The following is a 144,179-nucleotide window of genomic DNA, read 5'->3' as shown; positions in this document are numbered from 1 at the left end:
TTTTTTTAGCAATTTCACTTGGTTGTACAGAACATAGCTCACTGAGCAGCCAAAGCATGCTGCCTTCCCCCATAACAGAATTATGTTGAATGTAGCCCTGCCAGGATTATTAAAATTTTCTCCAAAGTATATTCGCTTGTGCTCAAAGAATGGTTTCTTGGCTGGGTGTTGTGGCTCATGCCTGTAATATCAGCATGAGCTGGGAGGCCAAGGCGGGTGGATCACTTGAGGTCAGGAGTACAAGACCAGCCTGGCTAACATGGTGAAACCTCGTCTCTACTAAAAATAAAATTAGCTGGGTGTGGTGGTGTGCACCTGTAATCCCAGCTACTCAGGAGGCTGAGGCAGGAGAATTGCTTGAACCCGGGAGTCAGAGGTTGCAGTGAGCCAAGATTGTGCCACTCCACTCCAGCCTGGGTGACAGAGCAAGACTCCGTCTCAAAAATAATAAAACAATATAAAATAAAAAAGAATGGTTTATCTACTGGGCAAGATCTACCCAATGTTCATACTTCAAAAAATTAGATCAGATTGTCAAAAAATATGTAAAAATTTTTTTTCTGGGCTGGGCGCGGTGGCTCACGCTGGTAATCCCAGCACTTTGGGAGGCCGAGGTGGGCGGATCACAAGGTCAGGAGAGATTGAGACCATCCTGGCTAACATGGTGGAACCCTGTCTCTACCAAAAATACAAAAAAAACTAGCCAAGCTGTAGTCCCAGCTACTCGGGAGGCTGAGGCAGGAGAATGGCATGAAACCGGGAGGCGGAGCTTGCAGTGAGCTGAGATCGCACCACTGCACTCCAGCCTGGGAGACAGAGCGAGGCTCCGTCTCAAAAAAAAAAAAAAAAAAAAAAAAAAATTCTGAGCTTGATTTAAAAACTACATTAAATTTTCATGCATGTTTCAATTTAGTGGCTGGGGAGGAGGGTAGAGTGCTATTATTCCTTTCTCAACAGGTTTCCATATGGCTGTTTGTTTTGGAATATTATAAGGAACTGTATGGGTTTCAAGAACTGATGTTGCTCTAAAAAGCAAACAATTTATAGTTCCATTTTCAGCTATGAGTACTTCCCTTCTTTTACTTTGATTAGTATCACTCTTTGCTTTTCTTCAATTAAAGAGGCAATGAATTCTTTCCAGCCCACTTCCAAACAATGCACAGCTGTATTCTGTCATTTGCTCCCTCTTCTGATTACAACCTAGAAATTTCCAACTCATAACTACTTCTTTAAGATTTCATGTATGGGTGGTTATCAGTAGAATACTTCTCTGACATATTGCAATAAACCACTTCTATTTTCAGTACACTCATCAGATGAGTGGTTAGGCTTAAGAGTAGAAAGATCTTTACATTTGCTTTTTAAAAATAACTATTCTGAATGGAGAAGTCAAAGAATCAAATATCTGTTCATAATTCATACCTAACAGGCTTCTACCTATTCTTTAATACCTAAGATCTATATTTTTTCAAGAAGCAATATCCAACAATCAAATAGCGCTTTGCAGTTAACAAAACTGTTTCATAAACATAACATCTTTTAACTTAATTACAAAACTATGTCCAATTATTATTTGGGTGAGCCAGTAATTTGGCTAAGTTACTGGGTATAATTATTTCCACTTAACAGAGAAGTTACCTGAGGCCCAAGAGGGTTAAATGACTACATTCAAGAGGCACTGCCAAGCCTCAAGGAGACAACATATAATTCTCCATACAATAAAGACTCTCATAGGAATATATAGTGAGCGTGTGTCTAAGATTTATTTAATTCATTAATGAAGGGACCTGCAGAATGACAATGGGTGGCTCAAAGAAGGACATGAGAAACTGACACATGCAATCAATGGAAAAAAGAATGTCAGTGGGAAATAAGACTGCAGAGATTGAAACAAAACTGGATAACGCCCTTCAAGCAAGACAACCGTTAACTCTTGGAGTTACCTTCCCTACCAAAGAGAAATTTTTTGAAACTTATCAATTTTTTCTAAGTTAACATCTAACTTTAGAAAGTTTGGGTACTAATCAATTGTATGCAGTAAGTCAAAGTCACCTTCCCCTAGCCCAGGGGTCAGCAAACTTAAACTGCGTAGAGCCAGAGAGAAAATATGCTAGGCCTTATAGGCCATATGGTCGTTGTCACAACTCTTCAACGTTGCCACTGTAGTATGAAAGCACCTATTCACAGTAAGGAATGAATGAGCATGGTTGTGTTCCCATAAAACTGTATTATGACACAGTTTGCTAACCCCCATCCTAATAAAACGTCAAGTGATCCTTCAGGATAGTCAGTTAGACAATCCTCTATATACGACTTTGAAGAGACACATGCAGTTCTTCATTTCCAATTTTCAGATAATTTTTAAACAGTATCCAAGTCTTCACATGATATATTTGATGCTTTTCCCCTACTACACAAGAGAGCTGACTTTGCTATCTCTCTGAGGCTCATTCAGTCCTTAGAGTTCAGATAAGAAACAAATAAAGCTGTATGAAAGAAAAAGGTTAAAATTAAAAAATACTAAGAAAAGTGTTTTTCTGTAATTCTCAGTCTTTGGCTTGCTTGCTTGGGGAGAATATTCTGTGGACCACCTAGCCCTTTCCCATACCTTGAGGAATCCTCATTAGAATCCACGGGAAGCCTAAGACTGGTTAAGACATCACCAAGGCCTATCAGAAATGCATGAGGCCAGGTGCTTCCAAGTGATGGAGGAGCACTCATCTGGAGGCATGATCATAACGGAAACACGTGATGCAGGAAGGTGGAGTCCATGTGCCACCTTAGGACCTTTAGCACTCATGCCTCAGAACCACTGACCTACAAGATCAAAACTAGCAGAGGGACCTGTATTCAGCTCATTTGAAGGCGGTTTCCTCCAAGATATGTTAAAAAAAAAAAAGTTGATGAATTGAACACTGTCCTTTTCAATGCAGTGGAAATTACCTCATTTTTCAAAAAAACATTCCTATGTAATACCTGACTCCTGTTTAATTAGGATGCAAGCTCAGTATATTGGTCTGTATTGAGCTTATGTAGTCCCATCCATAACAAGTGACTGCCACAGAGCCAAATGCTAGAAGCAGATTCCTTGTAAGACCAGGATTTGATTCATTCAAACACTTACTATATACCTATTGTGGGCTAAATACTATGATAGACACTGCACTTATAAAATTGAACACAACAGAGTCCTTATTCTTAAAAAGAGCAAGTGCTGGCCAGGCACAGTAGCTCAGGCCTGCAATCCCAGCACTCTGGGAGGCGGAGGAGGGTGGATCACTTGAGGTCAGGAGTTTGAGACCAGCCTGGCCAACAAGGTGAAACCCCATCTCTACTAAAAATACAAAAAATTACCCAGGCTTGGTGGTGTTCGGCTGTAGTCCCAGCTACTCGGGAGGCTGAGGCCTGAGAATTGCTTGAAACAAGTGGGGCAGAGGTTGCAGTGAGCACAGATCATGCCACTGCACTCTAGCCTGGGCAAGAGAGCAAGACTCTGTCTAAAAAAAAAAAAAAAAAAAGTAGGTGCTATTCTATCAGGGAAAAACTGATGATGAAAACTGCTGATGCGCTAACTGCTACATGGAGTACATGCTACATATGCCATATGTAGTAAATGCTCTAAAGGGCGGCCTGAAGCAGAGTAATGGGACAGACAAGAGAGTGATAAAAGCCACTGAGGTAAACCAAGCTGAGTGCTGATGATTTCAGAAATGACTAGTAAGCAAGGGAGCCAGAAAGGCAAAAGGCTCTGCTTAATTTTATATTACTATCAAATCAAGTCTAAAAATTAAATAACAAATAATATCTTAGATAATAAGCAAATGGGAGTCAAAGGAAAAAGGAAAGAGACCTCTATTAGATAGTTTACTACTAACAGTCACTGAGGCAGTGATGCCCCTCACCGTGAGATCCTTTCTATCAACTCCCCTTGGAAGCTGCTACTGGTAGATTTAAATTATCCTTTAACTCCCCATTTCTATTCTATTATAGCCACATGTATTTGTGACTGCTACTGATCATGCCTTCCTCCTGCCAGCTGGTTTTCTAATTTTTCAGATTCTAGAAATTATAAACAGAAAAAAATCTGATAAAAATAACTTGATATCATGTGACATACTGACACATTAAAAGAATCCTGTCATTGCCTAACCAAGATCATATTTCTACTCTTTAATATTTCTCTAATAGAAAACAAAGTTTACATGTAATGTTTGAATGTCTTACTGTGGTTTATTTACTTTATAAAGTTTTAGTAATGTAAAATACATTATTCCTATTTTTTTGGGTAATAGAACAATAAGTTGTGCTATAAATAAGAAAGCCATCTAACAAATTCTGATCCAAAATGTGGCTTACCACAAAATTTCAGGTAGTTTAAGGAAGGAAAAACAATTAAGAGATTTGTGCAAAAGAAGAAAAAGAAAAGATGGGGAAACATATGAGTAGTCGAAGTCTCTCCTAGAAAACAGCTTTTCAAATAAATATAATCATTCTAGTAACTGTTGAACGACCGCTACAGTGACCACATGGATCATCATATGATACTTAAATAGCTAGTAAGAAAATAGGAAAGCTGTCCTTTGAGACAGAAAAATTAGACAGTATTTTCACAGTTAAAGGCAAAAGGTTTAGAATTCCTTAGAACGGCTCACTTAAGAAATTCAGTGGTTCTGAATTACTTAATTATAGGTTGGTTTTATCTGTGAAAGCCAAATGCAATATTAAGTATTAGCACATAATCAATAATTACATAGAACTCTATATCAAAGGAAGATGCCTTTCTTGGTGGAAAAATGACTACAAAAGATTTAAAAAAAAATTACACAGCATTGAAAGAGAGCCCACTATTTTTTCCTTTCATTTAAATCAGTAGTCAGGAAGCAAAATGTTGGGAGTTATAGAATAAAGCAAGTGAGCCATCATATTAAAGCAGACACAAGAATCTTTCAAACATAAGAGAAAAAGCTAGCTCCTCTCAAGTTTAGAACACTGTTAGTTAAAAGGCCAATATTCACAGGAGATAAGGGGCCAATAAGTTAACAGTTACTCTGATATCTCCAAATACTTGGAAACCCCTCCCTTCTGATGATGGGCCAGACTTAGTGCTTCACTTCTAATGAAAAGAATAGTTGGGAGTGATACTGTGTCACTTCCACAACTAGCTCATCAACAGGATCCAGTTCTGCCTGGCATGCATGCTCTTCTGAGGATGCCCGTCCTTGGAACCCAGGAGCCAGGTTGTGAGGAAGTCCAGGCCACACAGAGAAGCCATGTGTGGGTGTTCCAGCCAGTATCTTCTCCTAGACCCCCCAGCTGATGCCAACAGCAGACACCAGTCATATGAAGAATATGTCTGAAGATGATTCCAGAACCTGGCCTTTGAGTCATCTGGCTTAAGACCTATACATTGTGGAGCAGAGACAAGCTATCCCTGCTCCGTACTCTGAATTCTTGACTCATAGGAACTGTCTGAAACAATACAAGATTCTTGTTTTAAGTTACTAAGTTTTGGGGGAATTTGTTTTGCAGCAATAGATAAACCAACACATTTACCTACAACACACATATATCAAATATAGAAGGATTTTTTCAAACTGAAAAATCACCTTTATACAAACCAATTATAGATTATATCCTCCATTTAATAATTTTAGAAGGTTTTATATAATAACACAATTAAACTTCATTTGAACTTTTCTAATTTGAAATATAAGACAATTTATACTCTAAATTTTAGAGTGCTTTGGTTGAATATAATCATTAAAGTAGCTCTGGAAGGAGAGTTTAGGTAATCCACACACAAAGACAAGAATAATGAAGCTAATTAAGAGAATAAATTGGCTTTGAAGTACTTTAAAATTGTAGCACTGCTATGGTTTGAATGTCCCCTCCAAAACTCATGTTGAAATTAAATTGCCAGTGTAATGGCATTGAAAGGTGGGTCCTTTAAGAGGTGATCTCCTTTAAGAGCAGAGCCCTCATGAATGGATTAATGCCATTATCTCAGGTGTGGGTTAGTTATGTCAGAAGTGGGCTCCTGATAAAAGGATAATCATTTTGCCCACTTGCTCTCACTCGCATTCTCTTGCCCTTCCACCATGTAATGATGCAGCAAGAAAGCCATCACCAGATGCCAAGCAGATGCTGGTACCATGCTCTTGGACCTCCCAGCCTCCAGAACCATGATCCAAATAAATCTCTTTTCTTTATAAATTACCCAGTCTGTGGTATTCTATTATAGCAACAGAAAATTAAGACAAGCATTCTCCACATAGAAAGCATTCAATAGTTATGGCCAAGCATGGTGGCTCACATCTGTGTAATCCCAGCATTTTGGGAGGCTGAGGTGGGTGGATCACTTGAGCTCAAAAGTTCAAGACCAGCCTGGGCAACGTGGTAAAACCCTGTCCCTAGAAAAAATACAAAAATTAGCCAGGCGTGGTGGTCCGTGCCTGTAGTACCAGCTACTTGGGAGGCTGAGGCACGAGAATCCCTTGAAACTGGGAGGCAGAAGTTGCAGTGAGCCGAGATCATACTATTGCACTCTGGCCTGAGTGACAGAGTAAGACCCTGTCCCCCCTCCTCCCACAAAAAAAAAAAAAAAAACTACTCAATAGTTATTAAGCATCAAATGATACTTCAAGTTCTTCCTAATCACTTTTTACATATGAATTAGTTTAAAATCTTATTTTGCAGAACTAGTCAGTTTAGTTCAAGCAAATTATCTGCCCATACATACATATTTTATATTTTCCTAATAAAAGGTGAATTCCCTGATGGCACTCCTTGTCTTGTTCACCTCTGTGTCCCCAATGGGCATAACACAATGCTGTATGTCAAGCATTGTACTAGACAAATATTTATATAGATGATCAAGCTGCAATAATACACATGAAGCTAACTCAATTGTCTTATAACCTCTTTCTACTAATTTGTTCTGCTCTTCCTCACAATTAGTCCAAGTTAGTTGATGTTTTATCATATTTCCAAAAACCATACTGTGTACCGCTTTGTTAACTTTTATGAATTTATTTACAGTAAAGATAAGGATACGAATGTCTTCCACACATACGTGGTAATCTGTGGTGCTCGCCACTCCCTCCCTCCTGGGACTGACACACTGCAGCCCACGCTGCTCACCCTACAGCTCCATCCTTGTGTGAGAGAATGGCGCCACCTGGGGCTGTGCAACATGTCAGCCTGCTCATTCCCTTCTCCAGCTCAGGACAGAGAAACACAATTCATTCATAAGGTTTCCATTCTATTATAGGCAGAGATTTATAAATCAGCATTATTTTTCAAAGAGTACAAAGTTAAACCATTCTGCTTAGAAAAGAATAAACACATCCAATCATTTTTCCTCTAGTTTAGTCAAAACAGAGATCAAACTTCTTTGATAGCGTTATAATGTCTACGTTCAGACTTAGACTTCAGAATCAAAATTTTGAAATATTTATTTATAAGGTTAATAACTATCTTTGAAGTTTAGCAGTTTACTGAGCAATTAAATATTTTTGTCCATACACATTCAGATTTAACTACTACTATAAATAAACTAGTCATAATTTTCTCCAGTTTCAGTCTGAACACATAGCTTATAGTAATAAGACACAGGTTCTAGTACAGATTTTCTAATTAGTGGTATGGCCCTAAACAAGCCAGGTTAGATCTCTGCCTTCACCCACATCAAACAGGAATAATAATGTATTTCCTTAACTTATCTTCTAGGTAAACAGATGAGATTATATGAAAACATTTCACTAAAGTCGCTAAACAAACATAAGAAAAAAATATGTAAGGTTTTTCTATCACATTAACTATTTTTTAATATTTGATTGACATTTTTGTAATATAACCAAAATAAAAATTGCATACTTTCAAGAATGACAAAATTCAGTAGTTATGCAAGGTGAATTAAAATAGTTAAGCTAGTCATAATACGAAGTCCACTCATCCATGTTCTCATTTAATCATTTTAAGAAATAATAATTATAAAAATAGGTAAAATTCCATGAAAATATTCCCATTTGTTCTAGTTCAGGAGGTCTTGCCCACATCAATGGATTGTCTGGCATCAGCCACTGTTTCAGGCACTCGAACAGTCATATTGTCCATAGATTTTGTCAAACAGATTTGGCAGCCCAACCGTGATCTGTATGGAAAAGAGGGAAGGTATGGTTTAGTATTACGTATATATATTCACAAGGCAATGCAGTTGTTTAAGATAGTCTTTATGTTTTCTTACCCAAAGCAGTCAGGGAACTTATTAACCTTTTAAATTTCCTTTATGTCAAAACAGATATAACCAACCCTATCAACTAGAGAGTAACAAAAGGTAAATATGAATACAATAAACCTGGTGTACCAAAGCTTCATTTTAGCCTTTGGTTCCTATTATCTATTAACTGTTTCACGAGACCAATATTTTTTGGTCAAAGAGCTGACAAGCAAGGAAACAATCAGAAGGCACAATGGTGGAGAACTGAGGTTATTAGCAAGGCCAAGAAAATGATTAATCAATTTCTAGATAATTAAAACCACACAGACTACAAAAGAAAGCTACACTTTTTAAAGCCTTTAAAAGAAGAAATCTGGAATAAATACATAGACTTCAGTCATCAATTATAAGAGCATATTTTTTCTTAAATTTTTACCATCTCTGAAAATCAAGAAGCATCTTAAAATCAATGGAATCTTACAATCACTGCTACACTGTCAGGTAATGGTCATGTCACAGCTACAAATTCGGTGACAATATTCATATGGGGTCTCTTCAACTTAGTTATGCAAAGTATGTAAGTACCACATGTCGAATTTACCTACTTTTCAAAATAAGTCTAAAAACATTACAAAATGAAAATGAAGAAGAATACAGAAAGAAAGCAGGGTGTAAATTTGGAATTAATAAATATTTGTCACTTTAAGAATGACTATAATTTCCTTTTTTTTGCAGGATTACTACTAATTTTATTTTGTGTTTATTTTCCTTTTTTTTTTCTTTTTTAAGACAGGGTCTGGCTCTGTCACCCAGGCTGGAGTGCACTGGCATGATTTCAGCTCACTGCAACCTCCACCTCCCAGATCCTGGTGATCCTCCCACCTCATCCTCCTAAGTAGCTGGGACTATAGGCATGCACCACCATGCTTGAATAATTTTTGTATTTTTTGTAGAGACAAAGTTTCACCATGTTGCTTAGGCTGGTCTCAACCTTCTGGGCTCAAGTGATCTATCCACCTCAGCCTCCCAAAGTGTTGGGATTACAGGCATGAGCCACCGCGCTCAGCCATTTTATTTTCTTAGCAGTGATATATAATTCAAATCTATGTCTAGATAAGTCTAATAACTCTTTCAATATGCAGAAAATATGGTAAGTGATAACACTGTGCCATATTTGAATTAGCAGTGCTTTTTTCTTCCTTAGTGGCACATAAAAAGAAATGTTAATCTTACAGTCAACATGTCTTCGATTTGATGAAATGTGATATTCAGGTCTTGGTTTTATTAATGTATTCATCAAGCATTTACTGAGCACCTAAAGGCACAATACTAAACGTCAGTGAGGAAGAACAACTCAACTCCACACTTTCTTACTGAACACCTCTTATTTTCGGGGCATTAGGATGCACTAAAGAGACAGCATCAGAGTTACAGCCAAAGACACCAGCAGTACAGAATCCAGCACTTAATACACCATGTTCACAGGCAATTTGCTTAACCTCACCAATGCTGGTTTCCTAACCTAATCTTCAAGATGAGTAGGAGAATTCCTTACAGGACTGCTGTGAAGATTGGTTGCTAATGCCAGCATTAATGAGTAAACTTTCAATCAAAGGGATGAGATGAAACACATTCAGATAGTTAATACGTGAGACGGTGGTAAATGCCACGGAGGGAGACAGCCTAATGGCTCTGAGAGGTCTAAGAAGAAAGCGCTTACTTCTGGCCACGGAGGTGGTGTCCACAATGGGCTTTGGAGGATAGGTAGGATTTACTATTTACTATTTAGTAAAAGATAAAGGAGAAAAGTATGTGAGGCAAAGGCAACACAATGCAGAGAAGCTCAAGTCATATTTAAGGCAAGATGGGTGTTTTAGCTTGGTTGCCGCACAGCGTAAACAAGCACAAGGGGAATGATGGGCCAGAAGAGCGGCCAGAGCCACAGGCAACTGTGAATATCAGTTAAGGGGCTTGTGTCTCACTGGTGAGCAAGGAGGAACCACCAGGAAGTTTTGGAGTGAAGGAATATGCTTAACCATGAGAAATACTGATTACTAACAGAAAAAAATCCCCTCTACCAAGAGTTCTTTATTTGTAGAATTGGAAACAGCCTTCACAATACTCAATTACGCATTAAGCTCTGTCTGCAAGAGAGAAAAAGTGGCAAGCCAATTTGGACAAATTCATTAAGACAGCAGTGAGCTCTAGAGAGTGTTGGTTACTCTTGGTATTCATATACAGAGAGCAAGATGATGCTGGTCTTCAAGGAATGGTTACTTTTGTAAGGGAAACAGAGATGGAAACAGTTATCAGTGAAACATGGCAGGGTACCACAAGTGTGGTGATAGAAGAACAGTAAGTCTGTTATGGGAACACAGAAAGAGACGGAACAAAAAGCTCCTGCTCACTCTAGAAAATAAGGCAGTGGCGCTCCATGGCTAGTTTCTCGCTCTCCTACTTCTTCTACCTCCTTAAAGATCTCTGGCTCCAAGATCCACCAGTATAGACGGTGTCTCATACTTCTAGAGAAGGAGACAGACAAGGCTCCCCTGATTTCACACTTTGAGTCCCACAACATTTTGACACTTCTGCAAACCTGGAAGGTATTTTCTCCAGTCACTCTTGCCACATATCCCTGATGGTGAAAATATACTGGGTATTGGGTTTACTTTAGTTCTAGGGTTTGGTTTTCAACTCAGAGAAGCAGCTTGAAATAGTAAGACTAAGGGCTTTGGGGCCCAACCTAGCTGGATTTAAATCAGGGGTGTTACCCACTAGCTGTGCAGCCTTAAGCAAATCCGCGATAACTAAACCTTGTTTCCCCACCTACAATATGGTGATAGTACTGCCTAACCCTGAAGGTTAGAAATAATATTTAAGTGCCTAGGCACTTAAGTTCCCAATGGATAGGTCAATATGATGGTAGTTACAATGCTAACAACTACCATTTAATGAATGCTTTCTCCACCAAGCACTGTTCTGACAGCTTCACATATATTTCCACATTAACTCCACACAGCAATACTGTGAGGTAGGTACTATTATTATCCTCATCTTACATATAAGGAATCTGAAGCCTCTGTGTAGATTATCCATGCAAACTGGTGGCAGGGAGCAATGACAATCATCCAATGTAAACTCACAGGTAATTCCTGAATCTCCCTTTCCATCAACTATTAATTCCTCAAGCAGTTGGTGACCTCTATTGTGAATCTGGCATTGGAGATACAATGGTAAAATAAGACATGGCTGCTCCTCTAATGGGAAAAGGGAGAGAGGTAACCAGTATGAAAAAAAACAATGAGGCTGTCCATGTATCATCCATCCATCCATCAACAATCAAGGTTAAGGACAACCAACAAAACACTGAAGCCAGGCACGGTGGCTCACGCCTATAATCCCAGCACTTCAGGAGGCCAAGGCAGGCAGATCACGAGGTCAGGAGTTCAAGACAACCTGGCCAACATGGTGAAACCCCATCTCTACTAAAAATACAAAAATTAGCCAGGCATGGTGGCAGGCACCTGTAATCCCAGCTACTCGGGAGGCTGAGGCAGGAAAATTGCTTGAACCCAGGAGGCAGAGGTTGCAGTGAGCCAAGATCGTGTCACTGCACTCCAGCAAGGGTGACAAAGCAAGACTCTGTCTCAAAAAAAAAAAAAAATTGAAATGATGGTGCTTTTGCTTAAAAATTAAAAATATTTACATATTTAAAATAAGTATATGAACTAAAAGGCTGAATTTCCTTATTTCTTTTTCTGAAACTTTCTGATACCCTAAAAATAAGTTTACATGTGGTTACTAGCTTTGAACAAAATTCTTTCCATTCCAAATATGTCAATGTGTTTTGTAAATGCTACCTGTGAAACTCATCATACTCTTTCCCACAAAGTATTTCTACTAAAATGCTGTATACTTAAGAATACCAGCTATACAACACTATAAAAGCTATTCCTTGCTATTATGTAGCTCTAAAACTTGGAAATTTTCTCATCAATACTCTTGCTAGCTTACATTTATTATAGACCTTTTGTATCTAACTGTAGCTCTCCCTTTTTCCTTTCTTTTCAATTAGAATATTATCTATTACATGCATCCACAAATTGTAACTGTATAAAAGGGCAAGCAGTTAGCTATGACTGAACTCTCTTATTAAGAGACACAACTCTCAGAACCAAACTAATACAGTCATTGGATTTAGTTTCTGTGTTAAGGGGCAAAAAGGAGGTGCTCACAGAGAACACGGCACTGAAGATGTGAGAGGACAGGCAGACAGTAGCCACAATCCACTCTGCTTTGGTGTCCAAAGAGATATTTCAACAGTTTCTCTTCCCAGGGTTATCAGTCTCACATCCACCAAGAGGAAAATGAACTATAAAAGGAACAAAATGATTCTTCTTCTCTAAATAAATACAGATGACCTGAAAATGTTTGTGAGGATTAAATGAGGTTTAATCCTCATTTAATATAATATAATGAGGATTATATTATAATATAATATAATATATATTATATATATTATATATAGTATAATATATATAACTCAATATAATGAGTTTATATTAAAAGCGTATAACAAAATTGTAGCTATATAATACACATGAAATAAAACTATTATTACTATTATCTTTAATTTTTTAAAAATTATTTGTCATTAAGGTCACCAAACTAGAGTTAAAGCCAACCTTAATTAAGTAATATATGCCCTCATTATCTTACCGCTTGAAACAGTATATCGGCTAGCTACCTTCATTGACTCCAATCGAAAGACTAGATAATTTTTTTAAAAAATAAGATATCACTTGATGTCACTTGCTGCTGTAAATCTCACCACTTTTAAGAGTAACTCTATTAATTAATAACGAGAATAAGCTCTGATTACTTTAAGGTACACTTAGAAAAAGAGCTATTCATTTTAACATAATTACTATTATATATTAAGTTTCTTTAAAAATTCTGTTCTCTCAAATAGGTGAAACTTTCCACTATAATTGTGTTCAATTATCAAATATAAAATATCAAATATAAAAGCATTAGATTTAACCCCTCCATTCAGTTGTGATACATATTAGTTCCTGGAGTAAAAAGAGACTAAAGAAGAGGTGTTAGGATCTAGAACTTATACTTCCAATTAATTTTTTTTACTTTTGTAAAGTTTCATAAGGTCTAAACTGTAGAACAGTGAAAACAGAGAGAAATGCCACATATCTGATACTCAAAATCTGTGACTGTTATTTAACCCGGTAGAACACTATTACATTCATGGGTCTGGTCTTACATAGACAACATAATAAAACATCTATGTTCCCAGATTATTATTACAATTGAAGCAGTCCAAAAATCTTACCTGTCTGTTAGTCCATATGCCAGATCCAGCATGTCATTCTCCTCATCAGTGATTGCATCTAACTTCTCATATATGTGATCTTCAAAGATGAGGTGACAGGTTGAACAAGCCAGGGTTCCCTCACATGCACCTGACAAAAGCAATAAACACTGAACATAGTCCCCTCTACATCAGACGATTCAAACCTGGTTCAGTAAAGGCTTCTAAATGTTAGAATCAGCATTAGAATACATAAGTGAGGCCGGGCACGGTGGCTCACACCTGTAATCCCAGCGCTTTGGGAGGCCAAAGCAGGCAGATCACTTGAGGTCAGGAGTTCGTGACCAGCATGACCAATATGGCGAAATCCCGTCTTTACTAAAATTAAGACAAAAATTAGCCAGGCATGGTGGCACACACTTGTAGTCCCAGCTACTAGGGAAGCTGAGGCAGAAGAAATACTTGAACCCGGGAGGTGGAGGTTACAGTGAGCTGAGGTTACACTCTAGCCGGGGTGACAGAGTAAGACTCTGTCTCAAAAAAAAAAAAAAAAGAAAAGAAAAGAGTACACAAATGAAAGGTGAAAATGAAGAGAAGAGGGGCAACAACCCTCCATCTCCTGCCACATGCGCATGCACACACACGCATGAGTTTGAAATCCCTCACGTTATATTATTTCGCAAAGGTTCTGGCTTGATGCTGTGAAGGAATACCTATGAAAATATAGTCCTAATAGAGAGCTTACAAGTTAATAAGCTGAGACATGCATACATATAAAGATGTGTGCAATTTTAAACTTACATAGTAATTACTGACATAATAGTGATGAAAGTTATGGTATATAAGAGGAACTAGAAAGCAATCAAACCTATAGCTAAATTAAGTTAAATGTTCTTCCCTCTCAATCTCTCCTTGTACTTTGGACAGAATCAAGTCATTTTAAAATACGTCACTGTGGTCTTAAATAATCAGAATATTTATCCTGTTCCATTTTTTAAGTCATTAATTTAACAGTTGTTTACTGAGTACATATCGTATGCCAGACACTGTGATGAGAGAACTAAAACGTCACCTTGTCCAACTAAACCAGGACGAATCTGCTCTGTAACATCCCTTTCCTGGTATTACTCAGCCTTCGCTTGAAAATCTCCTGACAAAGAAACCGACACCACATAAGTCAGCCAATTTTGCATTCGGCTGGCTTCCACCAAGCTAAAGTCTGCCACTCTGTAACTAGCACCTACTGGTCCAACGCTAACCCATGGAGTTTAATCCTTCTAAAGGATAGCTTTTCATTTATTTGAGATCATTCTTCCTTCTCCCAGCTGAGCATCCCCAGGTCCTTCCACTAAGTCCTTCCACTGTTTCTTACATAACACAGTTCTAAATCCCATCCCTCAGGCCAGTTGGGCTTTTCTTAAAATATGGCATCCAGAACACATTAGTATCCCAGGGGAGGACCTGACAACAGAGGCGTGCAGAATCACAGTCTGGTTAAATCTGACTTCAAAAACAGTGATTTGGGTTTGTTTTTACATAGTTTTTTAAAGCCACTGTACAATTTCAAAGAATGTAGAGTTCTCAGAGTAACTTCATTTTGATTTATATTCTCTTTTGGTCACTAAACATTATATGAAATATACACAACCACTGTTAACAACTAGTAACCTTCTTAATTTTCCTCTGAATGGATCATTTTAACTAGAGTTGTTCCTTCCTTATAATTTAAGCATTTATTATTCATATTTTACTGTAAGGAAACAAAAAAAACAGGCCGTGCATGGTGGCTCACACCTGTTACCCAGCACTTCGGGAGGCCGAGGCAGATGGATCACGTGAGGTTCGAGACCAGCCTGGCTAACACAGTGAAACCCTGTCTCTACTAAAAATACAAAAACTAGCTGGGCGTGGTGGTGCACACCTGTAATCCCAGCTACTCGGGAGGCTGAGGCAGAAGAATCACTTGAACCTGGGAAGCAGAGGATGCAGTAAGCCGAAATCGCCCCACTGCACTCCAGCCTGGGTGACAGAGTGAGACTGCATCTCAAAAATAAAAAAACACCATTGTGAAGTTTCTCTAAATCTTCATTTTTATTAAATCCAATTCAAAGCAATAATAGAATTATAGGAGAGAGAGACCATACAGTGAAGTTCAGAGTTAGGGGCATGGGCTCTTAGCCAGACTTCCTCCCTTCAACCACAGCTTTCCTTTTTACTAACCCTGTCACCTTGGGCTACTTTACCTTCCATGTCTCAGTTTCCTCAAGAGTAACTATACTAACCTCACATAGTAGTTCCAAGAATTACACATGACTGTATACTTAATATATATGAATATATATACTGGCAACCATGACTGGCAGATAGTATGTACTATGTAAGTGTTGGTAAACATTATTATTATTATCTGGAAGTTACAGAAACTCTTAGAGTAATTCAACTTTATTTGTAAACATAAGAGGAATTAAGAATTAAGCCCCAGAAGTTAAAGAAATGGACTAAGGTCATACCACTAGTTAGAGATGAGTTATGACTTCAACTTAAGTTTCCCAATGCTGTAGGCAACTAATAATTATTGTACCACCATACAATAATGTAAGTTACCTTACTTACATATTAAATGGAGAGAAAAGGCTCATATGCCAACAAATCCCTCCTGAAAAACAAAGGACATTGCTTTTTGTACCAGTGGCCAGTCGAAATGAAGAGTTACCGTCCTGTTCTAGCTGTTCATAGGCTTCAAATTCTCCCCCTCTTCCCTAGGAAGCTTCAGTTCTTTTAACCTTCTCTTAAAGGTATTATTCTATTCTCTTATTTAAATTTCATGGCTCTTCTCAGGAACCCTGGCAATTATTTCCACATCTTGCTTAAGTTGCTAAGCTCAGCGCTGAAGAGATTATTCTAATAAGAATTTGAAAAATGCTGAATATTTACAGATTAACTTTTGGTGCCTACACACTAAGTTCCTATTATATATTCTAGTCCCGTATTTATTCTTTAAATGAACACATCACATTCATGATCCCTCATTATTTTATGGTCCTTTTTGAACCTTTTCTGCCACAAAAACTTGCCTACAATTTATCCTTTCTTATTCTTTGTACTAGGAAGAAGTTCGAATATAATAGAAACTATAAGACTCAGAATGAAACCAGCCTATGTGAGAGAGCTAACACTAAACCAGAGAAAGCTAATGGTCAGACTGTGTTAGAACAACTATCACTACAGAAACGATCTGTAGCAAGGGTTTCCAAGACCCCATGGATGGCACTTAGGAACTGTTCTGTCCTTGCCATGGTCAGGGCTCAAAGAAAAATTTAAAAAACAAAAAAGTAAAAAGAAACTTTCAATCTTGCAAAAACCCATAAGAAGACAGATGAGTAGTTTTCTAGAGTTTGTTTTGAGATTTAACCTATATGGTTTATTAAAAAATAAAGAATTTTAGAGAATATTGGAGACACTTAACCAAAAAGGGTATTTAGGAGGAAAAAAAAAAACCTGCAAAAATAAGGTAAATATTTGGGTATAAAAAAGAGCCTAAAACTGTAAGAAGAACAAGAGGCTATTTAAGAAAAAAAAAAAAGTTACTCCTTTTCTGTTTTATTTATCTCATAAAATATTGGCTATTTCATGATAGCTATGTCCTCCAATTACTAGTTGTCTCTTTCAGTGTTCAGTTCTATGAGGTTTTTTGTTTTGTTTTGTTTGTTTGTTTTTTGAGACAGAGTCTTACTCTTGTTGCCTGGACTGGAGTATAATGGTACGATCTCGGCTCACAGCAACCTCCGCCTCCTGAGTTCAAGTGATTCTCCTGCCTCAGCCTCTTGGAGTAGCTGAGATTACAGGCATGAGCCACCACCACGCCTGGCTAATTTTTGTATTTTTAGCAGAGACGGGGTTTCACCATGTTGTCCAGGCTGGTCTCAAACTCCTGACCTCAGGTGATCTGCCTGCCTCAGCCTCCCAAAGTGCTGGGGTTACAGGCGTGAGCCACCGCACCTGGCCAGTTCTATGAGTTTTAATGTATGTATAGACTTGTGTAACCACCACCACACTGAGGGTACAGAGCAGCTTCATCAGCCTAAAACTTTTAATTCCCTTTTGCTGTTGCTTTGTTGTCACAGTCTACCCCATCCCTAACCCCTGGTAACCACTAATCTGTTCTCTATCACTGTAGTTTAGTCTTTTCCAGAATGTTCATATAAATAGAATCATACAGTGTATGACTGAAACTGGCTTCTTTCACTCAACACAATGCCCTTGAGATTCATCCAATGTGTTGCATGTATCTATAGTTTGCTCCCTTTCATTGCTAAGAAGCATTCCACTGTTTGAATGTCCCATAGTTTGTTTCTAGTAGGTATCTGGTGGTGTCACATTGTGACTTTCATTCACATTTTCTCTGAGAAATTAAAGGTGTAAAATGTCTTTTTTTTTTTTTAACTTTGCCTCATTTTTTTCCCAAAGCCACTTGGGAGAATGACATCACCATTAGTCTCTTGTGCCTCTAGAAGAAAACTCTAAACAACACAGAGTTGTTCACACATACAAGTCCAGGTCCAGATGCCCCTCAATCTTTTCATGAGCTTATCTGCCATCTCTAAATTCTCCTTGGTGAAGTGTCTGTTCATATCTTTTGCCCATTTTTTAATTGGGTTGTTTTCTTACTGTTAAGTTTGGAGAGCTTTTTACATAGTCGGGATACAAGTCCTTTCATTGGATATGTGATTTACAAGTATTTTCTCCCAGTCTGTAGTTTGGCTTTTCAGTCCCTTAACAGTGTCTTTGGAAGAACAAAAGTTTTTAATTTTGATTAACTCTAATTTATTTTTCTTATATATAAGAATTTATATATAAATTCTTTTGCAGTCATGTCTAAGAATTCTTTGCCTACCTACCCACAGGTCCTAAAGATTTTTTCTTGTTCTTTCTTTTAGGAGTTTACAGTTCTAAGTTCTACATTTAGATCTAAGTCAATTTTGCATTAATGTTTTTATAAGATGTGAGGTTTAGGTTGATGCACCTTTTTTTCCCACATGAATATCCAATTGATTCAACATCATTTGTTGAAAAGAATACCCTTTCTTCACTAATTGCTTTGCACCTCTGTCAAAAACCAATTGGCCATTGCCAAGAGGTGGAAACAACCCAAATATCTCTCAAGTGATAAAGAGATAAAGAAAATGTGGTATACATCCATAAAATGAAATATTATTTGGCCACAAAAAGGAATAAAGTATACACACTAAAACACAGATGAACGTTGAAAACATTATGTTAAGTGAAAGCCGCTCACAAAGGACCACGTATTATATGATTCCATTGATGTGAAATGTCCAGAATAGGCAAATCTATAGATACAGAAAGTAGTGGCTGCTCAGGGCTAGGGAAATGGGGGATTGAGAGGTGCTAGCTAAAGAGTATGGGGTTTCCTTTTGAAGTGATGAAAATGTTTTAAGGTGATGTTGCACAACTCTGAATATACTAAAAAAATTCACTGTATACTTTAAACAGGTGAATTGTTTGGTATTTGAATGATATCTCAATAAAGCTGTTACCAAAAAAACTGCCCATCTTTTATGGGTCCATCACTGAACTCTTTATTCTGTTTCATTGATCTACATGTTTGCTTGTCTCTCTGCTGATACTATACCGTCTTCATCACTGTGGTGTCATTGTAAGTCTGAAGGCCTGTACTGTACTTCTTCTAACTATTCTTCTTTTAAAATTGTTTTGGCTATTCTAGTTTCTTTGCTTTTCCATAAACATTTTGTTAGATTTAAACCTAAAATTTTCATTTCAGGAAGCTATTATAAATGGTTTTTTTTTTTAGTTTTCATTTCCAAACATTCACTGTTAAGTACACAGCAATACAACTGATGTGTGTGTGTGTGTGTGTGTGTGTGTGTTGACCTTATATTCTAGGACCTTGCTAAACTTACTTATTAGTTCTAAGAATGTTTTTGTAGATTCCTTGTGACTTTCTTCGTAAACAATCATGTCATCTAAAACCAGTTTTATTTTTTTCAATCTATGTGCCTTTTCTTTCTTTCTCTGGCCTTAACACACTGGTTAAGACATCCAGTGTGATGTTAAATAGGAGTGGTGAAAGTAGACATCCTTGCCTTGTCTCCAATTTTACAGGAAAGACATTCCATTTTTCACCATTAAGCATGATGTTAGTTATAGAGTTTTTTGTAGATTCCCTTTATCAGCACCTTATTTTGCACAGAATTGATCTGGCACTGCCTTCTTATTTCCAGTTAAAACATGAGAACTGCCACCAATTCTCTATCTCTTTTGACACAGAGAGTTCAGAGCCATAATGAGCATCCCTATAGCTCCCAACTGCACTAGAGCCACAGCCTCAGATGCCAAAGGCTATCCGCAGAAACAAAGTAGATAACATTGTTATTAGGCCTCATCTTCTAAGTTTTCTTCAGCATCACAGAATTCCCAGGCTCCTATCCACCATGATATCTTCTGCACTAAGAATCACCCATGCATATATTCCCACTATCAGACTCGGGTGCAACACAGAGAAAGGAGTCTCTGTTTTTTGCGTATGTGCGTATCTGTGTGTGTGTGTGTGTGTGTGTGTGTGTAGGGTGGGTCCAGGGAGTTAAGGTGTTCCTGGTGTATGTGTGTGTGTGTGTGTTCGTGTGTGTAGGGTGGGTCCTGATCTGGGATTAGAAGGTACAGGCTGGGCATGGTGGTTCATGCCTATAATCCCAGCACTTTGGGAGGCCACAGTATGAGGATCTCTTGAGGACAGGAGTTTGAGAACAGCCTGGGCAACATACCAAGATCCCATTTCTAAAAAATTTTAAAAATTAGCTGGGTGTGGTGGCTCACACCTGCAGTCCCAGCTACTTGGGAGGCTGAGGCAGGAGGATCACCTGAGCCCAGGAGGTCAAGGCTGCAGTGAGCTATGATCATGCCACTACACTTCAGCCTGGGTGACAAAGCGAGATCCCACCTCTTTTTGTTTGTTTGTTTCAAGCTTTGGGGTACATGTGCAGGATGTGCAGGTTACACAGGTAAATGTGTGCCATGGTGGTTTGCTGCACCTATCAACCCATCACCTAGATATTAAGCCCCACATGCATTAGCTCTTTTCCCTAATGCTCTCCCCTCTGCGCCCTCCCACCAACAGGCCCCAATAAGTGTTGTTCCCTTCCTTGTGTCCATGTGTTCTCTTTTTTCAGCTCCCACTTATAAGTGAGAACATGCAGTATTTGGTTTTCTGTTCCTGCATTAGTTTGCTGAGGATAATGGCTTCCAGCTCCATCCATGTCCCTGCAAAGGACATGATCTTATTCCTTCTATGGCTGCATAGTATTCCACGGATATGTGCATTCTTTATCCAGCCTATCATTATTGATTGGCATTTGGGTTGATTCTATGTCTTTGCTATTGCGAATAGTGCTACAATGAACATATACGTGCATGTATCTTTATAACAGAATGATTTATATTCCTTTGGGTATATACCCAGTAATGAGATTGCTGGGTCAAATGGTATTTCCAGTTCTAAATCTTGGAGGAATCACCACTCTGTCTTCCACAATGGTTGAACTAATTTACATTCCCACCAACAGTGTAAAAGTGTTCATATTTCTCTGTAACCTCACCACATCTGTTGTTTCTTGACTTTTTAATAATCACCATTCTGACTGGCATGAGATCCTGTCTCTTTAAAAAAGTAGAAGAAAGAAGCAGCAGCAGCTACAATTACAAGAGTTAGAAGGTACAACGCATTTTATCCCAAAAAACAAGCTATAAATGGTGATTAAGTCAGTTGTGAAGAAACACGTTCTGTGTGTTGGCTCAAAAATTTAGCCAACATCATTTTTATGGGAAAACAAATTCCGAATAACAAGCAGCTGACCTGAAAATAGATTATGGAAACAAAACCTATTCACAAAATGGGGAGCTTTTTTTTTTCCGCTTTTCATATACACAGAGAACCCTACAAAACAAACAGTGGAAGATAACCTATAAAACTATAAAAGAATAAAGGATATAAAAGTAACAAACAACAACTACAAGGCTCAAACTTGCAGCTGATCACAATATGGGTATACTAATATATGATGTATATATGAAGGAATGAGGTGCAAAAGTTACATAACTTATTATATACACAGCCCCAGAGTAATATTGGTGGCTGTCAGCTTTTAGTGTCTTTGTAAGTGGTTCGCTATATAAAAGTAAATGAATAGGGAAAATGTGTATGTCTATGTGTATACATGTATGTAAATGTGTATATATACATGGATATACACATATATGTAAACACAAAGTGATCATGTTTTATGAGAAATGCATTCTCAAAGATTTTGAAAATTGTACAAGTCTCATATTTCAAGAATTATTTTCTCAAAGAAACAAAATAGAAAAATGGATTCCCAAAGTTTAAAAATCTAAAATCCTCAAACATTTTTGTTTTAAAATATACTTAAGTAGAACAAACGTTTGAAGTAAAATTCTTTTCATTACTATGTCCACCTTTCAAATAACCAAAAATACATCATGTCTTACAGCAGTCCCGGGCCACAGGCCACACAGCAGGTGAGCAGAGGGCAAGCGAGGGAAGCTTCATCTGTATTTACAACCGCTCCCCATTGCTCACATTACCGTCTGAGCTCCACCTCTGTCAGATCAGCAGCTGCATTAGATTCTCATAGGATGAGAACCCTACTGTGAACTGTGCATGTGGGGGATCTAGGGTGCACCCTCCTTATGAGAATCTAATGCCTGATGATCTGTTACTGTCTCCCATCACCTCCAGATGGGACCTAGATCTAGTTGCAGGAAAACAAGCTCAGGGCTCCCACTGATTCTACCTTATGATGAGTTGTATAATTATTTCATTATATGATACAGTGTAATAATAATAGAAATAAAGTGCACAATAAATGTAATGCACTTGAATCATCCCAAATCCATCCCAACCCCAACCTTGTCCATGGAAAATTTGTCTTCCACGAAACCAGTCCCTAGTGCCAAAAAGGTTGGGGGCCACTGCCTTAGAAAATAGAATGGTAGTTACCAGCAGATGGGAGTAGGGGTGAGGAAATGAAATGAGCATGTGCTGTTCGAAGGCTACAAAGTTTCAGTTAGGAGGAATTTGTGTTTAAGATCTCTAGCACAGGGCGAGCACAGTGGCTCATGCCTGTAAACCCAGTACTTTGGGAGGCTGAGGCAGGCAAACTGTTTGAGGTCAGGTATTCGAGACCAGCCTGGCCAACGTGGTGATACCCCATCTTTACTAAAAATACAAAAATTAGCCAGGTGTGGTGGTGCTCACCTATAATCCCAGCTACTAGGAAGGCTGAGGCACAAGAATCACTTCAACCCAGGAGGTGGAGGCTGCAGTGAGCCAACATCATGCCACTGCACTCCAGCCTGAGTGACAGAGTGAGACTCTGTCTCAAAATATTATAAAAAATTAATTTTAAAAAATCTATAGCAACAGCATGGTGATTGCAGTTAATAATAATGTATTGTGTATTTCAAAAGTTACTAACAGTAAATTTCAGAGGTCTCATCACAAAAAATAAGTGAGGTGAAGGATATGTTTATTAGCTTAAGTTAATCATTCCACATTGTATACATGTATCAAAACATTACACTGTACCTACCCCATAAATACAATTATGATCTGCCAACTAAAATTAATAATAATAACATACTTCATGCCTTAGCACAGATAATAACCGGATTTAGGAACACCTTACAGCAACACTGATATTAGCCCCTGGTGCCAGCATTTTAGCCACCATCCTGGCTTGGTTATACAACAATTTTCATGAACTTAAAAGTATATACATTTTAGTACTGCTTTGATTTTGTTGACATACTGGCTAACAATTCAGAGTGCTTTCTCCTAAAATAACAGTAGTATGTATCATGACAGGTTTTTGGCTTTCTTCCTAGCATTTTGTTATATCTAACCTCTATTCCAAAATAACTCATTTTCAGATACATTTTTCAGTATTAGCACTTAATGCTTGGCTGAAACTGATACAGGCTTTAAAAATGATTTTAAATTATAACCACAGTTTAAAATATCATCACCATAGTCAAGAAAATCAAACAGATATTCAAATGTCTATAAACAGCACGGTTCACATGGTGCTGACAAAGGATGGCAGGGATTTGTTTATTAGCTAAAATGGTCCATCTTTAGCTGCAGTAACAAACGTAAAATTTACAACTCACACAGCCTGCCAGCTTAAAATTATAGGATTCCTGACAACAGTTTTGGTTTTCACAATCCTTCTGATTTTGCTAGAGTAAGAATCTCAATACTGTTAATCTGCACAATTTCAAATATATGCATATAAAGTAACATGAAGAATAGTAAAGCATGCTTACTAATTTCAAGGTTGGTGAACTCATGAACCAAGTTTCATTTTTTTAAAACAGGAATAATGATAGTAAATACTTGGGCAAATCCTCAGAAGTTGTAGCTGTGAAATTAATTCCTAGAGAAAGTCAGATCTCTGCAGACTGCTGCTCCTTTCCTTTCATGTAACTTGAGTGTTTGCCAACGGGAAAAGACATTTCGTGTGTGTGCATCTCATATTAAGATCATTTTGTATTATCTACTACGATGCTGACAATACAATTGCCCAGCCCGACACCTAACCCCTTTCCCAAACAAAAATCTAGAGGATGGCTGTGTGGGAATATTATATATTAGAAATGGAAATTATGTGTAAACAAAATCTAATTTTCTAAAGATTGATCTAGCGTAGTCAGAAATACATTATATCAATAGGGACTCAAGCATGAGGGGAATAAATATAAACTTATACAAACACAATCAGGATCTTCCAATTTGTATAATTTCCCTTAAAACAGACACATGAATAGGTAATATTGAAGAAAAAAATGTCTTGAGAGTAAACTAGGTAAGTTGAATCTCAGGTGTGTAACTGCCCCCTAGTGACAGAATATTATGATACACTCTGAAAACAGGTACCTGCATCATCCAAAAGATCTATATTAATATAAAAGTTGGCAATGAGAATGTTTATAAGTTTGAACTGTTTCCAAAATTTATGACTGTCCCTTTTTATTCATTTGTTCACTTATTACTTCATTTCATATACAATGAGGAATTAAACAGGAATGACTTTATCCCTCATCGCAGTCTACTGGAAAGATACACAAGAAATACATAATTACTAAACTGACAAATACTATGAAACAAGTGAACAAGATGCCGAGAAGGAGGATAATGGGTTCAGGGTAACAAGAGAACCACTACTTTGGACTGGGTGGCTGGGCAAAGCCTTGCTAAGGAAGTATATAAATTGAGATTCGATAGATGAAAAGCTAAATTTTGGGGATGGGAGAGAGAGAGGGATGTGTCTCAGGGAGAGGGTAAAGTATACACAAAGTCTCAAAAGTAGGAATTCTGGGTGAGTTCAAGCTCTTGAGAAAAGGCCAGTATCACCAAAGTGGGACAAAGAACAATGAGAAAAAAACAAAAAAGAGGAAGAGTGGCAGATGGGGCCAGATAATGCAGAGACTTTTACGGCTGGGAATACAGATTTTATCCTATGTGCAAAGGAAGACACTCGTGGTTTTTTGTTTGTTTGTTTGTTTTTTTGAAGGAGTCTCACTTTGCTGCCAGACTGGAGTGCAGTGGTGCAATCTTGGCTCACTGCAACCTCCGACTCCCTGGTTCAAGGAATTCTCCTGCCTCAGCCTCCCAAGTAGCTGGGATTACAGGCATGCACCACCATGCCCAGCTGGTTTTTTTTTTTTTTTTTTTGTATTTTTAGTAGAGACGGGGTTTCATTATGTTGGCCAGGATGGTCTTGATCTCTTGACCTCGTGATCCGCCCATCTCGGTTTTTTTTTTTTTTTTCAAGATGGAGTCTTACTCTGTAACCCAGGCTGGAGTGCAATGGTGCAATCTCGGCTCACTGCAACCTCTGACTCCTGGGTTAAAGCAATTCTCCTGCCTCGGCCTCCCAAGTAGCTGAAATTACACGTGCATGCCACCACAGCTGGCTAATTTTTGTATTTTTAGTAGAGACGGGTTTTCACCATGTTGCCCAGGCTGGTCTCAAACTGGTGACCTTGTGATCCGCCCACCTAGGCCTCCCAAAGTGCTGGGATTACAGGCGTCAGCCACTGTGCCTGGCCCACTCATGGCTTTTAATCAGGGAACTGACATGTCTGATTTCTGTTAGGACAAATTACCTGGCTGTTAAACTCCAGGGCAGAAGCAGGTTAGCACATCTCCAGGCGCACAGTGGCTGGCCAGCCCCACGTGCGGACTGTAGGGATGGAGCCAACAGGACGTGCTGGAGGCGAATCTTGGGGGCACAACTGGCCGGAGGTGCCAATGGACTGGATGTCAGGTTGGGGAGAAAGAGGAAGGAATGGTGCTCTACGGTTTCAGGTTCGAGCAGCCAGGTGGTGCTCATTACTGAGATAGGAAAGACTCGAGGAAGCACAGGTTTCATCAGGAGGAAAAAAGCCAAAAGCTGTTTTAAATATATTAGATTTCCAAGAAGAGATGTAAAGCAAGAAGTTAGATCTGTAAATCAGGGCTCAGAGGAGAGGTCTGAGCTAAGGATGTAAATTTAAGAGTTTATCAACATCTAGAAAGGATTTAAGGTCACAGAACGGATGAGATCACCCACAGAGAAACTGTAAAGAAACTAAATACTTCAGTCATCCATGTTTGGAGTACGGTGTTCATCTGGATGACTTATGACAAGTGCAATATTTAGATGGGCTCCTGCATTTAGCCTTAGGAATTAATGAAACAGCTGCCCCCATAATGTTGTGGTAAGAAGCTCTTCTTTATAACGATAACATTGCACCCTTCCTGATTTCATTTCTCTCATCTTTATTCTAGAAAGAAGCTTAGGCTTAACTCTATCTTTGGTGAATCTAGTTTAGCTTACTTATCTCAAACTTATCTTTAAATACAAAGATTTGTGGACAAGTCAGGATACTTGATCTTTAAAGCTTTTCTTCTGAGTCTGAATATGCGAATTTCTATGATACCAGCAGAATTTTTAAAATTTACATTAAATGTTCTATATTTCTTGGGTATTGGGAAAAAAGATTATTTCAGTGCTTATCTCTGTGTGATGATATGAAGTGTTAAATTCTTTTTAAATGTATTTTTAAAATTTGCTATAATGAACAATGAATCTGTATTAATACCTATGTTAACAATATTAGCTAATATTTATTTAGGACTTGCTTGGATTTACCCATTTGATCTTTACAGCAACTTTATGAGGTAGATATTAATATTATCCCTGCTTTACAGATGAAAAGATGAGTTATGAGTAGGTTAGATACCCAACCCAAGGTCACAAAGCTGAAAAAGTGATAGAGCTGGGAAGGAAGCCCAAGCAGGACATTCTTCCATTCCAACCAATGACTTTCAGAAAAAACTTTATTTAACGGTGACTCACAGTACGAATTTCATTTTACATCATGACCCAGTACATATATACTTGTAAAATAGCTAAATAAACATTTCCTAAGATAATACCCTCACAAAAGATGGTATGCTTTTATATGTTCTGCTCTTTTTGATTTCTTTAAAATGCTAGTTGGGAGTGACTAAATTGATTTCATGACCCTGTAATAGTTGTCACCTGCGGTTTAAAAAAACTGTACTGTAATATATAGTCACAAGTGATGAAGAAAAAAATACTTTTAAAAACTTAAAAGAATACGTTCAAGTATTAAGATCATAATACTTATGTTTTAATTTAGAAGAAATTAATATAAAGCAATCCACACAAATTATTTACGCAAAAAGCATTTTACACTATTTTGAGAATATGTAACTTCATGTAAAATAGCAGTTGGAAGCCATTTAAATAAATGTTTAAAATTTTCGTCTTCACAATTTTTATCAAATAGGACATTTAAAGAGCTTTTGCTAACCTATAAAAATAATACCTCATCAGAAAAATAAGCAAATAATACTGCCCAAAGCAATTTACAGATTCAACACTATTCCTATCAAACTACCAACATCATTTTTCACAGAATTATAAAAATCTATTCTAAAATTCATATAGAATTGATGCAGGGTAGACAGGCCCCAAAATTGGGGCTTAGCCCAGGAAGGTTCTTAGCTTTGCCCAGGAAATGATTCAGGGCGGGTCGGTCATGTTAAGTAGCAACTTTCATTGAAGCAGCAGCGTACAGCAGCAACAGAAGTAGGACTCCTTGTGGAGCATGGCTATCCCATAGGCAGTGTGCCCAGAGTAGCAGCTCAGAGGTTGTTCTGCAAATATATATATATTTTTTTTTCTTTTTTTTTTTTGGAGACAGTCTTGCTCAGTCACCCAGGGTGGATTACAGAGGCGCGATCTCAGCTCACTGCAACCTCCGCCTCCCAGATTCAAGTGATTCTGGTGCCTCAGCCTCCCAAGTAGCTGGGACTACAAGTGTATGCCACCACACCTGGCTAATTTTTTGTATTTTTAGTACAGATGGGGTTTCACCATGCTGGCCAGGCTAGTCTCAAACTCCTGACCTCAAGTGATCTGACTGCCTTGGCCTCCCAAAGTGCCAGGATTACAGGCATGAGCCAACGCACCCAGACAGCACTTACTCTTTTTAAGAGACTCCGTATTCAATAATGGTGCTGGAATGCCTGGCTAGCCATAGGCAGAAGTCTGAACTTGGACTCCCTACCTTTCACCATATACAAATATTAACCCAAAATGGATCAAAGATTTAAATGTAAGACCTCAAACTATAAAAAAGACCATCAAGGAAATACTCTTCTAGACATTGGATTGGCAAAGGATTTTTGGCTAAGTCTCCAAAAGCAATTGCAACAAAAGCAAAAATTGGTAAGTGGGATCTAATTAAACAAAGAGCTTCTAGACAGCAAAAGAAACTATCAACAAAGTAAACAGACAACCTACAGAGTGGGAGAAAATATTTACCAACTATGCATCTAACAAAGGTCTAATATCCAGAATCTATAGGGAACTTAAATCAACAAGCAAAAAACAACCTCATTAAAAAAATAGGCAAAGGACATGAACAGACACTTCTCAAAAAAAGCCATACAAGCAGCCAACAAACATGAAAAAAATGCTGCACATCACTAATCATCAGAGAAACGCAAATCAAAACCACAGTGAGATACCATCTCACACCAATCAGAAAGGGCATTAGCTGTTGGCCAGGCGTAGTGGCTCACACCTGTAATTCTAGCACTTTGGGAGGCCAAGGCAGGCAGATCACTTGAGGTCAGGAGTTCGAAACCAGCCTGCCCAACATGGTGAAACCCTGTCTCTGCTAAAAATATTTTAAAAATTAGGTGGGTGTGGTGGTAGACACCTGTAATCCCAGCTACTCAGGAGGCTGAGGCAGGAGAATCACTTGAACCAGGGAGGCAGAGGTTGCAATGAGCCGAGATCGTGCCATTGCATTCCAGCCTGGGCAAAAAGAGCGAAACTACGTCTCAAAAAAAAAAAAAGAATATTATTAAAAAGTCAAAAAACAACAGATGGCATGTTAAATGATGTAGTGGGGAAGGAAGATAATCTAAATCCAATCATCTTTTTTTATACAAAAGATGCTAGTGCTGAAAGCTTCACATAATTTAAAACTTAAGTTGAGATAATTTTCCTACAGAAAAAAAAAAAGGTAGCGGGGCAGGGCAGGGGTAAAGATGAATTTTCAGCACCCATAAACATTAGCCATTGCAGACCGAGGTACACTGCCACAGTTTTGTGCCTTTAACTATGTAACCAGTTGTATTAGTCCATTTTCATGCTGCTGATAAAGACATACCTGAAACTGGGTAATTTATACAGGAAAAAGGGTTTAATGAACTTACAGTTCCACAATGGCTGGGGAAGCCTCACAATCCTGGTGGAAGGCAAGGAGGAACAAGTCACATCTTACATGGATGGCAGCAGGCAGAGAGCTTGTGCAGGGAACCCCCCTCCCCTTATAAAACTGTCAGATATTGTGAGTCTTATTCACTATCAGGAGAACAGCATGGGAAAGACCTGCCCCCAAGATTCAATTACCTACCACTGGGTCCCTCCCACAACCCATGGGAATTCAAGATGAGGTCTGGATAGGAGGGGACACGGCTAGACCATATCATTCTGCCCCTGGTCCCTCCCAAATCTCATATCCTCACATTTCAAAACCAATCGTGCCTTTCCAACAGTCTTAACTCATTTCAGCATTACTTCAAAAGTCCACAGTCCAAAGTCTCATCCAAGACAAGGCAAGTCCCTTCTGCCTATGAGCCTATAAAATCAAAAGCAAGTTAGTTACTTCCTAGATACAAAGGGGGTACAGGCATTGGGTAAATATAGCCATTCCAAATGGGAGAAATCAGCCAAAACAAAGGAGCTACAGACCCCATGCAAGTCCAAAATCCAGCGGGGCAGTCAAATCTTAAAGCTCCAAAATGATCTCCTTTAACTCCATGTCTCACATCCAGGTCACACTGATGCAAGAGCTGGGTTCCCATGGTCTTGGGCAGCTCCACCCCTGTGGCTTTGCAGGATACAGCCTCCCTCCTGGCTGCTTTCATGGGCTGGCATTGAGTGTCTGTGGCTTTTCCAGGCATACCATGCAAGCTGTCAGTGGATCTACCATTCTGAGGTTTGGAGGGCAGTGGCCCTCTTCTCACAGCTCCACTAGGCAGTGCCCCAATAGGGACTCTGTGTGGGGGCTCCAACCCTACATTTCCCTTCTGCACTGCCCTAGCACAAGTTCTCCATGAGAGCCCTGCCCCTGCAGAAAACTACTGCCTGGAACATCTAGGCATTTCCATACATCCTCTGAAATCTAGGCGGAGGTTCCCAAGCCCCAATTCTTGACTTCTGTACACTAGCAGGCTCAATACCACATGGAAGCTACCAAGGCTTGAGGTTTGCACACTCTGAAGCCACAGCCCTAGCTCTACATTGGCCCCTTTCAGCCACAGCTGGGACAGCTGGGACACAGGGCACCAAGTCCCTAGGCTGTACACAGCAAGGGGGCCCTGGGCCCAGCCCACAAAACCACTTTTTCCTCCTAGGCTTCCAGGCCTGTGATGGGAGGGGCTGCCATGAAGATCTCTGACATGCCCTGGAGACATTTTCCCCAGTATCTCAGGAATTAACTTTCAGCTCCTCATTCCTTATCCAAATTTCTGCAGCCAGCTTGAATCTCTCCCCAGAAAATGGGGTTTTCTTTTCTATCGCATTGTCAGGCTGCAAATTTTCCAAACTTTTTTTATGCTCTGTTTCCTTTTAAAACTGAATGCCTTTAACAGCACCCAAGTCACCTCTTGAATGATTTGCTGCTTAGAAATTTCTTCTGCCAGATACCCTATCACCTCTTAAGTTCAAAGTTCCACAAATCTCTAGGGCAGGGGCAAAATGCGCTAGTCTTTTTGCTAACACATAGCAAGAGTCACCTTTACTCCAATTCCCAACAAGTTCCTCATCTCCATCTGAGACCACCTCAGCCTGAATTTCATTGTCCATATCATTATCAGCATTTTGGCCAAAGCCATTCCACAAGTCTCCAGGGAGTTCCAAACTTTCCCATATTTTCCTATCTTCTCCTGAGCCCTCCAAACTGTTCCAGTGTCTGCCTGTTACCCAGTTCCAAAGTCGCTTCCACATTTGGGGTATCTTTTCAGCAGCACCCTACTCCTCGTACCAATTTGCTTTATTAGTCCATTTTCACTCTGCTGACAAAGACATATCCGAAACTGGGTAATTTATACAGGAAAAAGTGTTTAATGGACTTTTTAACACAATACTGGCTGAGGAAGCCTCACAATACTGGCAGAAGGCAAGGAGAAGCAAGTCATATCTTACACGGATGGCAGCAGGCATGCAGAGAGCTTGTGCAGGGAAACTCCCTCTTATAAAATTGTCAGATCTTGTGAGACTTATTCACTATCACAAGAACAGCATAAGAAAGACCTGCCCCCAGGATTCAATTACCTCCCACTGGGTCCCTCCTACAACAGGTGGGAATTCAAGACGAGATTTGGGTGTGGACACAGCCAGACCACCAGTATTGTTTTCCATTACCCTTCACCAACTGATTTTTTGGTGAGCTTAAAAATATTCCTACTGTAATGCCTTTTTAAAATCCTATTTTCTAAGTACTTTTGTCTTTACAGTATCTACACCTAAATTAACAGCACCAAACATCAGGCTGATTGTTTAGCCTTTTTTTGTGTTAGATCATGTTTAGCATCCATTCCAACGTTATTGATTTGGGACATATTTCAGTACCACACCATCACTAAATGAAAGTTTAGTTAACACTGTTACGACATGTTAAGATTTAAATTTTTTCAACAGCACAACAGCCACAACTTCCAATGCACACAAATAATAGCATGGTTTACCCACTTCTGTCAAAGATCAGAAAATATTTCTACCAGCTAAAGTGGCTCCACCATATGGCAGAAATCAAAAAATTCTTTGAAATAAATAAAAGCAGAGACACAGATACCAAAATCTCTGGGATGCCGCAAAAGTAGTGTTAAGATGAAGTTTAGAGCACTGAACGCCTATATTGAGAAGTTAGAAAGATCTCAAATTAACAATCTAAAATTAACCTAGAAGAACTTGAAAAACAAAAAACCCAAAGCTAGCAGAAGAAATAACTAAACTCAGAGCAGAACTGAACAAAACTAAGACCCAAAAATCTATACAAAGGACCAACAAAACCAAAAGTTGCTTTTCTGAAAGAATAAACAAAATGGATAGACCACTAGCTAGATTAACAAAGAAAAAAAGAGATGATCCAAATAAGCACAATTAGAAATGACAAAGATGGCATTACAACCAATCCCATAAAGATACAAAGATCCTAGAGACTATTATCAGCACCCCTATGCACACAACCTAGAAAACCTAGACACACAGACCAAAGGAACAGAATAGAGACCCGAAAAATAAAGCCATACATCTAGAAAATCTGATCTTTGACAAAGTCAACAAAAATAAGCAATGAGGAAAGAACTCCCTATTCAGTAAACAGTGCTGGGATTGCTGGCTATTATATGCAGAAGAATGAAACTAGACCCCTACCTATCACTGTATACAAAATTTAACTCAAAATAGATTAAAGACTTAAATGTAAGACCTAAAGCTACAAAAGTCCTAGAAGAAAACCTCAGAAATGCTCTCCTGGAAATTGGCCTTGGCAAAGAATTTTTATGACTAAGTCCTCAAAATCAATTGCAATAAAAACAAAAATTGACAAATGGGACCTGATTAAAGAGCTTCGACACATTAGAGAAACTATCAACAAAGTAAACACCCTACAAAATGAGAAAAAATATTCACAAACTATGCATCCAACAAAGGTCTAATATCCAGAATCTATAGGGAACTTAAACAGATCAACAAGCAAAAAAAAAATAACCTCATTAAAAAGTGGGCAGAGGGCCGGGTGTGGTGGCTCACACCTGTAATCCCAGCACTTTGGGAGGCCAAGTCGGGCAGATCATGAGGTCAGGAGTTCGAGACCAGCCTGGCCAACATGGGAAACCCCATCCCTACTAAAAATACAAAAAAAATTAGCCGGGCATGGTAGCATGCACCTGTAATCCCAGGTACTCAGGAAGCTGAGGTAGGAGAATTGCTTTAACCCGGGAGGGGAAGGGTACAGTGAGCCAAGATAGTGGCACTGTACTCCAACCTGGGCAACAGAGTGAGACTCTGTCTCGGGGGGGGGGAAAATGTGCGCAGAGCAGGCATGGTGGCTGACACCTGTAATCCCAGCACTTGGGAGGCCAAGGTGGGCAGATCACTTGAGGTCAGGAGTTCCAGACCAGCCTGGCCAACATGGTGAAACCCTATCTCTACTAAAAATACAAACATTAGCTGGGCGTGGTAGTGAGTGCCTTTAATCCCAGCTACTCAAGAGGCTGAGGCAGGAGAATCACTTGAACCCAGGAGGTGGAGGTTTCAGTGAGCCGAGATCACATCATTGCACTCTAGCCTGGGTGACAGAACAAGACTCCGTCTCAAAAAACAAACAAAAAAACAAAGTAAACACCCTACAGGATGAGAGAAAATATTCACAAACTATGCATCCAACAAAGGTCTAATATCCAGAATCAATAGGGAACTTAAATAGATCAACAAGCGAAAAAAAATAACTTCATTAAAAAGCACGCAGAGGTCAGGCATGGTGGCTCACGCCTGTAATCCCAGCACTTTGGGAGGCCGAGGTAGGCAGATCATTTGAGGTCAGGAATTCAAGACCAGCCTGGTCAATGCAGCAAAACTAAAAATATAAAATTTTAAAATAATTATAAAATTATAAAAATATAAAACTACTAAAAATATAAAAATTTGCTGGCCGTGGTGGCACACCTTTGTAATTCCAGCTACTCAGGAGACTGAGGCAGGAGAATCGCTTGAACTTGGGAGGCGAAGGTTGCAGTGAGCCCAGACTGCGCCACTGCACTCCAGCCTGGGTGACAGTAAGACTTCGTCTCAAAAATAAATAAATACATATTAAAAAAAGAAGACATACAAGTGGTCAACAAACATGAAACATGAAAAAATACTCTGCAAATCAAAACCACAATGAGATACCATCTTGCACCAGTCATAAAGAATATCATTAAAAAGTCAAAAAATTACAGATGTTGGCAAGGCTGCGGAGAAAACGAAACACTTAGACAGTGCTGGTGGGAATGTAAATTAGTTAAGCCACTGTGGAAAGCAGTTTGGAGATTTCTCAAAGAACTAAAAATGGAACTACCATTCAACCAAGCAATCCCAGTACTGGGTACATACCCAAGAGAAAACAAATCATTCTACCAAAAGACACATGCTCTCGTATGTTTACCTCAGCACTATTCATACTAGCAAAGATATGGAATCAATCTGGGTGCCTGTCAATGGTGGATTGGATAAAGAAAATGTAGTACACATATACCACGGAATACGGAGCCATAAAAAGAATAAAACTATGTCCTTTCCAGCAACATGGATACAGCTCAAGGCCATTATCCCGAGTAAATTAACACAGAACCAGAAAAGCAAAGTGTTCTCACTTATAAGTGCAAGCTAAATACTGGGTCCCATGGACACAAAGATGGGAACAGTAGATACTGGGCACTACCAGAGGGGGAAGGGAGAGGGGCAAGGAGAAAACTACCTATTGGTTTCTAAGCCTACTGCCTAGGTGACAGAATCACTCATACTCCAGACTTCAGCATCACATGATACATCCATTTAACAAACCTGCACATGTACTCCCTGAATCTAAATAAAAGTTGGAAAATAAAAAGACATGAACAGACACCTCTCAAAAGAAGACACAGACATAAAAGCAGCCAATATACATACGGAAAAATGTTCAACATCACTAATCACCAGAGAAATACAAATCAAAACCACAATGAGATATACCATCTTGACTTCAAGACAGGTTTGAGTCTTAGCCCTCTCACTTGCTGCATGTATAACCAGGGAAACTTAATTTCCATGAGACTCAAGTTTCTTCAACTATCAAATGGAGAGTTAAAAAAAAAATCTACTTCATTTAACATATGCTGGAATATAGTATACACTCAAATTCTAGTTGTTATAATTATTTTAAAACTAGCAAAAAAAAATTAGATTTAGATATTCAAGGCTGGGCATGGTGGCTCATGCCTGTAATGCCAGCACTTTGGGAGGCCAAGGCAGGAAGATCTCTTGATCTTGATCAAGGCAGGAAGAACTCCTGAGCCCAGGAGTTCAAGACCAGGCTGGGAAATGTGGCAAAACCCTGTCTCTACAAAAAATACAAAATTCAGCCAGCTGTGATGGTGCACCTGCAGTCCCAGCTACTCAGGAGGCGGAGTCGGGAGGATCACTTGAGTCCAGGAGGTCGAGGCTGCAGTGAACTGTGAGTGCACGACTGCACTCCAGCCTGGGTGACAGAGCGAGATCCTGTCTCAAAAAATTTTTAAAAAGATATTCAGCAAATATTATTGAGTGCCAACTCTGGACAAAGCCTACTCCATGAGGTGACTCAGGTAACCTCATGGAGTACAGTCTTTCAAAAACTAATAATCTAATAAGAAAGATACCCATTCTCTCTAAAAAGGAAAACTGTTATAAGCATTAACAAACAGAGGTAGATATAAAACATCATGGGAAAACAGAAGAAAGATAAATTAATTCTGATCTAGAAATGGTTCTTTAAAGGGTAATGTGAACAGTGCCTTGAAAGAAGCAGAGTCAGATACGCTCCTTGAACCTTATTCCAGACCAGTGGTTCTCAAACTTGAACATGCATCAAAATCACACAGACAGCTGTTACAACACACAATGCTGGAACTATCCCAGACTTCGTGACTCAGTAAGTCTGGGGTGGGGGCGGGGGTGGCGGGTCGGGGAGGAGTGTCTGAGAATCTGCATTTCCCAGGTGACACTAATGCTAATGGTCAAGGAAACCCTCTGAGAACTGCTAATCTAAACACACAGTGCTTGAACAAAACTGACAGGTGATATACAGGGTACGCCTGAAGAAGTGTAAAAGGGCAGTTGCAGGAACACAGGCTTTGCACGTGTAGTTAAGGCATATGGTTAGAAGTCTAAAAATGAAAACTTTCTAAATAAACCACTTTCTAGGATAAGTTACCTTTCCTAGGAAGGTGAGCTGACATTCAAGATATTTAAGTACCCCTCTGTGCTATGACATTTATTCTCTCTAACCTGGTATCTTTTAACTCTACTCCCTACCGTCAGCTTTGCATCACACACATAAACAGTAAGCTAATGAGGCCACAGCAGATTTCTGGCCATGACTTATTTAAATGTACAAAGAACAGAACAACGGTCTCACTCTATTATTCTTTATAAACAAGAATATAACAGTAACACATCCTGAATGTTAATATTTTACATAGCATGCTATACGTTAAACTTCTTCCAAAAAAAAAAAAAAAACACAAAATAAAATTTGAAACCTAACAGTTTCACTTATGCATTTTAAGAAATGTTTCATACTCACCAAAGCCATCAATATCTAGATTATTTTCAACCACAACATCTAGCAGAGAATCACCAACTTTTCCTTTGGTTGTTAATGTTTCACCATCACGGTTTATAAAGTGGACTGTTATTTTATCTTCTGAGCTGGAAAAGAAAGCAGTTCTTTAGTATTTTTAGTAATTTCAAAACATAATTTAAAATAATTGGTTTAAAAGCCTATAAGACCTCCAGAGTAGATGGGAATACAGGTGCCCAGCACCACGCCTGGCTAATTTTTTTTATTTTTATTTTTTGTAGTGACGGGGTGTCACCATGTTGCTCAAGCTGGTCTCAAATTCCTGGCCTCAAGCAATCTTCTCAACTTGGCCTCCTAAAACTCTGAGATTACAGGCCTGAGCCACCATGCCTAGCCGAAAGTATTTTCTTTTCTTTCCAAAGCTTATTTGGGAAGAAGGCATGACAAATCAAAGGCATATATATCTACCCACCTACCAGGAAATAAGCTCTACTACCTTACAGGAAATGGCAATGACTACCTGGTCAACGCCACCTGGTGGCCTCAGTATATGTCTCCCTAATAGCCACAACTGTGACATTTGGGAATTATTATCACTCATGAACTCTATTTTATTCTCATACAAGCCAGTGCAGTAGCTTGCACCTGTAACCCCAGTACTTCAAGAAGCTGAAGTGGGAAGATCGTTTGACGCCAGAAGTTTGAGACCAGCCTGGGCAACATGGCAAGATCCCATCTTTACAAAAAATAAAATAATTAGCCAGGTGTGGTGATGTGATCTGTAGTCCCAGCTAATTGGGAGGCTGAAACGGGAGGATCCCTTGAGCCCAGGAGGAGGAAGAGGCTGCAATGGGATATGATTGCACCACTGCACTCCAGCCTGGGCAACACAGCAAGACCCTGTCATTTAAAAAAGAAAAGGCCAAGTGTGGTGGCTCATACCTGTACTCCTAGCACTTTGGGAGGCTGACGCAGGGGACTGCTTGAGCCCAGGAGTTTGAGACCAGCCTAAGCAACACAGAGAGACCCTATTGCTACAAAAAATAAAAATAAAAATGAGATGGTTGTAGGTGTGTGAAAAATAAAGGGCATGGTGGTATTTGCCCATAGTACCAGCTACTCAGGGGGCTGAGGTGGATCACCTGATCCCAGAAGTTCAGGGCTGCAGTGAGCCGTCATTACACCATTGCACTCTAACCTGGGCAACAGCTCAAGGCCCTGTCTCAAAAAAAAACCAAAAAAACAAAAAAACGTCATCACACAGCTCTCTGAAAAACATGAATGTGTCCATAAAAGACTAGACCAGGGTTGAAGTGAGCTTCTAAAAAGCAAATCATGGCCGGGCATGGTGACTCACGCCTGTAATCCCAGCACTTTGGGAGGCCAAGGTGGGCGGATCACCTGAGGTCAGAAGTTCAAGACCAGCCTGGCCAACGTGGTGAAACCCTGTCTCTACTAAAAATACAAAAATTAGGCATAGTGGTACATGCCTGTAATCCCAGCTACTCGGGAGGCTGAGGCAGGAGAATCGCTTGAACCCGGAAGGCGGAGGTTGCAGTGAGCCGAGATCATACCACTGCACTCCAGCCTGGGTGGCAGAGTGAAACTCTGTCTCCAAAAAAAAAAAAAAAGCAAATCATTCTGCTCTCAGTAGGGCGATTGCTGTTCCAGTGCTACATAGAATACTATTGCTGAGAGATGTTGTTTAATAGTTTTCTGCGTATTTGACATCTCATTTCAGTCCACATTGTATACTTACAAATCAAAGGGACTAGAAAAAGTTTATTTGTTTGAATCTGTAAGATAAATACCTCCTTACATGTTTTTTAAGATAGTATGTTAGCTATCAGCTAGCTGACTTAAATTTCCTTCACTTCTCACAAACATCCCTCCAAAATCTGAGAAGCCATTATACTAGCAACTAGATCCTTATTCCTCCACCATTGGTTATTTTAATTTTTACCTCACACTTGAAAAGATTCTCTTCAACTTAAAATAATGAGTTGTTATTCTTACTACTACCAATAGATGGCAATAGCCCATCAAACAAATCTTTAATATAAGTAAAACTCAGAATTAAATATTATTTCAGAGCCATAACTATCTTGAAAGTTATCAAGTCCAGTGATCCCATTTCACAAATGAGGCAACTGAAGCCCCACTGGATAATGCCCTCCCTAATATTATAACACTGGAAAAAAAAACAGGATTCTATTCATTAAAACTCATCAAAAGAGTGTGCATGTGTACTGGAATGTTCCTCAAAAGGGCCTGCGCTCTCCAACTTCTTTTCACAGCGAAAACATGCTTTAAAACTAGTATTCCCACATATTATTCATGATTTTCAACATGAATAACTGCCATTTTTTTCAAAGTACAATGGCTGAGAATGAAAATACCCTAGAGGCAGGGAGGCCACTTTGGAGGTTATCAAAACAGCACAAACTAATCAGGGACAGAGAACGCAGTGACTTAACAGACATCCAGGAGGTAGACCAAAAGGTTTTAGTGACCATCTACATAAGACAAACTGAAAAGCGGGGAAGAAAAACATTGGGATTTCCAGCTCACGCAATTAGGTGGTACCATTTAACCTAGGTTTAAGACAGGAACCAAAGGAACTTTGGGGAAGACGGAAATAAGTTGAAGCTTAGACCTGCTGAAATAATGAATTAAAAATTTCATTTTTAATAATGAAAAAGCCAGATGAGAATGTCTAAAAGCCAGATGGAAATATGGGTATGGGTCTGAGCCCAGCAGAGAAGTCTAGAGATTTGACATCAACAAATGCCTGGTAGCTGAAGTTACAGGAAGCACATTAGAAAGAATTCCATCATTTATACACACTACTGAAAGCCAGAGGTTTTAGCGTTGCTGTTCTTCTGAAGCACTCTAGAGCTAAGCTTACAGCAAAGGAATTCGAAATCTCTTTTACATCAGCCTCCTCTTCTATAAAATTGGACAACATTAATCATAGTTCTGACAATGTATGCAAAATACGTAACAAATAGTAGAATTCAACACACACTGATTAATAACTGTTATTTAAAGACCAAGCCCTTTTGCTAAGAAGCCCAACCTGTTGGTCTGTATTAAAGGTGAACAGCCCTACAAAAAACTGCCAAGTAAGAGTATTAACAGGTTTACCAAAGAAAAGGAGAGGAAGCGGAAACGAAAGAAAAAGGTAATTCTTCAGTTGAAAGAGTATGGAACCTAAGAGCCAGAAGATGTAGACACTATGCAGGGAGTGGTCACTCACACCTGTAATCCCAATACTTTGGGAGGCTGAGGCAGGCAGATTACTTGAGGCCAGGGGTTCAAGACCAGGCTGGTCAACACAGTGAAATCTCATCTCTACTAAAACTACAAAACTTAGCCGAATGTGGTGGCACGCACCTGTAATCCCAGATATTCGGGTGGCTAAGGCACGAGAATCGCTTAACCTGGGAGGTGTAGGCTGCAGTGGGCCATGATGGCACCACTGCACTCAGGTGAAGAGTACACCAACACCTCCAAAATCACCACTAAAGAACAAACCCATTAACCAAACACCACCTGTGCCCCCAAAACTACTGAAATTTTAAAAATAAATAGAAATTTAAAATTTTTTTAAAATCCACAAAAATTTCTTGAGTTCTAGTCCTAGTTTTGCCAGCTACTTAATATGAAATTTTTATTCCCATTTATCTACCCTCCCTACCTCATAGAATTGTCTTAAGAGTCATATGAAATAATACACGTGAAAGATCTTTGCTACCTGAATCACTGCAAACCCCCTTGTGTCACGGTATTTTAGAGTAAAAGGAGTTTTTCTGACTCTCAATTACTGATAGCTTATCGAGTTGTTAAACTTCAAAGACAGAACTACAGTTTCTAGAACTGCTCTGTCTGTCCACAAGAACTTTGTGCCATAACAAAGATGTTCTACACATACCTGCAATGTCCAATACAGTAGCCACTAGCCACATGTGGCTACTGGGAACTCGAAATGTGGCTAGTGTAACTGGAAGACTGAATCTTTAAGTTTATTTACCTTTAATTATGTTAAACTTCAATAGCCATATGTGATTAGTAGTTACCATAGTTACAGCACAAGTCTCACTAACACAGTAAGAACTGGAAAATCCAGTTGTAGCTCCAAAGTCTGTAAGAGGAATGATAAGACCATGAATAGAAATTGTGCCAATAAAGCGGGCAGCAGGATTATGAGGAAACAGACGTGCTCCCCTTTGAGACAACCTGACATATCCAAATCCAAAAAACAAATCTGAGAAAGATAACTCCCAATTATTACAAAAACATTCATGTTCCCTTATACCAGTTACACAAGCATGTTCAATATCTGTCCCAATTTATACAGTTGTCCAAAACTCATCCATTGTATAACAGAAAGCAAGGCACCCACACTGGTCAAAGACAGGGAGGGAAATGCAGAGGAAACAGGAACAAATAAATCTGGTTTGCCTTCTCCCTGATTTCCCCCAAAGTTCACACAACAAAAATGTATGGAGCACCCACTAGATAACGGAATTAGTGGGGAAAAGATGACTGAAAGTCTTAGACCCTGCTCTCAGAGACCTCAAGAAGAAACTAGAAAAAGCAGCATACAAATCCAACACACTCTCCCTCTAGTTCTCGATTCCTGCTACCCTACATCATGCGGTCAAAGAGCTGTCGAGAGATCTGCATTATATAAATCGCCACCATGTTGCTAGAAATTATGTGTAAATTTTATCTCTAGTATATCTAAGGAGTGTCTTTGAAAAACAAATATGCCCAAGAACCTAAAACTTCAACAAATTTGGGATAAATTGTTCACATCTCTTTCAATATTTACTACAAAACCCTCTCAACATTGTGAGCCTAAGAGGGTGCTGCTGCTGCTGCTGCTACCAAGTGGCATCTACTGAGCCCTCACTACGTGCTAGGCACAAGACTACCTGTATCGCTGTATTAACTCATTTATTCTTCAATTAACCATAGGAGGTCTACACTGTTATTATCTCCAACTTGCAAATGGGGAAACTGGGTTCCTAAGGACTGACCAAGTTAGGCACGTCAGACAATCAGTGCCAAAGCCAAGTTTCAAGTCCCGGCGAATTACTTCAACGCAGGGACTTTCAACACTTGAGCAACTAGCAAAGGGCCTCCAGGGCAGCAGAGGGTATGGGCTGGGTGTATTCTACCTGGACACCCCCTGACAAAGACCTGGGACCTGGGTGTCCTCTCAAAGCAGGGCAAGGCCCTGAAAAAAACAGCTGGCAGGTGTGTCAGGCCAGGACAGCAGGAGGGGAGCCTGTCGCGAAGGTCACTGCCAGTTTCGGGCAGAGCAAAGGTCAGATCCCAGACAAATCACACGGAGAACAAGCAGCAGCAAAGTCCCGGCTTTCCTCATGGCACCGGAGGCGCTGGGAAAGGGAGCTGGGCGTCCAGGGTCCCCGATTCCTGCCGGGAGTGGGTGATGCGGGAAGGAACTTTGCGGTGCGACGGAAGGGAGGCAGTGACGCCACCGAGCAACGAGACGGAGCCGCGAGAGCACCCCAGAAGAGGCGGGCGAGAGGCAGGCCTCCGGGGTGTGGGCCCGGCGCGCAGAAGGCACTGGAACCAGACATTCGGCCCAGCGAGCCAGGCGCCACCCATTGGGGACCCCGGCCCGCGCCGGCGATCGCGCCCGCACGGCGCCCTACCTGCTCCGGGCCCGCGCCGACACGCTCAGCGACCGGCTCGCCTCCGCGCTCCCGCCTGGCCCCCGGCTCCTCAGCAGGGCGCTGGATCCAGCGCGGGACCCAGCGTGGTGCAGCCACCGGCCGGCCGGACCGCCGAGGACAGCAGAAGCGGCGCGCAGTAGCCGTGCGCCCCCAGCGGCAGCCATCGCCCGCGGTCGGGAACTGCCGGAAGCGACGCAGGCCGCGCTTTGCAGCCGCGAGAGACTCCAAAGAGGCGGGGGCGGCAACTGCGGCGCAGACGCCCGAAGGCCGCAGCGAGGGGCGCGGGGCAGGAGTGGCGGAGAGACCCTGGTGGGAGCAGCGCGCCGAGGCTCCGCGTGCCTTCCGGGTGACCTATAAAGACATTGGCAAGCGGAGCGCGGTCCCGCCCCGCCTCTCCCGCCCACGCCGCCGGGTCCCACGGGGCGGGGCCAGCGCAGGGGGCCTTTACCAACCCTCCAGGTTCCGTCGTAAGCTGGGTGCTTTTTTAGCGGCTGAAGTTGCCATGCAGAAACAAAATATTTTGAAAGATAGCTGGACGTCTAGCGAAACCGGTTAGCTAGACCACTGTGTTCTGTTCCGCATCCTCCCATCCCCCAGCCGTTAAAAAAAAAAAACTGGGAAATTGTGTCATCTTGGAGTCAAGTTAGAGCAGAAGTGAATTCTACGCACTGTAAAACAAAGACAGTGGGAAATTTTGGAAAATCGCAGAATGCTATTATACAAGGAAATAATTATGACTATAAAATTGTAAATGACAGTAATGAATAGGCTTGGGGCTGCTGCAGAGGACAGGTAGCCATCGCCATCCTAGACCTTGACTGGCAAATAAATGCTGGCTGAGTACATGAAACCCACGAGACTGAACCGGAAACTTTGTGATGAGCTGAGATTTCTAAAAGACTTTCACAAAAACCAGAAAAGATGAACTTTAAAATACACCTTATCATGGTTCATATGTTGTGGGAAATGCATGGGGTTTAAGGTCAGAAATAGCAATGTTCAGATCCAAGGTCTACTGCTTTAGAGATCTGAGACCTTGGAAAAATTATTCTCATGGAGGATCAGAGTTTCCATAACTCTCAAACACAGATAAGATGTTCCAGCCTTCAGGGCCATTCTGATGTTAATCTAATACGCAATACAAACAGTGCGTCACAAACCAGGAAGGCTACCGCTTCCTGGGCCTTCCTCCATCAGGGTACTCATAAAGAGGCTAAAGGCCAAAGTCAAGGGGATATTGCCGATATGCTAAACACAATCAGATACTTTTTTTTTCTTTTTCTGACGTGGGGTCTCTATCTTCTGCCCAGGCTGGAGTGCAGTGGTGCAATCTCGGCTCACTGCAACCTCCGCCTCCTAGGTTCAAGTGATTCTCCTGCCTCAGCCTCCCGAGTAGCTAGGACTACAGGCGTGTGCCACCACACACCGCTAATTTTTGAAGACTCAGAACAAGAAAGTGTAAGCATGAGTAAAGTCTCTGCGGACAATGTATGGTGCTTTCTGGAACCCAATGACAGAGAGAAGGCAGTGGCTCCTCATTGCCTCAAATCGTTGGATGAAGAGAAAGTCTTTCAAGCTGCGAAGGGCACAGCAAACCCTGACAAGTAATCTTGAAGAGAAGGCTGTAAAAGAACAGCTAACTTTTTTTTTTAAATAAGACCGAACTTCCAAGGTCGGATGAATTAGTTGTAGGAAGAGAATTGGAAAGAAAAAACATCGTAGGTGTTCTCTCTTCTCTCAGCCCTCCTGTAGCAAATACAGTTTCAACTCCCTTAAGGCACTTGATAGCTTTCTGCTTTGTAGGGTAGTTATTCGTACACATAGAGTAGTTGTTTATATATTTCATCTTAGTAACTCCGACAGCACCAGCTACAGGGTCTTGAACATCAAGGGTCTAATAAATATTGGTGAATAAATTGATGTTATGTATTTTCCATTAATAATCATCAGAATTCATTAAGCATGTATATGAAGATTAAAGATAGAAAAAATATTCTCCAAGTTTTCTAAGGTGGATGAGAGGTAATGCCAAAAATTGCAAATATTAGTAGTCAGCAGAATTCCAGAATGGATTTGTAAACATGGTCATGAATACAGATAAAGCAACATGGAATTACTGAGGACGTGCTTTTGCTTATCTGTTTGCTTATGTATTTCTTTGTCTATAAAACTCCCACCCCTCCATCCCTTTTCTTTTTTCTTTTTTTCCTTAGAGATGAGGTTTTGCCATGTTGCCCAAGCTAGTCTGGAACTCCTGAGCTCAAGCAATCTGCCCACCTCAGCTTTCCAAAGTGCTGGGACTACAGGCGTGAGCCACCATGCCCAGCCCATCTTTTACTCCTTTCAAAATCCATTCATTGTTTGAAGACTTTTGTCTTATTCTGTTTATGATGCTTTAACAAAATAACACACAGACTGGGTAATGTGTAAAGAACAGAAATTTATTTTCTCACAGTTCTGGATACTGGGTCGCCCAGGTGCCAGCTGGTTTAATGTCTGATAGAGAGGCCCAGTCTCTGCTTCCAAGATGGTGTCCTGTTTCTGTGTCCTCACATGCTGCAAGAAGGAAGGGCAAACATGCTAATTTCCTCCAACCCTTTTATAAAGGTGTCAGTCGAGAAAAATGATGAGACAATTCTCAATCATTTTAGGAGATTGATTTGCCAAAGTTAAGGATGCACGCCCAGGAGACAGTTCTATGCCTTTCTCTGAAGATGATTTTGAAGGCTCCAAATTTAAAGGGGAAAAGGTGGGATATTGAGAAGTACCTAATTTTCATGTATGAGGGGGATAAGGAAAAATAGTCATTCATGCCCTTGTCTAGCTCAGTGCATCTGCTTTTTTATATATATAAGATGACATAGACAAATGGAGCAGAGGAAAAATGCAGGAAATCTACATTTTTACGTAAGATAGCATAGGCAAAATTGGGCAGGGGAACAATGAGATATTCATTTGTGTTTGGTGGGCAGCAGGGTGACTGCATCTGTAAAGATAATCTATCCATTTACATTGCCATGGTGAAATTTTAACAGAAATACCTTAAAAGATCTTGCAGCTCACTAGGAATTTCTTTGTGGGCAAAATATGGAAGAGACATGTAGCTTTTCGTCTTGTAGCCATCTTATTTAGAAAACAAAACGGGGAAGCAGGTTTGCATGACCCAGTTGCTAGCTTAACTTTTCCCTTTGGCTTGATGAGTTTGGTCCCTCAAGATTTAATTTCCTTTCACATTTTCCCTTCTTTTTCTTTAAAATCTTTTGGAGAAAGCATTTTAGAAGGAATACAGCTTTCTGGCCTAGGGTTGCTTTTTCTTCCTTTTCTTTTGAGCTGGTTTCTCCTCACTAGGGTGGTTAACTCCTAGAAGTTCAGGTCCCACGTTGCTAGGAAGGCTCATTCCTAAGACATTATGTCCCATGAAGATAAAAAAAAAAATGGGAGAAAAGAAGGAAAAGAAAAAAAATACACACACACACACACACACACACACACACACACACACACACACACATATGTATATATATATGGACCTAGGCCAGATGTATAGCAACAAATAGGAAGCAAACCTGGAAGGTGGGTCAGGTTATATTACTGCCTCCTCAATTAGAGCAATTCCCTGGGCAATCATTACCCTAGCCCTATCAGTTGTGTGTGGACTTATTTGCAAGCACATACCATAACAACACTGTAAGCAGAAACAGGACAGAACAGAAATTATTATTATTATTATTATTATTATTCCTATTATAAGCAACAGCTTCTGCCACCACCTTCCCCAGGATGCAAACCAATCACTCAACCAATTGATTAGTGAGGGTTTTGGATCTGACAGGTTGGTTATCTGGGTTTTCATATCAGTCATAAGTCGGGTTATGTTCTTCGATTCATGTGGAATATACACACAACATTCAGCTTTTATGATGGTGCAGGCCCCTGCTGTGCTGCTGTGAGTATATCTGAGGCCATATGGTTTTGCAACACAGCTTTCCGCAAAAGCATGACCTCATTGTTTAGCAATGAGATACTCATCTGGCTATCATTTAGGGCCTTTTTGGTGTAATCATTAAGGCCTCTATATGCCATATAACATCTTCAATACTTAGCTTCAATCTTCAAGTGATCATGCCCCTGGAATACTGAACATGTCCAGTGAGATCATAAATGAAAAAGGCTTGCTGGTTTTGGCAGGGTTTGAATTATTCACCCTTGTGCTGAAGCGTAACCTAGGGAACATTCTCCTAATCACCCTGGAGGTGACCACAGCCATAAGTTAGTACCACACAGCCAATATGTCCCCTTTGGAGCTAGCCAATAAATACCTAGTTGCTACAACCAATCAGTGGCATGCCAGTCAGTGTCTTGTAATATGATAATGTGGTCACAGCATTCTCCCAGTATCCACCCCACATTTCTCGTACTTTCTGGCCATAAACCCTTGGTGTGGTTTCTTTGCTCCCAGCATTTTGGCTGAGTTGGCCAAATGAAGGGGTGGGCCAGAGAAATTCATCCCAAATTTGCATTATTCCATTTTGAAATGGGCTGTTGTTTGGGGCATAATTACCACCTTTTTTTTTAGTTGTGGGGGATGCTAAAGTGAGAGCTAATGAGCTGGTCCTTTCCATTGAAAAACTTTTCCCATCTTCCTTGTTCTCTTATGCCAGCACTAAGAATACTAGACCATTTCTGTGATATAATAAATTTTTGGTATTCTATTCAGTCCTAACCTTGGAAGGAGGATACCCACCATGGCAGGCTGAAGCCACTGGAAAGAGGCATGAGTCTGCATATCCAGCAGGTGTCCTTTTAGAATCTGTCTGCATAATCCTGAGCCCATTGTAGAAACAGGTTTGTTTCATTGGAGTCAGTGGGTGAAAATGGCAAGAAGGTGTAGGGATATAGGGTCAATAATAGCAAGGTTGTAAAATTCATTTAGCTACTAAAAGGACGTTAAATCAGACAAGGCAAGTGTCCTGTTCTTTGTAAGACAGCAGTTGCCAGTAGCTCCAGGACAATAATTGTAATGGTTATTATACAATAAACATAGGCATTCTTTTGTATACAGGCCTGGTCCTGTATCTTGGGGTTAAACAGTCGACACAGCTGTCGTCTGCTTCTATGCTGGGTTGAAGGTCAATGTTTAGTGAACTGGAGGTGAAGGTCTTTGATAGGAGTTAGAGTCCACTCAGGAGTTTGTGTCTTTTTAAGATGAGAGATGTGAATCCATAAGGCTATGCTCTCTAATTTTGTGGCACGTAGATTAGTTAATAGTACCTAGTATGGGCCTTTCCATCAAGGTTGAAGAGAATCCCTTATTAAATGTCTTTTTCAATAGACAAAATCTCCAGGCTGCAGATCTTGACCAGGCACCTTATCTTCAGGGAGCACACTGTGAAAGGAATTCTTTACCAAATCTTGGCTTTTTTAAGATGATAAATGAATCCCTCCCAATATTGTGATATATCTCCCTTGAGAAAAGTTGGATTGGTTATTTTCATTCCCATACATATGGGCCTTCCAGTTATAATTTCGTAAGGGGACTGTTGATGTTTTCCAAGAAGGGTGGATTGGAGTATAAGCAGCACTAGGGCGAGTGCTTTGGGCCAGGGGAGGTGAAATGCCTCTGTGAACTTAGCCAATTGTGTTTTAATTATTCCATTGGTCCTCTCCACCAGGCCTGAGGACTGGGGATGGTAGGCACCCTGAAAATGTTGAAATATGCCCATTGTACAAATATTTTGAAAAATCTAGCCAGTAAAGTGAGTTCCCCTATCACCGTGAAGTTCACAGGGGACTCCCCATAGTGGAGTAATTTTTTCTAGTAGGATTTTTCCAACTGCCATGGCTGTTGCTTGCCTGCAGGGAAAAGCTTCAACCCAATGGGAAAACATGCAGACCATTACTAAAACACTGATAACCTTGAGATGATGACAGCTGGATAAAATCATGCTGCCATATCTCAAAAGGTCCTGCCGGAAGGGGAAAATGACCCTGGGCCCCATGGAGGGGTTTTCCTGGATTATATTTGGGACAAATAGCACATCAAGAGTAAGCTTTTTGTGCCACTGTGAAGAATGGTTTCCAGTAATATTGTTTATACCAGGATGTAATTTTATCTGGATTCCAGTGGGTTAGGTTGTGAACATATTCCATAAGGGACATCTGACATCCTATTGGAATAATGGGTTTATTATTAGGTCCACACCATATTTTAGTTTCAGGAGACAAAAATCCCCCTGCCTGTTTCCAAGTAGATTTCTCTTTTGTAGGAGCTATGTTCTGGGTTTCTTTCAACATGTTTTTAAGTGTTTCAGGTTTTATGGCCATTTCCCAAATTGGGGCTGGTGGATCAAATGCTGCCCTTTTAACTGTGATATCAGCCAATTGGTTACCCCGACTTTCTGTGGTGTCTGACAGTGACCTGGGATTTTTATAACTGCCAACGTTTTGGTTTTAGAATAGCTTCTAACAGCTCTGATACTTGTTGTCCATTTTTTATGAGTTGCCCTGAGGAAGTTAAAATAGCCTCTCTCTTTCCATAGCCTTACAAAGTCATATGCAACCCCAGAAGCCTAGCACTGTCAGTATAAATGTTTGCAGCCTTGTCTTTTGCTAATTGACAAGTTCAGATCAGGACAATCAATTTGGCCACTTGAGCTGATCTGGCTTGGGGAAGAGGACTGGCTTCAATTACCTCTAGTAAGGAAACCACAGCATATCCTGGTCTAAAATTTCCATTCTCTCCTCTTAAATAAGGCCCATCTGTATACCATTCTATCTCAGCATTATCCAGTGGCATCTCTTGTAGGGCTGTCCTGGGTGTGAGAAATAGGTCAGTTACCAGAACACAGTCATGACGGGTTTTGTTGGAAGGGCCCAGCAAGAGTGGCCAGGTTAAGATTATTACAGTGGGAAATGGTAATATTGGGAGATGATAAAAGAAGAATTTCATAAGAGGCTAACCAGTTGACAGATGTTGAGTATGATGACAGTTTAGAAGGGTTTCAAGAGAATGCAGCACAAAAATGGTAAAGGGGGAACCCATATTTGTTTCTTCAACAGACTTGTACAGAAGGGCCATGGTTGCTATTGCTCTCACACAAGGAGGCAGCCCTTGAGCCACAGGGTCCAGCTGTTGGCTATGATAGCCTCTAGTTCTCTGCTGATCACCAAGTTTCTGGGTCAGTACCCTAGATGCAGTACCTTTGATTTCATGTATGAAAAGGGAGAAAGGCAATTTGTAGTTTGGGTGCCCTAAGACTGGGGCATTAGAATTTCCTTTAATTGTTGTACAACTGATTTTCCCCCTGGAGTCCACATGATGGGATCGGGTTGTTCAATTTTTAGGTATGCATACAGAGGTTGAGCTATAAGGGAGAAATTTGGTATCCAGTTTCTACAATAGCCTACGAGGTCCAAAAGTCCTCTAAGTTGTTTCCTGGTGGTGGGCATTGGGAAAGCTAAAATTCCTCTCACTCTATCAGGGTTAATATTCAGTCCTTTGACTGAGATAATATGTCCCAAATACTTAAATTGCGGTAAGCATAGCTGCAGTTTGTCTTTAGACACTTTGTGTCCCTTGGTGGCTGACTAAATATAGACTACCTTGCAGAGAGGAAGAGAGTATGTCTGAACAAAGGAGAAGGTCATGCACATACTGGATGAGTGTTGAGCCCTGGGGAAAAATTAATCCTCTAAATCAACTTTTAATATTTGAGAACAGTAAACAGGACTTTCTGTATACTCTTGGGGGATTAGAGTCCACATATATTGCCATTTTTTCCAAGTAAAGGCAAACAAATACTGGCTGTCCAGACGTACAGGAGTACTAAAGAAAGCACTGCAGAGATCCACAACTGAGAAATACTGACTGGTGGTGGGTAGAGCTGATAGAAGGATATGTGTTGTGGGAAGTCAGGGACCCCAAACGGAGGGACCAGCTGAAGCCATGGCAGAAGAACATAGATTGTGAAGATTTCATGAACGTTTATTAGTTCCCCAAATTAATACTTTTATAATTTCTTATGCCTGTCTTTACTGCAGTCTCTGAACATAAATTGTGAAGATTTCATGGACATTTATCACTTCCCCAATCAATACTCTTATTATTTCCTATGCCTGTCTTTAATCTCTTAATCCTGTCATCTTTATAAGCTGAGGAGGATGTATGTCGCCTCAGGACCCTGTGATGATTGCCTTAACTGCACAAATTGTTTGTAGAGCATGTGTGTTTGAACAATATCAAATCTGGGCACCTTAAGAACAGGATAACAGCAATGTTCAGGGAACAAGGGAGATAACCTTAAAGTCTGGCTGCCTGTGGGCCGGGCAGAACAGAGCCATATTTCTCTTCTTTCAAAAGCAAATAGGAGAAATATCGCTGAATTCTTTTTCTCAGCAAGGAACATCCCTGAGAAAGAGAATGCGTCCCTAAGGGGAGGCCTCTAAAATGGCCGCTTTGGGGATGGCTGTCTTTTACGGTTGTAGATGAGGGATGAAATAAGCCCCAGTCTCCCGTAGCGCTCCCAGGATTGTTAGGACGAGGAAATTCCCACCTAATAAATTTTGGTCAGACCAGTTGTCTGCTCTCAAACCCTGTTTCCTGATAAGATGTTATCAATGACAATGTGTGCCCGAAACTTCATCAGCAATTTTAATTTCACCCCGGTCCTGTGATCTCGTCCTGCCTCCGTTTGCCTTGTGATATTTTATTACCTTGTGAAGCATGTGATCTCTGTGACCCACACCCTATTCTTACACTTCTTCCCCTTTTGAAAATCAGTAACAAAAACTTGCTGGTTTTACGGCTCAGGGGGCATCACGGAACCTGCTGACATGTGATGTCTCCCCCGGACACCCAGCTTTAAAATTTCTCTCTTTTGTACTCTTTGCCTTTATTTCTCAGACCAGCTGACACTTAGGGAAAAGAGAAAAGAACCTACGTGAATTATCGGGGGTGGGTTCCCCCGATAGGTATGTGGGCTGGAGACTACTGGGTGTCTGGGTATTATGATATTTTTTATTACCCTCAAGTCCTGTACAAATCTCCATCCTCTCCCACTTGTTTTTTGTTTTGTTTTGTTTTGTTTACAGGAAACACAGAGCTGTTGCAGGGGCTTGTGGAGGGAATAATGAGCCCCCTTTTTCAGATAGTCTTATATGATAGGGGCAATTTCGTCTATGGTTTGTTGTCATAGGGGATATTGTTTAAGGTTGGGTAGGGGTTTCTTTGGGTTCATCTCTACCTTTATAGTAGTGGCTGAGAATATTTTCTCTATATCTGTATGTGACTGAGCCCATAAGTGGTAGGGGACATCCTGGAGTAAGTGTTCTGCTTCTGGGGTTAACAGGAAGATTGTGGAAGCCAAAAGGAGTTTTACTGTTTCCTGCTCTTTATTCCGATGTCCTCTCTTCTCCCCTAATATTTCCTTCTCTGTCTCCATTTCATTTTCCTGGTCACAAGGTGACATTTTAACATTACTAGTACTAAATTGTGGTACATTGTCAGGACGTTTTTGAATTTGGTATTTTTGGTGTCCTGGCTCCAATTCTTAAAAGAGTTCACTTTTTGATGAAAAAGATAATGCCATAATGCCATATGGGCATTATGGATGTTGAGGAGATCCTGGCCCAAAAGATTGACAGGGGCCCCAGGGCATATTAGAAATCCTTGAGACAGACTGAGCATGTCACACTTAGAGCCTGTGGCGGGGGAGCTGAACCTAACAAAATGGTAAGGTATAGTTTTGGACTTAAAACATGAGATAGTTTTATTAGACACACCCACCATGTTAATTCTTTCATTACTCCGAGGAATGGGGTTTCTAAATAAGGTGGGATTTATAAGAGATATAGTTGCTCCTGTATCAATTAAGGCAGTTGTAAGCTCATGGTTTATTATTATATTAATCTCTCCCAATTTCTTTGTCAGGGTAGACTATTTGGAGAGGTGAAACCCCTGAACTTCCTTGGAGCACCCCTAGTCTTCCTGAGTTGCACTTACCTGCCTTTTCTTTCCTTTCCGCATAATGTAGTCTCTTTTAAGGTGTCCTGGTCTCTTAACAGTAGTAACAGACAGGGTGGGAAGAGTCCTCAAACTGAGGGATCTTAAAATCTTTCCAGGGCTGAGAGGTTTGAGAAGTTAATTGCTTTAGCTATGAATGCATAACTCGGGCAATCTTCCGTTTTCCCTTTTTTAGCATAGTGCGGGATAATTGGTCAGCAAAGCTAACTAGTTCATTAGTTCTGGCCATGGCCCAATTTGTCATGTGGCACTTTACAAGGGTGGCTAAATCATTATGTAGTTCATTTAAGAAATTTGCACTTGGCCAGGCGTGGTGGTTCATGCCTGTAATCCTAGCACTTTGGGAGGCAGAGGCCGGTGGATCACCTGAGGTCAGGAGTTCAAGGCCAGCTTGGCCAACATCATGAAACCCCGACTCTACTTTAAAAATATACAAAAATTAGCCAGGCATGATGGTGCATGCCTGTAATTCCAGCTACTTGGGAGGCAGAGACGGGAGAATTGCTTGAACCCGAAAGCCGGAGGTTGCAGTGAGCCAAGATAGCGCCACTGCACTCCAGCTTGGGCAACAGACTGAGACTCCATCTCAAAAAAAAAAAAAAGAAAGAAAGAAAGAAATTTGCTTAATAATGTACCATTTCTATTGTTTTCAAAACAATCGGCTGACATCCCGCAATATTGTCTCAACATTTATCAAAATGTGTAAAATAATCTAAAACTGATTCAACTGGGTTCTGGCAGCATTGTTGGATTTTATTCCAATCCACAACCCTTTGGAACACTGAAGGAATGATATTTAACAGCGCAGTGGCTCATTTCCGTGCATCTTTGTGCCTGTCTTCTGGATTTTGAGGGGGGCTCGTTGTTGTGGCTCTGTTGGGCCTTAAGGGGTCAAATCTGCTATAGGGTCTGACCACTGTGATTTTTCCAGCCATTCCTTAGCTTTAACTTCTGAGACCAACATGTGGACTAGCTGATAAAGGTCTGAATGACCTGGGTCATAGGTTCTAATAATTAGCTCAAATTCTCAGGCAAACCCACATGGATCTTTATGGGGGTCAGGAAATTCTTTTTTTTTTTTTTTTTTTTCAGACAGAGTCTCACTCTGTCACCCAGGCTGGAGGGCAGTGGCACAATCTCAGTTCACTGCAACTTCCACCTCCTGGGTTCAAGTGATTCTCCTGCCTCAGCCTCCTGAGTAGTTGGGATAACAGGTGCGTTCCACCACACATGGCTAATTTTTTGTATTTTTAGTAGAGACAGGGTTTTGCCATGTTAGCCAGGATGGTCTCAATCTCCTGACCTCGTGATCCACCCACCTCGACCTCCCAAAGTGCCGGAATTACAGGTGTGAGCCACCATGCCCAGCCAGGAAATTCTTTATGCCTCATAATTCAGCTTTTGACTAGGTTGGTAGACAATCACCAGGGTTCCTGAAATAGGGTGATCATGAGAGACATCCCTGCAAGGTCCCTCTCCTCCACATCTTCCAATGAGAGGCGCTGCCACTGGGGCTACCAGAGAGAATCAGCAGGAGGTAGGGTCTTTGAAGTTAGACTTTCTACTGTCTTCGTTTGAGCCAGTGGTAGACAAGGAGGAGAAGATGATAGATTGGAACATGCAGGAGAAGGAGGGTACAGATCTGGTTGGGGAAGTTCAGAGAGATCAGGGTACAGTTGGGGTGTTGGTGGAGGTGGGAGAGGTGCCAAGGGGGAAGTAAGGGATTCCCGGGGTTTCTTTAAGAGAGAGAAAAAATTAGAGAGTTCTTGATTATCTTTTCTAAGTTGATTGTTGGCCTTCTGTAGGGAGATGAGGTGATCTTCCCCCCTTTTACTCTCCAGGTACCACTGAAAGTAGCTCTCTCATTCTGGTTGTTTAGTTTTTGTGCCTGTATTTTCCATCCTGGTTCACAAGTACACTAATTTGTGCATCTCAAAAAATCCCCATTTAGGCCACTGTAATTTAGAATCTGCTTTAGTTATAGTGGTCCACTTGGTTAAATATTTACATGACAAATCACCACAAGTATTTTGCATATACCTGGCCAGAGTTTCTAAAGGTGGAACTATGTTCCACAGCTGCTGAGGTTTTAGCTAACTTAGAGGATTCATTCCCAATAATTTAGATTTCCCCTTTGGATTTGGCCAAGTCAGGACATGTGTCGGACCCAAAGTGAGCTGCTTGCAGACCAAGTTTTTCAGGGTCATTACCCCCAGAACCGGTTCAGTCAAACTGTGTCACAGCTACCTGGCACAGCGTGTCAGGGGCTCAAGGTGCAGGAGGGGTCAGCTCCTTATATGCACCTGTTTGCTGAGATTAGACCCTAAATATGTTCTTTTGAGGGGGAAACCTACTTAGAGCTGCTGCACATCTTAGGGAGCATTCTTCCCAGACACCCTCACGTGATTCTCAGTTGCCTGAGAATGCCCCAAACGGCTGAAGGAAGCAAGGTGCTTTTATTTCTTTAGAGTGGAAGATTCTGCACTCATGAGCTAGAGGGTATGGAGCTGGTCAAATCCGATAAGGGAAAGGAACAAAACACACACACACAAAAACCAACAAGACAGAAACAAACAACAAAACAGTTAAGCAAAACTAGCAATGATCACACAAATTATATGATTTCTGAATGCTCCAAGTGTAAGCAGAAATTAACAACAGCTAGTTGTTAGTGCTAACTTTATTTGCTTAAAAACAATTTGCAAGACAGAATTCCAAACCAGTTTCTTACCTAATGATGGGGCCCAAGCTGAAGACTGCTCTCCGCCAATGCAGAAGCAGACAGGCTCGCCTGCCTTGATGGAAGTGAGTGGAAACTCCTCACAAAAAAGGAGTTTTTTTAACAGCAAATAAACATCAGACCCCCAATTGAAAAACACTGGAAGATCAGGGATCCCTGGAGGAGAGAGGTCCTGGACTTCAGCAAGTCATCCTACCAGTTTGGGCTATAATATGCCCAAGCTGGTACCAAGCACAGATAGGAGAGTTGCTGCAGGTCGGGCTACCTTCACTCAGGGTCCCTTCATGGTTACCAGATGTCAATCAAGAAAAATGATGAGACAAATCTCAATCATTTTAAGAGGTTTATTTGCCAGATTTAAGGATGCATGCCTGGAAGAGAGGTCTATGCCTTTCTCTGAAGATGATGTTGAGGGCTCCTAATTTAAAGGGGAAAGCATGGGATATTGAGAAGTACACAATTCTCATTTAAGAGGGGAGTAGGAAAAAATGGTCATTCGTGCCTTTGTCTGGCTCAGTGAATCTGCATTTCTTTACATAAGATGACATAGACAAATGCGGCAGAGGAAAGATGCAGGCAATCTGCATTTTACATAACATAACATAGACGAAATTGGGCAAGGGAACAATCAGATGTGCATTGTAGGCCAGGCGCAGTGGCTCATGCCTGTAATCCCAGCACTTTGGGAGGCCAAGGCAGGGGGATCATGAGGTCAGGAGTTCAAGACCAGCCTGACCAATATGGTGAAACTCCATCTCTACTAAAAAATACAAAAATTAGTGAACGTAGTGGCATGTGACTGTAGTCCCAGCTACCTGGGAGGCTGAGGCAGGAGAATGGCTGGAACCCAGGAGGCAGAGGTTGTGGTGGGCCAAGAATGCACCACTGCACTCCAGCCTGGGTGACAGTGCAAGACTCCATCTCAAAAAAAAATGTGCATTGTGTCTGACTGGCAGGGGGGTGACTGCACTTGTAAATGTAAGCTATGGATTTACATTGCCATGGTGAAATTTTAACAGAAACACCTTAGGGTAAAGATCGTGCAGCTCACTAGGAATTTCCTTGTGGACAAAATATGGGAGAGGTGTGTAGGTTGGTGTGTATCTTTTCATCTTGTAGCCATCTTATTTAGGAACCAAAAGGGGGAGGCAGGTTTGAGTGACATTTCCCAGATTGACTTTTCCCTTTGGTTTAATGAGTTTGGGAACCCAAGATTTAATTTCATTTCACAAAGGTATTAATTTCATCTATCAGGGTATAGCCTTCATAGCCTAATCACCTCCTAAAGGCCCTATCTCTTAATAGTGTTGCATTGGGGATTAAGTTTCAACATGAATTTTGGAGGGGACACAAACATTCGAACCATAGCACCCTTCTCAAATGCCATCTTTCCCAGGAAGCCAGGCCTATGTATCCCAACAGGTCATTGTATCCTCTGCTGAACACCTAAAACTTTTGCTTATTCCCATGAAACGTTTTGTAACCATTGTGTTGAATGTGATAATGTTCATGCAAGTACTTTGTAAAGAAGATAATGCCATAAAAATTCAATGTTTATTGAGTATCTACTCTGAGCTTCATGGTACTTTCTGCTCCATCACAAGTAATTTGTATAGCTCCTGTAAACCAAAGCTCCCAAACAGTAGGGATGCTGTCTTAGTCATCTTCATATCCCCAGCACCTGGCATAGTGCCCTGCATAGAGCAGCCATTTAATACGTTTGTTATAAACTATGTTAGGAACGTTATGATTTTTTTCTCATTTACAACAAATTCCCATGACACATTTACCTAAGTAACAAGGCTGCATATGTAACCCTGAATTTAAAATGAAAGTTAAAAAATAATTTATCTCATTTAATTATCACAGCAACTCTTTGGATATGCCTTTAGTCAATAAATATTTATTGATATAAGTGTGTAACTATGCTCCTGTGTCCGTAATTGGTTCCTTCCGGTGGGTTCTTGGTCTTGCTGACTTCAAGAATAAAGCTGCAGAACCTCGCAGTGAGTGTTACAGTTCTTAAAGATGGTGTGTCCGGAGTTTGTGCCTTCAGATGTTCAGATGTGTCCGGAGTTTCATCCTTCCAGTGGGTTCGTGGTCTCACTGATTTCAGGAGTGAAGCCACAGATCTTCGCAGTAAGTGTTACAGCTCTTAAAGGTGGTGCGTCCAGAGTTGTTTATTCCTCCCACTGGGTTCGTGGTCCCACTGACTTCAGGAATGAAGCTGCAGTCCTCCGCAGTGAGTGTTACAGCTCATAAAGCTAGTGCAGACCCAAAGAGTGGGCAGCAGCAAGATTTATTGTGAAGAGCGAAAGAACAAAGCTTCTGCAACATGGAAGGAGACCCAAGCGGGTTGCCGCTGCTCGCGTGGGTGGCCAGCTTTTATTCCTTATTTGGCTCTGCCCATGTCCTGCTGATTAGTCCATTTTACAGAGCACTGATTTGTCCATTTTACAGATGCTGATTGGTCTGTTTTTACAGAGTACAAGTGCATTTATAAACCTTTAGCTACTACCGGGCACAGTGGCTCATGCCTGTAATCCCAGCACTTTGCGAGGCTGAGGCAGGTGGATCACGAGGTCAGGAGAGCGAGACCATCCAGGCTAACACGGTGACACCCCATCTCCACTAAAAATGCAAAAAAAAACTAGCCTGGCATGGTAGCAAGCGCTTGTAGTCCCACCTACTCAGGAGGCTGAGGCAGGGGAATGCCGTGAACCCAGGAGGCGGAGCTTGCAGTGGGCCAAGATCACGCCACTGCACTCTAGCCTGGGCAACAGAGCAAGACTCCATCTCAAAAAACAAACAAACAAACAAACAAACCTTTAGCTAGACACAAAGCACTGATTGGTGTGCTTTTACAGAGTGCTGATTGGTGCATTTACAATCCTTTAGCTAGACACAGAGCACTGATTGGTGCGTTTTTACAGAGTGCTGATTGGTGAATTTACAATACTTTAGCTAGGCACAGAGCGCTGATTGGTGTGTTTTTACAGAGTGCTGATTGGTGCATTTACAATCCTCTAGCTAGACAGAAAAGTTCTCCAAGTCCCCACCCGACCCAGAAGTCCAGCTGGCTTCACCTCTCACTGTGATTTTATTATTGTTTATGTATATATTTTTTCAACTCTGTATTCAATAGTAGATGCTTAAGGTTCTACATGACCTATATAATTTAGGAGTAAAGTCAGAATATATCATTATCTGAATTTTTTTAAAGTATATGATTAGACCTAAGTTGATTTTGTCCCAAGAAATTAACATTCCACCCCAAGGCTATTTATAAATATAACTAATGATATTGGTGAGTTTCCTAAACTTGAATTAAAGATATAACTGAGTCTGGGTATGGTGGCTCACATCTGAAATTCCACAGCTTTGGGAGGCTGAGACAGGAGGATCACATGAGGCTAGGAGTTGGAGACTAGCCTGGGCAACATAGTGAAACCCTGTCTCTCTAAAAAAAAAACCAAAAAATTAAATTAGCAGAATGTTGTGGTGCACTCCTGTAGTCCCAGCTGCTTGGGAAACTGAGCAGGGAGGATCACTGAAGCCCAGGAGTTTGAGGCTGTAGTGTGCTGGGACTACGGGCATGTGCCACTACACCCAGCTTTTCTTTTCTAACTTCTTGAGCTGGGTACTTAGCTCATCAATTTTTAATTTTGTTTTTTTAAAAAAATAGTTAAATGTTTCTAAGAATTTAAATTCCCTTTAAATAGTGTGTTTGGCTACATCAAATGAGTTTGAAATGTATTTCCTTTACATTTCAGTATCTTTATGACTTCAGTTTAAATATTTTCAAATTTCCACTCTGTTTATTCTGACAGTGAGTTATTTGGAATTGTTTTTAAATTTCTGCATGTATAAAAATGTATGAAAGCCAATAACACCACAGAAGAAAAGGTCACTAAACTTGAAAACACAGCAGTAGAAACTTTCAAAATGATAGACAAAGAGCAAAAAGACTGAAAAAAGAAAAAACTAGCATCATTGACTTGTGGGACAAAATCAAATGGTCTACTTCTATTTGGAGTCCCAGAAAGAAAGAACTAGAATAAAGCTGAAAAAAAAATACAGTCTTGAGCCACTTAATGAGGAGGATACATTCTGTGAAATGTGTCATTAGTCTATTTGGCCTTGTGCAAACATCATAGAGTGTATTTACACAAACCTAGATCATATAGCTTATTGAATACTAGGCTATATGGAATAGCATATAGATTCTAGGCTACAAACCTGTTCAGCATGTTACCATACTGAATACTGTAGGTAATTATAACACAATAGTTAGCATTTGTGTATTTAAACATATCTAAATATAGAAAAGGTACAGTAAAAATACAGTATAAAAAATTAAATATGGTACACCTTCCAGGTCACTTAATATGAATAGAGCCTGCATGGCTAGAAATTGTTCTGGGTGAGCCAGTGGGAGTGAATGTGAAGGCCTGGCACATTACAGTACACTACTGCAGACTTTATAAACACTGTACACTTAGGCTACACAAATTTATAAAAAATGTTTTTCTTTCTTCAATAACAAATTCACCTTAGCTTACTGTGACATTTTTACTTTATACTTTTTTCATTTTTCTAGCTTTTTTACTTGTTTGTAATAACACTCAGGTTAAAACACAGACATATTGTACAGTAGTATAAAAATATTTTATTTCTTTATATTCTTATTCTATAAGCTTTTTTTCTATTTTTAAAACTTTTTTTGGTTTACTTTTTAAACTTTTTTGTTAAAAACTAAGACACAGGGCCGGGTGCTGTGGCTCATGCCTATAATCCCAGCACTTTGGGAGGCTGAGACGGGCACATCACGAGGTCAGGAGATCAAGGCCTTCATGGCTAACAAGGTGAAACCCCATCTCTACTAAAATACGAAAAAAAAAAATTAGCCAGGCGTGATTGCGGGCACCTGTAGTCCCAGCTACTTGGGAGGCTGACGCAGGAGAATGGCGTGAACCCAGGAGGTGGAGCTTGCAGTGAGCCAAGATTGCACCACTTCACTCCAGCCTGAGCGACAGAGCAAGAATCCGTCTCAGAGAAAAAAAAAAAAACTAAGACACACACACATAAGCCTAGGCCTGTACAGGGTGAACATCATCAATATCACTGTCTGCCACCTCCACATCTTGTCCCACTGGAAGGTCTTCAAGTGCAATAACATGCATGGAGCTGTCATCTCCTGTGATAACAATATCTTCTTCTGGAATCCCTTCTGAAGGACCTGCCTGAGGTTGTTTTACAGCAAACAACTTTTTTATAATTACTCTAAATTAGTGATAAAAAGTCAGTGAAGTAGGTTTATTTACAACAGCATCACCACAAATGTGAGTAATGTGTTGCACTACAGTGATGACAGCTACATCATTAGGTGATTGAAATTTTTTAGCTCCATTAGAGGAGCTAAAAATGGTAGCCTTATGGGACCATTGTTGACCAAAACGTCATCATGCAGTACATGGCTATATTTTTAAAACATTAAAAACTGATGGAGCTTATTGCCATCAGACCCTCACTAAACAAAGGTATAACTGAGGGTGGCCTCAACAGCCAGAATGAAACTGAGGCCTCCCTTCAATGGTCTAAGAACCGAATCCTGTCAACAGTCACTGGAGTGAGCTAGGAAACTGATCCTTTCTTACTTGAGCCTTGAGATGACCACGTCCCCAGGTGACACCTTGATTGTGGCCTATGAGAAAAACCCTGAAACAGTGGATCCAGAGAAGCTATGCCAGATTCTAACCTGCAGAAACTGAGATAATAAATGCTGTTTCAATTCATCAGGTTTTGGAGTAATTTGTTAGGCAGTAATAGACGCATAACTAATGCAACATTCTTCAAGAATAGTGAAATTGAACCCAAAAGATGGGACAAACAGGCAAGAAAAAATGATATACAAAAAATTAGCAACAATGTGGGTAAATCTAAGCAATGATCAATTGGAAAATAATGACAACAACTATAATCTCATCAGAGGGTGTTTTTTAAAAAGCAAGATAGAACTATGTTACTGGACCAACATTCATGTGGAACAGGAACAGAGTAACAAGAGCTAATGAGTGTTATTGGCAAGATGCTTTCTCCCTTTCCTCCTTTTAATAATGGAATACCATGAATTTTAGTGGAGCACGTGGCTTACCAGCCAGAGACCATCTTTCCCAGCTTCTGCTACAGATAGGTGTGTTCCTATAACAAAGTTTTTGCTAATGGGATGCAAGTAGAAGTGATGAATGCAACCAGATAACCATTTTACAAGAGAGCTACTTGTTTTCCTCTAAGTTTTCTTTCCCATTGGCTAGAAAATGGCAACTGGAGTGATCAAATGAGATCCAAAAATGAAAGCTAAATAAGATGGCAGAGTCAATCCACCAACCTGGGTCCCTGTATGACCTCATGCAGCAGAGCCGCCCACCACTGTTGAAGGCACAGTGCCCAAGCCCCACCCTATTCTGAACTGTCGCATGGGAGAGAATAATAAACATTTCTCCTAGTTAAGATATTTATTTTAAAGTCTCCTTGTTACAGCAGTTCAGCGTCTATCCTGACAAATACATCACTTGAACTCCAAAAGAAAGAAAAAAAGGAAGGAAAAACATCATAGGAAAAGCACATATTTTAAAAAGCATGAAATGAATTGTTGAAAATAAGGTCAAATATATAAAAAGTCAGTAGGTTAAATGCACCAATGAAAAGTTGATTTTCATTTAGGATGAAAAAAAATCTGACTCTACCACATTTAGGAAAGACACATCAAAAATATAAAGACACAGAAAGTTGAATATCAAATAATAGAAAAAGAAATACTAGGTAAATACAATGAAAATAAAGCTAGTTTGCTATATTGCTGTCTGATTAAATGGACTTTCAAAGAGAAAATGCATTATAAAGCATAAATGTATTAATATGTAATGTTAAACATTTAAACTAACCTGGAATATATAGCAACTCTAAGTTTGCAATTATCTAATCTATATGTGTGTGTGTCTGTGTGTATGTACACATATACATGACAGAATTACACGGAAAAATAGACAAATATACAATCACATTCGGAGATTTTTTGACATACCACTCACAGTAATAGATCAAACATTAAGTAAGAATGTAGAAAACTTGACACATGTACTAACGTTTACTTAACAAATAATCCAATTCCCCAGTAAACACAAAGGGAACACTTACAAAAATGGACAATGTACTGGGTAATAAAGTTTCAGTAAGTCTCAAAAAATCGGTATCATAGTGACCACAATGTAGTTGAAATAAGCTAGAATAAAGGCTATTTACCCACCTCCATTCTAAAATGTAAGTACTTCAGAAAATGGATAGAAATTTTCCAAATGGATTTATATGTGGGCTAACTACCCCTGAGCTCTGTAGAGAGTTCTGATATTTTAAGGTTGGCATATTATGTTTTCAGTACTATCTTGCACTGCAGCATGGAAACATGGATGAGTAGCTCTTAATTCATACTCTCATTATTAATTAATAAAAGTGAACTGCACAATGTTATTTAAGATTTAAATCAGAAAAAATGGCCGGGCACAGTGGCTCACACCTGTAATCCCAGCACTTTGGGAGGCCGAGGCAGGCAGATCACAAGGTCAGGAGTTCAAGACCAGCCTGGCCAACATGGCAAAACCCCGTCTCTACCAAAAATACAAAAATTAACCGGGCATGGTGGTGGGCACCTGTAATCCCAGCTACTCAGGAGGCTGAGGCAGGAGAATGGCTTGAACCTGGGAGACGGAGGTTGCAGTGAGCCGAGATCCTGCCATTGCACTCCAGCTGAGTGACAAGAGCAAGACTCTGTCTCAAAAAAAAAAAAAGGTCTGAAACTTCTTTAACTCAACAATTTTAGAAATGTAGTATAGGCCATAGGCCGTGTGTGTGTGTGTGTGTGTGTGTGTGTGTATATATATTTTTTTTTTTGAGACAGAGTTTCACTCTTGTTGCCCAGGCTGGAGGGCAATGGCATGATCTCGGCTCATTGCAACCTCCGCCTCCCAGGTTCAAGTGATTCTCCTGCCTCAGCCTCCCTAGTAGTTGGGATTACAGGCATACACCACCATGCCCAGCTAATTTTTTATTTTTAGTAGAGATGGGGTTTCACCATGTTGGTCAGGCTGGTCTCAAACTCCAGACCTCAGGAGATCCACCCCGCTTTGGTCTCCCAAAGCACTGGGATTACAATTGTGAGCCACCACGCCCAGCCTAGGCTATATTTTTAATTTTGGAAATTTGAGCCAAACTATTTCTTGCCAAGAGTTTCCAAAGATCCATTTTCACCAGGAATAAGAAAACCACCCAGCGCATTTGTGCATCTAGTGTGAAAGTCCCAGTTGAAACAGATTTGGCATTGCCCTTGAGTGATAGCAGTGATTTGATTTTCTTGCCCATAGCTCAAAAGTTTTCTTTAGCCTCAGACCTGGACTAAGCCATCTCAAATTGTTTATAGAATAAAAATTAGAATATTGTGCATCTAATTCATCTGCAGTTCAGATGAATGTTAGTATGTGGTGCCGTTTATTCCTTCCTGGCATGTTTTATTTTAATTTTTTTAGTACAAAACATGTAATAAGTGGACTTAAGTTTTATGTCCTTGCAAAAGATTGCTACTGTAGTGTATTCATTCTCTGTTGCTGCTGTAACAAATGTATTATTTCACAGTTCTGTAGGTCAGAAATCTGCAACAGGCCTCACTGGGCTAAAATCAAGGCATCAGGTGGGCTGTACTCCTTTCTGGAGGCTCCAGGACAGACTTTGTTTCCTTACCTTTTCTGGCTTCAAGAGGCTATTTGTGTTCTTGGCTTGCTTCCTCTATCTTCAAAGCCAAATAGCTAGTCAAGTCCTCCCCTCACATCTCCCTGACCCTTCTTCTGTCATCATATCTCTCTGACCTCAGCAAGAAAACTTCTCTGCTTTTAAAGGCTTATGATTAATTTGGGCCCAGGCTGATAATCCCAAGATAATCTCCCATCTCTACCCTGAATCACATCTGTGAAATCCCTTCAGCCATGTTAAGGAGCATATTCACAAATTTCAAGGATTAGGGCATGGACATCTATGGGGACCATTATTTTGCTTCCAGTACTTGGGTTTATATATCAAACAACTTCAGCATTGACACTAACCATGACAGAGTCCTTTCTAAGGACAGAATTGTAACACGAATATACGAAATTGTATATTCGTTCATTTTTCCACTTTCCAAGCTTTTTCTGACAACTGTGCATTAATTAAGGTTTCAAGACTTTCCTCAACATACATGTTAGAAATAATGTGTGTGATGCCTACCATAGGTGCCATGTCCAAAGAGTCTGCAGTCATAGGAAAATTTTCACTAACAAAAGAATAAATATAATAATAGCTACCATGTGTTGAGTGTTTACTGTATGCCATGCATTCTTCTAGATGCTTTACATGTTTTGACTTAATTTTTTTTTTTTTTTGAGACAAAGTTTCACTCTTGTTACCCAGGCTGGAGTGCAATGGCACAATCTTGGCTCACCGCAACCTCTGCCTCCCAGCTTCAAGCAATTTTCCTGACTCAGCCTCCCTGGTAGCTGGGATTACAGGCATGCACCACCACGTCCAGCTAATTTTGTATTTTTAGTAGAGACGGGGTTTCTCCATGTTGGTCAGGCTGGTCTTGAACTCCTGACCTCAGGCAATCCGCACATCTTGGCCTCCCAAAGTGCTGGGATTACAGGTGTGAGCCACGGCACCTGGCTGTTTTGACTTATTTAATCTTCACCAAAAACCCCATGAGGTGGGGATCAGCATCCTTACCATTTGACTGATGAATAAACTAAAGTATAGTGTATATTTAAATTAAATGAGGTTTGGGGTGTTACCAAAAGAAATGATATTAGATAATCTTTGGTATAGTAGTTTTTATAACATGTAAACACAGCAGGTATAGTACATATTTTATATAGCATTCAACTCCTTAAAATTGATTTATTTACCTTTAGAGTTGAGAGGACAATAGAATGGAATGCACACATTTCCATTTCTTTGAATCTGAAAGAAATGCTTCTGCTGGTGTGTGCATGTGGAGAGAGAGAGAGAGAGAAAGAGAAACAGGGAGAGAGGGAGTTTAATTGACTCAATATAAAACAAAATTTCCTCCAGCTCTGTTTCTCATCTTGTTTCTGCCACTTTGCTCTAGGATATTTGTTCAAGACATCAGATATGTGTAATGTCACCTTTGGAGTTTATTAATATGCAGTTATTAATTTGGAATTACTAATATGAAGGATGGATAAGAGCCCAACAACGAAGAAACTCCAGTTAACAGTGCTGGGAGAGTTAACAGTTCAAGGCCACTGCTCACGAATGCACCATTTCATCTCTCTGGTTTAAGATTGAGTAATTTAAGATTGAGCAATCACCAAGCTTCCTTGAACTTGGCTGACAATATGCTTTGGATTACAAAGTAATATTTTGCTTTCTTTCAGTGTCAATTGTTATTTACAAGAGGTTTTAAATATTAACTGTGAAGCTTCCTATTTGGGGGGACACTTTAAAGAATCTATTTCTGTCAAAACTCACTTTAAATTTCAACTTCTCAACTCTTTCTTTAAAAGCTTCTTCACGCAAATTAAAATCACTCTGCATATCATTTTTCCTACCAGATTTTTTAAAAATTCAACATTTGAACACATTGTGTTGGTGAGGCTGTTGGAAAAAAGGCACTCTGATACATTGCTAGTTGTGCAAAATAGTCTCAATTTTGTTAAGGGCAATATGACATTTTTTTAACGCACAAATTTATTTACTCTTTAACCTAGGGTTCCCACTTCTGGGAATGTATTCTACAGATCCACCTGTACATAATATTAAATGAAGTCTGCACAGTGTTATTTATTTGCAGCATTTTCTGCAATAGCAAAATGTTAGAAACAAGGGTCCTTCTTTAGGAGATTCATTCAATAAACTATGGTTTTGCCCCACAACTGAATAATATGAAGCTGAAAAAAAATAGAGAGAAGGTGGCTCACTGCGTACTGATGTATGGTAATTTCCAGAATATACTATTAAGTGAAAAAAGTGAAATGTCTAACAGGAAAAGGGAGAAAATAAGAAAATTTATATTTATATCATTTGAACTTGGCATAGAAAAACACTGGAAGCATAGATAGGAACAAAATGGGAGCACGAAAAAGGGTAGACAGGTAAGGTAGGGAGTTGGACTCCTCATTGTGTGACTTGTGATAGTGTTTTAAATTTGGGCAATGTAAATGCATTGCCTACTCAAAACTAAACAAAACAAAATAAGTGAAAGTTTCAAAAGAAAAAAAGATTCCTCTTTCTATTTGTCACAGATTTTTCTAAGCATGTTGTACTTTGTAATAATCGTGTATATGAACTCAACTCATTCAGCAAGGCAGGAGCAGAGGGGGAAAATGCAACAGTCTCTTAATGGAGAAAACTTAAAGGCTGGGTATGGTGGCTCACACCTGCAATCCCAGCACTTTGAGAGTCCCAAGCAGGAGGATCACTTCAGCCCAGGATTTTGAGATCAGGCTAGGCAATACAGGGAGACCCTGTCTCTACAAAAAAAAATTCTTAAATAGCTGGGTGTGGTGACATGAGCCTGTAGTCCCTGCTACTCGAGTGACTGAAGCAGGAGGATCACTGGAGCCCAGGAGGTTAAGGCTGCAGTGAGCCATGTTCATGCCACTGCACTCCAGTCTGGGCAACAGAGCAAGATCCTATCTCAAAAACTTAGAGCCAGCATGTGAGAAAAAAACTAGATTTAGGAGATCGCAAAATGATATATTTCCTGGCCAGAAGGTTCTAAATGATACTTTGTCATTTTTATAGATTAAGAAACCTGAAGCCCAAATGTTAAATGACTTACCATATTTACTCAGCTAATTTATGGAGAACAAGAGTAGAATCTCAGGATCCTTGATTAATGATCTCAATGTTTATGTTGTTATACCTTAATGCTACTCTACATATTAATGAATAATAAATCACTCTAATGAGGTAAAAATTACATGTGTAAACTGTTTAAGCATTTTAACAGACATTATCTATTTTGACTATCATAGTATTATTATGATAAGGTAGTTGTCTTCATCCATTTTGTGTTGCTATAACAGAATACCTGAAGCTGGATAATTTATAAAGAAAGGTTTATTTGTTTCATGGCTCTGTAGACTGAGAAGTCCAAGGGGTGTGGCATCAGCATCTGCTTGGCTTCTGGTGAGGGCTTTTATGCCGGGTCATAACATAGGTAGAGGTAAAGAGGTAAGCAGACATATGTGAGGATACAAAACACTAGAGGCAATCTCACTTTTATAACAACCTTCTCTAGCAAGAACTAATCTATTCCTGTAAGAACTAATCCAGGGGAGGCCGGGCACAGTGGCTCAGACCTGTATCCCAACACTTTGGGAGGCCAAAGCAGGTGGATCACTTGAGCTCAGGAGTTGGAGACCAGCCTGGGCAACATGGTGAAACCCCATCTCTACTAAAAATACAAAAAATTAGCCATGCATGGTGGCTCGTGCCTGTAGGCACAGCTACTCAGGAGGCTGAGGCAGGAGAGTCACTTGAATCCAGGAGGTGGAGGTTGCAGTGAGTCTGTGTCCGGAATTGGTTTCTTCTGGTGGGTTCTTGGTCTTGCTGACTTCAAGAATGAACCCGTGAACCCTCACGGTGAGTGTTACAGTTCTTAAAGATGGCGTGTCCAGAGTTTGTTCCTTCAGATGTTCAGATGTGTCCGAAATTTCTTCCTTCCAGTGCATTCGTAGTCTTGCTGACTTCAGGAGTGAAGCCACAGACGTTTACAGTGAGTGTTACAGCTCTTAAAGGTGGCATGTCCAGAGTTGATTGTTCCTCCCCATGGGTTTGTGGTCTCGCTGACTTCAGGAGTGAAGCCGCAGACCTTCGCAGTGAGTGTTACAGCTCATAAAGGTGGTGTGGACCCAAAGAGTGAGAAGCAGCAAAATTTATTGTGAAGAGCGAAAGAACAAAGCTTCCACAGCATGGAAGGGGACCCGAGTGGGTTGCCACTGCTGACTCGGGTGGCCAGCTTTTATTCCTGTATTTGGCCCCACCCACATCCTACTGATTGTTCCATTTTACAGAGTGCTGATTTGTCCATTTTACAGAGTGCTGATTGGTCCATTTTTATAGAGTGCTGATTGGTGCATTTACAAACCTTTAGCTAAACACAGAGCACTGATTGGTGTGTTTACAATCCTCTAGCTAGACAGAAAAGTTCTCCAAGTCCCCACCCAACCCAGAAGCCCAGCTGGCTTCACCTCTCAATCTCCCCACTTAACAAGACACCCCAACTGCTACTGGGAATTGGGTGATGACCACTCTAGCTACTTCCTGCTGGATAGGGGCAAAGAAGGGACCCTGCAGTTGTAGTGTCCTCCAGGGAGGAACTCTTTAGGCCACTGAAAGGGCCAGCGGGTTGGTCCCGGGGTCCTTGGTAGTTGTTAGTTGCACTCATTTGGGGTTCCATTTGTAAGATCATCTGTAGCTTGATAGCCTCGATCCTAGAGGAAACAAATTTGACAAGGAGGTTAAAAATACAGGGCCCAAAGGTGAGTAATAGCAAGATGGCTACTATGGGACCTAGAAAGGGGAGAAGCCATGTTGCCCAACTCCAGAGGTTGGTATAAGAGCTTGAAAGACGTTGTCTGATTTTGGAAGCCTTTTCCTGTAAATGCCGGGTGGCATCTCGTACTATCCCTGACTGGTTAGTATAAAAACAACACTCTTCCCCTAAGAAGGTGCAGAGTCCTCCTTTCTCAGCAGTGAGGAGGTCTAGTCTCAGCGGTTTTGGAGAGTCACTGCTGCGAAAGAGTCTATTTGGTATTCTAGAGTAAGGATAGATTTCATTATCTCTTGCAAACTGTCTGAGAAATCCTTTGAGAGTGTGTGGTAGTAGGATAATGAAGTAAATAAAGTGGCTATTCTGGTTCCTGTAGCAGTAGCCATTCCTAACCCTGTAAGTAGGGGTATTAGTTGTATGGCTCTGTGCTGATGGACTCGAGCTTTGAGGGGTAGTGATAGGGTCTGATTTCCTGGGGCAATGTTAATGTTAGGACTTAGAAAGACTAAGGTACAGGTGCCTGTCCAGTTAGTGGAGAGGCAGATATAGGCTGATGTTCCACATAAAAAGAATATACATTTGCTGGGTAGACAGAACTGGTTGTGTATGTTAAAAAGGTGTGTGAGTTTGTTATTTTCATTTTCCCATACTCCTAGAGTAATTGCCAAGGTAGCTCCAGTGAAGGGTTGGAAAGGGGTGTTGGAAGCAAACTGAGTGGCTCCCTGTGTTCTATTTTCCCACTGGAGAAAAAGCCTTTTTGTATCTACTAGGAACCATTTGAGAGAGTGATTGAAAGAAGGGATGAGAAGGCATTCACTAGTGGTGGGGGCACTGCTGCAGGGGGTCCAGGGGTGAATGGTCACGGAGGGAGTATGTTTGCCATTACAAAACGTGGACTGTTTGTTAAGCAGGGAGGAGGTGATGATTTTTGGGGAACCTGAGAAGTGGACAAACCATCTGAATGGAGCTGTTTGAATGACTCGGAAGTTACTATGATCAGTTGGGCCTTGAAGTTGTAGGGTGTAATTACACTGATGGGGTAGTAGGTGCCCCAGGGGCAGACCCGATAACAGGTTGCATTGGATGCATAAAGGGGCTTGGAAAGTTAAGATGGCATTCATAGTTACAGGGCCGTGTATGGGCTTTTCATTGCTTGTGTAATAGGTGAGGTTGAAAATGTAAGAACACAAAAGTTGGATTGCATGTCCTGTTAGTGTATTCTTGGTCCAATCAGAGATGGGGAAGTTGGCTAATGATTGCATATTTAGAAGTTGGAAAGGGTCTTTTCCTTCATAACAAGAGTGGTAGGTTAAGTTGGTAAAGACCCAATTTTTTGCAGGAATGGGAGGTTCCACCTGGCAGCAATTTTGGCCTTAGCATCTGCCTTTTCTCCTTCACTTTTCTGATGGCTTTGGCAGTGTAAGACTGTCACCTCCTTGGGTTTTTGCACTGCATGCAATAACTCCATAATTTCCTTGTGGTATTTAATGGGGGTTCCCCCAGAGGTTAGGAACTCCCTTTCTTTCCATATTGCAGCATGGGCATGTAGGATTAGATAAGCATACTTGCTAACTGTACATACATTTATTCTTCTTCCTTTTCCCAGTTCTAAGGCTCGGGTAAGTGCCACTAGTTCTGCTAACTGAGAGCTGGTCCCTGGGGGAAGAGGCTTACTTTCAAGTACCGTTACTATGGCATAACCTGCCCTTCATATCCCATTCTTCACAAATGAACTTCCATCGGTATATAGGTTAAGGTCAGGATTAGCTAAGGGGACTTCTAAGAGATCATCTCGGATGGCATAAGTCTGGACTATAATTTGTTGGCAGTCATGTTCAATTGGTTCCCTATCCTCTGGGAGAAAAGTGGCAGGGTTGAGGGCCATGCACGTACATATTTGAAGCACCGGTCCCTCAAGGAGTAGCACCTGGTATCTAAGTAGGTGGTTGTCTGCTAGCCATAAACTTCCTTTGGCACCTAGTATGCCATTTACATCATGAGTAGTCCAGACAGTGAGATCCTTTCCTTGTATTATTTTGATAGCCTCTGACACTGAGATGGCCACTGCCACAACTACACATAAACAGTGAGGCCAGCCTTTTGCTACTACATCAATTTCCTTACTTAGGTATGCCACTGGTTGTGGGGATGTCCCATGAATCTGAGTAAAGACTGCAAGAGCTATCCCTGCTCCTCTGTTATGTATAAAGAGAAGCTTTGTCCTGTGGAAGGTTTAAAGCTGGAGCTTGTACTAGTGCCTGCTTTAAGGTTTTGAAGGCTGTTTCTGCCCCTGGTTCCCATTCTACTAGATGAGTATTTGCCCTCTGGGTCTCCTTGATTAGCATATAGAGGGGCCTGGGTATCTCACTGTATCCAGGGATGCATAGTCAGCAAAACCGGTGATTCCAAGGAACCCCCACAACTGTTTTAATGTCTTAGGGCAAGGATAAGCCAGTATAGGCTGTACTCATTCCTTGCTGAGGGCTCTGGTTCCTCTGGCTAAGATTAGGCCTAGATATTTGACCTGATGTAGGCAAAGCTGGGCCTTCGACCTAGATGCCTCGTACCATTGATTGGCTAGAAAGCTCAAGAAATCTAGAGTAGCCTGCTGGCATGAGGCTTCCGAACTGGTGGCCAAAAGTAAATCATCCACATACTGAAGGACCAGAGTGCCTGGACTTGAGAAGTGGCCTAGATCTTGAGCCAGTGCCTGACCAAACAGATGGGGGCTATCCCTAAACCCTTGGGGCAAGACGGTCCATGTAAGTTGGGATGTGTGGTCTCTGAGATCCTCAAAGACAAAGAGAAACTGGGAGTCAGAGTGCAGGGGAATACAGAAGAAGGCATCCTTGAGGTCCAGAGCAGTGAACCATTCTGCTTCCTCTGGTATTTGAGAGGGCAGGGTATAGGGGTTGGGTATAACTGGATATAGAGGAATTACTGCCTCACTGATGAGTCTAAGATCTTGCACTAGACTCCACTGATCATTTGGTTTTTGTACTCCTAGAATTGGGGTGTTGCAAGGACTGCTGTATTTCCTTACTAAGCCTTGAGCTTTTAAATGTTTACCAATATCCTGTAATCCTTTATGAACTTCAGGCCTTAAGGGATATTGCCTTTGATAAGGAAAAGTGGTGGGATCTTTTAGCCTGATTTGGACTGGGTGGGCATTTTTTGCCCTTCCACATTGTCATTCTAATGCCCAGACTTCAGGGTTGATTCCCTCCTCAAGTAGGGGACAACAAATGGGTAACTTGTTCCCCATATTCATGTAGATAGTAGCTCCAGCTTTGGCTAATATATCCCTCCCTAATAAGGGTGTGGGACTTTCAGACATAACAAGAAAGGCATGTGAAAAGAGCAAAGTCTCCCAGTTACAACTGAGGAAGTGGGAGAAATACCTGGTTACAGGCTGTCCCAGGATTCCTCAGGTGGTAACGGACCTTGAGGACAGTCACCCGGGATAGGAGATTAACACTGAGAAGGCCACACCAGTGTCCAGGAGGAAGTCAATTTCCTGGCCCTCAATGGTTAAACATACCCGGGGCTCAGTGAGGGTGATGACATGAGCTGGTGCTTACCCTGGGCACCATCAGTCCTGTTGTTGGATCATCTGGTTGGGGGCTTCTGGCCCAGAGAACCATGGTACTCTGGGGCAGTATGCCTTCCAGTAATTGCCTCGGCATAGTGGACATGGATGCGGGGGTGGCTTGTTTCTCATTGGACAATCTTTTTTAAAGTGTCCTTGTAAACCACACTGATAACAAGCCCTACCAGGTGATTGGCCTGCTCCATTTTCTGTCCTCTCTGAACCACCAAGGTTTGTTTGTCTGAGGGCCATGACTAAGGTTGTGGCCTTTCTCTGATCTCACTTTTCCTTTTGGGCCTGTTCTTCTTGGCCCCTATTATAGAACACTGAGGTTGCCAGGTTTAATAATGCCTCCAGATTTTGTTCAGGGCCCAGGGCTCGCTTTTGGAGCTTTCTTCTGATTTCTGCAGCTGATTGGGTAATAAGCTTATCTTTTAGAATCAATTGACCCTCTAGTGAGTCAGGTGACAAGGAAGCATATTTTCTTAAGGCCTCCCGTAGCCACTCGAGGAAGGCAGAAGGATTTTCTTCCTATCCCTGAGTTATGGTGGACATCACTGAATAATTCATGGGCTTTTTCCTAATTATCCTTAGTCCTTCTAGAACACAGGTCAACAGATGTTTACGACTCCAGTCCCCATGATCTGAGTCAAGGTCCCAGTGGGGATCCATACTGGGGATGGCTTGCTGACCAGTAGGGAATCTGTCCCTTTCTTTGGCTGTCAGTCTATCATTTACTTGACTAAGATACCAGGTATCTCCAAACTCTTGGGCTGCAGCTAAAGCCGCATTCTTTTCATTAAAGGCCAAGGTTTGATCTAACAATAGCATGACATCTCTCCAATGAGATCAAAGATTTGCCCTAGACCCTGTAGGACATCTATGTGCATATTAGGATCATCTGAAAACTTCCCCAGGTCTGCCTTGATCTGCTTTAAATCAGAGAGGGAGAAGGGGACGTGTACCTGGATTGGGCCAAATTACCCTCCCCCTACAGCTTGAAGGGGACATAACCAATAGCCCAGGGGTTTTTGTGATCTTTGGGAGATTTCTTTGCTTATTTCCTTCTGAGCAGGGGAGATTAGAGGAGGCTTATCATTAATAGGAAAGGGAGCTATAGGGAGGCTAGGATATGGGGGTTAAGCTGAGAGGTCCTCCTGTGGGATGTAAATTGCAAGCTTTGCCTAGTTGTGTATTCTCCTTCAATGAAAAGAAAGCTTGGACATAAGGTATTTCACTTCATTTGCCTTCCCTCTTACAGAAAAGGTCAAGCTGCAGGATGGTATTGTAATTTATACTTCCCTCAGGTGGCCATTTTTCCCCATCAGAGAGAGAATATTGGGGCCAGGCTGTAGTGCAGGGAAAAAAATGAGCCACCTCTTTTTCAGGGTTTGCAGATCAAATTGGTCCCAATGGCTTAGGATGCATTTCAAGGGTGAGCCTGTTGATGCCTGAGTGTTTCCCATCTGAAAGACAAAACCACCCACGGTTTTAGTTTTTTTGTTTCTCTCCCTGCCCAAGAACCCATGATGGTCCCTGGACCCTGCTGATCGGAATAGTTGCACTCACCAACACAGCAGCAGAAACACTAGTTTTCCTCCTAGACCACAAGGAGGACTGAGGAAGGTTGAATTTAGTGGCCCTTACTGATGCATTCTCGAAAAGCTGCACCCTTGCCTGTCCTCCTAGACCCCAAAGAGGACCAAGAAAAATCGGATTTAGTGGCCCTTACTGACACATTCTCAAAAACCTGTTAGAGTCCTAAGCTTTCTCCTGTTAGTATTGGGACTTTACCCCTGTACTATAAAGATGTTATGCCTCAAAAATGAAATGGAGGGCCATTCCCTGATTGAGGGAAGGGATCTCCAGGATTGGGAGAGTGACACCTTTTGTCCTCACTTATATGAATAGGAAGGATATAATTTCTGAGGCTCCTGATATCCTAGCTTCAGGAATAGCCTTTGTTAGGCCTGCTTGTCTGAGGAGGGATCCTAAAAGGATAGTTGGTCTCCTCACCCAACGGGGCTTTCAGCAAAAATTATGTCTTTCTGATTGGTGAGCCTGGGTGCTAAAAGAAGGGAATAGAGTCCTGGAGTTTATAGTAGAAAACATTCTTATAGGAGAAACTAGAAAAGCACCAGAGACAGGGAGTGGTTTTTAGAAGTGGGACTAGTCTCGGAGAAGAGAGGCGAGAGGAAGTTTGTCTGACAGGCGTTAGGACCCAGGGGGCAAGGGTCAGGATAGATAGGATAGATGGGCAAGTCTCACTTGGGCGACATGACTTTGAGAGTTCCGCTCATGGCCACAGGGTCAACCAACTTGCTGTTGGGATCCCAGAGCTGAATGGCTTTCCTCTCTGTTGACCCTTGGCTCAACCCAGAAGTACAGGAAAAGTGGAAGCTGGTTCCAGGCAAACCAATGCTCCCAACTCTGAAGAGTTGGGGATTGTTAGAGAGCCATTTCCCAGGAAGCCTGACACCCATGTCTTTAGTCCAGTGGCCACACTAGTCGCTTTTAACTGGCTGACAGGTGCCTGGTATTTAGCCCCCGAATTCTAAGGAAAAATAGGACAGAATAGCAAGCAAAAGGGGCCCGATGCTGCTCACTGCTTGGCGATAGTCTCTTCATGGTTGCCAAAATGTGTCTGGAATTTGTTCCTTCTGGTGGGTTCTTGGTCTTGCTGACTTCAAGAATAAAGGCTTGGACCCTTGTGGTGAGTGTTACAGTTCTTAAAGATGGTGTGTCTGGAGTTTGTTCCTTCTGATGTTCAGATGGAACATCTCTCCCCCTACAGCTTGAAGGGGAAGGGTGCATTCTACTTCTAACTGCTGTTTGCAATTGGGTAAATAAAGTCATTAGTTGTTCATCTGTATGAAATCATAACTAAGCATTTTCAATTAACTGTGTGGAATAAACCACGTATGAAGAGTGAGAAATCACATTAATAGGTATATCGAAAGCAGTCAATACCTTAATTACTGCCACAAGCTCCACTTTTTGACCTGAAGTATAGGGCGTCTGGAAAACTTTACCTTTTGATCCAGAATAAGAAGCTTTACCATTACTAGACCCATCTGTGAAAGAATGAAAATGCTTAGCAGGCTGCAGGTTGTTTACTGCAGGAATTGTAAATGCAAACCGTTCACAGTCTTGCTCAGCTAAAGGGATAGTAAAGAAACAGTCTTTTAAGCTTATGACTATTAAAGGCCAATTTTTTGGAATTATAGCAGGAGAAGGCAATCCTGGCTGTAATGCTCCCATAGGTTGTATAACTGAATTGATGGCTCTTAAGTCAGTTAGCATTCTCCATTTACCTGATTTTTTCTTAATTATGAAAGCTGGAGAATTCCAAGGAGAAAATGTTGGAGCTATGTGCCCATTTTCTAATTGTTCAGTAACTAATGTCTCTAAAGCCTCCAGTTTCTCTTTACTTAGCGGCCATTGTTCTAACCAAATTGGCTTATTGGCTAACCATTTTAAAAGTATAGGTTCTGGAGGCTTAACAATGGCTGCCATCAAAAATTATTTCCTAATCTTTGGCAGGAACTTGGTCTTTCCACTTGAAGTGGTTTTTTCAAACCTTGCAAACTTTTTTCTAGTCCCATACCAGTGACATGCCCCATTTCATGCACCATATGTTGACTTTGAGGGCTATATAATTGTTCTGGAATTAGAACTTGTGCTCCCCATTGTTGTAATACATTTATTCCCCCAAAATTTATAGGTACAAAAGTTATAATTGGTTGAATAGTCCCAGGTTGTCCATCGGGCCCTTCACAATGCAAAATATAACTACTTTGATATACTTCAGCAGCTTTACCAACTCCAAATATGTTAAATTGAGCAGGTTGAATTGGCCATGCAGACGGCCAGTGCTGTAGAGAAATGATTGAAATGTCCACTCCTGTATCTACCAAACCTTTAAATTTCTTTCCTTGAATAGTTATTTCACAGGTAGGACATTTATCAGTAATTTGATTTACCCAATAAGCTGCTTTGCCTTGTTTATTTGTGCTTCCAAATCCTCCTGTTCATTTAGTTTCATTTTTTCCCATTCTCACATATGGCACAATCAGGAGCCGTGCTATGCACTCTCCTGGCTCTGCTTTCCAGGGAACAGAATTAGATATAACAATTTGAATTTCCCCATTGTAATCTGAATCAATGACTCATGTATGTATTTGTACCCCTTTTAAACCTAAACTAGACCTTCCTAAAAGTAATCCTATTGTCCCCGCTGGCAAGGGTCCATAGACTTCTGTTGGGACCTTTTGTGGGGGTTCCCCAGGTAGAAGGCTCACAGTTTTGTGCAGCACAAATCTACTATGGCACTACCGGCTGTGGCAGTGGACAAACATTGTACAGGGGTAAGGGAATGGCCTGAGCTGGAAATGCCCCGGTTTAGAATGGGGCCTGAGACGGACCCCTCATGGCATTTCCTGAAATCAGGTTCCCATCTTTGTCAAACTTAGAGTGACACTGATTAGCCCAATATTTCCCTTTTTTACATTTTGGACATATTTCAGGATCAGAAGTTTTCCTTTTTCCCCATCTGGCTGCCTGACTCGCTGATTTTTTCTACATTCTTTTTTAGTATGACCATGCTTCCCATAGTTAAAACAAGCTCCAGGAAATGGAGTATTTCCTTTATCCACTCTCAGTCCTGCCATTGCCTGTGCCAACAAACTAGCTTTATGCAGATTACCTCTGATACCATCACAGGCCTTGATATAATCAACAAAATGTGCTTTCCCTCTGATAGGTTGCAGAGCAGCCTGGCAATCAGGATTAGCATTGTCAAAAGCTAATAACTGCAACACTATATCCTGAGCAGCCGAATCTGCAATCATCTTTTTAAGAGACTCCTGTAACTGAGCTATAAAATCAATGTATGGTTCTCTTGGTCCCTGTTTTATAGCACTAAAGGAAGGGTAATGTTCTACAACTGTAGTGATTTTTTCCCAAGCGCTAATGCACACTCTTCTAAGCTGTTCTAGGGCATCATCCTGCATGACCAGTTGTGCATCTAAACCAGCCCAGCCGCCAACCCCCAAAAGTTGGTCTGCAGTTATATTAATTTGATGTTGGGCCCGGGCATTGCAAGCAGCCTGAATGGAAGCTTCATCTGCCCACCAAGTTTTAAATTGTAAGGACTGACCAGGGTTGGACAAGCTTGAGTAAGAGCATCCCAGTCAGTAGGAATCATCCAACTGGAAACAGCAACATTCTTTAATGGTCCCATTACAAAAGGAGAACCTGTTCCATACTGATTTATAGCTTGTTTAAATTCTTTGAGCGATTTAAAAGGAAAAGGCTCAAATGTAGCTATAATACTTCCCCGTTGATCTGGGGGATGTATTCTAACAGGGAACTGCCAAGCCTCTAGATCACCCTCTCGTCTAGCTTACTGAATTCCTGCCTGAATAGAACTAAGAGCGGTCGCTCGAGGCGCTGCTTGAACAGTCACTGGGACAACTACTTTTCACCCAGTGTCCTCCGGAAAAGAAAGATCTGGAGGGTCTTTTTCTTCCAAATAATAATGAGGGGGTGCAGAAGGGTAGGGATGAACCTCTCCTTCCTTTGCCACTTTAGCTTTATCTGGTAAATAAACATGCACTGTAACCTCTTCTGTTACTTCACTATACTCTCGTTCCTCCTCATTATCCGTGTGAAAAGTTCCAAAGTGAAATGAACCAGACCCCACACCTGTCCCATTGTTACGCTGATGCTTCCAAGCTCCCCTTCTTACTCACCATGGGGATTGCTTTAAGAGTACTTGGGTGTCCTCCAGCTAGTTTTCCATTCCAACTGTTGCTCCAGTGACCCTTCAACCTGGATTGGAGCCCCACAAATGGACGCCACTTGCTGAGACCAGCTCAGTCAGGGAGACCCTAACCCAGTGGCACTAGAGGAATTAAAGACACATACACAAAAATATAGAGATGTGAAGTGGGAAATCAGGGGTCTCACAGCCTTCAGAGCTGAGAGCCCCAAACAGAGATTTACCCACATATTTATTAACAGCAAACCAGTCATTAGCATTGTTTCTATAGATATTAAATTAACTAAAGGTATCCCTTATGGGAAATGAAGGGATGGGCTGAATTAAAGAAATAGGTTGGGCTAGTTAACTGCAGTAGAAGCATGTCCTTAAGGCACAGATCGCTCATGCTATTGTTTGTGGCTTAAGAATGCCTTTAAGTGGTTTTCCGCCCTGGGTGGGCCAGGTGTTCCTTACCCTCATTCCCGTAAACCCAGAACCTTCCAGCTTGGGCGTTAGGGCCATTATGAACATGTTACAGTGCTGCAGAGATTTTGTTTATGGCCAGTTTTGGGGCCAGTTTATGGTCAGATTTTGGGGGGCCTGCTCCCAACATGTGTGATGTGTCATATCAACAGAATGAAAAAAAAAAATCTCATGATCATTTCAACTGATGCAGAAAACCATTTGATAAAATTCAACATCCCAGCCAGGCACAGTGGCTGATGCCTGTAATCCCAGCACTTTGGGAGGCCGAGGCGGGCAGATCATGAGGTCAGAAGTTCGAGACCAACCTGGTCAACATGGTGAAACCCTGTCTCTACTAAAAATACAAAAATTAGCTGGGTGTGGTGGCGGGCACCTGTAATCCCAGCTACTCAGGAGGCTGAGGCAGGAGAATTGCTTGAACCTAAGAGGTGGAGGTTGCAGTGAGCCGAGATCACGACACTACACTCCAGCCTGGGTGACAGAGTGAGACTCCATCTTGGGAAAAAAAAAATCAACATCCCTTTATCATAAAAACCCTCAAAAAACTGGGTATAGAAGGAACATACCTCAACATAACAAAAGCCATATACCACAGACCCACAGCTAGTATCATACTAAATGAGGAAAAACTGAAAGCCTTTCCCCTAAGATCTGGAACACGACAAGGATGGCCACTTTCACCACTGTTATTCAACATAGTATTGGAAGTCCTAGCTAAAGCAATCAGACAAGAGAAAGAAATAAAGGGCATTCAAATTGGAATGGAAGAAGTCAAATTATCCTTGTTTGCAGATGATATGATCTTATAGTTGGAAAAACCTAAAGATTCCACAAGAAAACTGTTAGAACTGATAAATTCAGTAAAGCTGCAGGATACAAAAACAACATAGAAAAATCAGCAGCATTCTATATGCCAACAGTGAGCAATCTGAAAAAGAAATTAAAAAGTAATCCCATTTGTAATAGCTACAAATAAAATTAAATGCCTAGGAATTAACTTAACACAAGAAGTGAAAAATCTCTATAATGAGAACTATAAAACATTGATGAAAGAAATTGAAGAGAACAACAAAAAATGAAAAAATAGTTCATGTTCATGGATTGGAATAATCAATATGGTTAAAATGTCCATACCACCCAAAGCAATCTACAGATTCAATGCAATCCCTATCAAAACACCAATTACATTTTTCACAGAAATAGATACAAACTATTTTAAAATTTGTATGGAACCACAAAAGACCCAGAATAGCCAAAACTATCCTAAGCAAAAAGAACAAAACTGGAGGAATCACATTATCTGACTTCAAATTATACTACAGAACTATGGTAACCAAAACAGCATGACACTGGCATAAAGACAGACACATAGACCAATGGAACAATAGAAAACCCAGAAACAAATCCACACACTTACAGTGAGCTCATTTTTGATAACAGTCTAAGAACATACACTGGGAAAAAGACAATCTCTTCAATAAATGGTGCTGGGAATACTAGATATCCATATGCAGAAGAATAAAACTAGATCCCTATCTCTCACCATATACAAAAATCAAATCAGGCTGAGTGCAGTGGCTCATGCCTGTAATCCCAGCACTTTGGGAGGCTGAGGTGAGCAGATTACCTGAGGTCAGGAGTTCAAGACCAACCTGTCCAACATGGTGAAACCCCATCTCTACTAAAAATATTTTAAAAAATTAGCTGGGCACCTGCAATCTCAGCTACTCAGGAGGCTGAGGCAGGAGAATCGCTTGAAACTGGGAGGTGGAGATTGAGATCACATCACTGCACTCCAGCCTGGGCGATGGAGTGAGACTCTGTCTCAACAAAAAAAAAAAAAAAAAAGAAAGAAAGAAAAAAGAAAAAAAATCAACTCAAAATTGATTAAAGACTTAAGTCCAAGACCCCAAACTATGAAACTATTAGAGGAAAACATTAGGGAAAATCTCCAGCATATTAGTCTGGGCAAAAATTTTTTGAACAATACCCCCACAAGCACAGGCAACCAAAGCAAAAATGGACAACTGGGATCACATCAAGGTTAAAAACTTCTTCACAGAAAAGGAAACAATCAACAAAGTAAAGAGACAACCCACAGAATGGGAGAAAATATTTGCAACATATTCATCTCACAAAGAATTAATAACAAGAATATATAAGGAGCTCAAACAACTCTGTAGGAAAAAAAATCTAATCATCCAATCAAAAAATGAGCAAAAGACTTGAATAGGCACCTCTCTAAAGAAGACATACAAATGATAAACAGGCATATGAAAAGGTGCTCAACATCATTGATCATCAGATAAATGCAAATCAAACTACAATCAGATATCTATCATCCTCGCCCCAGTTAAAATGGCTTATATCCAAAAAACAGGTAACAACAAAGGCTGGCAAGGATGTGGAGAAAAGGGAACCCTCATACACTGTTGATGGGAATGTAAATTAGTACAACCTATATGGAGAATAGTTTGGAAGTTCCTCAAAAAACGAAAAACAGAGCTACCATATGATCCAGCAGTCGCATTGCTGGGTATACACTCACAAAAAAAGGAAACCAGTATATTAAAGAGATATTTGAACTCCTATGTTTGTTGCAGCACTGTTCATAATAGCTATGATTTGTTTTCTTTTTTTTTTTTTCCTTTTTGAGACAGAGTCTTGCTCTGTCACCCAAGCTGGAGTGCATTGGCACGATCTCAGCTCACTGCAATCTCCACCTCCCGGGTTCAAGAGATTCTGCTGCCTCAGCCTCCCTAGTAGCTGGGATTACAGATGTGCATCACAATGCCTGGATAATTTTTGTATTTTTAGTAAAGACGGGGTTTCACCATGTTGTCCAGGCTGGTCCTGGCCTCGAGTGATCTGCCCACCTCAGCCTCCCAAAGTGCTGGGATTACGGCATGAGCCACCATGCCTGGCCCATAATAGCTAAGATTTGGAAGCAACTTAAGTGTCCATCAACAGATGAATGGATAAAAAAAATGTACATATACACAATTGAATACTATTCAGCCACAAAAAATAATGAGATTTTGCCATTTGCAACAACATGGATGGAACAGGAGGTCATTATGTTAAGTGAAATAAGCCAACCCAGAAAGATAAACATCGCATGTTCTCACTTATTTGTGGGATCTAAAAATCAAAACAATCAGACCCATGGAAATAGTAGAAAGATGGTTACCAGAGGCTGAAAATGGTACTGAGGAGCAGAGGGGAGGTGGGGATGGTTAAAGGGTACAAAAAAAAAGTCAGAAAGAATGAATATGGGCTAGGATTTGATCACAAAACAGGGTGACTATAGTTCAATAACGACTCAATTCTACATTTTAAAATAACTAAAAGAGTGTCATTGGATTGTTTGTAACATAAAGAATAATTGTTTGAGGGAATGGATACCCCATTCATCATGTGATTATTTCACATTGCATGCCTGTATGAACACATCTCATGTATCCTACAAATATACACACCTACTATGTACCCACAAACATTAAAAATTAATTATTTTTTAAAAAGAACTAGTCTTTCAAGAATGAGAAAGAACTCACTACTGCAAGAATGGAGCTGCCTATAAAGATGGAGCTCCCGTGACACAAATACCTCCCATGAGGTCCCACCTCTTAAAAGTTCCACCTCTTAGCCTGGGCATAGTGGCTCATGCCTGTAATCCCGGCACTTTGGGAGGCCAAGGCGGACAGATAATCTGAGGTTGGAAGTTTGAGAGCAGCCTGGCCAACATGGTGAAACACCATCTCCACTAAAAATACAAAAACTAGCCACGTAGGGTGGCACACACCTGTAATTCCAGCTACCCAGGAGGCTGAGGCACAAGAATCGCTTGAAACTGGGAGGAGGAGGATGCAGTGAGCTGAGAACACACCACTGTACTCCAGCCTGGGCAACAGAGTGAGACTCTGTCAAAAAAAAAAAAAAAAAAGTTCCACCTCCCAACATCCTTACATTGCAATTAAATTTCAACATTAGTTTTGGCAGGGACAAACCACATGAAAACCATAGCAGTAGTACAGTGTAATAATTAAGGCCCTGGGTTTCAGTCATGCTTTGAATCCCTGCTTCATCACGTACTTGCTGCATGACATGGGGAGAATTACCTAATCTCTCAAGCTTTAGTTTCCTCATCTGTAGACTGGGGTTATAACAGTATTACAGTACCCACCTCACATGGTTGATGTGAAGACTAAATGAGGTAATGCACATAAAAAACTTAGCCTGAGACCTGTATTATGTGCTTTCTGAAGGCTATTATTGTTATTGCTTTTATCTCACAGATGAAAAACTGAGGTTCAGGGGAATGGTTAAGTACCTTGCCCAAGGACAAACAGTTTACAAATAGTGACTCAAGAACTCAATCTAATTTTTTTTTCAGTTTAAAATCTCATGCTCTTTCCATGTCTATATAATTTATAGGTTTAATGTATCTTGTTTTCTTCTAACTCATTCTAGTAGTTTTCTACTTTGACTTGCAACTCAGTCAACATGAGCTTCGTTACAGAAAAGTAAAGATGATAGCCTGGTGTATTTGGGTGGAGTAAAAGAATAAAAAACTCTCATGTATGCAATCAGATTTATTTTTTGCTGTCATCACATAATCTAACAGATTATCATAAATATTAATTATCTTGTGCATTCTGACACTGTATTCTTCGACATCTAGTTAATTGCTGGTTAGAAAAGGTTTTCCTCATATAAAAAAATTTCATTCTGATATAAATTAAATGAATATATATCATTATAAATTTTGTAAACATTATTACATATAAATAATTTACATAACATTAATATTTAATTTACATTACTTTTTTTCTTTTCTTTTTCTTTTGAGAGTAGTGTCGCTCTGTCACCCAGGCTGTAGTGCACTGGCACCATCTCAGCCTCTAAAGTAGCTGGGACTATAGGCGTGCACCACCACCCCTGGCTAATTTTTGTATTTTTAGTAGAGACAGGGTTTCACCATGTTGGCCAGGCCAGTCTTGAACTCCTGACCTCAAGGGATCCCACCTCAACCTCCCAAAGTGCTGGGATTACAGGTGTGAGCCACCACGCCTAGCCTGTATTTCTGGATTTGATCTGCCAGTATTTGACAGGGGATTTTTGTATCTGTGGTAAGAAGGGATTTAATTTACAATTTTTTCTCTTTTAATTTCTTTGTCAGGTTTGGTATCAGGCTTATACTAACCTTATAAAATGTTTTGGGAAGGGTTCACCCCTCTAGTTTCTCAAAGAGTTAGTATAATATTAGTATTACGGATCTTTAAATGTTCGATAGAATTAACTAGCGAAATCACATGGGCCCGGAGTTTTCTTCATGGGAAAATTATTTGTAACAAAGTCAATGATGTGTGTATGTGTGTATTTTTCAGAGAACTGGTCAAACTTATCAAACCTTTTAAGTATTTGTAGGATTCTATAGTGATATCCTCTCTTTTATTCTTCATGTTGGTAATATGGCCCACAAATATAGAAATAGAATGTATAGAACTTAGTTTCTAATAGCATTTCCCCATTAAAAAAAAAAGGAGGGATCCTTGGAGAGATGGTTAATTCTATGACTAGAGCAGAAAATATACAAAATCAGCCTGGAGCATTTTGTAGCACCAGAATGTAAAGAACTGCTCAGAAACAGACACATGCAATAATTGGGGCATGTCAAAGGGACACAGGAACCAACTGGGACAGTTCCCAGTGGCCAAAGAAAACAATTTCAGCAGCAAAAATTAAAATGGATTATAACCCAAAGTATAAAATAAGTATCCATACTGATATAAATAAATGACTGAATAAATAAACAGTGAGAAATAGACAACTCTTCTTCCTGCAGAAAAATTCCAAATCATTTTATGTAGATACTCTGCCCTCAAGAAGTGAAGATTAAGTCCCCATTCTAAGTGAAAGTTGTGCATAAGAGTATAGAATGGAAAGGGGGAGAAAAGATTACTTTACACTGGAGAGACCTGACAAACACTACGTCATCCAACTGATCAAAGTCAACATCAACACGATAAGTCATGTTGACGGTGCGTAGCATTGATATGATGTTATGAGACTGTCACATCACCTCTGTGGTCTTCCTCCCAAAACCCATAACCCAAGACTAACCATGAGAAAAACATCAAAGAAACCCCAGTTGAGCAACATTCTATAAAATACTTGACCACTACTCTTCAAAATTGCCAAGGTCATCAAAACCAAGAAATTTCTGAGAAACTGTCACAGCCAAAAGGAACCTGAAGAGACATGATGACTAAATGTAATGTGGTATCCAGGATGAAATCCTGGGCCAGCAAAAAGACATTAGGTCCTAAGGAAATGTAACTAGGGAAATCTGAATAAGGTATGAACTTTGGTTAATAACAAAAAAGAAATTTAAGAAAAGTGAAGGAAGGAAGAAAGAGAGGTTGAAAGGGAGTGAGAAAGAGCTGAACCAGGAAATAGGACCCACATCTGCAATGGTCAGTCGACTTTCAACACAGCATCCAAAGTAATTTAATGAAGAAATGATAGTGTCTTCTGCAAGTGAGGATGGAATAAAGGGATACCATTTTCAAAGGAAAAAATTAACCTTGATCCTTTCTTCAAACAATACATAATATTGACTCAAATGGATCACATATCTGAACAAAAAAGCTGAACAATAAACCCTTTATAACAAAGCACAAAAAAAATTTTCACGACTGTGAAGTAGACAAAGTTTTTCTAGAAAGAAAACAAAAACATTAATCATAAAAGAAAAAAATTGCCTCAAAAAAAAGAAAAAAGAAAAGAAAAGAAAAAAATCGGCTGGGGCTAGGTGCTGTATGGCTCATGCCTGTAATTCCAGCACTGTGGGAGGCCGAGGCAGGTGGATCACCTGAGGTCCAGAGTTCGAGACCAGCCTGACCAACATGATGAAACCCTGTCTCTACTAAAAATACAAAAATTAGCCAGGTGTGGTGATGTGCACCTCGGGAGGTTCCCATCTACTCGGGAGGCTGAGGCAGGAGAATCACTTGAACCCAAGAGGTGGAGGTTGCAATGAGCCAAGTTCATGCCACTGCACCCCAGCTTGGGTAATAAAAGCAAAACTCTGTCTCAAACAAACAAAAAAAAAATTGGCTGGGCTTAGTGGTTCATGCCTGTAATTCCAGAATTTTGGGAGGCCGAGTCACGCAGATAGATCACTTGAGGTCAGGAGTTTGAGACCAGCCTGGCCAATATGACAAAATCCCGACTCTACTAAAAATACAAAAATTAGCCGGGCATGGTGGCGCACACCTGTAATCCCAGGTACTCAAGAGGCTGAGGCAGGAGAATTGCTTGAACCCTGGAGGCGGAGGTTGCAGTGAGCTGAGATCATGCCACTGCACTCCAACCTGGGTGACAGAGCAAGAATCTGTCTCAAAAAAAGAAAAGAAAAGAAAAAAAAATGGTACCTGAAATAGGGGGGCAGTTCAAAGATGGCTGAATAGGAATAGCTCAGTCTACAAGCTCCCAGCATGAGCGACGCAGAAGGCGGGTGATTTCTGCACTTCCAACTGAGGTACCAGGTTCACCTCACTGGGGATTGTTGGACAGTGGGTGCAGGACAGTGGGTGCAGCGCACTGAGCATGAGCCGAAGCAGGGTGAGGCATCACCTCACCTGGGAAGCGCAAGGGGTCAGGGAATTCCCTTTCCTAGCCAAGGGAAGGGGTGACAAATGGCACCTGGAAAATTGGGTCACTCCCACCCTAATACTGCACTTTTCCAAAAGTCTTAGCAAACAGCACACAAGGAGATTATATCCCGTGCCTGGCTCGGAGGGTCCTACGCCCACAGAGCCTCGCTCATTGCTAGCACAGCAGTCTGAGATCAAACTGCAATGCCGCAGCGAGGCTGGGGGAGGGGCACTCACCATTGCTGGGCTTGAGTAGGTAAACAAAGCGGCCAGGAAGCTCGAACTGGGTGGAGCCCACCACAGCTAAAGGAGGCCTGCCTGCCTCTGTAGACTCCACCTATGGGGGCAGGGCATAGCAGAATAAAAGGCAGCAGAAACCTCTGCAGATTTAAATGTCCCTGTCTGACGGCTTGGAAGAGAGTAGTGGTTCTCCCAGCACAGAGCTTGAGATCTGAGAATGGACAGACTGCCTCCTCAAGTGGGTCCCTGACCCCTGAGTGGCCTAACTGGGAGGCACCCACCAGTAGAGGCAGACTGATGCCTCACACGGCTGGGTACCCCTCTGAGACGAAATTTCCAGAGGAACGATCAGGCAGCAACATTTGCTGTTCACCAATATTCACTGTTCTGCAGCCTCCGCGGCTGATGCCCAGGCAAACAGGGTCTGGAGTGGACCTCCAGCAAACTCCAACAGACCTGCAGCTTAGGGTCCTGATTATTAGAAGGAAAACTAACAAACAGAAAGGACATCCACACCAAAACCCCATCTGTACGTCACCATCATCAAAGACCAAAGGTAGATAAAACCACAAAGATGGGGAAAAAATAGAGCAAAAAAACTGAAAATTCTAAACATCAGAGTGCCTCTCCTCCTCCAAAGGAATGCAACTCCTCACCAGCAATGGAACAAAGCTGGATGGAGAATGACTTTGACCAGTTGAGAGAAGAAGGCTTCAGATGATCAAACTTCTCTGAGCTAAAGGAGGAAGTTCAAACCCAATGCAAAGAAGTTAAAAACCTTGAAAAAAAGATTAGATGAATGGCTAACTAGAATAACCAATGCAGAGAAGTCCTTAAACAACCTGATGGAGCTGAAAACCATGGCACGAGAACTACGTGACGAATGCACAAGCTTCAGTAGCCAATTCAATCAACTGGAAGAAGGGTATCAGTGATGGAAGATGAAATGAATGAAATGAACTGAGAAGAGAAGTTTAGAGAAAAAAGAATAAAAAGAAATGAACAAAGCCTCCAAGAAATATGGGACTATGTGAAAAGACCAAATCTACGTCTGATTGGTGTACCTGAAAGTGACGGGGAGAATGGAACCAAGTTGGAAAACACTCTGCAGGATATTATCCAGGAGAACTTCCCCAACCTAGCAAGGCAGGCCAACATTCAAATTCAGGAAATACAGAGAACACCACAAAGATACTCCTCAAGAAGAGCAACTCCAAGACACATAATTGTCAGATTCACCAAAGTTGAAATGAAGGAAAAAATGTTAAGGGAAGCCAGAGAGAAAGGTTGGGTTACCCACAAAGGGAAGCCCATCAGACTAAAGTAGATCCCTCAGCAGAAACTCTACAAGCCAGAAGAGAGTGGAGGCCAATATTCGACATTCTTAAAGAAAAGAATTTTCAACCCAGAATTTCATATCCAGCCAAACTAAGCTTCATAAGTGAAGGAGAAATAAAATACTTTACAGACAAGCAAATGCTGAGAGATTTTGTCACCACCAGGCCTGCCCTAAAAGAGCTCCTGAAGGAAGCACTAAACATGGAAAGGAACAACTGGTACCAGCCACTGCAAAAACATGCCAAATTATAAAGACCATCGATGCTAGGAAGAGACTGCATCAACTAACGAGCAAAATAACCAGCTAACATCATAATGACAGGATCAAATTCACACATAACAATATTAACCTTAAATGTAAATGGGCTAAATGCTCCAATTAAAAGACACAGATTGGCAAATTGGATAAAGAGTCACGACCCATCAGTGTGCTGTATTCAAGAAACCCATCTCATGTGCAGAGACACACATAGGCTCAAAATAAAGGGATAGAAGATCTACCAAGCAAATGGAAAACAAAAAAAGGCAGAGGTTGCAATCCTAGTCTCTGATAAAACAGACTTTACACCAACAAAAATCAAAAGAGACAAGAAGGCCATTACATAATGGTAAAGGGATCAATTCAACAAGAAGAGCTAACTATCTTAAATATATATGCACCCAATACAGGTGCACCCAGATTCATAAAACAAGTCCTTAGAGACCTACAAAGAGACTTAAACTCCTACACAATAATAATGGGAGACTTTAACACCCCATTGTCAACATTAGACAGATCAACGAGACAGAAAGATAACAAGGATATCCAGGAATTGAACTCAGCTCTGCACCAAGCAGGCCTAATAGACATCTACAGAACTCTCCACCCCAAATCAACAGAATATACATTCTTCTCAGCACCACACCACACTTATTCCAAAATTGACCACATAGTTGGAAGTAAAGCACTCTTCAGCAAATGTAAAAGAACAGAAATTATAACAAACTGTCTCTCAGACCGCAGTGCAATCAAACTAGAACTTAGGATTAAGAAACTCATTCAAAACCACTCAACTACATGGAAACTGAACAACCTGCTCCTGAATGACTACCGGGTACATCATGAAATGAAGGCAGAAATAAAGATGTTCTTTGAAACCAACGAGAACAAAGACACAACATACTAGAATCTCTGGGACACATTCAAAGCAGTGTGTAGAGGGAAATTTATAGCACTAAATGCCCACAAGAGAAAGCAGGAAAGATCTAAAATTGACACCCTAATATCACAATTAAAAGAACTAGAGAAGCAAGAGCAAACACATTCAAAAGCTAGCAGAAGACAAGAAATAACTAAGATCAGAGCAGAACTGAAGGAGATAGAGACACAAAAAACCCTTCAAAAAAATCAATGAATCCAGGAGCTGGTTTTTTGAAAAGATCAACAAAATTGATAGACTGCTAGCAAGACTAATAAGGAAGAAAAGAGAGAAGCATCAAATACATGCAATAAAAAATGATAAAGGGGATATCACCACCTATCCCACAGAAATACAAACTACCATCAAAGAATACTATAAACACCTCTACACAAATAAACTAGAAAATCTAGAAGAAATGGGTAAATTCCTTGACACATACACTCTCCCAAGACTAAACCAGGAAGAAGTTGAATCTCTGAATAGACCAATAACAGGCTCTGAAATTAAGGCAATAAGTAATAGTTTACCAACCAAAAAAAGGCCAGGACCAGATGGATTCACAGCAGAATTCTACCAGAGGTACAAGGAGGAGCTGGTACCATTCCTTCTGAAACTATTCCAATCAATAGAAAAAGAGGCAATCCTCCCTAACTCATTTTATGAGGCCAGCATCATCCTGATACCAAAGCCTGGCAGAGACACAACAAAAAAAAGAGAATTTTAGACCAATATCCCTGATGAACATTGATGCAAAAATCCTCAGTAAAATATTGGCAAACCGAATCCAGCAGCACATCAAAAAGCTTATCCACCATGATCAAGTGGGCTTCATCCCTGGGATGCAAGGCTGGTTCAACATATGAAAATCAATAAATGTAATCCAGCATATAAACAGAATCAATGACAAAAACCGAATGATTATCTCAATAGATGCAGAAAAGGCCTTTGACAAAATTCAACACCCCTTCATGCTAAAAACTCTCAATAAATTAGGTACTGATGGGACATATCTCAAAATAATAAGAGCTATTTATGACAAACCCACAGCCAATATCATACTCAATGGGCAAAAACTGGAAGCATTCCCTTTGAAAACTGACACAAGACAGGGATGCCCTCTCTCACCACTCCTATTTAACATAGTGTTGGAAGTTCTGGCCAGGGCAATTAGGCAGGAGAAAGAAATAAAGGGTATTCAGTTAGGAAAAGAGGAAGTCAAATTGTCCCTGTTTGTAGATGACATGATTATATATCTAGAAAACCCCATCATCTCAGCCCCAAATCTCCTTAAGCTGATAAGCAACTTCAGCAAAGTCTCAGGATATAAAATCAATGTGCAAAAATCACAAGCATTCTTATACACCAATAACAGACAAACAGAGAGCCAAATCATGAGTGAACTCCCATTCACAATTGCTACAAAGAGAATAAAATACCTAGGAATCCAGCTTACAAGGGATGTGAAGGACCTCTTCAAGGAGAACTACAAACCACTGCTCAACGAAATAAAAGAGGATACAAACAAACGGAAGAACATTCCATGCTCATGGATAGGAAGAATCAATATTGTGAAAATGGCCATACTGCCCAAGGTAATTTATAGATTCAATGCCACCCCCATCAAGCTACCAACGACTTTCTTCACAGAATTGGAAAAAACTACTTTAAAGTTCATATGCAACCAAAAAAGAGTACACATCGCCAAGTCAATTCTAAGCCAAAAGAACAAAGCTGGAGGCCTCACGCTACCTGACTTCAAACTACACTGCAAGGCTACAGTAGCCAAGACAACAAGGTACTGGTACGAAAACAGAGATATAGACCAATGGAATAGAACAGAGCACTCAGAAATAATACCACACATTTACAACTACCTGATCTTTGACAAATCTGACAAAAACAAGAAATGGGGAAAGGATTCCCTATTTAACAAATGGTGCTGGGAAAACTGGCTAGCCATATGTAGAAAGCTGAAACTGGATCCCTTCCTTACACCTTATACAAAAATTAATTCAAGATGAGTTAAAGACTTAAATGTTAGACCTAAAACCATAAAAACCCTAGAAGAAAACCTAGGCAATACCATTCAGGACATAGGCATGGGCAAGGACTTCATGTCTAAAACACCAAAAGCAATGGCAACGAAAGCCAAAATTGACAAATGGGATCTAATTAAACTAAAGAGCTTCTGCACAGCAAAAAAAACTACCATCAGAGTGAACAGGCAACCTACAGAATGGGAGAAAATTTTTGCAATCAACTCATCTGACCAAGGGCTAATATCCAGAATCTACAATGAACTCAAACAAATTTACAAGAAAAAAACAAACAACCCCATCAAAAAGTGGGCGAAGGATATGAACAGACACTTCTCAAAAGAAGACATTTATGCAGCCAAAAGACACATGAAAAAATGCCCATCATCACTGGCCATCAGAGAAATGTAAATCAAAACCACAATGAGATACCATCTCATACCAGTTAGAATGGCAATCATTAAAAAGTCAGGAAACAACAGGTGCTGGAGAGGATGTGGAGAAATAGGAACACTTTTACACTGTTGGTGGGACTGTAGACTGGTTCAACCATTGTGGAAGACAGTGTGGCGATTCCTCAGGGATCTAGAACTAGAAATACCATTTGACCCAGCCATCCCATTACTGGGTATATACCCAAAGTATTACAAATCATGCTGCTATAAAGACACATGCACACGTGTGTTTATTGTGGCAGTATTCACAATAGCAAAGACCTGGAACCAACCCAAATGTCCAACAACGATAGACTGGATTAAGAAAATGTGGCACATATACACCATGGAATACTATGCAGCCATAAAAAATGATGAGTTCATGTCCTCTGTAGGGACATGGATGAATGGATGAAGCTGGAAACCATCATTCTCAGCAAATTATCGCAAGGACAAAAAAACCAAACATCACATGTTCTTACTCATAGGTGGGAATTGAACAGTGAGAACACTTGGACACAGGAAGGGGGACATCACTCACCAGGGCCTGTTGTGGGGTGGGGGGAGGGGGAAGGGATAGCATTAGGAGATATACCGAATGTAAATGACGAGTTAATGGGTGCAGCACACCAACATGGCACATGTATACATATGTGACAAACCTGCACGTTGTGCACATGTACCCTAGAACTTAAAGTATAATAATAAATAAATAAATAAAAAGTAAAAAAAAAAAGAAAAAATGGATAAGTGGGACTTTTTTCTAATTAAAACTGCTGCTCTTTGAAAGACATTGATAAGAAAATAAAGACAAGCCATAGACTGGGAGAAAATATTCACCACACATATATCTAACAAAGGACTTGTATCCAGAATATAAAGAACTCTTACAATTCGATAACAAGAAAAACAACCCAACTTAAAATGGTCAAAAACCTTTTGAACAAACACCTCATAAAAGAATTAATAGGATTTGCCAGTAAGCACTTGAAAAGATACTCACCATTATAACTAACTCATCAAGGAATTCAAATTAAAACCACAAGAATATATACTACTATACATTCATTTGAATGGCTAAAATGTAAAAGACTGACAATATGAAGTGTTGGAAATGATGTGAGGCAACTGTTAAGAAGGTGAAACGGTACACTCACTTGAGAAGGTATTCTAGCAGTCTCCTATAAAGTTAAATATACAGTTAATATATATTACGTGACCCAGAATGACACAGTCAAGAGAAATGAAATGCTATCCTTGAAAAGATTTGCACACGATTGTTGTCATGGCTTTACTAGTAATAGTCCAAACTAGAAACAACCCAATGTCTCATCAACAGGTGAATATATAACCAAATTATGCACGTCTGTAAAATAGAATACAAATCAGCAAGTGAAAGGAGTAAGCTGCTAATAGAAACAACAGGAAAAAATCTCAAAAACATTATGCTAAGCAAAAGAAACCAGACAGAAAAGATTGCATATAGGCCAAGCGTGATAGTTCATACCTATAATCTCAGCACTTTGGGAGGCCAAAGTCAGAAGATCCCTTTAGGCCAGGAGTTTGAGACCAGCCTGGGCAATGTGGCAAGACATCATCTCTACTAAAAATAAAAACTTAAAATTAATTAAAATAAAAAGATTACATACCGTATGATTCAATCATATTAAGCCTAGAACTAGCAGAAAACTAAATCTGATCAGTGGTTGCCTGTGGGTGAGGGTGCAAGAGTACAGACATGATGGAAATATTCTGTATATTGACTGTGGCAGTGGTTACTAAAGGTGTATGCATACATTTGTCAAAACTCATAGAAAGGTGCAATTAAAATATGAACATTTTACTGTACTTAAATTACGCCTCAGTGAAGTTGATTTTCTTGATGTCACCTTGCCCTCCAGCTACTGTTTCATTTTTCTGTCCCTCTTTACAGAAAAATTCCTCAAGAGTTACAGATACTTGGCTGGGCACAGTGACTCACACCTGTAATCTCAGCACTTTGGGAGGCTGAAGTGGGCAGATCACAGCTCAGGAGTTCAAGACCAGCCTGGGCAACATGGTGAAACCCCATTTCCACAAAAAAATACAAAAATTAGCTGGGTGTGGTGGCTTATGACTGTAGACCCAACTACTCTGGAGGCTGAGGTGGGAGGATCCCTTGAGCCCAGGAAGTGGAGGTTGCAGTGAGTCAAGATCACATCACTGCACTCCAGCATGGGCGACAGAGCAAGAGCCTGTCTCGAAACAAAAACACAAACAGCTACAGATAGTCTATCTTCCCTGTCGCTCCTCTCATTCTCTCTTTATACTCTTTATACACAATTTGGTTATGTATTCACCTGTTGATGGGATACTTGAGTTGTTTCCAGTTTGGATTATTATTTTTAAGAGATGACCAATGTATACACTATCTTCCATTTCTATCCTCCCATCCTTTCCTTAAACCATCAAATTTAAACTTTCACTTCATCACTTCACTGAAATTGCTCTAATCTATGTGATCAATGATTTCCACATAGCTAAATGTCATGGTCGATTTTCTGTCCTTGTCTTACTTGATCCCACCCGCAGCATTTGTCATGTGGCAAATACTTCCTTCCATTGTCTTGGAGGATGGCATTCTTGGTTCTGCCCCTATCTCGGGGTCTTTTCTCAGTCTTTTTTGCTGGTTTATCCTCACGTTTCCAGTTCTAACTGTTGCAGTGCCTCAGGGATCAATCCTCAAACTTTTATTTTCCCCTGTTTCTGTTTGGAAATCTAATGTAGATTCCTGGCTTTAAAATATATCTAAATATCATCTGTTGCTGAAGCATATATTTATACCTCCAGCTCAGGCCTCTACCCTGAATTCCAAATCTGATTTTCCAACTACCTACTCAACATCTTTACTTGGATGTCTAACAGGACTCTCAGATTAACACGTGCAAAATGGATATACTGATTTCTGCATTACTTCCCATGGAAAAAAAAAAACAGCTCTCTCCTCTCATTGTCTTCTCCATCTCAAGTAATCATAACTCTACCCTCTAGTTTTCTTAAGCCAAAAACCTTGCTGTCATACTTATGGCCTCTCTTCATCTCTCATCTCACATCCAATCAATCCATAAGCAAATTCTGTCAGTTTAATCCTTAGGATCTATTAAAGTCAGATTGTTTCTTATCTTCCATCTTCTACCACTCTGGTCCAAGCCCCCATACTTTCTTGCCTGGATTGTTCCAGTAGCCATGGGTTTTCTCTCTGTGCCTCTGCATTTGCTCTTCTTGTTGTCCATTCTCAATATAACAGCCAAAACAATCTTACCATAAATGTCACTCCTCTGCTCAACGTACTCAAATGGCTTCGTATCTTATTCAGTGCAGAGGTAAAATCTTAACAGTGGCTTACAAGGCCCCACATGATCTGCTACTTCCTGCCTATCTGATCTTATTTCCTATCCCTCAATTCCTTTCCAGCCACACACGCCTTTACCTCAGGGCTTTTTCATTTACTCTTCCCTTTGCCTACAGTGTTTTTCCCCCAGACAGCCACATGCCCCATTCTCTCACTTTCTTTGGGTGTCTTTTCAAATGTCACTTTATCAGTGAAGCTTTTGCAAACCATATAATTTTTTTGCCCACCCCCTACTCTCCATCTCCTTTTCCCTGCTTTACTATTCTCTATACTATAGAGGCTTGCACCAATCGACCATCTCGCATTCTATGTGTTTACTTATTTATTGTCTGTCCTCATTTCAACACTTCCCCCTACCTCCCAGAATATACTCTTCAGGAGGGCAGCAACTTTAATACACTCCTGATGCCTAAACCAGTGTTTTGCCCATAGGAGGCATTCAATAAATATTCATTGAAAAAAATAATGAACTGAAGAAACTCATCCTCGAATGTGAGAAACAAACTCACCCATTCAAATCAAAGAATGGACTCAGAGACCTGGAGAACAGGAAAAGTGAGACTTCTAAGGACAGTCTTGCAAGATTGGGTGTTTGATAGGCAGGCACACCCAGCACGGTTTCAACAAGCAATTTATGCCCTCATGCACAGGTCCCTCCCCCAGTTCCTCATAGGCTGAGTAGTATGGGGTCACAATCTTCCCGGACGTCACCGAATGGTGGTTGGATAGGGGCTTTGGGTGTCTTCTTCAGGGTTGTCCTGCTGCATTTTGTTGTAGGCCACAATACATTGCAATCCTACTTAACTTAAGGACTCTTCAAAAATTTGACTTATGACCTAAGTAGCTGGGCAGGCTGATAAGAACAGACAAAGTGAGCTATTTTGCAGGCTGGTAAACTTTTATCTTAAACTTCTTTGGTTCAGGTGAGGGCAACTAAGGTGGTGGGAGGGGATGGGGGCCGACAAGCAGGCACTGGCTATCCAAGCTGGGGCCTGGTATATCCTGTTTCTTCTGTAGTTTGCTGACTGAAGCCGATTCAAGGCACTTTGTCTTGGAAATGGACCACTGTACACATTATTTCTTTCATCAAACCTGAGCATAGAAGTAAAGTGAAACAGCCAAAAATGCAATTCCAACTGTTAGAAAGTTACAGATAGGCCGGGCGCAGTGGCTCACGCCTGTAATCCCGGCACTTTGGGAGGCTGAGGCGGGTGGATCACCTGAGGTCAGGAATTCAAGACCAGCCTGACCAACATGGTGAAACCCTGTCTCTACTGAAAATACAAAAATTAGCCAGGCACAGTGATACGTGCCTGTAGTCCCAGTTACTCAGGAGTCTGAGATAGGAGAATCTCTTGAACCTGGGAGGAAGACGTTGCAGTAAGCCGAGATCACACCACTGCACTCCAGCCTGGGTGACAGAGTGAGACTCTGTCTCAAAAAAAAAAACAAAAGAAATTTGCAGATAATCTCTTGGACCAGATTTCCCTGAGAGAAGGAGGGTAAAGGGCCTGGAAAACTATATAAGAAATGTGTTCACTTAGAACCGCCCAGCAATTTGGAGGCCAAGGTGGGCTGATCACGAGGTCAAGAGATTGAGACCATCCTGGTTAACATTGTGAAACCCCGATTCTACTAAAAATACAAAAAAAAAACAAACTACAGAGCATGGTGGTACACACCTGTAGTCCCAGCTACTCAGGAGGCTGAGGCAGGAGAATCGCTTGAACCCAGGAGATGGAGGTTGCAGTGAGCCAAGATCACATCGTTGCACTCCAACCTGGGCAACAGAGTGAGACTGTCTCAAAAAAAAAAAAAAAAAAAAAAAACCCAAGACTCAGGTCAGTCCATGTGATCCTAATAGAGGTAAAAATTATCAATGGAAGGTCCTTCAGAAAGGCAACCTTTGCACACTGAAAACAGCAATTTAGGACCTGTAACATGAACGAAAGGCTGTAGCTTCCAAAAGTCTTTAGCCCAAATAATTAATTACTATTAAAGGACACTAGAACTTTCCTCCAAAAAGCAAAATGTGTCCAGGGCCAGGTGTGGTGGTTCATACCTGTTATCCCAGCACTTTGGCCCAGGTAGGCAGATTGCTTGAGGCCAAGAGTTTAAGACCAGCCTGGGCAACATGGCTAAGCCCCATCTCTAGAAAAAAAAATATGAAAATTATCCAGGCATGGTGGCAGTAGTTGCAGCTACTGGGAGGCTGAAGTGGGAGGATCACTTGAGCCTGGGAGGCAGAGGTCACAGTAAGCCGAGATCACACCATTGCACACCAGCCTGGCCAACAGAGTGAGAACCTGTCTCAAAAAAGAAAAGCAAATGTGTCCAGGAGGTAGGACCAAAAAACATTTAAACTCTTTGTTTCCAGGAATAGAGCAGAGACCTTCAAAAGGCAAAATTAAGTATAATTGCTGTGGTCTGAATGTTTGTGTCCCCCGCTAATTCGTATGTTGAAATTCTAACCCCCAAGGTGAGGATGGTATTTAGAAAGCAGGCCTTTGGAGGCCTAGGGCATGAGGGCAGAGTCCTAAGAATCAACTAAGTGCCCTTTTAAAAGGGCCTCTGCCCCTTCCACCAAGTGAGGACACAGCAAGAAGTCATGCTTTATGAGAAAGCTGGCTCCCACCAGACACCAGATCTGCTGGCACCTTGATCTTGGACTTCTCAGACTTCAAAACTGTGAGAAATAAGTTTCTGTTGTGTATTAGCTACCCAGTTTATGGTATTTTGTTAAAACAGCACGAACAAACTAGGACAATAATTTTAATGTGTAAAATTAAATTTAAATGTTAAATTAAGTTTAGCCTAAAGCTGCTTCCTTACATATTTTAAGTTCATCCTAAAGGTTTCTCCATACATAGTGAACTGTAACCTAACTGAGTGTGCAAACAGACTATGACCTACTCTTGTGACAAGCAGCTGAGGCTCAGCCAATCACAGCAGCTGAGTTTCAGCCAATCACAGGTGGCCAACTGTTTGTATAAGGCAAACACCCAGCTGTCACCAATCCAGCTGTTTCTCTACCTCACTTCTCTCTTTAGTCCGTCACTTTCCTTTCTCCATAAATGTTATTCAACCATGTAGTAGCCCCGGGTTTGCTCTGAACCTATTCTGGTTCTGGGGGCTGCCCAGCTATTGTATCGTTCTCTGCTCAAACACTGTTAAATTTAATTTGTCTAAAGTGTTTCTTTTAACAAAGAGAAGATGTATTAGATTTCCACCTAATTTGAAAATTTCAAAGCCATAATGGAGAAGCGTAGGCACTACTGGTCATTTTTGTCCAGTAGATGGAGCCCGAGTAGAAAGGATACAGTCTGGCAAGCAGCAAAATTTCTCAGAGGAAGATTCGAACTGAGAATTCACTGTGGATTCCACACCCTACGAGTCCATTAGGCAGCCTGCCAGAGTTCTCCCCAGTCAGTCTGAGTGAGAACTCCCAGCGGAAGGATCCTGAAGTGAACTAATAAAGTAACCAGCAGGACAAAGCAATGTGCCATGGAAAGAACAACAGATTTGATTTTAATTCGAATGCCAAGAGTTTGTTTTTGCAAACATACAAAACTTTAGGAATTAAGGTGGTTTGGAGGTGGATTTGTGATACTCATTGGATTAGAAATAAAAGGTTAACAAGTATATTTAAATTAAAGCCATAAGGCTGTGATTTTATGGTGTGTATGTATTTGAGGGAAAGAGGAAAAAATACATTTAAAAGGCTTGTAATTCCCTAAATACCCATGACTTATTAATTATACATGGAGTAATTAATAATACCTCGAGTAATTATTACAATAATACATGGAATAATTAAAATTTCTGCAACATTTGATTATCAAGATGTGATACAATTTATTGAATTGGATTATAGTTTGTGGATGTGCTTAGCGCTCTACTACTTTTTCAAATGCTCTCCCACACATCATCATCAGAGCACATCTCAGAGATGGAAATTTATGATTTGCCCAAGGTTAGTGGGGCAACTGATAAAAAAAGGATCCTGTCTTACATACTCCCACCCTTTGTTGTAAGCTCCTGTTGGATGCCAAGAATCACCTGCTGCCTTAGTTCTTTGAACAGGTTTTATGTGTTTGATGGAATAAGGGCACTTTTCAAGAGAGAGAATAGCTGAGCTTTGAAGAATGGAATGACCAGGGTCTGAGTAGAGAGAGTGGCAGGAAGGGGAGCTGGGGCTAGGCAAGCGTGGGTTCACAGAGCTGCCCCTCTCTTATCTACCTGGTGAAGGGCGAGCGGAGATCATGATACTCCAACCCCTCTCTTCATCAACCTGGAGTAGGGAGAGTAGAAGAGAGAGGGAACAGGGGAATCTCATAAGATTGCCTGGTAGCATAACGACCTCGGAGAATTTAAAGTGAAACTGAGGTCCTTAGTCTTAGTCCGTTTGTGCTGCTATAACAAAATATCTTACACTGGGTAATTTATAAACAACAGAAATGTATTGCTCACAGTTCTGGAGGCTGGGAAGTCCAAGATAAAGGTGCCAGCAGGTTCAATGTCTGGTAACGGCGCATTGCACAGAGATGGTACCTCTTGCTGCATTCTCACATGGTAGAAGGGAGCAAACAGGCTCCTTTTAATCTCCTTGACATTATCCCGTTTATGAAGGCAGAGTCTTCATGACTTAATCACTTCCCCAAAGTCTCCACCTCCATGCTATGACATTGAGGATTAAGTTTCAACCTATGATTTTGGAGAGCATACCAACATTCAGACCATAGCACCAGCCAATGAGATTGTGGGCTATTCTTCCACCATACTCAATGGATAAAGACATGGAGTAGGGCGGAGAGCTGGATTTAACCAGGGTTGGAGTTTGGCCAAGTGAGTTTAAAGTACAATTAAAAGGACAAGGGAGTTTGGGATCTATTCAAGAGGGTGACTATGATGGACCATCCAATTTAAGTTGGATAAGGAAGTTGAGGACAGCAAGTCACAGTCACAGTCTGAGCCAATTCTCAGTGGCCAGGGCTACAGAAGGACACAGGCCATAAGAAGATAAGGAGGAACCTTGCACTGCTGGCCTCTGACAGTGAGTAGAACCCAATCTCTCTCTAAGCCAGTGACCCAATTTCCTCTGTCTTAAACAGCTCATAGTACAGCTGGCTCTTTCTCATTCTTCAGGCTGCTGTGAAATCTTCCCTGACTTCCCCAGCATAGGACACAGGTCCTCCCTGCTGTTCTTAATAACACACTTTTTAAAATTTCTTTCAGGGCTTCTCACCATCTGGTTATTTTATTGATTTGTTTACCTGTTTATTGTCTGTTTTTCCCACCAGAATGCAAGCTCCACAAGGCCAGGAATCTTACCTGTCCAATTCACCACAGCAGCCTCAACCTGGCAGACAGTTCAGCATACAGTAAATATTCAAGAAATATTCATTTAACAAATTAGTTGATATTCTGGGTTGCTTGAAATGCTAAGCACTATACTAAGATTTTTATACACATTTTCTCATTTACCTCTCAGCAGTCAAATATTTACTAGGGAAAAGCTGAAGCTTTATGAAGTTATATAATTTGCCAAAGGTCACAGAGCAAAGCCAAAATTTGAAACCCAGTCTTTCTGATTCTGAAATCCCTCTTCTCATCTTTGCAACTTTCATAAACAAATATTTTGTAAACCAAGCAACCATGCCCTCTGCTAAGGTTAATACAAGAAACCCAAAGAAAAAAGGAGGAGATGCAAGATAAGTGGCTATGTCCCTAATTTTTGTTACAGCTGTGGCATCTGTTCGTGTGCAGACATTCTATAGAGTTCCAAATTAAATGTGCTTTCTGATTCTGGGTTCAAAGTTGGGTTTGGTTTGTTTGTTTGTTTGTTTTTGAGATGGAGTCTCGCTCTCTTGCCCAGGCTAGAGTGCAGTGGTGCGATCTCAGCTCACTGCAACCTCTCCCTCCTGGGTTCAAGCAATTCTGTCTCAGCCTCCTGAGTAACTGGGATTACAGGCACATGCCACCATGCCCAGCTAATTTTGTATTTTTGGTAGAGACGGGGCTTCACCATGTTGGCCAGGTTGGTCTTGAACTCCTGACCTCAAGTGATCTGCCTGCCTCAGCCTCCCAAAGTGCTAGGATTACAGGTGTGAGCCACCATACCTGGCCAGGGTTCCAATTTGAAAGAAGGGTCGGGCATGGTAGCTCATGCTTGTAATCCCAGCACTTTGGGAGGCCGAGGTGGGTGGATCATTTGAGGTTAGGAGTTCGAGACCAGCCTGGCCAACATGGTGAAACCCACCTCCACTAAAAATACAAAAATTAGCCAGGCGTGGTAACCTGTGCCTGTAGTCCTAGCTACTTGGGAGGCTGAAGCAGAAGAATCGCTTGAACCCAGCAGGTGGAGGTTGCAGTGAGCCAAGATTGCACCACTGCACTCCAGCCTGGATGACAGAGCAACACTCTGTCTCAAAAAAAAAAAAAAGAAAAAAAAATTAAAGAAGGAAAAGATGCAAGATCTTTGTTTAAGAGCCACTACTTTTCCTCCTTGTATCTCCTTCTTCTTTTCTTCTTGCTTTGTCCACAACTTCCTTTCAACACATTGCCTCCTTTCTCCTGAAGTGTTTGTTTGGCATACCCCGAAGTATAAGAGAGTCAAACTTAAAAAGGATACTAGCAGGTATGAAAGCAACAAAATAGAATATACAAAAATCTTGATCACCCATAAAGATCTAGGATATCAGAGAAATGTGTATACATGTGATCAGGAGATAGTGAGTTCAGGAGTGAAGGAGAACAAAACCAAATGATAATGACTCACATGTAAAAGAAAGGGAAGGTTGTGAAATTGTTTGCTACATTAGTACATGGGACAAAAATGTGATTGAAATTGTGTCATTCTTCTAATAACATGAATGTCACAAGTAAGACTAAAACTAACAAGAGAATGTGAATAAAAGGCCCAGCTTGAAATCTCAAGCTTTCAGAAATAATGTTTTTCTATTTGCATCTCTTAGCACTGCTACAGAAAATGACTCATACATAGAAGGTCCAGAAAGGAACTACATTGCAGTGCTTTAAAACAAAACAATTACCCTGTCGTACTCTCAGTTGTCTTTAAATAAGCAAAAAGAAAGCTGAGATAGAAACCTCCTTATTCACAGCCTACACAGAAGCTCCTATGAAGGCAAATGGCTATTTTTGCCTCGGGGTGTGCCAGAATCAGGGTGAAAACTTGAATGATTTGCATTCCTTCAGGTTCAGTTTGAGGAGTAGCCAGACCTGTCATCCCTGGGAGGTCGGATCAGGGACCTAGCGTGCTTTGTCCTCTCACCACCCACTGCATGAATTGCAGTGACAGGCTTGTAGGCCACAAAGTGTGTCACTCCTTGTAAGACTGGGAAGGGCCGGAAAGAGTGTAAGGGTATCATTCCTTACCACACAGTCCTCCCACTCTTATTTGTCTATAGGAGTAAAGCTAAGTGCCTATAATACTCCAGCTTGGTGCCTGGAGCTGAGGTGTTCTCCTAAGGTAAAGGGTGATCCTGGAGAAGAGACTCTCTGTTCTGCATGCACAGATGGACCTGTCCATCACTCACACCCTCCAGAATCCACAGTGAGCAAAGGCAATTTCTCCAAAGGTATATCTATTTTATTTTACTTTCTTTCTTTTTTTTTTTTGCATTTTTGCATGTTACAGGAAAATAAATGTGTTTTAATTTTATTCTCGTAAGACCTAATCACTTTTATTTCATATCTAGGGAGAAAAGACAAAATATTTTAAAATTGGCAACCGGGCATGGTGGCTCATGTCTGTACTCCCAGCACCTGCCAAGACAGGCAGATCACTTGAGGTCAGGAGTTCAAGACCAGTCTGGCCAACATGGCAAAACCCCATCTCTACTGAAAATACAAAAAAGAAAAAAAATATTAGCCACCTTGGATGTGGGCATCTGTAATCTCCGCTACTCAGGAGGCTGAGGCAGGAGAATCACTTGAACCCAGGAGGTGGATGTTGCAGTGAGCTGAGATTGTGCCACCGTACCCCAGCCTGGGTGACAGAGCAAGATTCCATCTCAAAAAAATAAAATAAAATAATAAAATTAAAAATTGGCATTTGGGATAACAGGGAAGCTCCATTCTGAAAGATTCCAATTAGATCAAAGATTGAAATGCTAAAAGGAAATTGCAAGGCACTAGAGGAAAACATAGAAAGAACCCCCATTAAATATGGTAGACTGACCATATGCTTTCATCTTCTCTCCCTGTCATAGGCTAAATAATGGCTCCCAAAGATGTGTCTACATCCTAATCTCCAGAATCTGTGAATGTTACTTTATGTGGCAAGTACGTGGCAGATGTAATTAAGTCAAGGATCTTTGGATGGTTATCCTGAATTATCTGGGTGGGCCCTAAATACAATCACAAATGTCCTTATAGGAGAGAGGCTGAAGGAGATTTGGTACCAACAGAAGAGGAGGAGGAAATTGTGATCATGCAGAAACTGGAGTGATGGAGTCACAAGCCAAGGAATGCCAGCAGCCACCAGAAGCCGAAAGAGGCCCTGCCAACACCTTGATTTAGGCCTAATGAAACTGAGTTTAGATTTCTGGACCCCAGAACTGTGAAAGAATAAATTTCTGTTGTGTTAAGCCCCTAATTTTGTGGTAATGTGTCACAGCAGCCCTTGGAACCTAATACACTCCCCAAACCATCACAATGACAGTTAAGGGAAGTAAAATGGTAAAATTCATAAAGATAAACAGAATAACAGAAAAGAATTTCAATAAGTGTTTGGAAGATGAAAAAGGAAAGAATGAGAAGCAACTTACTTATCAGAGTAGAGAAAATTACCTGAGAGCCTGGAGACAGGGAAGTGAATAAGACACAGTCAGTTCTCCCCAGAGAAGCCAGACACAGGGTCATCGAGCACAAAGCAGGGGCAGGAGTGGGGTGCAGGGCTGGCACTGGGGATAGAGTGGAAGCATCAACATGGACCTTGGATCCCTGGGCCCTGACTCCTCTGACACTGGTCTTCCTGAACTAGGTGCATCCCTTCTTGTCATGCCCTCCACCCCAGTCCCCGCCCTTGACCCCACCACCACCACCTCAGCTGACACACATCAGTTCAGCTCACACTCCTTCCGTTAGAAACAACCAGTCACAAGGTTCTTCCTGGATGCAATGGGGCTGGGAAACGCTGAGCTGCGCCAGGCACAGGCTTCCTCTAAACCACTCTGCACCAAGGAAGAAGGACATTTTTTTGATGGTCTAATAGCTATCTCTGCCACACTCTCTAAGGCAATTAATTTTAAAATTTTAGAAGACTGGAAATAAAGAAAAGATACTAAAAACTTCCAGAATGAAAAACCAGGTCACATATTGCCTTATGGATTAGCAATCTGACTGGCATCAGGCTTTTCAATAGCAATATAAAATGCCAGAAGACAACAGGGCAATGCCCTCAAAATTCTGAGAGAAAATATCTTGCAAACAAAACATCTATTATACCTAGCAAACAGCCATCCAAAGGCAGAAGGCTGTGGAAGAACAAAAGGGAGCTATCTAGGGAGAAAAATATAACTGTTAATTATTATTATAATAATAATATATTTTTAGAGACAAGGTCTCTGTCAACCCATGCTGAGGTGCAGTGGCACAATCATAGTCCACTGCTATGGGCTGGAACTCATGGGCTCAAGTGATCCCCCCACCTCAGCCTCCCAGGTAGCTAGGACTAGAGGCACATACCACCACACCCGACTTATTTTTGCTTTTATTTTTTGTAGAGGGGTCTCCTTATGTTGCCCACGCTGCTCTAGAACTCCTGGCTTCATGCAATCCTCTTGCCTTGGCCTCCCAATGTGCAGGGATTACAGGCATAAGCCACCATGCCCAACCTTTAATAATTATTTAATGTGTTTGGGAATTTGGAGGAAAAGGATTACCAAAAGTTTGCCAAATCTCCAGTATCCTTTGAATAGAAAAAAAATAGTAATTGTATGTAGAAAACTAAGCAATTTGGCCAGTGATGAGGGGGATTAGCAATTATTAATGTCAGAAAAAGCAGAATGTTATACAAGAAGAAGATATGATGACAAGATCCTATTTGGTTCAGTGGTGAATAATATTTAATAGTGACAAAAATGTAAACACTGATTTTTGGTTTAACTAACTTTTTTTGTTGTTGTTGTTTGAGATGGAGTCTCACTCTGTTGCCCAGGCTGGAGTGCAGTGGCGCAACCTCGGCTCACTGCAACCTCCGCCTCCCGGGTTCAAGCAATTCTCCTGCCTCAGCCCCCTGGGTAGCTGGGACTACAGGCACATGCCACCATGCCTGGCTAATTTTTGTAATTTTAGTAGAGACAGGGTTTCACCACGTTAGCCAGGATGGTCTTGATCTCCTGACCTCGTGATCCGCCCACCTCGGCCTCCCAAAGTGCTGGGATTACAGGCATGAGCCACTGTGCCTGGACAACTAAGCAATTTATATAACTGTATTGGAAAAACGAAGAGAGGGAAATAGGAAGGGTTAGAATTGGATAAGAAATCAAAGGCTTCAACAATTTCCTTCCTAGGATCATACTCTATACATATTTTTGACACATATGCAAAGATTTATGTACAAAGATTTATGTACAACGATTTATGTACAAAGATTTCCATCATTGAATAAGAAATAGCAAAGACAGAGATGACTTAAATATTTATGAATTGGAGACTCTAAAACAGATTATGTTTCAATGAAATACAATGTTTTTGTGAGTTTTTTTTGAGATGGAGTCTCACTCTGTCGCCCAGTGCAGTGATGTGATCTCAGCTCACTGCAGCCTCCGCCTTCAGAATTCAAGCAAATCTCCTGCCTCAGCCTCCCAAGTAGCTGGGATTACAGGCACGTGCCACCACACCTGGCTAATATTTCTATTTTTAGTAGAGACAGGGTTTCACCATGTTGGTCAGGCTGGTCTCGAACTCCTGACCTCAAGTCATCCACCCGCCTTGGCCTCCCAAAGTGCTGGAATTACAGGTGTGAGCCACCTTACCCAGCCTATTTTTATTTTTATTTTTTAATTTTTTTTTTTTGAGACAAGGCATTGCTCTGTTGCCCAGGCTGGAATGCAATGGCGCAATCTCGGCTCACTGCAACCTCTGCCTGCCCGGTTCAAGCCATTCTCCTACCTCAGCCTCCCAAGTAGCTGGGACTACAGGTGCAAGCCACCATGCCCAGCTAATTTTTGTATTTTTAGTAGAGAAGGGGTTTCACCATGTAGGTCAGCGTGGTCTCGAACTCCTGACCTCAAGTGATCCACCTGCCTTGGCCTCCTAAAGTGCTGGGATTACAGACATAAGCCACCGCGCCCAGCCCCCATTTGTTTTAAAGCCATCCCAATATATGCTGACGTGATCTCCAGATAGTGAAAATAAAACAAGACAAAATACACAAACAGAAACAAAGTGGAGACTAATGGGTCCATATACTACCACCTGTGAGTATTTTAATGCATGTATCAATATACACATGCACATTCACAAACATTGAGTCTTATGTATATATAGACTATCTCTGAAAAAATACACAAGAAACTGCCTGTAGCAATCGACTTTGTGGAGGGGAATTACGGTTAAGAGGGCAGAGATAGGTAGGGAATTGATATAGTTTGGATGTTTGTCCTCTCCAAACCTCATGTTGAAATATGCTCCCCAGGGCCGGGCGTGGTGGCTCACGCCTGTAATCCCAGCACTTTGGGAGGCCAAGGCGGGCGGATCACAAGGTCAGGAGTTTGAGACCAGCCTGACCAACATGGTGAAACCCTGTCTCTACTAAAAATACAAAAATTAGCTAGGCGAACTACAGGTGCCTGTAATCCCAGCTACTAGGGAGACTGAGGCAGGAGAATCACTTGAACCCAGGAAGCTGAGGTTGCAGTGAGCCCAGATCATGCCACTGCACTCAGCCGCGGCAACAGAGTGAGACTCTGTCGAAAGAAAAAAAGAAAGAAAGAAAGAGAGAGAGAGAGAGAGAGAGAGAGAGAGAGAGAGAAAGAAAGAAAGAAAGAAAGGAAGAAAGAAAGAAGGAAAGAAAGAGAAAGAAAGAAAAAAGGAAACTCCCCACTGTTGGAGGTGGGGCCTGATGGGAGGTGTTTGGGTCATGGGGGCAGATCCCGCTTGCCATCCTCATGGTAATGAGGAAATTCTTGCTCCGTTCACGCTCTGTTCATTCACATGAGAGCTGGTTGTTTAAAGGAGATTGGCACCTCCTCTCTCTGTCTCTCTCTCTCTCTCTCTTGCTCTCTCTCTTACCATGTAACACACCAGCTCCCTCTTTGCCTTCTTTCATGAGTGGAAGCTTCCTGAGGCCTCACCAGAAGCAGATGCCAGCACTATGCTTCATGTACAGCCTGAGAACCATGAACCAAATAAACCTCTGTTCTTTATAAATTACCCAGCCTCAGGTATTCTTGTATAGCAGCACAAATGAAGTAATACAGGGACCTACTCTTCACTGTATATAATTTTGTCACTTAAAATTTTATGCTAGTGAATATATTACTTATATAATAAATATATGAATATTCATTAATATTATTCATGAATAATATCGTAATTATTCATTGAGTCAAATGAATAATTTTTCAAACGAAGGATAAAAGCAACCTGGTAAAAGAAAGAAAAATTTTTAAAAACACACAATTAGCCCCCTTAATAGCTTCATATATCAAACGTAATCTTAAAATATCTTTTAAGTACGTTTAACATTTTTCCTTTAGGTGGCAGTAACTACATTTTTATTTTTTATAATAGCCACCTGACTAGCCTTTAGAATCAGTTCAACAATAGTATTTGGTTGTCTTATTTTTCCTTTTCATAGGAAAAAAAATGTTTAAATATTAAAACCTACATTTATAAAACGCATGGCCCAGAAATGTTCCTGACTATTGTTATTGAAAATGAGAGAAAACAAGTTACAATTCAAGGGATATAAAACAGACTGGAAGGATATTCACCAACATGTTGGCAATGTTTGTCTCTGGGAAGTAGAACAATTAATAGGTGAGTTTGTTTTGCTCTTTTTGCTTTTCCAAATTTTCTACCATGAACATGGTTTTTTTGTTTTTTGTTTGTTTGTTTGTTTGTTTGTTGAGACAGAGTCTTGCACTGTTGCCCGGGCTGGAGTGCAGTGGTGTGATCTTGGCTCACTGCAACCTCCACCTCCTGGGTTCAAGTGATTCTCCTGCCTCAGCCTCCCAAGTAGCTGGGATTACAGGCGCCCGCCAGAACATGGTATTTTTTTTTAACAGCTTCTTCATTCTGCAATCCTGACCCATTAAAGGCTTCTTAAACCCTGGATAATTGAAGGTGGTATGGGCTTCAGTCTTATCTGTCTCTCAAGTATTTCTAATATCACCAACCCCTTTGATTTCTTAACTGTGGAATGAAAATAATGACAGAAACTTTAAGCATCTCATTATATGACTATCGAGGGAGAGATTTGGGAGTAAAGGATCCTTTTAATACTCCTCAAATCCAGAAATGATTTACTACCAAGTTAATAAAACCCATTTCAGGACCTTCCTCCCATCCCACCCCACCCATTTGTATTAATCCCTTTCAAAACCTTATAACTAATTGTGAATTCATCATTTCATATTTTTTAGAAGGCCCACAACACTAGATTCACCATTGCCAAAGCACACCAAAATACTCTTTGACAACTTTGTAAACATCCACGCTCTGAAAGTGTATGGTGGGAATATCTGTAAGCTCTCCACTGAACTAAAGTTCCCCAGGCCAGGGACCAAGCTTCCCACACTTTTCTAACCCTGTTGCCTAGCACATGTCTGGCACACTTCAGGTATTCGAAAACATTTGTAGGACTGTTGAACAGAAGTAACTATTCACGGATAGGTAAAAGCCTCCCTAAGTGTTTTCTTATTCATGGGGTAGTTGAGAGTAAATTCTTACAGAGCTGTGTCTGGTGGCTAGCAGAAAGGCTATACCTACTCAAATCAACAGGCCACACAGAAAAGTCTCCTTGTCCCCAGAAGGGCCCGCAGGAGTGACTGGAGAGCAGATCCTGCCAGGTCACCACAGTGCTACACTGCAGGTCGGCTCTGTGCCAGGCTGAGGAAAAGGAATCCATCTCCCCTCCTTGAAAACATGCCTCAGCATATTTATCTGTGAAACAGAGAAGAAAACAAATATGGTGTGTGATTTACAAATCTCTCAAACAGGAATGCAAACTGGTGTGAGACACCAAATGAGAAGAGTGAGAATTTAAATGCCAGTGCCCTGTGATGCAACAATTCCACCTCTGGGTGTGTACCCCAAAAAATGGAAGCAGGGGCCGGGCACAGTGGCTCATGCCTGTAATCCCAGCACTTCGGGAGTCCAAAGCGGGTGGATCACGAGGTCAGGAGATCGAGACCATCCTGACCAACATGGTGAAACCCCGTCTCTACTAAAAATACAAAAAATTAGCCAGGCCTGGTGGCGGGCGCCTGTAGTCCCAGCTACTAGGGAGGCTGAGGCAGGAAAATGGTGTGAGCCGGGAAGGCGGAGCTTGCAGTGAGCTGAGATCACGCCACTGAACTCCAGCCTGCGCAACAGAGCGAGACTCCGTCTCAAAAAAAAAAAAAAAGAAGCAGGGACTTGACCAAATATTTACACACCCGTATCATAACAGCCTTATTCATAACGGCCAAGAGCTGAAGCACCCCAAGTGCCTACGGACAGATAAGTGGATAAACAAAACATGGTGTACACACGCAGTGGAATATTTTTCAGTCTTAAAAAAGAATGACACACCTTTAATCCCAGCACTTTGAGAGGGCAAGATAGGCAGATCACTTGAGACCAGGAGTTTGAGACCAACCCAGGCAACATGGCGAAACTCCATCTCTACAAAAAATTAGCCAGGCGTGGTGGCATGTGTCTGTAGTCCCAGCTATTTGGGAGGCTGAGGTGGGAGGATCACTTGAGTCTGGGAAGTCAGGACTGCAATGAGCCATGATCACACCACTGCACTCCAGCCTGGACAGCAGAGCAAGACCCTGCACCCGGCCCGTAAGTATTTTTAATGTCACTGAACTGTACACTTAAAAAGAGTTAACATGGTAAATTTTATGTCGTGTGTATTTTACTATTAAAAAAAAAGAACAAGCCGGGTAAAAAAAAAAAAAAGAACGCTTGTAATCCCAGCACTTTGGGAGGCCGAGATGGCGGATCACGAGGTCAGGAGATCGAGACCATCCTGGTTAACACGGTGAAACCCTGTCTCTACTAAAAATACAAAAAAATTAGCCAGGCGTGGTGGCGGGCGCCTGTAGTCCCAGCTACTCGAGAGGCTGAGGCAGGAGAACGGTGTGAACCCAGGAGGCGGAGCTTGTAGTGAGCCGAGATTGTGCCACTGCACTCCAGCCTGGGCGACAGAGCGAGATTCCATCTCAAAAAAAAAAAAAAAAAAGCCAAAATAATACTATCCGGTGGGACCAGGAAGCAAGGAATATTTCTCTATATTTTATGAATATCAAAATAAGAAGGAATTGAATATTTATTCCATAACTGCTCTGTAATATAAATATGAATTATTTGCAGATCTTAATGATAATTGCTAATAGCTAATGAGGCCCATACTATGTGTCAGGTAATGTGCTAAGGGACTTATGTATACTATCTTAATATTCAAAACCATCCTATGAAGTAGGTACTATTATTATCTTCAATTTAAAATTCAGAAAATGGAGGTTTAGAAAACGTAAATCCTTTTCCTGAGACCACAGGGTTAGTGAGTAGTAGAACTCAGATCTGACCTCAGATTTCCTAGCTTTGAGCACCTTGATCATTTCAGAGTTTGGGTTCTGTTTCTTACAATCAAAATGTTTGTGTTTTTTGGTTGTTGTTTGTTTTGCTTTTTTTTGTTTTCCTTTTTGAGACAAGGTCTCGCTCTGTTGCCCAGGCTAGTGTGCAGTGTTGCCATCTTGGCTCACTGTAGCCTTGACCTCCTGGGCTCAAAAATCCTCCCACCTCAGCCTCCTGAGTAGCTGGGACTGCAGACACTACCACACCTGGCTAATCTGAGGGGTTTTTTTTGTTGTTTTTTTTTTTTAGGGATGGGATCTCACTATGTTGCCTAGGCTGGTCTTAAACTCCTGGACTCAAGCAATCCTCATGCCTTGGCCTTCCAAAGTGCTGGGATTACAGGCGTGAGCCACCACACCTGGCCTGTGGTTGTTTTTGTCTTAAGTTAAACACTTGTTTGAGGAATTTGTAAGGATGGGAATTTGAATTAGGAGAATCCAAATGGCATTTATGTGTCCAGAGGACATAAGAGTCGAACAGCAGCACTTCTTACAAAATTGTGCCTAAAACAATGCCTTGGCAAGCTGCCCCTCATATTTACTGAGGAACTGAGGTACTCAAGTCAAAATCCCAAGGTAAAGGGACTGGGAAGACACTAGCAACAGTGACCATGTCTTCCTTTTCAGGTACAGATAATTCTGTAAAATAATTCTAAAATGATGCTGTAATTTTTTTTATTTTCAGCCTTCATAGCTGTAATTTCTGACACATTGCTGAGCATTAATTTTTAAAATAAGCATAACCTGGGCAAAACATTGGAACCAACTGAGAGATCTAGTGATTGTATTCTGATAATTTATATTAATAGGAATCTGTCTTTCCCCCAAAGGATTAATTGGATGCATTATTGTATTTGCTTTTCACGTGTATGTGTGTTGTGTGTGTGTGCATGTGCTTGCGCATGTATGTGTACTGTGTGTGTGCTTGTACACAAAATGGTGGATGAGCACATGTATTTACCTCTTCTATCTTCCATATTCCCATAAAAGTGACAGAAAATATTCTTTAAAGAAAATGAATGAATAACAGCAATAGGAAACAAGAAAGAGTGTCATCAGCACACAAGAGTTTTGGGAAATTTCTAAAAGATACAAAGCAGATGGATGAACCAATGAGAAACTGCAGGCCAGGGTACAGGATATAAGCATGTGTCTTCCCAAGGGGGCCCAGAGAAACTCCTCACTTGGTCAACAATACAATGATGGGGTGTGGGGGCAATCAACAGTGGCCTCATTAAAGAACTGGATTCAGTGCCTTGGGACAGCTGGGCCCCTTTCCTGTGACCTGTGTAAACAAAGCTAGGCAGCTGAGACTTTTGGCCTCGGGCTATGAGCCAGGGCACAGCTCTTTAGAAAGAAAGGGCAGAGAGAGTGTTCCTCCGGAGGGTCTTGTAGCTTAAAAGGAGATAACTGAAGAAACTTTGAATCTCTACATTTATAAACTCAGAGGGGAAACAATCAAACTCAAAATGCATCTCTACATCCTCCGGGAGAACCTCAGGTTCCCCAGCCTTCTTGCCTACTCCGCCCACAGGAAACCTACAGGGAAGCCTTCCTGTCCAAAAGTCCTGCCTACTTACACAGAACTCGTGCCAGTCATTCTATTCAGGGAAAACCTTCCTGGAGAAACAAACCTAAACAATTGAAGAGGAAACCCACACAAGCTGGTTGTGCTAAATTAAGGCATTTGTTTGGTTCTGAATTCATTCAAATGAATAGACAATAGAGAACACCACACTTCTCAGGAAAAACAATACAAAAGTGAAAGCTTTAGAAAACAAAACAACTGACCCAAAGGAAAAAGATAATCCAAGCAGGGGAAAAGAATTAAAAAAAAAAAACCTAATTAACACACACATGAAATCAATCATATTCCAAACACCTAAATTAGCAAATTAATAAAATTAGTATTTAAAACAATACTAGTAAAAATGCTAATTAGGATAATCAGGAATTTATAGCCTACTACAATCTTAATTACAGTTTGCTATGACAAGTAGCAATCAGAGAACACAAAAGAGCTATTAGGAACTAAAAATAAACATTTCAAAGGGATGACTAAACAATAATATAGACACAACCCGAAGATCAATTTGATTACCTGAAAGATAAAGTAAAATGATAGAAAATATGAGAGAAAATTAAAATATGTAGAAGTTAACTCTGAGAAATCTAATACCTATAAAAATGTGGTTTTAGAATGTATTTAGGACTATGGAGAAAAATAAATAATCCAGAAAATAAAATTTTCCTATGCTAAAGAGTTTTTAGGACCAGGCATGGTGGCTCATGCCTGTAATCCCAGAACTTTGGGACACCAAGGTGGGCAGATCACTTGAGGCCAGGAGTTCGAGACCAGTCTGGCCAACATGGCAACACCTCGTCTCTACTAAAAATACAAAAATTAACTATAGGCGCACGCCTACAGTTCCAGCTACTCAGGAGGATGAGGCACAAGAATCGCTTGAACCCAGGAGGTGGAGGCTGCAGTGAGCCGAAATCGCAACACTGCACTCCAGCCTGGGCGACAGAGAGAGTCTTGGTCTCAAAAAAAAAAAAAAAAGATTATTTTTTCTTCCACATGGGGTTTATCCATACGAGTCAATTATAGAAAACCTATGTGCCTACCGCTGTGCTGAGTGAAGGATCACTTCCACTCAGGATTCTCATTTTTAATCCTCAGAAGACTTAATTATAATTACAGAGCAGAATGTAAACATAGTAAACCATGAATATACACACATGCACACACACAATTGAGAGGTGGACTCTCTTATATAAATGGGAATCAAAGGACTCCGTCTAAATAAATAAATTTAGAAATGGAAGTTTAGGTACATTATTTAAAGTTATAAATAATAATTTTAAATATAATTTTTAGAAAAATTAGGGCTGGGCGTGGTGGCTCACACCTGTAATCCCAGCACTTTGAGAGGCCGAGGCAGGCGGATCACGAGGTCAGGGGTTCGAGACCAGCCTGACCAACATGGTGAAACTCTTGTCTCTACTAAAAATACAAAAATTAGCTGGGCACAGTGGCACATGCCTGTAATCCCAGCTACTCAGGAGGCTGAAGCAGGAGAATTACTTGAACCCAGAAGAAGGAGGTGGAGGTTGCAGTGAGCCAAAATCACGCCATTGCACTCCAGCCTGGGTGGGTGACAGAGCGAGACTCTGTCTCAAAAAAAAAAAAAAAAAAAGAAAGAAAAAATTAAAAATTTTATAATATAACTAACACAAATTGGAGATGGAGAGGAACAGAAAGATTGGGAGGAAGTGTAAACACAAGAAATTTCTCATCTTTTTTGAAGTCAGTAGGTACTTCTAAAGTTGACAAAGGGAAAAACAGAGCTGTAAGCATGGAATTTTAAATTATAATGGCAACCGCCACACCATCTAACAATAGCCGATGACAGTGCTTGTTTCTAGAGCGTGGGCCTAGGCTAGAATGGATGGAGGTCATATTCATTTTACACCGTTCTTTTTCTACTGATAAGATTTTTTTCTTATTATGTGCATGTATAACTTCTATAAAATAACATAAAATAACTTCAATAATAAATATTTACATATAAATTTATATTATATGTAAGTATATATAAATTGATTTTTATACAGTATTTAAACAAATATTTTCATTGAGTGAAAAGATGCCAAATTATCTTTTCCACAAATATAACAATAATATTTATTTATTTATTTATTTATTGAGACAGAATTTTGCTCATCACCCAGGCAGGAGTGCAATGGCACCATCTCGGCTCACTGTGACCTCCAACTCCTGGGTTCAAGTGATTCTCCTGACTCAACCTCCCAAGTAGCTGGGACTACAGGTGCCCGCCACCATGCCCAGCTAATTTTTGTATTTGCGGTACAGACGGGGTTTCACCATGTTGGCCAGGCTAGTCTCAAACTCCTGACCTCAGGTGATTCACCTACCTCGGTCTCCCAAAGTGCTGGGATTACGGAGCGTGAGCCACTGCGCCCGGCCAACATAGGCTATTCCGTAACTGAAAGATGAGTTGCTTAGTCATAGCTACTAAATGTCCTCCATACTTAGCTAAAAGCTCATGGTTCTTAGGAAAGGTGTCTTAGGACAAAGAGAATTTAGGATATTAATTACTCTCTTTTTTAAGTTGAAAAGAAAAAGTAAAACCCTTCCTTCTTGTGACTTAGTCTACAAAAAAAAAAGAAAAAAGAGAAAGAAAAAGTAAAAACCTCTCCCCAGCTTTTCTGACTTTTGGATTTGAGGAAAGTTGCAAATACTGTCTGTCCTGAACTTTTTGACATTACAAATGACTTAAAACGGCCCAAGGGACTTTGAGACTTTTCAGAAAAGGAATTTATCACTGAGGATTACTCATCTGTCAAACTAGAATAAAATGTAGCTTTGTGTGAGGCGACCTTCTTTCACAGTTACTGTTTATTGAGCCCAGGAATGCTATGGCATAGAGGGCAGGGTGTGAGTCAGAAAGCCTTGCTGTCCGAGCTCTGTCCCCAACTAGCCAAGTGACCCAATGCCACCCACTTAATCTTTAGTTCCTTCATTTGTAGAGTGTGGATAAAACAACTCTTCTCACTGCTTCATATTGTCCCTGTGAGGATCAGAGAGGATAAATCGAATGAAAGTTCTTTGAAACCCTACAAAGTACTATGAAATTACAGTGTTGTAATATGTGATCATGGATTTCAAAGTTGGAAAGAACTTAGACGTTATCTAGTCAAACTTATCTAATTCATAGTTTCTTTCTCTCAGTCTATTACTTGCTTAGAGCCACTACGTTTATTATTACTGTTGTGACACAAATTGATTTAAAATTATATCCTTCTGAATTGTGTCTTCTAAAATTTTATAGAATCATAGGCTATTAATGCTGTAAGGGACTTTGCCAATCATCTCATCTAATCCTCTTGTTTTAAACATGAAGCAATAGCAGCCGAAAGAGGGTGACTGGCCTTAGATAAATACAGGACAATGAACTCAGATCTTGGATTAAAACCTAGATCTCCAGATTCCCAGGCATACAGACCTTTCCTACGTCACTGCTGAAGCAAGAAAATAATGGCCATTTGTGGATAAGCTTAGTTAATTGAGGTATATACTGCCCTGACAAGATTACACTAATTAATCTAACCATTTTTATAACGTTCAAAAGATTTTTCTTTCCTCAGAAAGCAATTATGCAATAAAAATGTAAAAATAAAGGAAAAACTTTTTAAATTAAAAAGTAATAACACTTGAAAAAATAATATACACACTCATATCTAATCTTTAAATGAAACTAAGATTTTTTTTTTTTTTGAAATGGAGTCTCGCTCTATTGCCCAGGCTGGAGTGCAGTGGTGCCATCTCGGCTCACTGCAACCTCCGCCTCCTGGGTTCAAGCGATTCTCCTGCCTCAGCCTCCTGAGTAGCTGGGACTACAGGCGTCTGCCATCACACCCGGCTAACTTTTGTATTTTTAGTAGAGACAGGGTTTTCACCATGTTGGCCAGGCTGGTCTTGAACGCCTGACCTCAATTGATCTATCCACCTTGGCCTCCCAAAGTGCTAGGATTACAGGCGTGAGCCACTGTGCCTGGCTGAAACTAAGATTAAGTACTAGAACAATTAGGCATTTCATAGTCAAATTAATTACCAACATTTTAGTATAACTTGGTTTAATTTAGTCCCTAATACAGATCCTTAGAAGACGGGCAGAAGAATGTAAATGGCAAAGAACACAGAGTTTAAAATCAAACAAACATGGGTTCAATTCTAGCTCTGCCATTTACTAGCGATGTAAATTTTGAAAATATATTCAACATCCTGAAGCCTCAGTGTCCTCATCTATATAAAGAGAATAGTAGGCTGGGCGTGGTGGCTCATGCCTATAATCCCAGGACTTTGGCAGGCTGAGGCCAGAGGACCATTTGAGCCCAGGAGTTCGAGACCAGCCTGGGCAACATAGTGAGACCCCTAACTTAAAAAAAATTTAAAATTAGCCAAGAGTGGGTGGCACACACCTAAAGTCCCAGCTACTGGGGAGTAGGGAGGGGGAGCCGCTCAGGCAGGAGGATCTCTTGAGCCCAGGAGGTTGAGGTTGCAGTGAGGTGTGCACTCTAGCCTGGGTGACAGAGTGAGACTCTGTCTCTAAATAAATAAATAAAGGGAATAGTAATGAGAATTATTTCATAAGTTGGTTATGAGGATTAAAAAGTAATTCATATAATTCTATAAATGAGACCAGTCATTGTTCTCACTTGGTATTTTACAGCCCAGAAACAATTATAACAATTATTTGCTCAAGACTGCTCAGCTAGTATGTGGAGGCAAAATTGAAACCCACGTCTTCTGGCTCTGCTCTTTACACCTGCCCGCATGACCTCCCTACCCAGCACTTCATTAACTCACCTTCTGCCACCTCACTGTTCAGTTTTACTAAAAGTTCCAGCTCTTTCCAAAGGAGAGATTTTTCTTCCTAAGTAGGACAGCTCTTTCAGCCAATTTCAGATGATATGCCTTCTAAAAGGCAGTGTCTCTTTTGGTTGCCAAAGGTAGTCACTTGACTCTTTTAAGTTCACGGATTCCATGCACCGGGTCCATGCTGAGGGCTGGCAGCCTGTCTGTGTCACACAACCCTCTATTGTACTCTTATCCCTCCTAACTGACTCCGACCCTGTGTTCCATGAGGAGGCACATGCCTTCACTCCCTTCCCCCATCACAGGCTTTTCCTGCTCCTGCCAGGCTGGGAAGGACTTTATCCTTTTTCGTAAGTGCTGAGCCTTTAGGACTCAAATCCCCTCAGGCATCCTTGATTTTTCTCGAAAGTCCTCATGCAAATTTGAATCTCCCTATCCTAGAGATTAGGAGACCTTGTCATTTTTATTTTTGAATCTCTCGGAGCCAAGCATGAGCTGACACATCATTAGCACTCTTAAATGTTTGCTGAAAAAAATGTGGATAAAAGGAAGGAAGGAAGGAAGGAAGTAAAGAAGGGAGGGAAGAGGGTTTTACATATCATTCTAGAGTTCCCGAAACAGATATAATAATGCAGCCAACTCACTAGCTCCAAAAGCACTTGAACAATATTTATACATTTATCTATTTATCAAACTATCTATATCAGAACATATTGATAACTGAAAAATCTCTTTCACTTTAGTCTCAGAAGTCACGTTTAAATGCTAAGTGAATATCTGTGTCAGGGAAAGAGAGAGCAACAGAGAAAGAGAGAGATAATGAGTTGGGTTTGGACCATGAAAGACTGATTCGGTCACCCAGTCTGATTCTCTCACCCAGTCTGGAGTGCAGTGGTGCAATCTTGGCTCACTGCAGCCTCGATGTCCCTGGCTCAATGGATCCTATCACCTCAGCCTCCAGAGTAGCTGGGACTACAGGCATGAGCCACTGCACCTGGCTAATTTTTGTATTTTTTGCAGAGATGGGGTTTTGCCATGTTGCCCAGGCTGGTCTCAAACTCCTGGGCCCAAGCAATCCCCTCACCTCAGCCTCCCAAAGTGCCAGGATTACAGGGGTGAGCCACTGCGCCCAGCCCGTGATGGTTAATTTTATGTGTCAACTTGACTGAGCTAAGGGATGCCCAGATAGCTGGTAAAACATTATTTCTGGGTGTGTCTGTGAGGGCATTTCTGGAGGAAATTAGCATTTGAATCAGTAGACTGAGTAAAGAAGATCTATTTTCATCCAGTCTGTTGAGGGCACAGATAGAACAAAAAGGCAGAGGAAAGGTGAATTCACTGTCTCTGCTTGAGTTGAGCTAACCATCTCCTGCTGCCATAGGACATAGGAGCTCCTGGTTCTCAGGCCTTCAGACTCATACTGAATTAAATCACTAGCTTTCCTGGTTCTCCAGCTTGCAGATGGCATATTGTGAGGCTTCTCAGCCTCCATAATTCTGTAAGCCTATTCCCATAATACATCTCCTATCATCTATCTATCTATCTATCTATCTATCTATCTATCTATCTATCTATCTATCATCCGTTTATCTATCTATCTTGTTGGTTTTGTTTCTCTGGAGAATCCTAAGTAATACAGAGATTAAAAGCCCCAAGTTCTTTTACACAGCCATGCTTCCAAGCTGCTATGTGACCCTGGGTAAATCACTCTCAGGGTTGTTAAAATGGAGGTAACTCTTATTTTTTGTTTGTTTGTTTGTTTGAGACAGGGTCCCACTCTGTCACCCAGGTTGGAGTGCAGTGGTGGTGATGACAGTTCAATGTGGCCTCTATCTCCCAGGCTCAAGCGATCCTCCCACCACAGCCTCCCAAGTAGCTGGGACTACAGGCGTGTGCTAGCATGCCTGGCTGCTTTTTTTGTTTTTTTTGTTTTCAGTAGAGACAGGTCTTGCAAAGTTTCCCAGGCCAATCTCGAACTCCTGAGCTCAAGCAATCTTCATGCCTTGGCCTCCCAAAGTGCTGGGATTACAGGGGTAAGCCACCGCACCTGGTTAAAAAGGATATCTTACAAAGTTGTCATGGACAATAACTACAATGCATTTTAAACAATGTTTAAAATAATCCATGAAAGTAATTATTGTACTATCCCAAATTTTCACAATATTTAAAGACTGGATCTTATCATTTGAATTTTTTTATCTGTACCTTCTTTGCCTCAACTAACTAGAATTCATGACTTTTGGCTATGCAGGCATCATTCCTATTAATTATATTTCTGAAATTGCTTTGGAATCTGTTTCTGGTCTCTCTGGTCCCACGGCAACTGCTACTCTGTTTATTATTTATTTATTTATTTATGTTTTTATTTTAGAGACAAGGCTGGAGTGTGATGCTGTCCAGGCGGGAGTGTGATGGTGTGAACTTGGCTCACTGCAGCCTCAAACTCCTGAGCTCAGGTGATCCTCCCACCTCAGCCTCCCATGTGGTTGGAACTACAGGCACATGCCACCATGCTTGGCTAATTTTTGTGGGGTTTTTTTTGTTTTTTATTTTTTGTTTTGTTTTGTTTTGGAGAGAGAGTATCATTCTGTCACCCAGGCTGGAATGCAATGGTGCAATCTCGGCTCATTGCAACCTCCACCTCCCCGGTTCAAGCTATTCTCCTGTTCAGCCTCCAGAGTAGCTGGGACTACAGACGCACACCTCCATACCCACTAACTTTTTTTGTATTTTAGTAGAGACGGGATTTCACCATGTTGTCCAGGCTGGTCTTGAACTCCTGACCTCAGGCAATCTGCCCGCCTTGACCTCCCGAAGTGCTAGGATTACAGGGACATGCCACCATGCCTGGCCATAATTTTTGTATTTTTTTTGTAGAGACATGGTCTCACTTTATTGCCCAGGCTGGTCTTGAACTCCTGGGCTTAAGCAATCCTTCTGCTCGGCCTCCCAAAATTTTGAAATTACAGTCACTGTGCCCAGCCCCCTACTCCTTTAATAATTCTCACTTAGGTGCAATAGCCTCCTAACACTTATACCTACCTCGTTCTCCATTATGTCTGGACATCCTAGGACATTTAAATAAATTCAGGCTGCCTATGCCATGGATCTATGATAATATATAAAAGCTCAGCTTTTGGCTGCAGCTATTTTGGCTCTATTCAATATTCTCTGGTCTTCAATCCCTTGGCTTTCTAGTCCAGCTCCTGATACTGGTTACAGACTCTTCTTGCTGTGATTACCTGGGTGGACATGCTTCTTTTTTACTGTGTGGATTCTCTCTGATCTAACATTCTCATTCATAAATTCTTCATATCTGCAACTGTGGGTAACAAGTATTTTCACTGCCCCAATCTGGCCATGATTGACTCACTCTAGCCCACCAGCCCACCCACCCTGAGAAGGAGACCAGGCAAAATCTGTCATTAGGATGATCATTCCGAATCTCAGATTATAACATCGTAGTCTCTGATTCCAGTGCTAACAACAATATGTCAGTGTGGTTATTCAATGTTTTGTGACTTGGCTGGGTAAAGGCACAAAGGATCTTTGGCAATAGACGGCTGGTGGGAAGAAAAATGGAGTCCTACTCTTTGGGATCATCCACTACTGGAATGGAAGGTGGGCTAGGAGGAACTGACCAAGCTACAAAGGCTGACCCTGGAGATAGTTATTTGGTGAATCAAGGGTAGGAGAGCTTAACGGTCCCAGCTGCCAATCTAGAAGTTTTTCGTACTGCCATGATGCCAGAGGGTGATGAATAAGTTAGGATGGCAGCAAATTACACTCTTCAAGTTTTTACCCTAGAAAGCATGCATATAGCCAGGTGCAGTGGCACGCACTTATAGTCCCAGCTACTTGGGAGGCTGAGGCAGGAGGATTGCTTGAGCCCAGGAGTTTGAGACTAGCCTGGGCAACACAGCAAGACTCACATCTCAAAAAAAAAAAAAAAAGCATGCATATTAATCCTTGTTGATGACTCCATTCATTCCTTCAATAGTTAAGCACAAACTCTATGCAAGGCGTCATATTAGGCACTGGGTAAACAACAGAAAAGGAAAGCCAGCACAGTGACCTCCTTGGCAAGTTTTGTTAAATAACTTGGCATGTGCCATTCTTCTTTATTGTGTTGTCAATATTAGAATGGGTTTTGGAGCAGTGAATGGGGCGTCTAGCCAGTGCATTTATACAAACAGTTCTCAGATGTGCCACAAATATGTGGCCAACATAACATTACAGCCTCCATTCCTGCTTAGGAATAATGAGAGTTTTTTAGTAAATGACATCCTTTATAGGCAAATTACACATATTGGTGGTTTCTGGAAGTTTTAAGGTTTCCACATAGTTTTTTCAACTGACAATCCCTGTATAGGGATCTTGGAGAGTTAACCATCACACCACAGTTTTCAGCAATACACTCATATGTTTATACTGACCGTCAAGACATGTTGGTGGCCCAAAATGAAATGATTACATTTTGTAGAACCTCCTTCCCATAGCAGGAGTGGTAACGAAAATGTCTCTGGAGAAGAAACTAGTTCATATCACTCAGAATTAATGTCCATCCAGAAAGAACACATACAAATAAAAAGATATGTCATATTCTTGGCTTGGAAGACACACATTGTAAATATGTCAGTTTTTTCTGAAACTGATCTATAAATTTTTTACAGTTCAATAACAATTCCAAAATTCTAATGGAATTCTTTTGGAACTTGGCAAAAAATATTAAAATTTGTCTGGAAAATAAAAATATGCCCAAATAGCCAAGAAAATTCTAACACAGAAGAATATTAGGGAGAGCTTTGCCAGTTATTTAAACTGCAGTATTTATTGCTGATATACTGCTGCAGGAATGGACAGATGATCAGTAAAACCAAATAGTGAGAACAGAAGCAGATCCAAATACAAATGAGACTGGATTATATAATAAAGTGGGGAAAAGAAACACATTATTCAGACAACAGGCTAGTCATTTGGAAAAGGAATAAAATTGGACCCTACCTTGAACTTCCAGATGGAATAAAGATTTAAATTTGTAAGAAATTATAAAGTACTACAAAGTTAGGCCAGGCGTGGTGGCTCATGACTGTAATCCTAGCACTTTGGAAGGCCGAGGAGGGCAGGTCACTTGAGGCCAGGAGTTCGAGACCCGCCTGACAAATATGGTGAAACCCTGTCTCTACTAAAAATACAAAAAATTACCTGCGCGAGGTGGTGAGTGCCTATAATCCCAGCTACTCGGGAGGCTGAGGCAGGAGAATTGCTTGAACCCAGGAGGTGGAGGTTGTAGTGAGCCAAGATTGTGCCTCTGAACTCCAGCCTGCATGACAGAGCCAGACCCTGTCTCAAAACAAAGAAACCAAAAAGTAATACAAATTTTCAGATGAATTTTTAGATATAATTTTTAGGTGAAGGAGGACTTGAGGCCTGACACTTGGCTGTTCAGGCATCAGATTCCCCACCTCTGCGGGAGGAATTCCCCACTGTGGGTGATTGTGGCGTGACAGAGCACACTGTCTCCTACTTTGGGAGCTGGAGGAGACCCATCCTCCCCCAGCCCACACATATGGCCTTGTGGAAACTCCCTGTGGCTTGCTGATTAAAGAAGAAAATGTTCAAGACTAGTTTCCAGATGACTCTTCCCTGGTCTAAGGACACTAGCACAATCAGGACTATTGTTGCAACTTTCACCCACTTAGGGGCGGCCTTGAAAGACAATTGAGAAGGAAAATCTTCCCAGGGGCAGAACTCTAAGCAGTACATCTCATGATCCACCTTCCTGGAAGGAGAAATGACCTTAGGATTTAGAATCCAAAGGCACAAAAAAAAATGTTTCAGTCAAGGGACATATTAAAGAGCCCACTGAACAGGAAAGTGAAACTTTTACTTTGCCACTTTTTGGCAAACAGAAAAGAACGTTTGGGTGTAGACTGGGTGATTAATTCTGAGTATAAAAGTAAAAGAGCTATTTCAGCATAATAGGAGAAGAGAGGTGACCCCAGATACATTTCCTCACTCTCCCCAGCCAGGATGCTAGTAACAAGACACAGGCAGGACTGCTGAGGACTCAGATTCCTTGGAAATGAAGTTTGGGTCACTCCAAGAAGTAAAGAACTCTACCGGCTTAACACCAAGTTGAGCGCAGAGAGTCATTTTTGTCATTTCAAAGACAGCACAAATGCATTTTGGCTTATGAAACCCAGGAAGCAGACTGACTAATTTTGACTTGTCACTATCGCCCCATTTTAAGCACAAGGCCTGTTCACATTTCAGAGAAGATATATCTTCTTGTTCACTGATAACTCTGCAGAGGAAGTCTATAACATCTGCTGTTTTTTTATCCTGTTCTCTCTTCAGCCTCCCTCATCTCTGCCTCCTAGGCCTTGGAACGAACTCTCCAACTCTTTCTCTTCCGTAGTCCCTCAATTCACTAGACGTTTCCCACCTCTGTGCAGTTGCACCTTGAGCTCTTCCTCCACCCCCTCCCTCCATGGCTGCTTACTGACTGCCCATTGAGATTCACCCTAACCGTCCCCTCTGAAGCCTCACCAGTATATGCCCAACAGAACTGACCGCTTCCCCCTTACTGCTGTCAGAGTACCTATAATACTTTATTGGCATTATAGGTTTGCATGTTTGTCCCTGCTTAGCAGACTTCTTACGTATTTACCTATTTACTTTTGAGACAAGGCCTTGCTCTGTCACCGAGGCTGGAGTGTTGTAGCATGATCATAGCTCACTGAAGCCTCAAACTTCTGGGCACAAGGGATTCTCCTGCCTCAGCCTGCTTGGCAGCTGGTACTGTCAGAGGCATTTGAACCATAGCAACTCCATCTTGAATAGGAGCTAGGTAAAATGAGGCTGAGACCTACTGGGCTGCATTCCCAGACAGTTAAGGCATTCTAAGTCACAGAATGAGACAAGAGGTCGGCACAAGATACAGGTCATAAAGATCTTTCTGATAAAATAGGTTGCAGTAAAGAAGCCAATTCTTAGGCCGGGCAAAGTGGCTCATGCCTATGATCCCAGCACTTTAAGAGGCTGAGGCAGGTGGATCACCTGAGGTCAGGAGTTTGAGACCAGCCTGGCAGATGTGGCGAGACCCCATTTCTACTAAAAATACAAAAATTGCCAGGCGTGGTGGCCCACACCTGTAATCCCAGCCATTGGGAGGGTGAGACAGGAGAATTACTTAAACCCGGGAGGCGGAGGTTGCAGTGAGCCAAGATTGTGCCATTGCACTCCAGCCTGGGTGAAAGAGCGAGACTTTGTCTCAAACAAACAAACAAAAAAAGAAGCCAACTCTAACCCACCAAAACCAAGATGGCGATGAGAGTGACCTCTGGTTGTCCTCACTGCTACTCTCCCACAAGCACCATGACAGTACACAAATGCCATGGCAATGTCAGGATGTTACCCTATATGGTCTAAAAAGGGGAGGCATGAATAATCCACCTGTTGTTTAGCATATAATCAAGAAATAGCCATAAAAACAGGCAACCAACAGTTCTCGGGAACATTGCCATCTATAGAGTAGCCATTCTTTTATTCCTTTACTTTCTTAATAAACTTGATTTTGCTTTGTACTGTGGACTTGCCCTGAATTTCTTCTTGTGCAAGATTCAAGAACCTTCTCTTGGGGTCTGGATCTGGACCCATTTCCTATAATAGTACTACAGACACAAGACAACATTCCTGGCTTTTTTTTTTTTTTTTTTTTTTTTTTTTTTTGGTAGAGATGGGGTCTCACTATGTTGCCTAAGCTGGTCTCGAAGTTTTGGGCTTAATCAATCTTCCTGCCTTGGCCTCCCAAAGTGCTGAGATTACAGACATAAGCCACTGCACTTGACCCAGATTTACCTTTAAAACCCTTGGCACAAAGACCAACCAGCACATAGTAGGTGCTCAGGGATGCTGAAGACTAAACTAATGAATCGCCAGTGTCAGAGGTGGCAATAACATTGAGAATGAGTACACTTTCAGGCATAGACTTTAAATGGAACAAATAATCCTCTAGGTTTACCTTACTCTGAATAACTAAAGCTTATATTCACAAGTACTTAGAGCCAGAGCTAATTCTGTCTTCTAGAACATGTAAAATATAACCATTTTTCAGATCCAACATTTAAGAGGGAAAGGTCAAGTCAGCTTCCAGGCCTGTGAGGCCAAAAAGATGAGAGTAACAACCAATTGGCCCTTTTCTACCTTTGGCTGTGACCGTGTGACTCTCCTCTCCCTTTTCTGTTCTAAGGGCAGGAGGAAGGTGCATGAGCACACGAGAGTCTTTAGTGCAGTTTCCAGGCTTTGCAGCTTCAGGGATAATGAAGGCTTGGAGCAGTTCAGTACTATTGCTGTATGTCACAGTTTCCATTTTTGTTAAAATCTTCAATCACTCACAGACCAAGTTCTTCTTCCATTTCCTAACATTTTCCCTAGGTATGATAATGTGCATGGTAAACACACTGCATATTAATAGCATTCGAAGTCACAGAATGAGATAGGAGGTCGGCACAAAACATGGTTTGCTGATAAAACAGGTTGCAGTAAAGAAGCCAACTCAGGCCAGGTGCGGTGGCTCACGCTTGTAATCCCAGCACTTTGAGAAGGCGAGATGGATGGATCATGTGAGGTCAGGAGTTTGAGACCATGGCCAACACAGGGAAACCCCATCTCTACTAAAAATACAAAAATTAGGCAGGTGTGGTGGTGCGCATGTAATCCCAGCTCTTCAGGAAGCTGAGACAGGAGAATTGCTTGAACCTAGGAGGTGGAGGTTGCAGTGAGCTGAGATCATGCCATTGCACTCCAGCCTGGGAGACAGAGCAAGACTGTTTTAAAAAAAAAAAAAAGAAAGAAAGAAAAAGAAGAAGAAGAAGCAACAGCAATAGCAGCCAACTCTAACCCACCAAAACCCGTTTCTCAGAATTCTGAGAAATGTTCATTATTCTTTTTTGTTTCTCAATTATGCTTCTCCCTTTCCTCAGGAAGCCAATTTTTATCCTCTGTCATTGTCAGGAGTGTATTTAACATGACAGAAGTTCTGTGACCTCTTCAAATGTCCCTATTTCCTCCTGAGTATATTCCAATCATCTGTGTCTGGTTGGCCTAATCTTAATTATGATTCCACTGGGCATGTGGCTACTCAGTCTACTTTTCTGTTCACTGAGCCAGATTTTCAATCCACATACTCAGAGCAAATTATGTACCACCGGAAAGCTACATTAAAACTTTTGGGATAGTGCAGGCTATTTTATGCACTAAAGCAGTAATTTACCAAATGTTCCTTAATGATCTGTGAAAAAATTGCCACATTTTTCATGATATTGAATGTGCTTCCAGGAAGTTAGGCAAAGGGAGAATCTGAGCTAATATGAACAAATGGGTAATCTTAGCTCTTACCTTTCCTAAAATCAATACTATTGCCTAATTCAGTGAGCAGGCACAGGAAATATACTCAAAGGTACAGGACCAGCTCTTGAAACACTGACACATTTTGGTTTCCTCTTTCAAGAAAACAACCTAAGAGGAAATTCTATTTCCTTCTCATGGCTTCTCTCAAAGTTAATTCTTTACACACCAAGTAATAGTTACAACATGCATGTATTTCTAAATCTCAGGTTACCAAATATAAGATTTTTTTTTTTTTTTTTGAGAAAACACCTTTGAAGACAGGGGCATAAGACTGGGCTGAAAATAGGAGGGTTGGTTGAAAGGAGCAGTTTGTCCACTCAGACCTCCTCTTCTGTTCTATGACCGGTCCCTCACTTCCTTTTTTTTTTTTTTTTTTCTTTTTTTTTTGGTGACAGTCTCACTCTGTTGCCCAGGCTGGAGTGCAATGGTGCAATCTTGGCTCACTGCAACCTCTGCCTCCTGGGTTCAACCATTCTCCTGCCTCAGCCTCCCGAGTAGCTGGGATTACAGGTGTGCACCACCACATCCAGCTAACTTTTCTATTATTAGTAGAGATGGGGTTTCACCATGTTGGCCAGGCTGGTTTCAAACTCCTGACCTCAGGTGATCCACCAGCCTCAACCTCCCAAAGCGCTGTGATTACAGGCGTGAGCCATGGCGCCCAGCCATTTCAGATGTTTCTTGTACATGCTGACATTGCCTTGAAACACTTACACCATTTGAAATTTTAAAAGTGAATATTTCTTAAGATAAAATAGAAGAGTGGTTCTTTGATGATGTTATAAATCACTTTCCCATCCCCTTAAAATCACCACTGAATCCTCACTCTACAACCTCAAAAGAAATCCTCACAATCAATTCCTTTGAAATTATCTGAAAAGAATGGAATATTCCACAAATAATTATGGAGCATTTGCTATGTGCCAGGCACTGAGACCAAAAAATCAAGATAAAATGATGACTAAAATAGACATCCTTACTTCCATAAAATTTACAATACAAGCTGGGGAGACTGATACAAACAGATCTTCATAGAATGGACGTCTAATCAAAATTCTGAGGGTTTTGACCCCAGTCCTCGGCTGAATCTATTCTTCTCAACGTCACTGCTGACCTTCATAGGGCTGAATCTACTGGTCAGATTTTGGTCAATCTTAGCTTCTTAAAAGTAGTTAATACAGGCCGGGCGCAGTGGCTCACGCCTGTAATTCCAGCACTTTGAGAGGCCAAGGCGGGTGGATCACCAGGTCAGGAAATCAAGACCATCCTGGCTAACACGGTGAAACCCCGTCTCTACTAAAAATACAAAAAATTAGCCGGGCGTGGTGGCGGGTGCCTGTAGTCCCAGCTACTCGGGAGGCTGAGGCAGGAGAATGGCATGAATCCAGGAGGCAGAGCTTGCAGTAAGCGGAGATCGCACCACTGCACTCCAGCCTGGGCGACAGAGCCAGACTCCGTCTCAAAAAAAAAAAAAAAAAAAAAAAAGTAGTTAATACAGTAGATTACACCCTCCTTTTCTAAACATTTCTTCAACTGACTTGCAATTCTGTGGGTTTAGATGCTTAAGAGTCTTAAATTCATATTTTCAGCGTAGCCTAAATTTGACACATCTTTATCTGCCTACTCAACATCTCCTCTCAGTCAGCCAATGGGCATCTCAAACTAAACATGTTCCAAACTGAACTCTGAATTTCCTTCTCCACTTGTCACAAATCTACTGCTGTCCCAGTGTTCTATATTTTATTAAACGTGTATTAGTCCGTTTTCACACTGCTGATAAAGACATACCCAAAATTGGGTAATTTATACAGGAAAAGGGGTTTAATGGACTTACAGTTCCACATGACTGGGGAGGCCTCACAATCATGGCGGAAGACAAGGAGGAACAAGTCACGTCTTACATGAAGGGCAGCAGGCAAAGAGAGAGTTAGTACAGGGAAACTCCCCCTTACAAAACCATCAGATCTCATGAGACTTATTCACTATTATGAGAACAGCATGGGAAAGGCCTGCCCCCATGATTCAATTACCTCTCACGGGGTCCCTCCCACAACACATGGGAATTCAAAATGAGATCTGGGTGGGGACACGGCCAAACCATACCAAATGGAACCTCTACTAACTCAGCTGATCAGGCCAAAAATCCTGGAATTGTTCATAACTTTTCTTTCTTTCCTAGTCCATGTTCAACTTACCAGGAAATCCCACTGGATTTACTTGCAACCTATATCACAATTTTACCATCTCTCTCCCACTACCTTCATCACTACTATCTCAGTTCAAGGCACCATTTTCTACATTCGGATCTTTCCCGTAGATTCTCAAATGATCTTTTGGATTCCACTCTTTTGTTTTATTCTCCATACAGCAGAGAGAGCTTCATCAATGAGATCATGTCATTTCCTTGTTTGTATCTTTTCAATGGCTTCTCATCACACTTAGGGTACAATCCTTACCATGGCACGTAAGGCTTTGCATCACCTGCCCTCCTAACTCGTCTTACTATTCCTTGAGTTTTCTCTGTACTTTCCCACGTTGGGAACTTGGCATTTGTGTCCCTCTGCCTAGAATATTGCTCACCTCAATATCATCATGGCTCTCTTCTTCAGTTTACACATATCTCCATTCAAATGTTAACTTTTCAGGGAGGCCTGCTTTTATTACGCAGTCTAAAACAGCACTGCCTCTACCTCTTTCTCTCTGTCCTCTTGGCCTGCTTTATTTTCTTTCTTATTGCCCTCTGACATTGTGCACACGCGTGTGTGTGTGTGTGTGTTTACTACATGTCTCTCTTATTAGGATGTAAGATTCAAGAGGACAAGAACTTTTGTCTCATTCACTCTTGTCTCCCATGCCTAGAACAAGGAGGAGTGCCTGGCAATTGTAAGTAAGTACTCATCAACTACAAGTTGTGTAAATGAATGTAATGAGGGTATAAGGGAAAACTGCAATAGCATATCAGATACGGAACTAACCTAGATTGGTATCATTAAAGGGAGTGAAGAAAGTTATGCCTTCTGGTAAACTTTTTGGAAATGAAAACTTCAGCTACACAAATGTAGATAGCAGAGTTCTGTAACACTCTCAAGACAGTTGCACACCCCTCATTCTGAGTGGACCTATTGAAGGTAGGCATAAAAGCTTTATCGAGGCCAGGTGCAGAAGCTCACACCTGTAATTCCAGCACTTTGGGAGGATGATGTTGGAGGATTGCTTGAACCTAGGAGTTTGAGACCAGCCTGGGCAACACAGGGAGACACTACAAAAACAAAATTAATTATTTGTATTCATTTATTTATTATTATTATTTTTTATAGAGACAGGGTCTATGTTGCCCAGGCTGGTCTTGAACTCCTGGGCTCAAATGATTCATTTGCCTCAGCCTCCCAAAGTACCGGAATTATAGGAGTGAGCCACTGCACCCAGCCCCCACAAAAAAAAAATTTTTAATAAAAAAAGAAAGTTTTATTGAAGAAAAATTTTTTTGTGCATAGTTTGATTTTGCTTTTTCCCAGAGAAATTTGACCAGCAAAATCTCATTTATCTGTGGAACAGATCTGTTAGGTAGTTGGACAAGAAAGATGTAAAGAAAAGGAGCCATGTGTGGTGGCTCACACCTGTAATCCCAGCACTTTGGGAGGCCGAGGCGGGTAGATCACGAGGTCAGGAGATCGAGACCGTCCTGGCTAACACGGTGATACCCCATCTCTACTAAAAATACAAAAAAATTAACCAGGCGTGGTGGTGGGCGCCTGTAGTCCCAGCTACTCAGGAGGCTAAGAATGGTGTGAACCCAGGAGGCGGAGCTTGCAATGAGCCGAGATTGCACCACTGCACTCCAGCCTGGGCGACAGAGCAAGACTCCATCTCAAAAAAGAAAAGAGAAGGAAACAGAAAAGACTAATACCAGTTTTGTCTTAGTTAAAAGGCAATAAGATAGAGAAGTCTTGTGATATACCCAGCATGATAGTGATAGAGCTAGACATGTAATTGATCTTTCTAATGTATTACTGATCTCTGCTTCCAGGAGCTGAGACTGGAGGGGGAAAAAAAAAGGGGGAAAAAAAAAGAGAGAGAGAGAGAGAAGTGTCTGCATATCTATCCAGAGTGGATATGTGTTCTCTCATATCTCCTCAACCCTAACCAACACCTATAATTCTGATCATGACTCCCATAAGGTCTACAGTATAGGAAGTAGGAAAGGTATAAGAGGAAACGGTAGGTGCTCTATAAACATTTATTGAATGCATAAATTATTTGGTAAGAGAAAAGGGGGAAAGAAAAAGATTTTGTTGTGTGGATGTGAGAATGTATTCATGTGTACTCACACACAAGTATAATTCCTAATGATTTGAGCCTATGTGATGAAAGCAAATTTAATTAATTGATAGCATAAAAAGAATTGGGCAAAGCACAGTGGCTCACACCTGTAATCCCAGCACTTCAGGAGGCCCAGGCGGGTGGATCACCTGAGGTCAGGAGTTCGAGATCAGCCTGGCCAACATGGTGAAACCCCATCTCTACCAAAAATACAAAAATTAGCCAGGTGTGGTGGCACACGCCTGTAGTCCCAGCTACTCAGGAGGCTGAGGCAGGAGAATCACTTGAACCCAGGAGGTAGAGGTGGCAGTGAGCCAAGATCATCGTACTACTGCACTCCAGTCTGGGCAACAGAGGGAGACTCTGTCTCCAAAAAAAAAAAGAATTGGAATTTATGGAATTGTAATATGCAATTTAGTGGAGAGTTTATTTTCATTTCCCTGTCTTCTGTGTTTTTATTTCCAGTGACCTTTCAATGACTAGACAGTTCTTATTTATGTAAAGTATGTTTTTCTTCAAAATCATAAAGAAACTATATATATGTCAAATACAACTTTATTGATACATCAGATTTAATTGTGTTACTTGTGTGTTTCCACTCCAGTCCAGGCATAAGGTAACACCAAAAACACAGAAAGCAGTATTCACCAACTTGGCCCTCATAATTACTCAAATCCTGCCCAGCTAGGTATGAGCAGCCTGCAGAGGATGCTCTTGGTGGTGCTGACAAATGTGGTGCCCAGGGTACAGCACAGCCTCTGAAGTTTCTTCCCTTTGTGCTCCTGAATTGGGCCTTGGGGTCCCAAGCCCTCAGGCTGTTACTTTGTTTATGCTTCTTTAGGCCAAAGTCTCTGTGATTCTTCCCCTTTTCACTCCCATTCCTTCTAATACTTCTTGTCCTCTGACTACTTTCCCCATTTCGGATGCACAACTCGTTCTGTTCTCTTTTTTTGTGACCTGCTGGAGTACAGTGGTTCTTATTTGCAGTGCCTGGACATATGTATGTAATACGCTGCTCTGACCCAAGTACCAGCATTATTATGTTTGAGACATTAACTCTGCCTTGTTTTCTACTCATCAGGAAGGAACAAGGGATTATGAAAGATAATGTTGAACAGCTACTCAAAGCCAGTCCCAAACCTCTTATCCATTTATGCCTCCCACTATACAGCCTGAAAAGCAGAATACTTGCTTTTCTGTTTTTCCTTGCATCTAGAGATGGCCCTGGGACCCAGTTCTGGCCCATGGGACATCATGAGACCTGATGATTGTTAAAGTGAACCAAATATGGCCTGAGAATGACTCTGTGCTTCCATATTTGAGCGCTTGTGAATGGACAGTAACCTAACTTAGTAGGTAGACAAGATTGAACACCTAATTTAGGAGTATGTGTCTGTAATAATAGCTGAGTCTCAGCCAATCCCAGCAGCCATTCTTCAACCACTCATACACTGCTGAGCATTCAAACTGTGTTCTAATAAGGCAAATGCCAACCTGTAACCAATCCAGCTGTTTTTGTACCTCACTTCCATTTTCTGTATATCACTTGCCTTTTTCTGTCCAAAAATCTTCTTCTACCACGTGGCTGCACTGGAGTCTTTGAGCTTACTCTGGCTCAGGAGGCTGCCCGATATGCAAATCGTTCATTGTCCAATTAAGCTCTTTTAAATGTAATGCAACCGAAGTTTTTCATTTAACATGATCAAGGAAGATCAGGTTCGGAAAAAACTTCTGCTTCCCTGAAGAAAGAACACATAAGGTTTGTGTTCTCCTTCACCCACTTCCTTTTCTCTTGAATGCAGAATTGATGGCTGAATCAACAGTGTCATCTTGTACCCATGAGAGAAAAGTCAGGACAAGCACAGATACATGGACTCTGACATCACCAAATTGTAGAACCAAGGTCAGCAGCTATCTACAGACAGACTTCAGTGAAGAAAATTAAACCTCTATGTGGTTGAGGGACTACAGGTGGTTTTTCTGTTATTTGCCTGTGAATGCAAGTCTAACTGATGCACAGGCACTTCCTTACCACCACACAGCAGTCCCCTTTAAAGAGAAAAGCCAGAGCTTTTTAAGCTGAAGCCTGGGGCTTCTTAATCACCACTGAAAAGTTAAGACACTTTTGTTTTTCCATTGAGGCTAAGAGGAGGATAGAGCTGAATTATCTAAGAGTTTAGAGACTGGGAAGGATGGAGAACTATTATATTCTACAAATAGTGGAGCTGTGAAAAGGTAGGACCTCAGATGGGTGTTATCTATGTCACCAAGCACTGCAGCCCTGGTAATAAAGGTAGGGTTCCCTGTAGCTGAGTCTGTGGTCAGTAGAAGAGATCGTCGTAAAGAACGTTTCTCAGGCCAGGCACAGTGGCTCATGCCTGTAATCCCAACACTTTGGGAGGCCGATGTGGGTGGATCACCTGAAGTTGGGAGTTCAAGACCAGCCTGACCAACATGTAGAAATCCCATCTCTACTAAAAATACAAACTTAGCCGGGCATGGTGGCGGGCGCCTGTAATCCCAGCTACTCGGGAGGCTGAGGCAGGAGAATCGCTTTGAACCCTGGAGGTGGAGGCTGCGGTGAGCTGAGATTATGCCATTGCACTCCAGCCTGGGCAACAAGAGCAAAACTCCGTCTCAAAAAAAAAAAGAACGTTTCTCTTCCTACCCAATGCAACAAAGCTCAAAGACAAATGAGAAGGAAGTGAAAACAGCATCATGTAGTAATAGAAGGAGCAAGTGAAACTCTGGCTACTATGGAGATCAAGGACTGGGTCTCCTGTTTACCTTGGAGGCTCTTATATTTTTGTGCAGTCTAATTGTGGGTGGAGAAGAGATGGCAGTAATGCCTAATATTAGACGTTTTGTCGATGCTAATAAACAGGGGATTAGGCTAGATTTTTTTTAACCTAGTTATATCTTAACATTTGAAATGGGTTTCTTGTAGACAGTATATTCTTGAGCTTTTTTAAAAAATTCAATCTTGAGTTTTATCCAAGTGATAATTTCTGTCATTTAATTGGTATATTTAGACTACTTTGTAATTATTGATATGGTTGAATTAAAATCTACCATCTCGTAGTCATTTTCCATTTATTCCATCTGTTCTTTGATTCTTTTACTTTTTTGTTTTTGTTTTTGGTAGAGATGGGATTTTCCTATGTTGCTGAAGTTGGTCTTAAACCCTGGCCTCAAGTGATCCTCCCACCTCAGCCTCCCACATTGTTGGGATTACAGGCATGAGCCACTGTGCTCAGCCTTAATTTTTTGTAATGTTTTTTTTCTTTTTTTTTTTTTTTTTTGGTTCTGTGATTCCTCTCTCCTCTATTTCTATATTGTTTTGGATTATTTGGGTATTTTTAATGAGTCCATTTCATCTTTATTATTGGCTCACTATTTATACTTCATTCACATACATTTTTAGTGCTTAACCTAGGGTTTAAAATATACATCTTTAATCCATCACAGTCTATCTTCAAGTAATATTATACCACTTCATGTGTTGCATGAGAACCCAGCAACAGTATAGGCCTTTCAGCCTCTGTGTTATGTTATCATATATTTTACTTTTGTCAGAGACATTGGAATCACAGTGACTCTATAGTGAATAGGGGCTGGGTAAAATAAGGCTGAAACCTACTAGGCTGCATTCCCAAGAGGTTAGGCATTCTTCATCACAGGATAAGATAGGAGGTCAGCACAAGATATAGGTCACAAAGACCTTGCTGATAAAACAGCATGTGATAAAGAAGCTGGCCAAATCCCACTAAAACCAAGATGGTGCCGAAAGTGACCTCTGGTCATTCTGACTGTTCATTATACTCTAATTATAAGGCATTAGCATGCTAAGAGACACTCCCAGCAACACCATGACAGTTTACAAATGCCATGGCAATGTCAGGAAGTTACCCTGTGTGGTGTAAAAAGGAGTGAAACCCTCAGCTCCGGGGATTGCCCACCCCTTTCCTGGAAAACTCATGAATAACTCACTCCTTGTTTAGCATATAATAAAGAAACAACTGTAAGTATAATTAGTTGAGCAGCCTATGCTGCTGCTCTGCCTATGGAATAGCCATTCTTTTGCTTCTTTACTTTCTTAATAAACTTGCTTTCACTTTACTCTATGGGCTCACCTTGAATTCTTTCTTTCTTTTTTTTTGAGACGGAGTCTGGCTCTGTTGCCCAGGCTGGAGTGCAGTGGTGCGATCTCCGCTCACTGCAAGCTCCGCCTGCCGGGTTCACACCATTCTTCTGCCTCAGCCTCCCTAGTAGCTGGGACTACAGGCGTGTGCCACCACACCCGGCTAATTTTCTGTATTTTTAGTAGAGACGGGGTTTCACCCTGTTAGCCAGGATGGTCTCCATCTCCTGACCTTGTGATCCGCCCGCCTCGGCCTCCCAAAGTGCTGGGATTACAGGCATGAGCCACCACGCCCGGCCCTGAATTCTTTCTTGCATGAGGTCCATGAACACTTTCATATATGCTATAAAAACAAATGCATTGATACGATTGACTTTTGTTTTAGAAAATCAGTTATCTTTAGGCCGGGCACCGTGGCTCATGCCCTCATGCCTGTGATCCCAGCACTTTGGGAGGCCAAGGCGGGGAGATCACGAGGTCAGGAGTTCGAGACGAGCCTGGCCAACATGGTGAAACCTCGTCTCTACTAAAGACAAAAAAAAAAAAAAAAATAGGCCAGGCACGGTAGCTCACACCTGTAATCCCAGCACATTGGGAGGCCAAGGCAGGCCGATCACCTGAGGTCAGGAGTTCAAGAACAGCCTGACCAACATGGAGAAACCCCATCTCTACTAAAAATACAAAATTAGCCGGGCGTGGTGGTACATGCCTGTAATTCCAGCTACTCGGGAGCCTGAGGCAGGAGAATCGCTTGAACCTGAGAGGCGGAGGTTGCGGTGAGCCAAGATCGCGCCATTGCACTCCTTGGGCAACAAGAGCAAAACTCTGTCTCAAAAAAAAAAATTAGCAGGGCGTGGTAGGCCATGCCTGTAATCCCAACTACTCAGGAGGCTGAGGCAGGAGAATCACTTGGAACCCGGGAGGCAGAGGTTGTAGTGAGCCGAGATTGTGCCACTGCACTCCAGCCTGGGTGATAGAGCAAGACTCCGTCTAAAAAAAAAAAAAAAAAAAGGAAAATCAGTTGTCTTTCAGGGCAGTTAAAAATGAGGAAATTATATTTACCTTCATTTATGCCAGAGCTCTTCATTTTTTTAACATAGATCCAAGTATGGAACAGTCTGTTTCTTTCTAGAGTTAATGAAAAATTTTCCTAAAGCTGTATAAGAAAAACTATTACATCATCCAAAAACCATTACATCATCCAAAAGACTCTAGAACAGGCTTCATAGAAGATAAAAACTGATATCAAAATATCAAAAATGTCTCTTTTTCAATGTAAACACATATTAAAATGGCTTAATGCACAGTTGACCATTTTTCCTCTTTAGGAAAATGTTTTTATATTTTTACACTTGTATATATGTTCACAATATTTATATTCAAGTATTTATATAAAGTTCAAACTTTACAACCCTTTTGTACTGCCACTAACTATAAAAATGATTCAAAACATATGGATTTGGTGGTCTGTATTGATTAGACCTTCATTTATAGCCTAGTTATATGTTGGTACCAAATTCCATAAAAAGGGCTTAAGTATTAAACTAAAATTTAGTTAAACAGATCAGGAGCATTTTAAGAGTCCTGAAAGTCTGAGAATCTACTTTTAGACCTTTAGCAATTTAGATATTTCAGCATTCTTTCCAAATTTATGGCATTTGTTTTTATTTTCTTTTTTCTTTTTATTAATTTTGTTTCCTTTGAGACAGGGTTTTACTCTGCTGCTCAGCTGGAGTGCAGTAGTGTGATTATGCGGTGTCAACTTCCTGGGCTCAAGTATCTTCCTACTTCAGCCTCCCAAGTAGCTGGGACTCCAGGAATGCGCCACCATGCATGGCTAATTTTTTATTTTTTTAGAGACAGGGTCTCACTCTGTTGCCCAGGCTGACCTCAAACTTCTGGGCTCAAGGAATCCGCCCACCTTGGCTTCTCAAAGTGCTGAGATCACAGACATGAGCCACCACACCCAGCCCCTTTTTCTTTTTAGAGACAGCGTCTGCTTTGTTGCCCAGGCTAGAGTGCAGTGGTGTGAGCTACCTTGGCTCACTGCAGTCTTAACCTCCTGGGGCTCAAGCAATCCTACCATTTCAGCCTCCCAAGTAGCTGGGACTACAGGTGCATGGCACCACACGCAGCTGATTTTTTTAAAAAATATTTTTTGTAGAGATAGCGTTTCATTGTTTTGCTCAGGCTGGTCTTGAACTCTCAGGCTCAAGTGATCCTCCCGCCTCGGCTGCCCAAAGTGCTAGGATCACAGGTATGAGCCACCATGCCTGGCCAGCATTTATTCTTTGAACCGCCACCAAGAAGCACAATATGACAAAAAGGCAATGATGCCTTGAAGGGAGAGCCAATGGTCTCTCATGATCAGCCTCTGTGTTCCTCAAAGGCAGGATCATTTCTCTGGAATATATTTGAGGTAGCAAGTATACAGCTCCTTACAGACCTTATTTGTAATGGCACAGTGTTTGAAAATATGTAACTCACATTCTTTTACATTTACACATTTGTTTGTTCTCCTGTTGCTTTTGCAGATCTCTGTATAATCTGTCAGTCTGACTATAAATGTAATATGTATCAAAAAAGGTATTTATATAATATATATTTAAAACTCCATGTCCTAAATCAATGCCCCTATAAGCTGCCCAGAAGTAAGTGGGTTTCTTGTTTTATGTCGTTTCCATTTTGTGGAGTGTGTGTATAAATGAGGCCAAAGTCATACATATAATTCTCATAAGGTCCATGTTTTAAATTTTACCTCTTGAGCCCAATCATCAGTCCTACCCAATTACTATTTCTAAAAACAACTCAAAACCTATAGATAGTCACTCCTCAGCAAACTAACACAAGAACAGAAAACCAAACACCGTATATTCTCACTCATAAGTGGGAGTTGAATAGTGAGAACACATGGACACAGGGAGAGAAATATCACACACCGTGGCCTGTTGGGGGTTGGGGGTTAGGGGAGGGATAGCATTAGGAGAAATACCTAATGTAGATGGCGGGTTGATGGGTGTAGCAAACCACCATGGCATGTGTATACCTATGTAACAAATCTTCAAGTTCTGCACATGTACCCCAAAACTTAAAAGTATAATTAAAAAAAAAAACCCTATAGATAGGCACTCAAGAGGTAAATAATTTGTTTCTGTGCATAAAGACTAGCAGTGTCAGCCGGGCGCGGTGGCTCACGCCTGTAATCCCAGCACTTTGGGAGACCGAGGCGGGCGGAACACAAGGTTAGGAGTTCGAGACCAGTCTGACCAGTATGGTGAAACCCTGCCTCTACTAAAAATACAAAAATTAGCTGTGTGTGATGGTACATGCCTGTAATCCCAGCTACTCAGTAGGCTGAGGCAGGAGAATCGCTTGAACCCAGGAGGCAGAGGTTGCCGTGAGCTGAGACGGCACCACTGCACTCCAGCCTAGGCAACACAGTGAGACTCTGTCTCAAAAAAAAAAGACTAGCAGTGTCAATTATCGAAAAAAAATGGTATGGCCTACACAAGCATCAAGGTTCTATGTCCACTTTGGCCCAGTACATAGGGAAATTTCCAGTTGGGTCTTTCCATCCCAACTTGGAGGGGGATACATCACCCCTACCACAGGGTGTCTAAAGGAAGAGACTTACTAGAGCATGAGAATGCTACAAGGTAGGTTAATCATAGATAGAGAGCAGACAGAGGGGAGGACTGGGTGGGATATTGGAGCACTGGGTGGTTAGGGGCAAGAAGCTGTTTTCAGTCTGCTTTCGTGGACTGAAAACATCCTTCTTTCTTCATCTTTTCTAACCTAATTTTCTACCTATCTTCCTCCACTCTTGCCCAGCCAGAGTCTTATATAGGTCCTGGAAGTTAAAGCTTCCACAGTTTTCTTCTTTGAGCTTTTGTTTCTGCTCACAAAGTAAGTAACTCATGGCCATCATAGTGCTCTGGGGAGGAGAAATAAAGTGTCCTCCCTAGTGAGAGAATGGAAGGGAAGGGGGTAAGAAAACAAACCAACAAGTGAATTCCTGGAGATATAACCCTGCCACATTCACATAGGATCCTCAGGACCATATTTTTAGACAGTTGCTGTCGTGTGTGTGTGTGTGTGTGTGTGCATGTGTGTGTGTGTGTGTGTGTGTGTGTATTCTCATGCCTAGATTTTCATTTTCCCTGTCTATTGACTTCTACCCAGATCTTTAACATATTTAAGTCTTTTGGTTTAAAGCAAAAACAAGAAAACCTCTCTAGATCTTGCATCATCCCTCTTGATCTTGTATCATCCCTCTTGAGTTGCTGTCAAACTCAAGCAGTGGCCTTCAAACTGGGGTACAGGTAACCCTGGAAGTGTGTCAAGACTTAAAAGGGCTGTGATTGAAGGGTAGGCATGCAGTTGCACATAATAAACCCATTTCTGCAGGACACGGTGGTTCACACCTGTAATTCCAGCAACTTGGGAGGCTGAAGCGGGCAGATCACTTGAGGTCAAGAGTTCAAGACCAGCCTGGCCAACATGGCAAAACCCCATTTCTACTTAAAATACAAAAAAATTAGCCAGGCATGGTGGTGTGTGCCTGTAATCCCAGCTACTTGGGAGGCTGAGGCAGGAGAATCACTTGAACACTGGAGGTGGAGGTTGCAGTGAGCCGAGATCACACCATTGCTCTCCTGCCTGGGAGACAAGAGCAAAACTCTGTCTCAAAAAAAATTTTTAAGTTTTAAAAATTAAATAAATAAATAAACCCATTTCCAAACTTCCTATCTTCCTAAGCCTCTGGGTTCCCTTTTCTACATCATGCTAGGGAAACTCTGACATCAACCTCATTGACACAGACCACCAGTCAGTCCAGTCAGTCCACGTTTTAGTAAATCCATCAAGCATGCTATTAGAGACACCTACAGCTGCATGAGCTAATACATTAAATCTGAAATCTCTAGTAAGAGCAACCATATCATATCATTTAACCCATTTTGATATTCTGCCCTCTTTGGTCTAATCCAAGGGTTCCCAACCCCCCAGGCCATGGACTGGTACTGGTCTGTGGCCTCTTGGGAACTGGGCAGCACAGCAGGAGGTGAGCAACAGGCAGGCAAGCATTACTGCCTGAGCTCCACCTCCTGTCAGATCAGCAGCAGCATTAGATTCTTATAGAAGCATGAACCTTATTGTGAACTATACATGCAAGGGATCTAGGTTGCATGATCCTTATGAGAATCTAATGCCTGATGATCTGAGGTAGAATAGTTTCATCCCAAAACCATCCACCATCCCCACCCCTCCATTTGTCCATGGAAAAATTATCTTCCACGAAACCAGTCCCTGGTACCATAAAGGTTGGGGACTGCTGATCTAATACCTTTAGAATCTATTTTCATACATATTCTTCAGTTTCTGTTGACACATATTCACAAAACCTTGCAATTCTTTAGGTGTATAACCTACTACCATCCAGTTATTCTGGTACTATAAGCATGCTGACACTCAGCTGTAGTTATGGGGCTGATGGAAATAGAGGGTACTTGTGCTTGGGAAGAAAGGATATCCTTTTTCAATGCATGCCCCACTGAGATTATCACAGGAAAGCTAGACATCTCAATATAGGAAGGAAAGGTACTTCTACTGGTAAGGGAGGCTTAGTGTCTCAGGAGTCCGAGATTCTCAGGCTAATCTGAATCCAATCAGATGTTCTCATCTCAAGTTTCAAGGAGCCATTATTTCCCAATGAATACCCTAACTCTCACATGAGATACTTGGTAGAGCTGTGAATTCAACTAATGCTGTAATTCTGCAATGTAAGTTTTATGTTTGATTTTCAGCATTAGCCCTATCATTACAAGAAATGAGATACTTTACTGCTGCCATAGAAGTTGTATGATTCTAAGACCATCATTTTATCTAAGAGTTAAAGGACTTGAGCTTGTCATTTTTTCTTTCTCTAAGCACTCCAACACACTTGGAAGAATCTATAATGGTCAAGTGCAGCAGCTGTATAAGCTCCCACAACAGTTACCTAATTAGCATTTAATTGCAATTAACCAGAGGTGATAGCTTAATTGCAATGTTGCTGCGTGCATGGGTTACTAGCATCTAATTCCCATCGGCAAAAACCTCAACATTTCACCCAATCCCAAAACCCACCTTTTAGAATCTGTCTTCTGTGACACTTTCAGGTACCAATTCTATAGCAGTCAGGGTCCAGTCAGGAGACAGTAATCACAACAGTAATCTGAACGAGGGAAATTTAAAAGAATAAATTGTTAATATAAGGTATTTAACTACTAAGAGGGTGATATCATTTGGATATTTGTCTCTGCCCAAATCTCATTTTGAATTGTAATGAAAAAGCTGGAGGTGAGGCCTCATGGAAGGTGTTTGTATCATAGGAGTGGGTTCCTCATGGTTTGGTCCTATCTTTGTGATAGTGCGTTCTCATGAGATCTGGTCATTTAGAAATGTGTGGCACCTCTGCACCTCCCCCACAACTCTCTGTCTTGCTCCTGCTTTCAGCATGTGATGTTCCTGCTCCCCCTTTGCCTTCTGCCATGATTATAAGCTTCCTGAGGCCTCCCCAGAAGCAGATGCTGCTCTATTTCTGGTAAAGCCTGCAGAACTATGAGCCAAATAAATCTCTTTGCTTATAAATTACTCAGTCTCAGTTATTTCTTTATAGGAGTGCAAGGATGGCCTAACACAGAAAATTGGTACCAGGAGTGGAGTATTGCTATAAAGATACCCAAAAATGTGGAAGAAACTTTGGAGCTGAGTAACAAGCGAGATTAGGAGAGTTCAGAGGGCTCAGAAGAAGACAGGAAGATGAGGGAAAGTTTAGAACTTCTTAGAGACTGGTTAAATGGTTGTGACCAAAATACTGATAGTGACATGGACAATAAAGTCCAGGCTGAGGAGGTCTCAGAGGGAATGAAGAACTTACTGGAAACTAGAGCAAAGATCAGACATGTTATGCCTTAGCAAAGAGCTTGGCTGCACTCTGTTCATGCCCTGGGAATCTGTGGAAGTCTGAACTTCATAGTGATGATTTAGGGTATCTAGCAGAAGAAATTTCTTTTTTTTTTTTTTTTTGGAGACAGAGTCTTGCTCTTGTTGCCCAGGCTGGAGTGCAGTGGCATGATCTCGGCTCACTGCAACATCTGCCTCCTGGGTTCAAGTGATTCTCCTGCCTCAGCCTCCTGAGTAGCTGGGATTACGGGCATGTGCCATTATACCTGGCTAATTTTTGTATTTTTAGTAGAGACGAGGTTTCTCCATGTTGGTCAGGCTGGTCTTGAACCCGTGACCTCAGGTGACCCTCCTGCCTTGGACTCCCAAAGTGCTGGGATTACAGCACTCCCAACCGACAGAAGAAATTTCTAAGCAGCAAAGTGTTCAAGAGGTGTTATGGCTGCTTCTAACAGTCTATATTCAGATGTGGAAACAAATAAATGACTTAAAGCTGGAAATTATATTTAAACAGGGATCAGAGCATAAAAGTTTAGAAAATTTGCAGCCTAGCCATGTGACAGAGAAAGAAAAAGCTTTTTCAAGAGAGAAATTTAAGCAAGCTGTGGAGTGACCACTTGCTAGACATGTTTGCATAATTAAAAGACAGCCAGGTGCTAATATCTAAGACAATTGAGAAAATGCCTCAAAGGCATTTCACAGATCTCTGCAGCAGCCCCTCCCATCATAAGCTCTGAGGACTAGGAGGACTGAATGATTTTGCGGGTCAGGTTCAGGGCCCCACTGCCTTGTGCAGCCTCAGGACACTCCTTCCCGCATCCCAGTCACTCTAATTACAGCCTTAGCTCAAAGGGGCCCAGGTACAGGTTAGGCTGCCACTTTAGGGAATGTAAACTGTAAGCCTTGGTGGCTTCCATGTGATGTCAAGCCTATAGATGCACAGAATGCCAGAGTGAAGAACACTTGGCAGCCTTCACCTAGATTTCAGAGGATGTATAGAAAAGCCTGGGCTGGGTGTTGTGGCTCACACCTGTAATCCCAGCACTTTGGAAGGCAGAAGCAAGTGGATCACTTGAGCTCAAGAGTTCAAGACCTGAGCCTGGGCACATGGTAAAACCTTGTCTCTACAAAAAAATTAGCTGGGAATGGTGGTATTTTCCTATTTTCCCAGCTACTAGGGAGGCTTAGGTGGGAGGATCGCTTGAGCCTGGGAGATTGAGGCTGCAGTTAGCCACCATCAGGGCACTGCACTCCAGCCTGTATGACAGAGTAAGACGTTTCAAAAAAAAAAAGAGAAAGAGAGAAAGGAAGAAAGGGAAGGAGGGAAGGAAGAAAGGGAAGGAGAGAAGGAAGGAAGGAAGGAAGGAAGGAAGGAAGGAAGGAAGAAAGAAAAGAAAGAAAGAAAGAAAAGAAAGAAAGAAAGAAAGAAAGAGAGAAAGAAGGAAGGAAGGAAAGAAAGTGAGAGACAGGACTAGCTGTATTTCCTAGGCTAAGGATTCCTAAGCCTAGCTGGGGAAGGTGACTGCACCCACCTTTAAACATGGGGCTTGTAACTCAGCTCACACCCAACCAATCAGGTAGTAAAGAGGGCTCACTAAAATACAAATTAGGCTGAAAGCAGGAGGTAAAGAAATAGTCAAATCATATATCGCCTGAGAGCACAAAGGGAGGGACAATGATCAGGATATAAACCTAGGCATTCGAGCAGGGAGTGGCAACCCCCTTTTGGTCCCTTTCCATTGTATGGGAGTTCTGTTTTCACACTATTAAATCTTGCAGCTGCACACTCTTCTGGTATGTGTTTGTTCTGGCTCGAGCTGAGCTTTTGCTTGCCGTCCACCACTGCTGAATGCCGCTGTCACAGACCTGCCACTGACTTCCACCCCTCTGGATCGGGCAGGGTGTCCGCTGCACTTCTGATCCAGCGAGGCACCCATTGCCACTCCCGATCGGGCTACAGGCTCACTATTGCTCCTGCACGGCTAAGTGCCCAGGTTCGTCCTAATCCAGCTGAACACTAGTCACTGGGTTCCACAGTTCTCTTCCGTGACCCACGGTTTCTAATAGAACCACAACACTCACCGCATGGCCCAAAGTTCCATTCCTTGGAATCCAGGAGGCCAAGAACCCCAGGTGAGAGAACAAAAGTCTTGCTGCCACCTTGGGAGCAGGCCGCCACCATCTTCGGAGCTCTAAGAACAAAGACCCGACTGTAACACAACGAAGGGAAGGAAGGGGAGGGGAGGGGAAGTGAGGGGAGGAGTCAACTTCCTGTGCAGGTGTGAGAAATTACTCACATAATCAACTTGATAGACACAGTATGAAACATCAGTGTGACCACAAATACACTCATAAACACACACCTTATCTCATGTTTGATAATTGTTCACGGGGTCTT

At 41.2% G+C, this 144,179-nt stretch overlaps 1 protein-coding gene and 1 long non-coding RNA gene across 4 annotated transcripts; both read right to left on the bottom strand.

Annotated features, from left to right (window-relative positions):
- Positions 1 to 7,009: 7,009 nt before the first annotated feature.
- Positions 7,010 to 44,377, bottom strand: FDX1 (ferredoxin 1). Its single transcript, XM_054439887.2, has 4 exons — positions 42,242 to 44,377; positions 36,558 to 36,682; positions 13,566 to 13,695; positions 7,010 to 8,152 (listed from the first exon to the last, which is right to left on the bottom strand). Exons 1-4 carry the CDS (start codon positions 42,424 to 42,426, stop codon positions 8,038 to 8,040), a joined length of 555 nt encoding a protein of 184 aa, XP_054295862.1. The 5' UTR covers positions 42,427 to 44,377; the 3' UTR covers positions 7,010 to 8,037.
- A 22,816-nt stretch (positions 44,378 to 67,193) lies between these two features.
- Positions 67,194 to 143,979, bottom strand: LOC129008513 (uncharacterized). Of its 3 annotated transcripts, XR_010127633.1 has the most exons (5): positions 143,864 to 143,979; positions 140,963 to 141,050; positions 122,167 to 122,304; positions 108,703 to 108,876; positions 67,194 to 68,564 (listed from the first exon to the last, which is right to left on the bottom strand). It is a non-coding gene; the product is annotated as an uncharacterized LOC129008513 (long non-coding RNA). The 3 variants fall into 3 exon arrangements; XR_008492562.2 differs by lacking the exon at positions 122,167 to 122,304; XR_010127634.1 differs by lacking the exons at positions 67,194 to 68,564; positions 108,703 to 108,876; positions 122,167 to 122,304 and adding exons at positions 96,324 to 96,541; positions 100,017 to 100,102.
- Between the last annotated feature and the right edge of the window lie 200 nt (positions 143,980 to 144,179).

Source organism: Pongo pygmaeus, chromosome 9 (assembly GCF_028885625.2).
Source record: "Pongo pygmaeus isolate AG05252 chromosome 9, NHGRI_mPonPyg2-v2.0_pri, whole genome shotgun sequence".
Lineage (NCBI taxonomy): Eukaryota > Metazoa > Chordata > Mammalia > Primates > Hominidae > Pongo > Pongo pygmaeus.
The sequence above is the reverse complement of the archived record's forward strand: the minus strand, read 5'-3'. Positions and strand labels throughout refer to the sequence as shown.

Bases quoted from the DNA above. Each gene is read 5' to 3' on its own strand.
- FDX1 (XM_054439887.2), bottom strand. From the start codon at position 42,426: ATGGCTGCCGCTGGGGGCGCACGGCTACTGCGCGCCGCTTCTGCTGTC. The intron at 36,683-42,241 runs GTAGGGCGCCGT...TTTCTTTTCCAG, and splicing joins TCGGCGCGGGCCCGGAGCAG to CTCAGAAGATAAAATAACAG. The intron at 13,696-36,557 runs GTGAGTATGAAA...TGCTTTTGTCAG, and splicing joins TCTAGATATTGATGGCTTTG to GTGCATGTGAGGGAACCCTG.